Consider the following 115,702-nt stretch of genomic DNA (forward strand, 5'->3'; position numbering starts at 1 on the left):
GGAGAGTCCAAATGAGGTGCGGTTTTCGCCCACACGATCGTGATCGAACGACCGAGACGATGGAGCAGAGTTTGGTGGGTTTTGGGCCAAATTTGGGGGGTGTTGGGCTGCAACACACATGAGGCCTTTTCGGTCCCTCGGTTAACCGTTGAAGTATCAAACGAAGTCCAAATGATACGAAACTTGACAGGCGGTCTACCGGTAGTAAACCAAGGCCGCTTGGCAAGTTCCGGTCCAATCCGAAAACGTTTAATCCCCACACACGAAAGAAAGTTAGAAATGGCCATCCGAGGAGAACGTAGCACCGGAATGCAAAACGGACAACGGGGAAAATGCTCGAATGCATGAGATGAATATGTATGCAAATGCAATGCACGAGATGACATGATAAGATATGCACGAAAAAGAAAAACAACACACGGAGACAAAGACCCGAACCCGAGAAATAAATATAACTTAACGCCGGAAACGGCAAGAGTTGGAGTACAAATTGGGAAAGTATATCTGGGGCGTTACAACACTCCACCACTACGAAAAGATCTCGTCCCGAGATCTAGGACTGAAAGAACTCCGGGTACTCAGAACGGAGGTGATCCTCGCGTTCCCAGGTAGCTTCACGATCGGAATGGTGTGACCACTTGACTTTGAGAAATTTAATTGACTTGTTGCGAGTTCTGCGTTCAGTCTCTTCAAGAATGGCAACTGGGTGCTCATGGTAAGAGAGATCTTCTTGGAGCTCAATGTCCTCGAAGTTGACGGTGCATTCAGGCGTCTTGAAGCACTTTCGGAGTTGGGAGACATGGAACACATCATGAACATTGGCAAAGTTTGAAGGAAGCTCGAGCTGATAGGCGAGGTCGCCTCTCTTGCTAGCAGTCTTGAAAGGCCCGACATATCTGGGGGCAAGCTTCCCTTTAATACCGAAGCGACGAGTACCTTTCATAGGAGAGACGCGGAGGTAAACGTGATCTCCGATCTCGAAAGCCAGATCACGGTGCTTACTGTCATAGTAGCTCTTCTGGCGGGATTGGGCTGCTTTGAGGTTATCACGAATGACCTTGCACATTTCTTCTGCCTCTGTGATCAGGTCATTACCCAGCAGCTGACGTTCACCGGTTTCAGACCAGTTGAGAGGGGTACGGCACTTCCTGCCATATAGAATTTCAAAGGGGGCCTTGCCCGAACTTGCTTGAAAGCTGTTGTTATAGGAGAATTCAGCATAAGGAAGACAATCCTCCCACTTCATGCCGAAGGAGATCACACAAGCCCTGAGCATATCTTCAAGAATCTGGTTGACACGCTCGACTTGACCGCTTGTTTAAGGATGGAAAGCAGTGCTGAAGCGGATGTTGGTGCCCATGGCCTTCTGAAAAGAATCCCAAAACTTGGAGGTAAAGATGCTGCCACGGTCTGAAGATATCACTTGAGGAATACCGTGCAGAGAGACAATGCGAGAGGTATAGAGTTCCGCCAATTGAGCTGCAGTGATCGACTCTTTGATAGGCAGAAAGTGAGCCACTTTGGTGAGCTTGTCGATGACGACGAATATAGCATCATTGCCACGCTTGGACTTTGGAAACCCAGTCACGAAGTCCATTTCAATGTGGTCAAACTTCCATTCTGGAATGGCAAGAGGTTGGAGGAGACCAGCTGGCCTTTGGTGTTCTGCCTTCACTCTTCTGCAGACATCACATTCATTCACGAATTGAGCGATCTCGCGCTTCATTCGAGTCCACCAATAAGCTTGCTTGAGATCCTGATACATCTTCGTACTACCAGGGTGGATGGAGAGGAGAGAGTTGTGAGCCTCGTTCATGATCACTTTACGAAGTTCACCTTTGGGCACAACAATTCGATCCTCGAAGAAGAGAGTGTCCTTGTCATCAAGGCGGTAGCACTTGTACTTGGACTGACTCTTGGCAATCCCAATCTTCACCTTTTTCACCATAGCATCAAGAAGCTGGGCTTGGCGAATCTGGTCTTCTAAGGTAGGAGAGACTTGAAGGTTGGGGAGGAAACCTTGAGGAACAACTTGCAGATTAAGTTTGCAGAAAGCTTCACAAAGCTCGGGTTGATAGGGCTTGAGAATCAGACTGTTGCAATATGCTTTTCTGCTCAAAGCGTCAGCAATCACATTAGCCTTGCCTGGAGTATACTCAATACTCGGATTATACTCTTGAATCATTTCGACCCATCGAGTTTGCCTTAGGTTGAGATTAGGCTGAGTGAAGATGTACTTGAGACTCTTGTGATCAGTGAAAATGTCCACTTTTCTTTCCAATAGAAGATGTCTCCAAGTCAACAAAGCGTGCACAACTGCCGCCAACTCAAGGTCATGAGTGGGGTAGTTCTTCTCATTAGGCTTCAACTGGCGAGATGTATAAGCAACAACTTTCTTCTCTTGCATCAATACTGCGCCAAGACCTTGGAGAGAGGCATCACAAAAGACCTCGTACGGCTTGGTTTCATCAGGCGGAGTCAGAACTGGAGCAGTGATCAACTTCTCTTTCAAAGTGTTGAAAGCAATATCACACTCCGGAGACCAAACGTACTTGACGTGCTTCTGAAGAAGATTTGAGAGAGGCTTGGCGATCTTAGAAAAGTTTTCAACGAATCTTCTGCAATAGCTTGCGAGACCGAGGAAACTGCGGAGTTGCTTCACGTTCTAAGGAGGTTCCCAATTCACAATTGCAGACACCTTCTCAGGATTCACGGAAATGCCCTTGGCAGAGATGATATGACCAAGATAAAGAACCTCATCGAGCAAAAATTCACACTTGGAGAACTTGGCGTAGAACTGATGTTCCCTGAGCTTGTCAAGAACCAAACGCAAGTGCTTGGCATGATCTTCCTTGTTCTTCGAGAAAACCAGAATGTCGTCGAGATAGACCAAAACGAAGTCATTGGTGTAGGCGTTGAAGATGAAGTTCATCATGCGAGAGAACGTCGGAGGAGCGTTGGCGAGGCCAAAAGACATGACGGTGTATTCATATGAACCAAAGCTTGTTCTGAACGCCGTCTTGGGAATATCTTGCTCACGAATACGAATCTGATGATAACCCATACGGAGATCAAGCTTGGAGAATACTTGGGCACCTTTGAGTTGTTCGAACAGCTCATTGATGTTGGGAAGTGGGTATTTGTTCTTGATGGTCTTCTTGTTCACTGGACGGTAATCAACACAAAGTCGACTCGATCCATCCTTCTTCTTCACAAAAAGAACACCACAACCCCACGGAGAGGTACTAGGCTGGATGAGACCCAATCTTTCTTGCTCATCGAGTTGTTTCTTCAACTCCTTCAACTCTTCGGGGCCGAGCTTGTAGGGACGTTTGCACACAGGTTCCGTACCGGGCTCAAGTTCAATAACAAATTCAACCGGCCGGTTTGGAGGCATCCCTGGGAGTTCTTCTGGAAAAACGTCTTGATACTCGCAAACAACCGGAATCTGCGAAATAGCATCCAATTCACCCTTCTCATTGAGAGAAAACAACCGGATGGTATTATCCCGAGCAGCAAAGACAATTACATCCTCAGACGAATGAGTCAGTTGAATCTGCCTGGCTGCACAATCAAGCTGAGCTTTGTGTTTAGAGAGCCAGTCCATCCCAAGAATAAGATCAATTTCAGAATTACCAAGAACCACCGGAGAAGAGAGAAACTTGCAGTCGCCCAAAGTGATAGTAACATCCGGAACACACACTCGAGATGTCAAGAGGCTGGACGGAGAGTCAATAGACAACAGTCTCGGCAACATTTGAGTAACAAAATCATGCTTGGAAGCAAAAGGTCTCGAGATGAAACAATGCGATGCACCAGTGTCAAAAAGAACTTTTGCAGGAATATCATTAACAGGAAGGTTACCCATGATGACATCTGAAGAATCCTCAGCCTGAGCTGCATTCACCATATTGACCTTGGCATGCTTGGGATTGTGCTCGACCATAGCTGTACTTGCCGATCTGACAGGAGGAGGAGGAGGAAGACGCCTCTGGTTGGTACACTTGTTGGCATAGTGACCCTTCTGTTGGCACTTGTTGCACGTGACCTCTGAAAGCGGACGGTGATACGGAGCACTCGGTCTTGGAGCTTGAGACGAAGACTTGTTCTGAAAGCCTGGTTTGGGTGGGTGGGAAGAACCACTGCCACCTTTGCTCTTCTGCTGATACGGCTGACGGAACGGAGGAGGAGGAAGCCAAAACTTCTGCTGCTTGGCCACTTGAGTAGAGGAAGAAGGAGTAACATCTCTGACTCGCTTCCTGGAAGCATCACACCTCAACTGAGCAGCCTCTTGCTTCAGTGCCATGTTGTAGAACTCATCGTATCTCAACGGCTCGAAGAGGACCAGAGTGAGCTGAATTTCTTCACGAAGACCACCCCTGAACTGATAGATCATGCTCTTCTCATCAGGAACATCCTGCTTGGCAAAACGGGCGAGCTTCTGGAACAACTTGTTGTAGTCATAGACAGACAAAGAACCTTGCTTCAGATTGCGGAATTCCTCACGCTTGCTTTCAACCACACTTTGAGGAATGTGATGAGCGCGGAAATCTTGACGGAAATCATCCCAAGTGATCAAACGTCCACCTCTGGAATCCTTGTACTGCTAGAACCACTCTGCAGCCTGATCTTTGAGTTGGAAGGAAGCGAATTTCACAAAGTCCTCAGGCCTGACGTTGCTGCACTCGAAATGCTTACACAGATCCACAAGCCAATCGTCAGCATCGGTTGCCTTAACACAATTGCTGAAAGTCTTTGGACCATTAGCAAGGAACTGGTTGAGTGTAGCAAAGTGACCCTGGTTGCTGCCTTGATTCCCTTGACTGCCTTGATTGCGCTTTTGGAGAATTTGCATGATCAGCTGAGTGTTTGCATTGGTTGCGGCCATCACAGCTTGCCATGCCTCTGGAGGAGGTGGAGGCGGTGGCGGATCTTGATTCTGGTTCTGACTGGTGCTCTTAGTGGGAGCCATCCTGAAGAGGTTGACCACCGTTAGCACATAGACAGATAAATATTGAAGCTGAATCCAACGAAATGAAAATTGCAACATAGTCTTCACATCCGAACAAAATGAACGAATGCATTTCTCTTGAAGTGGTCACATATTCCTAAATTGCGAAGCCACGAAGAATCAGGTAGAAGGAGTACAACAACGAGGGATGGAATCAACATATGACGTCGAAGCAAAACGAATGCCACAACTCGAAATAAAACCAAGGGTTGGCTTGCGGAATAAGCCGGAACAAATACATGATAGAAATTTCGTCCGAAGTTTTCGTGGTGGGACCTACACGGGCTCGATCGTACAGCACCATCATGTACAAGGCAGTGCACATGACATACGAAGCGTCCCCGAGTCAGCATAGCCAAGGACTCTTTAAGACACAACGAGACCACTGTAAAATCGACCGTGAATAGGCGAACCACTAGACGTCGAACCCCAATTTCATATCATACATCTGTCGGAAAGATATCCTAAGGCTACTTGAATTCCCACCTATGAAATTCCCGAAATTTTCCCGGTTATGCAATCAGGTGTTGGGGATACAGGGGAAGCATAATATCTCACCCAAGCTAGCAAATCCTACATCCAGCTGTATCCATCCTTCAACACATAACCAAGAAACCTTCGGAAACCATCTATCTCAACCTTCGAAAAGCATGCAAGTTATGGCGATACTCCCGAACTCCCGCCCCAGTACTGGGTGGCGTCGAGGTTATCTCACCAACGAACTGCATAAAGGAGATTTTCGATGTAGCGCACATATCTCAAGTATACCAGAATTGCAACGATAAAATTGTGACGACAACACCTCGGAGCTCAACTCCCCGGGACACTGCCACAACCCCTAAAGACAGGAGGCACCAAGAACAATGTTCTCATCACAAAACCATCGGGGGAACAAAAGGCCAAGTAACACGCCCCATGTATACTTTCCATATTTGTATCCAACTCTTGCCGTTTCCGGCTGTTAAGTTATATTTATTTCTCGGGTTCGGGTCTTTGTCTCCGTGTGTTGTTTTCTTTTTCGTGCATCTCTTATCATGTCATCTCGTGCATTGCATTTGCATACATGTTCATCTCATGCATTCGAGCATTTTCCCCGTTGTCCGTTTTGCATTCCGGCGCTTCGTTCTCCTCCGGTGGCCATTTCTAGCTTTCTTTCGTGTGTGGGGATTAAACATTTCCGGATTGGACCGAGACTTGCCAAGCGGCCTTGGTTTACTACCGGTAGACCGCCTGTCAAGTTTCGTATCATTTGGACTTCGTTTGATACTCCAACGGTTAACCGAGGGACCGAAAAGGCCTCGTGTGTGTTGCAGCCCAACACCCCTCCAAATTTGGCCCAAAACCCACCAAACTCTGCTCCATGTCTCGGTCGTTCGATCACGATCGCGTGGGCGAAAACCGCACCTCATTTGGACTCTCCTAGCTCCCTCTATGCCTATATATAGACCCCCTCCTCCAAATCCGGATCCCTCGTCTCAACCCTAGCTAAAAACAGCTCCCAGCCACCGACGGGACACGTCCGCCGCCCCGGACCACTCCGGTGCCGCCACGTGGCAGGCGCACCTCCTCGCCGCCGCCGGCCCGCAAGGCCCGCCGCGGGCCCTCCGCGCCGCCTCCCGGCCCACGTCGCCCGCCGCCGCGTCCCGGCGCCTGCCGCTTCCTCTCCGGCTCCGGCAGCCCGCGCCACCGCGAGCGCCATCGCCGGAGCTCGCCGCTCCACCGCGCCCGACCTCGCCTCCGGCCGCATCGCCGCCCCGCGCCACGCCGCGACTCCGCCGGGGCTCCTCATCGCCGGCCGCGCCGCCCCGGCGTCCTTCTCCGGTCTCCTTCCTCCACGCGGGCCGCCGCCGCGGCCATTTCCGGCGACCTCGGACCGGACTGCTTCAGTAACCGCGCCCGGTGAACAGTGTTTGCTACAGTAGCCGGATCTAGATGTGGGTTGACCCCTCTCCCCCGAAACCCTAATTCCCAGTTTTTTTGCATTCTTTGTCGCATCATAACCTTGCATCCGTGGCTCCGTTTTGGGCATATGATATATCAAAATCTTCGTCTCGACATGTACATCATTTCATTCCATTGCATCATTTGCATTTGAGGTCATCTTGTTGCCCAAAATGCTGTTAGAAGGAGGCTTCGTGAGTTAAATTGCAGATCCGTTAGTTCATCATGCACTTTTGTCATTTTTGCCATGTTTAATTCGTGCATGATATGCCTGTGCCCCTTTGGGATGAATTGTTAAGCATTTTGTCTTCTTTCCAGAGGTGCCACCCATGCATTTTTAGGATGTGTGTGTTGTCTTGTGCAAGCTTGCGAAGAGAGGTACCTGAGATTGCTGATTTCAGGGACTTAGTGATTTTCACTAAGTCTGGGATATTTTAGTTCATGATGCTATATGTCCAGCTTGTTTCCTAGTGATCCGTGCCTCTTTTGAGGATGATCAGTAAGGGAGTTTTGATATTTATGTTATGCTCTATCCATCCATGTCTTTGTTTGCATATATGGAGTGCTCTAGGTTGACTCAATCGAGCTCAACTTTTGCTTCGTTGTTAATCTGGGCAGATCGTCAACTTGTTTGCGATTTTGCCGATGCTATTGTTAGTGATCCATGCATGCTATGCCTTTGTTCTTGCCATGTGTAGCTAGCATATTGTGCCTTCTTGCTTATATGCTTTCCTTGCCATGACTTGCACCGTAGTGAGTGCATCGAGCTCGTTTACATGCCTTCGTGAGTTAAATTTCTGCATGTCTCAGTTTTCACTAAGTCTGAAAACTGATTGTGTTCGAGCTATGTTCGTGAGCTCGGTAGAGTATTTTGTGAACCCTTTTGGCCCCAGGTCACTTTGGGTGTTTTGTTAAGCTTGTTGAGTAGCTCCATGCCATGTTCTTACTTGTCATGTTCAGGTTCTATCATGTTGTTTTGCTGCTCCGAAGAGGGCTTCGTGATCTGAAATTTCAGGCTAGTGTTAATTTCACTAAGTCTGGAATCTGTTTTGCGTTTGCGTTTTTGCCATGCTTGTTTGAACCTCTTAATGGATGAATTTGCCTATGGCTCAGTGCTAGTGTTTTGTTAAATCTTGTGTACATCACTGCCATGTATTTTGTTTTCATGTTTGGTGGCTGTAGCATGTTCATTTCGTTGCATTTAGGAGCCTACTTGCTGTATATCGCAGATCGGTTCGTTTCGTAAAACGCTCGCCATTTCCAAACCGTAGCTCCGATTCCAATGATCTTTATATCGTTTTCAAGCGATTTCATCCCCTCTATCCAGTGGCACCCTTGGAATTCCAAGTTGAGGCCAGGTTCATGCATTTCCTGTCATATCTTGCATTTTGCATCCCGCATCGCATCCCGCATAGCATATCATCATTTCATCATATTGCTTGGTCTTGCACGTGGTTGATTGTATCCTTGTTGCTTGTTTGTCTTGTTGGGTAGAGCCGGGAGACGAGTTCGCTACCGAGGAGCCCGTTGAGTTTGCTTGTGAGGATCCAGTCAACTTTGACAACTGTGCAGGCAAGATGATCATACCCTCGAAATCACTACTATCTTTGCTATGCTAGTTTGCTCGCTCTTGCTATGCCAATGCTACGATGCCTACCTTTTGCTTGTCAGCCTCCCAATTGCCATGTTGAACCTCTAACCCACCATGTCCTAGCAAACCGTTGATTGGCTATGTTACCGCTTTGCTCAGCCCCTCTTATAGCGTTGCTAGTTGCAGGTGAAGTTTGGAGGCCGTTCCTTGTTGGATCATTTATTTACTTGTTGGGATATCATTACATTGCCGTGTTATCTTAATGCATCTATATACTTGGTAAAGGGTGGAAGGCTCGGCCTCTCGCCTAGTGTTTTGTTCCACTCTTGCCGCCCTAGTTTCCGTCATATCGGTGTTATGTTCCCGGATTTTGCGTTCCTTACGCGGTTGGGTTATAATGGGAACCCCTTGATATTTCGCCTCGATTAAAGCTTTTCCAGCAATGCCCAACATTGGTTTTACCATTTGCCGCCTACCTTTCCCTTGGGTTCCGGAGCCCGAGGTCATCTTTATTTTAGCCCCCCACGGGCCAGTGCTCCTCTGAGTGTTGGTCCGAACTAGAGCCCTGTGCAGCGCCACCTCGGGGAAACTCAAGGGCTGGTTTTAGTTGTACGGATTGCTCATCTGAGTGTGCCCTGAGAAAGAGATATGTGCAGCTCCTATCGGGATTTGTCGGCACATTCGGGCGGTGTTGCTGGACTTGTTTTAACCTGTCGAATCATCTTGTTGTACCGAGTCAGTGACTCGAATGTCTTGAATATCTGGTGTGTCTTGTGTGTGGATTTAGGGATTTGGTGCAGATTCCATAGTGAATTGAGCAGTGAAGGGTTAATGGTCGGGCCATAAGATTGAATCCTCCCTATGGCCGTGGCAGTCGTTGAATTCTGTCCGGAAAGCCTCCTGTCCTCGCCCGCCGCAGTTAGTGCAGGAGTGGAATTGTTGAACGATGTACTGCTGGGTAAAGTACAAAATGAAGACATTTTAACCTCTAACTAATGCAAATTCATAAACTGCGAAATTCAATATAACCCGTGGAATGTTTACCCTCGTTAGATGGGAGCTCCACACTAATCTGTGCGTGTGTTCGACACAAGCTCGGTGGAGTCCGAGAAAGTGAAACACGGTAGTTGGGAGTTATGCTTGCGCAGGATGTTCCTTTAGCTTCTCGCTCGTGCTTCGCCTTCTCTTCTCGCTCTCATTTGCGTATAAGTTAGCCACCATATATGCTAGTCGCTTGCTGCAGCTCCACTTATATTGCCGTACCTGTCCTATAAGCTTAAATAGTCTTGATCGCGTGGGTGTGAGATTGCTGAGTCCCTGTGGCTCACAGATACTACAACTCCAGATGCAGGTCCAGGTGTTTCTGCTCCGGTTGACGATTACGAGCTCAAGTGGGAGTTCGACGAGGACTCTCAGCGATACTACGTGTCTTTTCCGGATGATCAGTAGTGGTGCCTAGTTGGGGTTATCGATTCAGGGCCTTGTCGCATGTTGGGGGTCTTTTCTATTTTGGCACCGTAGTCGGGCCATGAGTGATTTGTATGATGGATGTTATTTATGTACTTTGATGTGACGTGGCGAGTGTAAGCCAATGTCGTTCATCACCACACATCCCATGTACATAAATAATATAAAGGGGAGAAACGTAGTTGGCTTACACTCGCCACGTCACATCAAAGTACATAAATAACATCCATCATACAAATCACTCATGGCCCGACTACGGTGCCAAAATAGAAAAGACCCCCAACATGCGACAAGGCCCTGAATCGATAACCCCAACTAGGCACCACTACTGATCATCCGGAAAAGACACGTAGTATCGCTGAGAGTCCTCGTCGAACTCCCACTTGAGCTCGTAATCGTCAACCGGAGCAGAAACACCTGGACCTGCATCTGGAGTTGTCGTATCTGTGAGCCACAGGGACTCAGCAATCTCACACCCACGCGATCAAGACTATTTAAGCTTATAGGACAGGTACGGCAATATAAGTGGAGCTGCAGCAAGTGACTAGCATATATGGTGGCTAACTTATACGCAAATGAGAGCGAGAAGAGAAGGCGTAGCACGAGCGCGAAGCTAAAGGAACATCCTGCGCAAGCATAACTCCAACACCGTGTCCACTTCCCGGACTCCGCCGAGAAGGGGCCATCACGGTAACACACACGGTTGATTCATTTTAGTTAAGTTTAGTTAAAGTTATCTACAACCGGACATTAACAAATTCCCATCTGCCCATAACTGCGGGCACGGCTTTCGAAAGATCAATCCCTGCAGGGGAGTCCCAACTTAGCCCATAACAAGCTCTCACGGTCAATGAAGGAATAGACCTCCACCCAAGACACACCGATCAGACTCGGTATCTCGGTACAACAAGATGATTCGACAGGTTAAAACAAGTCCAGCAACACCGCCCGAATGTGCCGACAAATCCCGATGGGAGCTGCACATATCTCTTTCTCAGGGCACACTCAGATGAGCAATCCATACAACTAAAACCAGCCCTTGAGTTTCCCCGAGGTGGCGCTGCACAGGGCTCTAGTTCGGACCAACACTCAGAGGAGCACTGGCCCGTGGGGGCTAAAATAAAGATGACCCTCGGGCTCCGGAAACCCAAGGGAAAAGGGGTAGGCGGCAAATGATAAAACCAATGTTGGGCATTGCTGGAAAAGCTTTAATCAAGGCGAACTATCAAGGGGTTCCCATTATAGCCCAACCGCGTAAGGGACGCAACAATCCGGGAACATAACACCGATATGACGGAAACTAGGGCGGCAAGAGTGGAACAAAACACTAGGCGAGAGGCCGAGCCTTCCACCCTTTACCAAGTATATAGATACATTAAGATAACATAGCAATATAATGATATCACAACAAGTAAATAAATGTTCCAACAAGGAACATCTCCAATCTTCACCTGCAACTAACAACGCTATAAGAAGGGCTGAGCAAAGCGGTAACATAGACAATCAACGGTTTGCTAGGACAATGGTAGGTTAGAGGTTCAATCATGCAATTGGGAGGCTGACAAGCAAGTGGTAGGCATCGTAGCAGTGGCAAAGCAAAAGAGCGAGCAAACTAGCATAGCAAAGATAGTAGTGATTTCGAGGGTATGATCATCTTGCCTGCAAAGCTGTCAGTGTTGACTGGATCCTCAAAAGCACACTCAACGGGCTCCTCGTTAGCAAACTCGTCTCCCGGCTCTACCCAACAACACAAACAAGCAACAAGAATACAATCAACCACGTGCAAGACCAAGCAATATGATGAAATGATGACATGCTATGCGGGATGCGATGCGAGATGCAAAATGCAAGATATGACAGGAAATGCATGAACCTGGCCTCAACATGGAATTACAAGGGTGCCACAGGATAGAGGGGATGAAATCGCTTGAAAACGATATAAAGATCATTGGAATCGGAGCTACGGTTTGGAAATGGCGGGCGTTTTACGAAACGAACCGATCTGCGATATACAGCAAGTAGGCTCCTAAATGCAACGAAATGAACATGCTACATCCACCAATCATGAAAACAAAATGCATGGCAGTGATGTACACAAGATGTTTAACAAAACACTAGCACTGAGCCATAGGCAAATTCATCCATTAAGAGGTTCAAAAAAGCATGGCAAAAACGCAAACGCAAAACAGATTCCAGACTTGGTGAAATTAACACTAGCCTGAAATTTCAGATCACGAAGCCCTCTTCGGAGCAGCAAAACAACATGAAACGAAACCTGACCATGACAAGTAAGAACATGGCATGGAGCTACTCAACAATCTTAACAAAATACCCAAAGTGACCTGGGGCCAAAAGTGTTCACAAAATACTCTACCGAGCTCACGAACATAGCTCGAACACAATCAGTTTTCAGACTTAGTGAAAACTGAGACATGCAGAAATTTGACTCACGAAGGCATGTAAACGAGCTCGATGCACTCACTACGGTGCAAGTCATGGCAAGGAAAGCATATATCCAGCAAGAAGGCACAATATGCTAGCTACACATGGCAAGAACAATGGCATAGCATGCATGGATCACTAACAATAGCATCGGCAAAATCGCAAACAAGTTGACGATCTGCCCAGATTAACAACGAAGCAAAAGTTGAGCTCGATTGAGTCAACCTAGGGCACTCCACATATGCAAACAAAGACATGGATGGATAGAGCATAACATAAATATCAAAACTCCCCTACTGATCATCCTCAAAAGAGGCACGGATCACTAGGAAACAAGCTGGACATATAGCACCATGAACTAAAATATCCCAGACTTAGTGAAAATCACTAAGTCCCTGAAAACAGCAATCTCAGGTACCTCTCTTCGCAAGCTTGCACAAGACAACACACACATCCTAAAAATGCATGGGTGGCACATCTGGAAAGAAGACAAAATGCTTAACAATTCATCCCAAAGGGGCACAGGCATATCACTCACGAATTAAACATGGAAAAAATGACAAAAGTGCATGAGGAACTAACGGATCTGCAATTTAACTCACGAAGCCTCCTTCTAACAGCATTTTGGGCAACAAGATGACCTCAAATACAAATGATGCAATGGAATGAAATGATGTACATGTCGAGGCGAAGATTTTGATATATCATATGCCCAAAACGGAGCCACGGATGCAAGGTTATGATGCGACAAAGAATGCAAAAAAAACTGGGAATTAGGGTTTCGGGGGAGAGGGGTCAACCCAGATCTAGATCCGGCTACTGTAGCAAACACTGTTCACCGGGTGCGGTTACTATAGCAGTCCGGTCCGAGGTCGCCGGAAATGGCCGCGGCGGCGGCCGGCGTGGAGGAAGGAGACCGGAGAAGGACGCCGGGGCGGCGCGGGGAGGACGCCGGGGCGGCGCGGCCGGCGATGAGGAGCCCCGGCGGAGTCGCGGCGTGGCGCGGGGCTGCGATGCGGCCGGAGGCGAGGTCGGGCGCGGTGGAGCGGCGAGCTCCGGCGATGGCGCTCGCGGTGGCGCGGGCTGCCAGAGTCGGAGAAGGAAGCGGCGGGCGCCGGGACGCGGGCGGCGGGCGACGTGGGCCGGGAGGCGGCGCGGAGGCCCCGCGGCGGGCCTTGCGGGCCGGCAGCGGCGAGGAGGTGCGCCTGCCACGTGGCGGCACCGGAGTGGTCGGGGGCGCCGGCGGACGTGTCCGTCGGTGGCTGGGAGCTGTTTTTTTTTAGCTAGGGTTTGAGACGAGGGGATCCGGGATTTGGAGGAGGGGGTCTATATATAGGCATAGAGGGAGCTAGGAGAGTCCAAATGAGGTGCGGTTTTCGCCCACACGATCGTGATCGAACGACCGAGACGATGGAGCAGAGTTTGGTGGGTTTTGGGCCAAATTTGGGGGGTGTTGGGCTGCAACACACATGAGGCCTTTTCGGTCCCTCGGTTAACCGTTGAAGTATCAAACGAAGTCCAAATGATACGAAACTTGACAGGCGGTCTACCGGTAGTAAACCAAGGCCGCTTGGCAAGTCCCGGTCCAATCCGGAAATGTTTAATCCCCACACACGAAAGAAAGCTAGAAATGGCCATCGGAGGAGAACGAAGCACCGGAATGCAAAACGGACAACGGGGAAAATGCTCGAATGCATGAGATGAATATGTATGCAAATGCAATGCACGAGATGACATGATAAGATATGCACGAAAAAGAAAAACAACACACGGAGACAAAGACCCGAACCCGAGAAATAAATATAACTTAATGCCGGAAACGGCAAGAGTTGGAGTACAAATTGGGAAAGTATATCTGGGGCGTTACAGTGGTGTCTCCTAGATTGGCTAGGTGTCACTTGGGAGCCTCCTACAAGATTGTGGAGTTGAACCAAGGAGTTTGTAAGGGCAAGGAGATCGCCTACTTCGTGAAGATCTACCGCTAGTGAGGCAAGTCCTTCGTGGGCGATGGCCATGATGGGATAGACAAGGTTGCTTCTTCGTGGACCCTTCGTGGGTGGAGCCCTCCGTGGACTTGCGCAACCGTTACCCATCATGGGTTGAAGTCTCCATCAACGTGGATGTATGATAGCACCACCTATCGGAACCACGACAAAAACATCTGTGTCTCCAATTGCGTTTGAATTCTCCAAACCCTTCCTCTTACATTCTTGCAAGTTGCATGCTTTACTTTCCGCTACTCATATACTCTTTGCATGCTTGCTTGATATGTATTGTGTTTGTTAAACTTGTGCCAAAGCTCCACTTCAACTTAAAGAAATTAAAAACTGCAACTTTTGGTACTTAGTGTCTAATCCCCCCCCCCCCCCTCTAGACACCTCTTCTCGATCCTTTAAAGGGGCCTTCTGCTACGTCTTGAGCTTGCGTTGGTTTTCCCCGAAGAGGAAGGGATGATGCAGCAGAGTAGCGTAAGTATTTCCCTCAGTTTTTGAGAACCAAGGTATCAATCCGGTAGGAGGCCACGCCCAAGTCCCTCGTACCTGCACAAAACGATAGCTACTCGCAACCAACGCGATTAGGGGTTGTCAATCCCTTCACGATCACTTGCGAGAGTGAGATCTGATAGATATAATATTTTTGGTATAAAGATGCAAAGTAAAAAAGTAAAGGCAAAGTAAAAAAGCAAAGCAAGATTAAAGTGATGGAGATTGATATGATGAGAATAGACCCGGGGGCCATAGGTTTCACTAGTGGCTTCTCTCAAGAGCATAAGTATTCTACGGTGGGTGAACAAATTACTGTTGAGCAATTGACAGAATTGAGCATAGTTATGAGAATATCTAGGCATGATCATGTATATAGGCATCACGTCCGTGACAAGTACATCGAAACGATTTTGCATCTACTACTATTACTCCACTCATCGACCGCTATCAAGCATGCATCTAGAGTATTAAGTTAAAAACAGAGTAACGCCTTAAGCAAGATGACATGATGTAGAGACATAATTTCATGCAATATGAAATAAACCCCATCTTGTTATCCTCGATGGCAACGATGCAATACGTGCCTTGCTGCCCCTTCTGTCACTGGGTAAGGACACCGCAAGATCGAACCCAAAGCTAAGCACTTCTCCCATGGCAAGAACTGCCGATCTAGTTGGCCAAACCAAACGGATAATTCGAAGAGACTTGCAAAGATAACCGATCATACATAAAAGAATTCAGAGAAGATTCAAATATTATTCATAGATAGACTTGATCATAAACCCACAATTCATCGGTCTCAACAAACACACCGCAAAAAGAAGATTACATCGAATAGATCTCCACAAGAGAGGGGGAGAACTTTGTATTGAGATTCAAAGAGAGAAAATAAGCCATCTAGCTACTAACTTTGAACCTGAAGGTCTGAGGTAAACTACTCACACTTCATCGGAGAGGCTAGGATGATGTAGAAGCCCTCCGTGATGACGGCCCTCTTCCGGCGGAGCTCCGGAACAGGCCCCAAGATGGGATATCGTGGATACAGAAAGTTGCGGCGGTGGAATTAGGTTTTTGGCTCCTGTTCTGATCGTTTGGGGGTACGTGTGTATATATAGGAGGAAGAAGTACATCGGTGGAGCACCGAGGGGCCCACGAGGCAGGGGGCGCGCCCTAGGGGGGCGCCCCCCACCCTCGTGACCGCCTCTTTTGTTCCTTGGAGCAGGGTCCAAGTCTCCTGGATCACGTTCGGTGAGAGAATCATGTACCCAAAGATTTTATTCCGTTTGGACTCCGCTTGATATTTCGTTTCTTCGAAACACTGAAATAGGCAAAAAAACAGCAATTCTGGGCTGGACCTCCGGTTAATAGGTTAGTCCCAAAAATAATATAAAAGTGGAAAATAAAGCCCAATATAGTCCAAAACAGTAGATAATATAGCATGGAGCAATCAAAAATTATAGATACGTTGGAGACGTATCAGGCATCCCCAAGCTTAATTCATGCTCGTCCTCGAGTAGGTAAATGATAAACAGAGAATTTTTGATGTGGAGTGCTACTTGGCATAATTTCAATGCAAATCTTCTTAAATGTGGTATGAATATTCAGATTAGAAAGATCCAAGACAAAAGTTTATATTGACATAAAAAATAATAATACTTCAAGCATACTAATAAAGCAATTATGTCTTCTCAAAATAACATGGCCAAAGAAAGTTATCCCTACAAAATCATATAGTCTGGCTATGCTCTATCTTCACCACACAAAATATTTAAATCATGCACAACCCCGATGACAAGCCAAGCAATTGTTTCATACTCTAACTTTTTCAAAACTTTTTCAATCTTCACACAATACATGAGCGTGAGCCATGGATATAGCACTATAGGTGGAATAGAATGGTGGTTGTGGAGAAGACAAAAAGGAGAAGAGAGTCTCACATCAAATAGGCGTATCAATGGGCTATGGAGATGCCCATCAATAGATATTAATGTGAGTGAGTAGGGATTGCCATGCAACGGATGCACTAGAGCTATAAGTATATGAAAGCTCAAAAAGAAACTAAGTGGGTGTGCATCCAACTTGCTTGCTCATGAAGACCTAGGGAAATTTGAGGAAGCCCATCATCGGAATATACAAGACAAGTTCTATAATGAAAAATGCCCACTAGTATATGAAAGTGATAACATGAGAGACTCTCTACTATGAAGATCATGGTGCTACTTTGAAGCACAAGTGTGGTAAAAGGATATTAACATTGTCCCTTCTCTCTTTTTCTCTCATTTTTTTTATTTATATTTTTTTTGGTTGGGCCTTTCTCTTTTTTTATGGCCTCTTTTTATTTGGGCTTCTTCGGCCTCTTTTATTTATTATTTTTCGTCCGGAGTCTCATCCCGACTTATGGGGGAATCATAGTCTCCATCATTCTTTCCTCACTGTGACAATGCTCTAATAATGATGATCATCACACTTTTATTTTTCTTACAACTCAATACTTAGAACAAAATATGACTCTATATGAATGCCTCCGGCGGTGTACCGGGATATGCAATATGACAATGATGGAGTGTGTCATGATGAACTAGATGGTGGAAAGTTGCATGGCAATATATCTCGGAATGGCTATGGAAATGCCATAATATGTAGGTATGGTGGCTGTTTTGAGGAAGGTATATGGTAGGTGTATGATACCGGCGAAAGGTGCGCGGTATTAGAGAGGCTAGCAAAGGTGGAAGGGTGAGAGTGTATATAATCCATGGACTCAACATTAGTCATAAAGAACTCATATACTTATTGCAAAAATCTAGAAGTTATCAAAGCAAAGTATTACGCGCATGCTCCTAGGGGGGATAGATTGGTAGGGAAAGACCATCGCTCGTCCCCGACCGCCACTCATAAGGAAGACAATCAATAAATAAATCATGCTCCGACTTCATCACATAACGGTTCACCATACGTGCATGCTACGGGAATCACAAACTTTAACACAAGTATTCTTTAAATTCACAACTACTCAACTAGCATGACTTTAATATTATCACCTCCATATCTCAAAACAATTATCAAGCTTCAATCTTTTCTAAGTATTCAACACACTCAAAAGAAAGTTTCACAAATCTTGAATACCAAGCATATTATTAAGCAAATTACCATGCTATTAAGTGTCTCTCGAAATAATTTACGTGAAGCATGAGAGATCAATAGTTTCTTTAAAACAAATCCACCACCGTGCTCTAAAAGATTTAAGTGAAGCACATAGAGCAAAATTATAATGCTCAAAAGATATAAGTGAAGCACATAGAGCAAAATTAACTAGCTCAAAAGATATAAGTGAAGCACATAGAGTATTCTATCAAATTCTAATTCATGTATGGCTCTCTCAAAAGGTGTGTACAGCAAGGATGATTGTGGCATACTAAGACACAAAGACACAAATAATACAAGACGCTCCAAGCAAAACACATATCATGTTGGTGAATAAAAATATAGCTCCAAGTAAATTACCGATGGAAGTGGACGAAAGAGGGGATGCCTTCCGGGGCATCCCCAAGCTTTGACTTCTTGGTGTCCTTGGATTATCTTGGGGGTGCCATGGGCATCCCCAAGATTAGGCTCTTGCCACTCCTTGTTCCATGATCCATCAAAAGAATTCACCCAAAACTTGAAAACTTCACAACACAAAACTCAAAATAGAAAACTCGTGAGCTCCGTTAGCGAAAGAAAACAAAAGACCACTTCAAGGTACTATAATGAACTCATTATTTATTTATATTGGTGTTAAACCTACTTTATTCCACCTTCTCTATGTATTATAAACTATTTTACTAGCCATAGATTCATCAAAATAAGCCAACAACACACGAAAAACAGAATCTGTCAAAAACAGAACAGTCTGTAGTAATCTGTAGCTAGCACAAGATCTGGAACCCCAAAAATTCTAAAATAAATTGCTGGACGTGAGGAATTTATCTATTAATCATATTCAAATAATTAACTAAATATCACTCTTCAAATAAAAATGATAGCAGTTCTCGTGAGCGCTAAAGTTTCTATTTTTTACAACAAGTTCAACAAGACTTTCCCCAAGTCTTCCCAACGGTTCTACTTGGCACAAACACTAATTAAAGACAAAAACACAACCAAAACAGAGGATAAATAATTTATTTATTACTAAGGAGGAGAAAAAATCAAGGAATAAAAATAAAATTGGGTTGCCTCCCAACAAGCGCTATCGTTTAACGCCCCTAGCTAGGCATAAAAGCGAGGATAGATCTAGGTATTGCCATCTTTGGTAGGCAATCCATAAGTGGCTCTCATGATAGTTTAATATGGTAATTTTATTTTCTTTCTTGGAAAGTGTTCCATGCCCTTTTTTAATGGAAATTGAAATCTAATATTCCCTTCCTTCAAATAAATAATCTCACCAACCGTTCTAAGGAAAGGTCTACCAAGAATAATAGGGCAAGAAGGATTGCAATCTATATCAAGAACAATGAAATCTACGAGCACATAATTCCTATTTGCAACAATAAGGACAGCATTAATCCTTCCCATAGGTTTCTTAATAGTGGAATCCGTAAGATGCAAGTTTAGAGAGCAATCATCAAAATTACAGAAATCTAGCAAATCACACAAAGTCTTGGGAATAGTAGAGACACTAGCACCCAAATCACACAAAGCATAAAACTCATGATCTTTAATTTTAATTTTAATAGTTGGTTCCCACTCATCATAGAGTTTTCTAGGGATAGAAACTTTCAATTCAAGTTTTTCTTCATAAGATTGCATCAAGGCATCAACAATATGTTCGGTGAAGGCTTTATTTTGACTATAAGCATGTGGAGAATTTAGCACGGATTGCAACAAGGAAATACAATCAATTAAAGAGAAACTTTCATAATTAAATTTCTTGAAATCCAATATAGTGGGTTTATCAACATCTATATTTTTATTTCTTTCAATCCCACTTTCATCAATTTCATCATTAAGATCTAAATACTCTGAATTTTTAGAACGCCTTTTAGGTAAAGGAACATCATATTCAGTTTCATCAAGATTCATATTGCAAAACAAAGATTTAATAGGGGACACATCAATAACTTTTATATCTTCATCTTGATTTTCATAGGAATTGGAGGAACATGCTTTAATAAAGGCATCTTTGGAAGCACGCATCCTAGCGGTTCTTTCCTTGCACTCATCAATGGAAATTCTCAAGGCTTTGAGAGACTCATTGATATCATGCTTAGGAGGAATAGATCTAAGCTTTAAAGAATCAACCTCAAGAGAAATTCTATCAACGTTTCTAGCCAATTCATCAACTTTAAGCAATTTCTCTTCAAGCAAAGCATTAAAATTCTTTTGTGAATTCATAAACTCTTTAACACTATTCTCAAATTCAGAGGGCATCTTATTATAATTTCCATAAGAGTTGTTGTAGGAATTCCATAATTATTAGAAGGATTACTAGGATATGGCCTAGGATTAAAATTCCCTCTATAAGCATTGTTACCAAAATTATTCCTACCAACAAAATTCACATCCATAGATTCATTGTTATTCTCAATCAAAGTAGACAAAGGCATATCATTAGGATCAGAAGAAACACTCTTAGTAGCAAATAATTTCATAAGTTCATCCATCTTTCCACTCAACACATTAATTTCTTCTATCGCATGCACTTTTTTATTAGAAGGTCTTTCAGTATGCCATTGAGAATAATTAACCATAATATTATCTAGGATTTTAGTAGCATCTCCTAAAGTGATTTCCATAAAAGTGCCTCCCGCGGCTGAATCTAAAATATTTCTAGAAGCAAAATTCAATCCGGCATAAAAAATTTGTATAATCATCCACAAATTCAAACCATGAGTAGGGCAATTACGTATCATTAATTTCATTCTCTCCCAAGCTTGTGCAACATGTTCATGATCAAGTTGTTTAAAGTTCATAATATCGTTTCTAAGAGAGATGATCTTAGCGGGAGGAAAATACTTAGAGATAAAAGCATCTTCGCACTTGTTCCATGAATCAATACTATTCTTAGGTAAAGACGAAAACCAAGCTTTAGCACGATCTCTAAGCGAAAAAGGAAATAGCTTAAATTTAACGACATCATTATTGACATCTTTTTTCTTTTGCATATCACATAAATCAACGAAGTTATTCAGATGAGTAGCAGCATCTTCACTAGGAAGGCCGGCAAATTGATCTTTCATAACAAGATTCAACAAAGCAGTATTAATTTCACAAGATTCAGCATCGGTAAGAGGAGCAATCGGAGTGCTAAGGAAATCATTCTTGTTGGTATTGGTCAAGTCACACAATTTAGTAGTATCTTGAGCCATCGCGACAAACAAGCAATCTAACACACGGGAAAACAAAAAGCAAGCAGGCAAAAGAGGCAAATAGAGAGGGAGGAAAGAGAGAGAGGGCGAATAAAACGGCAAGGGTGAATTGGGGGGAGAGGAAAACGAGAGGCAAATGGCAAATAATGTAATCTGAGAGATAGGGGTTGTGATGGGTACTTGGTATGTTGACTTTTTGCGTAGACTCCCCGGCAACGGTGCCAGAAATCCTTCTTGCTACGTCTTGAGCTTGCATTGGTTTTCCCCGAAGAGGAAGGGATGATGCAGCAGAGTAGCGTAAGTATTTCCCTCAGTTTTTGAGCACCAAGGTATCAATCCAGTAGGAGGCCACACTCAAGTCCCTCGTACCTGCACAAAACGATAGCTACTCACAACCAACGTGATTAGGGGTTGTCAATCCCTTCACGGTCACTTACGAGAGTGAGATCTGATAGATATAATATTTTTGGTATTTTTGGTATAAAGATGCAAAGTAAAAAAGTAAAGGCAAAGTAAAAGGCAAAGCAAGATTAAAGTGATGGAGATTGATATGATGAGAATAGACCCGGGGGCCATAGGTTTCACTAGTGGCTTCTCTCAAGAGCATAAGTATTCTACGATGGGTGAACAAATTACTGTTGAGCAATTGACAGAATTGAGCATAGTTATGAGAATATCTAGGCATGATCATGTATATAGGCATCACGTCCGTGACAAGTACATCGAAACGATTTTGCATCTACTACTATTACTCCACTCATCGACCGCTATCAAGCATGAATCTAGAGTATTAAGTTAAAAACAGAGTAACGCCTTAAGCAAGATGACATGATGTAGAGAGATAAATTCATGCAATATGAAATAAACCCCATCTTGTTATCCTCGATGGCAACGATGCAATACGTGCCTTGCTGCCCCTTCTGTCACTGGGTAAGGACACCGCAAGATCGAACCCAAAGCTAAGCACTTCTCCCATGGCAAGAACTGCCGATCTAGTTGGCCAAACCAAACGGATAATTCGAAGAGACTTGCAAAGATAACCAATCATACATAAAAGAATTCAGAGAAGATTCAAATATTATTCATAGATAGACTTGATCATAAACCCACAATTCATCGGTCTCAACAAACACACCGCAAAAAGAAGATTACATCGAATAGATCTCCACAAGAGAGGGGGAGAACTTTGTATTGAGATTCAAAGAGAGAAAAGAAGCCATCTAGCTACTAACTATGGACCCGAAGGTCTGAGGTAAACTACTCACACTTCATCGGAGAGGCTAGGATGATGTAGAAGCCCTCCATGATGACGGCCCTCTTCTGGCGAAGCTCCGGAACAGGCCCCAAGATGGGATCTCGTGGATACAGAAAGTTGCGGCGGTGGAATTAGGTTTTTGGCTCCTGTTCTGATCGTTTGGGGGTACGTGTGTATATATAGGAGGACGAAGTACGTCGGTGGAGCACCAAGGGGGCCACAAGGCAGGGGGCACGCCCTAGGGGGGCGCACCCCCCACCCTCGTGACCGCCTCTTTGGAGCAGGGTCCAAGTCTCCTGGATCACGTTTGGTGAGAAAATCACATTCCCGAAGATTTTATTCCGTTTGGACTCCGTTTGATATTCCGTTTCTTCGAAACACTGAAATAGGCAAAAAGACAGCAATTCTGGGCTGGGCCTCCGGTTAATAGGTTAGTCCCAAAAATAATATAAAAGTGGAAAATAAAGCCCAATATAGTCCAAAACAGTAGATAATATAGCATGGAGAAATCAAAAATTATAGATACGTTGGAGACGTATCACCTTCCCAAGAGGGAGCAAGCTTTTGTGGTTTCTGTTGATCCACTCGGAGAACTAAGTCTCCCTCTTGAAATGCTCGACCCCTCACATTTCTGGCATGGAATCGGCATAGATCTTGCTGATAAATGGTTGATCGGATCAAGGCCATCTCTCATTCTTCTTCAAGGAGGTCAACTGCATCTTGTCGCGCTTGTTCTGCTTCTTCCTCTGTAAAAAGCTCGACTCGGGGTGCATTGTGGAGCAAGTCACTTGGAAGTACAGCTTCGGCTCCATAAACCAAGAAAAACGGGGTTCTGCCAGTCGACCGATTGGGAGTCGTCCTCAATCCCATAATACTGATGGAAGTTCATCGACCCAGGCTCCTGCTGCGTGTTTGAGGTCACGCATTAGTCGAGGTTTCAGTCCTTTGAGAATCAATCCATTTGCCCTTTCAGCCTGTCCATTCGACTAGGGGTGAGCGACCGAGGCATAGTCGACTCGAGTACCCTGTGAAGCACAAAAAGTCCTGAACTCATCAGAATCAAAGTTTGATCCGTTGTCAGTGATGATGCTGTGGGGAACACCATATCTGAATGTTATCTCTCTGATGAAGCTAACGGCAGTACTGCCATCAAGGTTCTTGATAGGCTTGGCTTCAATCCATTTGGTGAACTTGTCAACTGCTACAAGCACATGAGTGAATCTACTCCTGCCAGTCCTCAAAGGTCCAACCATATCCAATCCCCAAATAGCAAAAGGCCAGATGAGTGGAATGGTTTTCAGGGCTGACGCAGGCTTGTGAGACATGTTGGAGTAGAACTGACAACCTTCACACTTGTCAACTATTTCTTGTGCCATCTCATTTGCTCGAGGCCAGTAAAATCTCGCTCGGTATGCTTTGGCCACAATGGTCCGAGAGGACGCGTGGTGACCACAGGTCCCCGAGTGGATATCATTGAGGATCACTCGACCTTCTTCAGGTGTTATGCATTTCTGGCAAACTCCAGTCACACTTTCTCTGAACAACTGTCCTCTTATCACGGTGAAGCCCTTAGATCGATGGACGATCTGTCGAGCCTCTTCTTCATCTTCTGGGAGTTCTCTTCTAAGAATGTATGCGATATATGGTACCGTCCAATCGGGGGTGATGACCAAAACTTCCATGATCAAGTCGACCACGGCTGGAATCTCGATTTCAGTCGGATCGGTGGCACTCTTCGGCTGTGGGGGCTCTTTAGTGAAGGGATCTTCTTGAACCGAGGGTGCATGAATATGCTCTAGGAACACATTACTGGGAATGGCTTCTCTCTTGGAGCCTATATTTGCCAGATCATCGACTGCTTAATTTTTCAGTCGGGGGATATGATGGAGCTCTAACCCCTCAAACTTATTTTCCAACTTCCTCACCGTGTTGCAGTAGCCAGTCATGGCTGGGCTTCTGACGTCCCACTCCTTCATCACTTGATTGACTACCAAATCTGAGTCGCCATAGACCATGAGGCGACAGACGCCGAGTGAGATGGACATACGCAACCCATACAAGAGCGATTCATATTCTGCTTCATTATTGGAGGAATCAAAGTGAATTTGAAGGACATATCTGAGCTTGTCTCCTCGGGGGGATACCAGTACCACCCCAGCACCGGAACCATTCAGCATCTTGGAACCATCAAAGAACATGGTCCAGTGCTCCGAGTGAACTTGAGTCGGCAGTTGCTGTTCGATCCACTCGGCGAGGAAATCTGCTATTGCTTGGGACTTGATAGCTTTCTTTGCCTCGAACTTGATATGTAAGGGAAGGAGTTCAATCGCCCACTTTGCCACTCGACCAGTTGCATCTCTGTTGTTCAGAATTTCTGATAATGGAGCGTCGCTGACGACTGTAATGGAGTGGTCGGAGAAGTAGTGTGCAACCTTCTTCGTGGTCATATAAATCCCATAAACAAGCTTCTGATAATGTGGATATCTTTGCTTTGATGGAGTCAAAACTTCAGAGACATAATATACTGGGCGCTAAACTTTGTAAGCTTTTCCTTCTTCTTCCCGCTCGACCGTAAGTACTGTACTGACAACTTGTCCAGTGGCTGCAATGTAAAGCAGTAAAGGCTCTTTGCTGATTGGGGCAACAAGCACCGGCTGGGTGGAAAGCAGGGCTTTAAGCTCTGCAAATGCTGCATCATCTTCAGGAGTCCACTCGAACTTATCTGACTTCTTCATTAGTCGGTAAAGAGGCAGTGCCTTTTCACCGAGGCGAGAAATGAATCGACTTAGAGCGGCCAAACAACCAGTAAGCTTCTGGACATCATGCACACGCACAGGGCATTTCATCCGGAGTATGGCACCTACTTTCTCTAGGTTAGCGTCGATCCCTCGTTCGGAAATGAGAAAACCGAGTAATTTTCCACCTGGAACTCCGAACATGCACTTTGATGGATTAAGCTTGATATCACACCTTCTGAGGTTGGCAAAAGTTTCAGCAAGGTCAGCCAGTAGGTCGGAACCTTTACATGACTTGACTACAATGTCATCCATGTATGCTTCCACATTCCGACTGATATGAGTGAGTAAACACTTCTGAATCATCCACATGAATGTGGCTCCAGCGCTCTTCAAGCCGAATGGCATAGTGACATAACAGAAGCACCCAAATGGGGTGATGAAAGCTGTTTTTATCTCATCGGGTCCATACAGATGGATCATATGATACCCGGAATAAGCATCCAAAAAGGACAAACGCTCACACCCCGCAGTCGAGTCGACTATTTGGTCGATGCGAGGGAGAGGAAAATGATCTTTCGGGCAGGCCCGATTGATATGCTTGAAGTCAATGCACATGGGAAGTGAATCATCCTTCTTAGGGACCATGACAACATTGGTGAGCCACTCGGAGTGGTAAATCTCTCAGATGAACTCAGCTGCCAGGAGCCGAGCCACTTCTTCGCCAATTGCTTTTCTCTTGTGGACGGCAGACCGTCGAAGATGGTCCTTGACTGCTTTTACTTTCGGGTCGACTCGCAAACGATGCTCAGCCAGTCCCCTGGGTACACCTGGCATGTCAGAGGGTTTCCATGCAAAGATGTCCCAGTTCTCACGGAGGAACTTGATGAGCGCTTCTTCCTATTTGTTGTCAAGTGTTGACGAGATATGGGTCGGAGCAGCATTGGGATCAGTCGGGTGGATATGAATCGGCTTCATTTCCCCTGACGACTGAAATGCGGACTTTGAGGTAGGCTTCTTGGCTCGCAGTAAATCACTCGGATCTGTATTTTTCTGGTACTCTTCTAGTTCCACTACTGCCATCTGTGCATCGGCAATTTTTGAGCCCTTCTGGAAGCACTCTTCTGCTTTCTGTCGATTGCCAGTGACAGTGATTACTCCTTTGGGACCAGACATCTTCAATTTGAGATACACGTAACATGGTCGAGTCATAAAACGTGCATAAGCGGATCTCCCCAGGATGGCATGCTAAGCACTCTTGAAATCCACTACCTCAAACATCAACTTTTCCTTGCGGTAATTCTTGGAATCACCGAAAACCACATCAAGTGTGATCTGGCCGAGTGACTGAGCTTTCTTGCCAGGTATAACACCGTGGAAACTCATGTTGCTTTCACTCAGCTTGGACATCGGAATACCCATTCCCTCCAAGGTTTCAGCATAAAGAATATTCAAGCCGATGCCACCATCCATCAGCACTTTAGTCAGTCAGGTGCCTTCGACTACTGGGTCGACCACCAGTGCTTGCCTTCCAGGGGTGGCTATATGTGCTGGGTGGTCTGACTGGTCGAATGTGATGGAAGTCTGGGACCACTTCAGATAACTGGGTGTTGCCGGAGCAACCATGTTCACCTCCCTGTTAATAACCTTCAATCGACTTTTGCTTTCAACATCAGCAAAAATCATCAGCGTAGTTTGACATTGGGAAAGCCGTCATCATCTTCTTCCCTATCCTCACCTCCGTCCGACTTCTTTTCCTTTTCCTGGGGTTGTTTCTCTCGGAACTGCTGAATCAGGAAACGACACCGTCGAGTGGTGTGTTTAGGGTAAATGATGTTCCCCTCTTCATCTTTCTTGGTATGAATATGGCACGGTAAATCCAACACATCATTCCCATCTTTATCCTTAACTTTCTTGGGATTCTAGGACCCTTTGGGTTTTCCCTTGAACTTTCCTTGGGCAACAGCTAAAGCTTCATCAGGAGCAGCTGGTTTAGCTTTTCGCTTCTGTTTCCAACTGGAATTCCCTCCTCCGGTTTCTTGGGCGACTGTTTTGTGTTTGCCACTCCGGAGTTGGTCTTCCTCTTCACCATTGGCATATTTGGTGGCGATCTCCATCATCCGAGTCAGAGTCATATCTCCTATCCGACCGAATTTTAGGTTCAATTCCCGATACTTAACGCCTTCCTTGAAGGCACAAATTGCTTGCTGATCTGACACATTCTCCACTGTATGGTGCAACATGATCCATCTCTGGATATAGTCCCTCAAAGTTTCATTCGGTTTTTGGACACAACACTGCTTTTCTGTCAACCCTGCCGGCCTTTTGCAAGTGCCTTCAAAAGGTCCTAACAAACACTCGATCAAGTTCTTCCCAACTGTATATGCTGCCAGGAGCCAATTTGTAAGTGCATCTAGTGCCACCCCTAGTTGGTTTTGGAGTATTGACGACAAACCTAGTTGAGGGACTAATGTGTTTGTGAGAATTGCAGGATAACACAGGTAGAAGTCCCTCATTGATTCGGTTTTACTACCAGAGATGACCCCTAAAAATGTATGAAGACATTGAAGCCAAAGGTGGTATATGAAGATATTCACATTGAAGACTATGACAAAAGAAGACACGTTATGAAGCCTATGGAGCTCGAAGACTTAGATCTTTCATAGTTCTTTTTCTTTTGTGTTGAGTCATAGGAACCACCGTACTGTTAAGTGGGGTCCAGGAGAACCAGTCAGAATGACTGAAGTGATGCCTAAACCAAAAACCTATGTCTTCGAGTGAAGACAATGAGAGCGAATCTTGTCCAGAGCCGGACAAGTCAGCTTTGCTTGTAGCCCAAGTAAATTTGCCATGAGAGTTTGAAATCTGACCGTTGAGACACGTGTCAGTTCCTTAGTGACCCAGGGTCATTTCGGACAAATCAGGTCGGGTTGCCAAGTGGCTATAAATAGCCCACCCCCTACAACCATAAACGGTTGGCTGCTCAGATTTCAGTGCACGGCTTTTGTCGTTTGAGAGCAACCCACCTCGAAGCCTTTGAGAGAAAATTCCTAGCGAGGAGAAAAGCCCTAACCACCCAGAGCCAGAGAACATTGGGCATCACTTAAGTCTTCTTGTCTGTGTGATCTGAAGACTTATTGCACTTGAGGACTGTGAATCCTCCAGACGGTTAGGCGTCGCATTCAGAGCATCCAAGAAACATTGTGGATTGCCATTGAACGAAGTCTGTGAAGGTTTGGGAGTCTACCTTGAAGACTTACTAGAGTGATTGGGCGAGGACTATGTGACCTTAGCTCAAGGAGAATACGGTGAGGACTTGGTGTCCTGAGCTGCGTGTTCAGGACTGGGTGTCCGGGACTGTGTGTCCTAAGGTTTAAATACCTAGCCGCTCCAACCAGACGTACAGTTGTCACAGCAACTAGAACTGGTCCAACACATCATTGTCTTCAACGAGTCACCGGTTTCATCTTCACTTCCTTTTTCTTATTGTTACTCATTGTGAAGCCATTGCATGCTTGCTCCTATCTTTTGTCTTCACAACGTGAATGTATGATCTGTTTGGCTTCATAACTTCTTCCTACCTGATCCTTATTACACTGCAGCTGTTTGTCTTTGTGCTTTCACTCTATTGAATACTTGACCATGGCTTGCCTAGTGTAATCTAACTTCCGCTGCATAGTAATAGGCAAAATCTTCGCTGTTTGTCTTCATAACTCCCACGTTTTGAAGACTTTCATAAAAATCGCCTATTCACCCCCCTCTAGTCGATATAATGCACTTTCAATTGGTATCAGAGCGAGGTGCTCCCTTGTTCTGTGTGATTCGGTTTAACCACCTGGAGTTTTAGCTATGTCGACTGCAGGGATAATCAAAGTCTCCGCTGCGTGCCCCGTCTTCGATGGAACTGAATATCCCTACTGGAAGAATAAGATGCGCATGCATCTTGAAGCCATTGATGTCGACCTATGGTATGTCGTCGAGAACGGCGTTCCCAAGGCTGGAGAAGGTGTCACTGCTGCTGATGTCAAGAAGTTCACTCAACTGGACTCTACTGCCAAAAATATCATCTGTGGTCATCTGACAAAAGGACAATATGGTCGTGTGAGTGCCTTGAAGACATCCAAGCTGGTCTGGGACTGGCTCTCCAAGGTCAATGAAGGCATCTCAACCCAGAGAGATCAGAGAATCAGTGTTCTTCGCAACCTCCTCAACCGCTTCAAGCGAAATGACAATGAGAATGTCCAGCACACATTTGACCGGCTCACTGACATCACAAATGAACTTCAAGCCCTCGGCGCCACTGAGATCACCAAACATGAAATCGTCAAGACGCTGCTGAGATCACTTGATAGTTCGTTTGACATCCTAGCCCTGATGATTCAAGAACGTCCTGATTTCAAGACACTCGATCCGTCCGACATACTTGAGAGGCTCAACACACATGAGTTCCAGCTTTCTAAGAAAAGAGATATCTACGGTCCAAACTATGGGCGAACTCGTGCCTTGAAGGCAAAAGCTGTTTCCTCATCTGAAGAAGAATCTGACAGCAGTTCTGATGATCCTGAAGACATTGGAAGGGAACTTGCAATGCTAGTGAAGAAGTTCCAAAAATTCACCAAGAAGAAAGGCTTCAGAAAATCTTCACGATCAAGCTCAAGGAATGATGAAGCTTCTGCTCATGACTACAAGAAGAAAACATGTCACAAGTGCAAGAAAACTGGACACTTCATCTCTGAGTGTCCACAGTGGGACAATGAGAACAGAAGGAAGAAGAAGAGCAAGGAATATGATTCTGACGACAAGAAGAAGAAGAAGAAATACTCAAAGTCTTCTTCCAAGTCTTCCTCAAAGTCTTCATCACACAAGAAGAGCTCATCTGGCAAGGCACGTGCGTTTGTTGGCAAGGAAATGGATTCAGAGGAGGAGTCCGCTTCTGAGGAGGCAGAGGTGGAATCTGAGGAGGAGTCTGATTCTGGCATTACTCTGGCTACAGCATACGTCGCCAAGTCCATCTTCAACACTGAAGACAATGACTTCATCACCGACACTGATGCAAATGACAAGAACGACTCCACTCCTACCTACTGCTTCATGGCACGCGGTGCCAAGGTAAACACACGCACTACTCGCTATCAAACATCTAGTGACGATGACTCTGACTGTGATTCAAAACCCAGCTACAAAACACTTGCTAAAATTGTAACTGAACAACAGAAAGCTATGGAACATATTCAAAAACTGTTAGACAGAAGCGATGATCTGTTGGGTGCTGAAATGACTTGATTTGAATCCTTAATTGAAGACATAAAAAATCTTCACGTTAAGTATCAGGAACTTGAAGATCGTCTTGATACTCTCTCAACAACTCATGAAAAGCTTTCCTATGATTATCTTCAAAGGAAGCAAGAACTTGAGAAATTGAGAGCGGCTCATGAAGATCTTCAAAAGGAAAACGAATCACTTCGCGCCGAACAGATCAGTTCCGCTCAGGAAGGATTTGAACCACCATGTCTTAAATGCATTGAGTGTGATAATGCTACTTCTGTTGCTGAATGTTCCACTGCTACTGCTGTTGCAATATCTTCAACTGTTGATGTGGTAACTAACCCCTCTGCTGAGGATACCACTGCTATTGCTGATGAGAATGCTAGGTTGAAAACATTGCTTGAAATGGGGATGTACAAAAGTCTTAAAGGACATCAGACATTATGTGATGTCCTCAAGAAGCAGATTCTGAACCGAAACCCTAGGAAAGAGGGTGTTGGGTTCGTAAGGAAAATAAATGCAGATGGCTCTTACTGGAAACCTGAGCAGTACCCCAAAACCACATGGGTTGCTGCAAAGGAACCTTCAGCAGATCCATCCAATTTATCTGGCTTCACATGTGCTAACCCCATTATTATTGATGAATCCTTTGATGCAAACTATAAACTGTTTAAGAATCAGAATGGTGAAGTGTTTGCCAGGTACATTGGTACTAACTGCAGGAATGGACCGCCTATGAAGAAGATCTGGGTTCCGAAAAAGTGTCTGGAAAATCTTCCTGTGAATGTCCTCATGACACCTCACTTGAAGAAGACAAACCTCAGACCAAAGGCTTCATACGGTCCAAAGGCTTCATACAAACAGAGGACTCACCTGAGTCACACTAACGCAAATGTTTTGCAGGGAAACCATACTCAGGCATATGAATATGAGAGCGGTTCATCGAACCATCATGTTCATATGACCAAAAATTATTCTGCTTATTCCTATGAGTATTATTGTCCACCTGCAAGACTGTTTGCTAAGGCTTCAAAGCCAAAATTCTCAGATGCTGCACTTAGACTTATTGCTTCTAAGCCACCCTTGAAGATGTGGGTGGTTAAGAAAGCTTAACTCTCTTTTGCAGGGAAAGGTCTCCAGCAGAAAAACAAAATCTTCTGACGCTATTGCTGGGGACCTTAAAAATCTTGTAGGGCGCAAGATAAAATGCCCGAATGGCATCATTATGTACTTCGTTCCTGAATCGCATGCTACTCTCCCTATTAGTCCTAATCTGGATCTAAGTTTTCATAACCCACTAGTTCGTCAAATGTTTTTGCTTCACAATTCTCTTCGTGAAGCCTATCCCCCTAACTGCACTGTAGGGTATGACACCAGTGTCTTCAAAGTCTTCAGAATGGATTATTGACAGTGGGTGTACAAATCACATGACTGGCAAAAGAAGCCTTCTTATGGACTCAACCTTACGTCCATCTGACAAGAGCCACATCACATTTGCTGACACTGGTAAAAGTAAGGTATTGGGTCTAGGTAGAGTTGCAATCTCAAAGGATCAACACATGGATAAAGTCATGCTTGTTGAATCCCTTGGCTTCAACTTAATGTCTGTCTCAATGCTTTGCGATTTGAACATGATCGTAATGTTTGGAAAATATCGTTTCCTAGTACTAATGGAATCTGACAAGTCTCTAGTGTTTGAAGGGTATCGAAAAGATGATCTGTACGTGGTAGATTTCTCAGCAGGGCCACAACTTGCAATATGTCTTCTTGCAAAAGCTTCAGAATGCTGGCTTTGGCATCGGAGGCTTGGGCATGCTGGCATGAGGAACCTCCACACCCTTGCGAAGAAGAAGCATGTCATAGGCATCAAGGGCGTCAAGTTCAATAAAGATCACTTATGCGGTGCCTGTGAAGTAGGGAAGATGACAAGGGCAAAACATCCTTCGAAGACAATCATGACTACTACTCAACCCTTCGAACTGCTCCACATGGATCTTTTCGGCCCCACTCACTACTCAACTTTTACTACTACTGCTTGCCTCTATGGCTTCGTCATTGTTGATGATTACTCTAGATATACTTGGGTGCACATAATCCTTTACAAGACTGAAGTGCAGGATGTCTTCAGACGCTTCGCCAATCGTGCTATGAACAATTTTGGCGCCAAGATAAAACACATCAGAAGTGACAATGGCACTGAATTCAAGAACACTGGCCTTGATACATATCTTGATACCTTGGGCATCACACATGAATTCTCAGCCCCGTACACGCCACAGCAGAATGGCGTCGTCGAACGCAAGAACAGAACACTCATTGAGATGGCCTGAACGATGCTTGATGAATACAAGACTCCAAGAAAATTCTGGCCTGAAGCCATTGATACTGCATGACATACAATCAATCATGTTTATCTTCACAAGCTTCTGAACAAGACATCTTATGAGCTCCTTACTGGCAAGAAGCCAAATGTCAGTTACTTCAGAGTATTTGGCACCAGGTGCTGGATCAAGGATCCACATCACACTTCAAAATTTGCACCAAAAGCACATGAGGGTTTTATGCTTGGATATGTAAGGATTCGCACTCCTACAGAGTCTTCAATCTCTTTCATTATAAAGTGGTTAAAATAGTGGATGTGCGGTTTGATGAGACTAACAGTTCACAAAGAGAGCACCTCCCAAATATGCTAGATGAAGTTCCATCCAGCGAATCAATCAAGCTTATGGGAACCGGAGAAATCATACCCTCTGAAGCTCAACCTGAAGAGGAACTTATCATCTCCGCACCTGATCAACCTGAAGACAATGCTCAGCCTGAAGACAATCCCACTAAACAATGACAATGATCAGCAAGAGCAAAACCTTCGCCCTGTACATCCTCGTGTTGCCAATGAAGTGCAGATTGAGAGAATAATTGATAGCATCAATGCACGGTCCGCTCACTCGTTCAAGGGCAACTCAGCTAGCAAATTTCTGTGGGCACTTCGCATTCGTCTCAATAACAGAACCCAAGAAAGTTGAAGAAGCCTTCATGGAACCTGAATGGATTCAAGCTATGCAAGAAGAGCTTCAACAGTTTGAGCTGAATAATGTATGGGAACTGGTTAAGCGTCCTGATCCTCGAAGCAATAATAGGCACCAAATGGATATACCGCAACAAGCAAGATGAGCATGGTCAAGTTGTCAGAAACAAAGCTCGTCTCGTTGCTCAAGGATATACTCAAGTGGAAGGCATTGACTTCGATGAAACATTTGCTCCTGTGCTAGACTTGAAGCATACGCATACTGCTGGCCTATGCAAATCATCATAACATACTTCTATATCAAATGGATGTGAAGAGTGCCTTTCTCAATGGCAAGATTGAAGAAGAAGTGTATGTTGCACAACCGCCTGGCTTTGAAGATCCAAAACATCCTGACATGGTATACAAGCTCAACAAGGCACTGTATGGCCTCAAACAAGCCCCTCGGGCCTGGTATGACACACTCAAATACTTCCTGAAGAGCAAAGGCTTCATACCTGGTTCCCTAGACCCCACTCTCTTCACGAAGACATATGATGGTGAACTATTTGTGTGCCAAATATATGTGGATGACATTATCTTCGGCTGCACCAATCAGAAGTACAGTGAAGAGTTTGGATATATGATGCAAGAGCAATATCAGATGTCCATGATGGGAGAGCTGAAGTTCTTCCTCGGTCTCCAAATACGACAGCAACGCAACGGCATCTTCATATCTCAAGAGAAGTATCTCAAAGATTGTCTGAAGAAGTTCGGTATGCAAGACTGCAAAGGCTTCACGACGCCAATGCCAGCCAAGCATCATCTGGGTCCTGACGACAATGGTAAAGAGTTCGATCAAAAGGTATACCGCTCCATGATTGGTTCTTTACTTTATCTATGTGCATCTAGGCCAGATGATTATGCTTAGTGTTTGCATGTGTGCTCGATTCCAAGCGGCACCAAAGGAATCGCATCACTTAGCTGTGAAGCGAATTCTTCGATATTTGGCTCACACCCCAACACTAGGATTATGGTATCCAAAGGGCTCAGAGTTTGATCTAGTTGGATTCTCGGATGCTGATTATGCTGGTGACAAGGTGGATCGCAAGTCTACATCAGGCACATGTCACTTTCTGGGACGATCACTTGTATGTTGGTCTTCAAAGAAGCAGAACTGTGTATCTCTCTCCACTGCTGAATCTGAATACATTGCTGCTGGATCTTGCTGCGCTCAGCTTCTATGGATGAAGCAAACACTCAAAGGACTATGGCATTCATCTGAAGCAAGTGCCACTCTACTGCGAGAACGAAAGCGCCATCAAGATTGCCAACAACCCAGTTCAGCACTCGAAGACAAAGCACATTGAAATTCGTCATCACTTTCTCAGAGATCATGTTGTGAAGGAAGATATTGATATCATACACGTCAACACTGAAGAGCAATTGGCAGATATCTTCACCAAGCCCTTGGATGAGAAGATTTTGCAAGTTACGGTGTGAGCTAAATATCTTGGAATCCTCAAATGTCCTGTGATCAGGCACACATCCTAACACTTATGTTGATGACTTAGATGTGCAACACACGAAGTAAAGTATATCTTCAATCAATGAAGACATACATTCTAAGTGTGAATACATTAATGTGGAATTTGACTTCGGAGCGCCACGATAATTGTGCGCCGTGTCTGGGTCTAATACTTCCTATACGGTGGGTAACGCCACCACCAAACGTTCTATTTTGAAGTGTTTCACTCATGGCGTTACCTTGCAATATCTTCACATTTGGTTTGGCTTCGAACTCAACATGTCTTCATGATTATCTTCACTACGTTGATTATATAGATATATACATACTAGTGTTCTGTCCTCTACAGCATTCACTTATAGCTATGTCTTCTTGGTTGAATCTTTTGAACTAAGTGAATGTGATCGGACCCTAATCTCTCTATGCTTTCTATCTCAAATTCTATCTCTCCAAGTCATATGCATTCTATTGAAACTGTCGAATGTCTTCACTGCGTCCTTGTCAGCAGAAGATATAGAGACAACCATAAAGTCCGTTTTCAATGCTCATTCCTCCACATAAAATCCGGAGAAGCAGGAACGACCGCCCGACAATCCAGGCGTGCGTGGGACGTGGAACAAACCCCAAACTTCCGCAAACAGGCCACGCGTTCCTCAGATGCGAATCGCCAGGGGCACCTGTGTAATAGCACAGTGCCGCCCCTGTGCCTATAAATTCACACTTACCGCGGTCATTATCTCCTTCTTCCACCCTCGCACGAACCCTAGCGCCACCGCTAGCTCTCGACGACGCCGGCGACGAAGCGCTTCGCTGCCGCAACCTCTCCGACGCCGTCCTCACGCCGCGGACATCGTTCTCCGTCGCCGTAGGTGTCTTCCGTCGCCAAGTTAGGGCACGGAGGATTGAACTGCTCGGCATCATCTCCCACTCCGTTCTAGCAGTTCCAAGTGTGGTAAATAAAACTTCTTTTTACAGCCCCTTTTGATCTCATGGTTCTGTCACTTTCTACCATAAGAAGTTTCTCTTCACACAAGTTAGATCTCTCAATCTGCATCTCATAACATGCCTAGTATATTCACTTGTGCTTCATGAAGTAGTTAGATTCCTCACTTGTACTGATCTGTGGGTTCGTACAAATCTGGAACCAACTTCTTATCTATGAGTGAATGTCTTCGCACGATGAGGTCAATGTCTTCTAAACTGATTAATCTTCAAAACCTTCTGAGAATGCATATGACCTCTTCCCCTTCCCTCGCACCTTAATGCTGTCACAGGTACATGTCCGTGGGAGAATCCTTCGGTTCTCATAGTCTGCATTCATTTGCAGAATTCCTACAGCATCACATAAATTCTCCTGAAGCCAGTTCCTGTTGGTCCAGCAAAAGAAAGCCTTTGAAGCCTTTGAAAGTTTTGAAGCCTTTCAAGTTAAAGTTTATGGCTTCAGAAGCAGCAGCAAGGAAGGGGGGCAGACAGCGACGTGAAGGAACTTCCAAAGATCTGCCTGAAGACCTGGCAGAAATGTATAAAACAGATCCTGAAGAGAATTATGGGCAGCGCAAGACCCGAATCCAATGGATTCGACGCTATTGGGCTGAACAATGGTTCAAATACCGCTTCACAACCCAAGAGTATGCTGAGAAAAGTGCCATCAAAAGACCGTGGGGAGACATCTTATACAAGAACCTTGTACCCAGGTCCAGAGATGAAGCTATTGCCCAAAGCTTCTATCCATGCATGGTTCGTGGGCCACAGCCTGATGATGCACATCCGTCGTCACTACTCTGGTGTCGTGACGACAATCTATTCAAGCGCAACTTCCAGTTTGCCCAACAATCAGCGAAGCAGAACAAGAAGAAGTTGGGGTTAGACTTCAACCCTGGTCCTCAGCACCAAGGGCAGATGGCACGACGCGACCAATATCATCGGTCCGTATGCCAACCTTGAGGGCCTCATCACCCGCATCTTAGTCCAAGGGACTGCCGTGAATGACCCTCCAGCTGACTCTGAGTCTGATGAAGCTCCTGCTGTACCGAAGCCAAAGCAGTCGAAGAAGCCAAAAGCTTCAAAGCCGGCCCCTTCATCAAAAATCTCAAGGGCGAAGCCATTGGCAACTGCACCTCCTGAAGACAGTGTGCAGTCTGAAGACGTATCCCGCGTCTCCAAGCCCCAGAAGGCCAAGGTGCCTCAGCCACACACCGGCAAAGAGCTCACAGCTGCTGCCATTCTGCGCAGCGAAGCCATTGATCTGTCAAGTGATGAAGATCTTGGAGATGACGCTCTAGAGCAGCTCATCAAGAGCAAAGAAGAAGCTGAAATCTTCAACAATTTGCCTCTCTTTGATGTCGCCATCATCCACAACTTCATCGACGAATGGTTTGCCACACCAAACATCAGCTTCGAAGATCTGCAGCTGCCTGTTGGCCTCAGCGTCGCCTTCCAAGGCGCAATTGCTTCAGAACTTGCCATTGCCCAGCGCATTGTTGAACTGAAGCAGAAAATTGATCATGAAAAGGCTCAGTTCAAGAAGAATATGGCCAAGCTCAGCGTGCAAGAAGTGAAGAGCTTCAAGACCATGTTGCATGAGCTCAAGGAAAATTTTCTGAAGAAGCGTGCAGAAGCTCAGGGCTTCACGTGAGCGGATGAAGTCTCTGGCTGAAAGATGTGTACAAGCCTACAATGAGGCTGAGAAGCGCAAGGCACTTGGGCGTCCTGGCATCGACCCCAAGATGGCCGCGAAGAAGAAGAAGAAGCCTGCTATGGCTGAACCAGAGGCACCTAGGCAAGAAGCAGTTCCAATTGTCTTCCCAACTGCAACGACTGGCTCGAAGCCAAAGAGCCGGTCAACAGCTTCAGAGCTCAAGAAGACAAGAACTGCTGAGGCTGAAGCCAGGAAGAGGAAAAGCTCTGAAGCCTCTCCTACTGCCCCCAGCAAGAAGAAGCGAAAGATCAAGAAATCTCGGGCTGCTCCCACAGAGCCCTTGATAGTTGAACCTATTCTATGGTTCACCCCAACGCAGAACGACAACTGACAGTTCATGAGCCTGCTTCCACAGAGGCTCCTGAAGCTGAAGACATACCAGCAGCCGACCCCATTGCTGCTGAAGACATTGGTCATCAGGACAATGTACAAGATGATGCAGCCCTTCCTCAGTATGAACACAGCGAACTCATCAGCATTGGTCGTCCTCTGACGCCAATTGCACAAGATGCGTCATGGGCGGATCGCCCTCAAGAGGAAGAAGACAATGAGGCCCAGCCCACTCCAACCCCACAGGCGTCGTCTGCATTCCGCAGGCTTCGCAAAGGTCCAAGGCCTCAAGTCTATGCTGAAGACATTCCGGCTGCATCAGCCGCAGAAGAAGCACCACAAGAGCCACTCCTATGCTCCACCAAGAAGCAGTTCTCCAGGAGAACGTGCTTGTGACTGACCCTCCAGCTAGTCAAGCGGAGGCTGAAAATGTTGAGGCTGCCACAACCAAACTGAAGCCAATGTGGAGCCCTCCCCACCAAAAGCTTCAGCAGACAGCGAAGCTACTGATCCAGACACTTCTGTTCCTGAGTCTGCTGCAGGTCCTCAATTTGATTACCATGTTGAGCAGGCCTCATGTCCAGAAGCCAGTCCCAAGGCTGCCAAGGTTCCCAGGTCCTGCATCAGCACCTGGCTCCTTTGACATCAATAGCTTCAAGGCAGACAATACGTTCTTCAACAGCTCCAAGAACCCCTATTCAAGGGAAAGGATTTCATCAGATAGGTTCTGGAGCTATCCTCAGCGCAGCTACTATTCATGCATCCTATACAACCAAGGTCGCATCTTCCCGCACAAGCGCCTTGATGTTGAAGCCATTGCTGGTCTGCCCTGCTTAGAGGAAGCGCTGGATTGCTTCAAGCAAGTGGGTCTGCTGCAGTTTATAACTGATGAAGAGCACTGGAATGAAGAGCTTCTGCTGCAATTCTATGCCACCCTACACATCAAAGGATACAACAGAGATCCGAAGACTTGGGCCCTGGAGTGGATGACCGGCAATGTCCATCACGAAGCCAATGCATTCGATATCATTGAGCTCACCGGGCTGCCCACTCCTGGCGAACTCTTCGAGGAAGGCTGTCCACTACACACTGAAGCTCTTGAGAGCATATTCCAGAGGCCTGAACCAAATATGAGTCAGATGCTCTCCATGATGAAGCCACTGCCTCTCGATGCTCCTTATCCAACAGAGTTCTTCGTTGAAGACTTTGAGTACCTGCCCAGAACAATCTATCACATTATCCGGCGGACTCTCTGGCCTATTAAAGGGCACTCTCCAAATGCCAAGATTGAGGGTGCAATGAAGACTTTGATATTCGGTATCCTTCATGGCAAATGCTTCAACGCACAGGATTTCTTCATACGCCAACTCGCTGCATCAGGCTCAGATCTGTTTGGTTTAAAGTTCTATGCTCCTTGGGTAATGAGACTGATCAAGCTTCACTCTGCGATCTCATATCAGCCCTCAGCCCGCAACCATCGGATCTTCTTGCCAGATGTGGATACCTCTGCTGAAGCTATATATCCTGAGCCTGCCAAGCAACCTTAAGTCTTCAGAATGCAGAACACCAGAGCTTCACTCAAAATGATGAAGGTGTTGAAGCCATCTCCACGGTGTATCCTTTGGCTGGCACTACACGTGCGCCACACCCTGCTTCAACTGAAGCCACTGATAGTGCAACTGCTTCAAGACCCAAGAAGCACGCTCGTGTTCTCAATGGCCGAGAGCTTCTTGTGGCCCTTCATCAAAAACAAGATAGGCATCACGACTGGCTAAAGCGTCAGATGAAAAGCCTCTTGGTAGATGTTAATCGTCTTCGAAATCTTGCCACCAAGAATGCTTTCGTCACTCATGAAACCTACCGGCGTACATGGAAAGGGCTATCAATGATATGTACTAAAGCTGAACTTGAAGAGGGTGGCTTCACTGAGCGCTTCAAGTTTGACACCACACCTCCTAGAAGGGCTGTGATGCGCAACACACCATAACTTGAAGACTCTGAGTTTTCTTCATCTGCTGCCACAGTCACTGCCAGAATCATCGATGAAGAAGACGATGCTACATCCCCGCCACCTGCTTCAGCACCTCCAAGCTCTTCTGCACCGCCAAACACCTCCAACGACCCTGCTGCTCCTGAGAACGAGTAGACACTCTATGTCTTCAAACCTTTTTGGTCCTCGCTGACAAAAGGGGGAGAAGCATATGAGTTGATAGTCTTCAAGCGGGTCCATATGGGCGAGTGCTTTATGTTTTGCTATATTTTGCTTCGTGCTTACAACTCTCGTTTTTGCTTCATTTGGTTCTTATGAGTTGTAACACTTAAACCAGATGGTCGTCTTCTACTTGTTTGCCACCCTATTTTGCGAAGATAAATTCCGCATGTGCGACGATAAATTCCGCACTTAGCTCATTTTGCAGACGTCCATTTTCCATTATGCATGTCATTATCTTCATATACTTTCACATGCATAGTGGATTGTCATCATAAGCTGAAGTGGATCTCCTCAAGTACAACCTGCCATGTGCATTTGCATTCCAAAAGCAAATTAACTTATATGCACATCTCAGGGGGAGCCCTTGCAACTTATGAAGACAATTCCTTGTCCTTTACAATTTCACAGACTATATTCCTTGTTGAAAACTTCAACTAGTTTGTCATCAATCACCAAAAAGGGGGAGATTGTAAGTGCATCTAGTGCCACCCCTAGTTGGTTTTGGAGTATTGACGACAAACCTAGTTGAGGGACTAATGTGTTTGTGAGAATTGCAGGATAACACAGGTAGAAGTCCCTCATTGATTCGGTTTTACTACCAGAGATGACCCCTAAAAATGTATGAAGACATTGAAGTCAAAGGTGGTATATGAAGATATTCACATTGAAGACTATGAAAAAAGAAGACATTATGAAGCCTATGGAGCTCGAAGACTTAGATCTTTCGTAGTTCTTTTTCTTTTGTGTTGAGTCATAGGAACCACCGTACTGTTAAGTGGGGTCCAGGAGAACCAGTCAGAATGACTGAAGTGATGCCTAAATCAAAAACCTATGTCTTCGAGTGAAGACAATGAGAGCGAATCTTGTCCAGAGCCGGACAAGTCAGCTTTGCTTGTAGCCCAAGTAAAGTTGCCATGAGAGTTTGAAATCTGACCGTTGAGACACGTGTCAGTTCCTTAGTGACCCAGGGTCATTTCGGACAAATCAGGTCGGGTTGCCAAGTGGCTATAAATAGCCCACCCCCTACAACCATAAACGGTTGGCTGCTCAGATTTCAGTGCACGGCTTTTGTCGTTTGAGAGCAACCCACCTCGAAGCCTTTGAGAGAAAATTCCTAGCGAGGAGAAAAGCCCTAACCACCCAGAGCCAGAGAACATTGGGCATCACTTAAGTCTTCTTGTCTGTGTGATCTGAAGACTTATTGCACTTGAGGACTGTGAATCCTCCAGACGGTTAGGCGTCGCGTTCAGAGCATCCAAGAGACATTGTGGATTGCCATTGAACGAAGTCTGTGAAGGTTTGGGAGTCTACCTTGAAGACTTACCAGAGTGATTGGGCGAGGACTATGTGACCTTAGCTCAAGGAGAATACGGTGAGGACTTGGTGTCCTGAGCTGCGTGTTCAGGACTGGGTGTCCGGGACTGTGTGTCCTAAGGTTTAAATACCTAGCCGCTCCAACCAGACGTACAGTTGTCACAGCAACTGGAACTGGTCCAACACATCATTGTCTTCAACGAGTCACTGGTTTCATCTTCACTTCCTTTTTCTTACTGTTACTCATTGTGAAGCCATTGCATGCTTGCTCTATCTTTTGTCTTCACAACGTGAATGTATGATCTGTTTGGCTTCATAACTTCTTCCTACCTGATCCTTATTACACTGCAGCTGTTTGTCTTTGTGCTTTCACTCTATTGAATACTTGACCATGGCTTGCCTAGTGTAATCTAACTTCCGCTGCATAGTAATAGGCAAAATCTTTGCTGTTTGTCTTCATAACTCCCACGTTTTGAAGACTTTCATAAAAATCTCCTATTCACCCCCCCTCTAGTCGATATAACGCACTTTCACAATTGATTCAACCATGCTCTGGTAGAGCCCTCCAACATCAAGGAGAGGTGCTTCATGGCTACATCATCATTGCCACCACCAATCTGCACAGCCACTCGGTAATCCTCAAGCCAAGTGTCTGGTTTGGATTCGCCGGTGAACTTGCTGACTCCAGTCGCCAACCTGAAGTTTGGAGGAATCACTGCTGCTCTGATGGCTCTGTTGAAACACTCGGGTCCTCAAACATGTACCCTGCTTCCAGTCGGATGATCTCTATCGTGGCCTTCTCTGTGAGCTCTGTTTCTATCAACCAGACCTTGAACGAGGATTGACCTCGCATCAAAGCCTGGTTCTCTGGGGTCGACTGGAATTCTCCGTTCGCCGTTGTGGGGGCGCCTGTCATCTTGCCGCCGAGGCACGTACGACCCACTCCTCGGAGGAGACGTGGGCACTCGACGACGATCGTCATGGTCGAGTCGATGATCATACTGCTCATGGTTCTTGTACTGATCTTGCTGGTATCCACGTCCCTCACACCGCGGAGGCGGTCTCGGGCTATGGGTAGACTGGACAGTATCCACCACCACAGACCTGCTATGAATCCTATTCTGCGACTGAGATACCGCTGTATTCTGCTCTCCTGCTGCCTAGAGTAAAGCCCGGATTTGCATCAAACCTCGGCCAGCTTCTGACTGGGAAGGTTGAATTGACTCTGCTATTCGAGCTGCAGCTGTGAGATTCTGGATTGGAGTTTGATATACCTGAGTCGGAGGCGGAAAAAGTTGTCGTCGACTGGACTCGGGGATCCGCTGCCGAGCACGCTCGTCGAGTGCGTGCTGGAGGTTCTCCAGTCGAGTGTGCTCAGCCAAGTTGGCCAGGCGCGCCTCCTCCAAGGCCTGGGCCTCAGGGGTTTCTCCAACGACAGGAGTGTGGAGCGCATCCATATTACGGCGACGAAGATCTTCCCTCCGCTGCGAAGAGAGGGGTTCGGGACGGTACTACTCGTCAACACGCGACGGATCACTGCCGCCATCGCCACCATCTTCCCGAGTGAAGCCAGGAGGAATACGTGGTCCATTGACCATCAAGACTTCTGCCGCGGGGTCGCTGCTGTCGCATTCGGTCGCAGTCTCGACGGAGCCAGTCGATAGATCGAACAGGCCGTAGAGAGTTTCATCGGGCTCGATTGCCGCGATTAGCGGGGTGGCCGATTGGTGGGCCACCGCGGCCTCACCCACCGCTGAAGCCGCGACCGATCAGATCACTGGCGCCGGCGAACAACAGAGAGAGATGTTGTCATAGGAGTCGACTGATACGGAGTCGACGGTTGTCGAAGAAGGACGCCGCGAACGCACGCGCGGAAGTGCGTCGCCCCGCGGACGGGTAGCACCTCGACGTCGAGTGGATCTTCGTGAAGCCAAGCGGAGTCGTCGGCGATGAAGACGAGCGCACCGAGACGGATCTCACGGCCTTCAGCCAATCCTCCGCCGGAAACCATGATGATGGGAATTGGAAGAATCGCAACTTCTCCAATAAACTGCTAAGACACTAATACGTCTTGAGCTTGCGTTGGTTTTCCCCGAAGAGGAAGGGATGAGGCAGCAGAGTAGCATAAGTATTTCCCTCGGTTTTTGAGAACCAAGGTATCAATCCAGTAGGAGCCCACGCTCAAGTCCCTCGTACCTGCACAAAGCGATAGCTACTCACAACCAACGCGATTAGGGGTTGTCAAGCCCTTCATGGTCACTTACGAGAGTAAGATCTGATAGATAGAATATTTTTGGTATTTTTGATATAAAGATGCAAAGTAAAAAGTAAAGGCAAAGTAAATAGCAAAACAATATAAAAGTGATGGAGATTGATATGACGAGAATAGACCCGGGGGCCATAGGTTTCACTAGTGGCTTCTCTCAAGAGCATAAGTATTCTACGATGGGTGAACAAATTACTGTTGAGCAATTGATAGAATTGTGCATGATTATGAGAATATCTAGGCATGACCATGTATATAGGCATCACGTCCGTGACAAGTAGATCGAAACGATTTTGCATCTACTACTATTACTCCACTCATCAACCGCTATCCAGCATGCATCTAGAGTATTAAGTTAAAAACAGAGTAACGCCTTAAGCAAGATGACATGATGTAGAGAGATAAATTCATGCAATATGAAATAAACCCCATCTTGTTATCCTCGATGGCAATGATACAATACGTGTCTTGCTGCCCCTTCTGTCACTGGGTAAGGACACCGCAAGATCGAACCCAAAGCTAAGCACTTCTCCCATGGCAAGAACTACCAATCTAGTTGGCCAAACCAAACGGATAATTCGAAGAGACTTGCAAAGATAACCAATCATGCTTAAAAGAATTCAGAGAAGATTCAAATATTATTCATAGATAGACTTGATCATAAACCCACAATTCATCGGTCTCAACTAACACACCGCAAAAAGAAGATTACATCGAATAGATCTCCACGAGAGAGGGGGAGAACTTTGTATTGAGATTCAAAGAGAGAGAAGAAGCCATCTAGCTACTAACTATGGACCCCGAAGGTCTGATGGTAAACTACTCACACTTCATCGGAGAGGCTAGGATGATGTAGAAGCCCTCCTTGATGACGGCCCTTTTCCGGTGGAGCTCCGGAACAGGCCCCAAGATGGGATCTCGTGGATACAGAAAGTTGCGGCGGTGGAATTAGGTTTTTAGCTCCTATTCTGATCATTTGGGGGTACGTGTGTATATATAGGAGGAAGGAGTACGTCGGTGGAGCACCGAGGGGCCCACGAGGTAGGGGGCGCGCCCTAGGGGGGGCGCCCCCACCCTCGTGACCACCTCTTTGATCCCTTGCAGTAGGGTCCAAGTCTCCTGGATCACGTTCGGTGAGAAAATCACGTTTCCGAAGATTTTATTCCGTTTGGACTCCGTTTGATATTCTGTTTATCTGAAACACTAAAATAGGCAAAAAAATAGCAATTCTAGGCTGGGCCTCTGGTTAATAGGTTAGTCCCAAAAATAATATAAAAGCGGAAAATAAAGCCCAATATAGTCCAAAACAGTAGATAATATAGCATGGAGCAATCAAAAATTATAGATACGTTGGAGACGTATCAGACACCTGCCCCACGGTGGGCGCCAACTGTCGTGGGTCTAAGACTGACAGTAGAATGGGGGGTAGGTATGAGGAGGCAAGATCCTAGCTATGGAGTAGTTGTACACACGAGTTCAGGCCCTTCTCGGAGGAAGTAACAGCCCTACGTCTCGGTGCCCTGAGGCGGTCGACTGGATTATGTGTGTGTGTGTGTGTGTGTTTACAAAGATGCGAACCCTTCTCCCGGAGGAGGGGGTGGCTTATATAGAGTGCGCCAGGACCCCTGCTCCCCTCCGTTACACAGGATTCATTGTACATTAAGAGAGGAATGTTACTGGTAACGCTAGCCATTAAATGCTATAAATGGCAATTAAGCCTATAAGTAAATGCTCGACCGTTGCTGGTGCAGAGTGCTTTAGATGTTCCGCTCGTTGAGTGGCTTCTGCGACGGTCGAGTGCCATTGATTCTTCCGAGGGGAACGTCTCTGGTCGAGTGGATAATGGTACACTTTGAATGATTTTGGCTTTAGGGTGATGTCCTAGGGGAAGGTGTCTAGGTCAGGCCTATTACCCTACCCTAGGTACATAACCTCATCAAGCAGAACTTGTAGTAATCAACCGCTTTGAAGTCAGGTTTTCCCCAAATATAGTGCCAGATGTCATTGCTGGTTGTTGAGGGTTGCAGTCTGGCGATCGTTTGGATGTCACGTACCTCCTCGAATGCTTCTGGCGAGAGTGGAAGATGAAAGGTTGCGTGCAGTGATGGGCTTACCAACAAATTTTTCATAGAGGCATCTTCATGCAGAACATAAGAGAACGCTCAAGGATGGGAAGTTTCCAGTGCCTCATCAAGCCATAAGTCTTTCCATGCAAGAACTATCGTGCCATCGACCACCTGGACACGGCTCACCCCCATGTATTTAGGAGTAAGCTTGAGAACGTCACACCACCAGAATGACCCCACTGCGTCAGATGCATGTGGGATCTTGTCGGAGTAGTAAGTGTTCCAAAGGAGCTGTACCCAGGGGACATCTTTCTTGTTGTAGAATTTGTGCAAGAATTTTAGGAGCAGAGCTTCGTTTTGGATGGAAAGATTGATCGCTCCGAGACCGCCTTGTTTTTAAGGTCTGCATACCAAATCCCAGGCTGCCAGTGAGTTGCACTTGTCTCCTTGCTCGGTTTTCTTCGTCCATAGGCATCTACGTCTGATTTTCTCAAGCATCTCCAAGATCTATTGTGAGAACAAAGTTGCTATCTATGATGATTATTGTGATGACATGTATGCTATAAAGAACAATGATAACCATGAAACTTGTCATCTTGATTTTAATTTCAATTGGATTATGCCTCACATGATAGTTATTTTGTTGAGTTTGCTCCCACTACTATTCATGAGAAGAAATTTGCTTATGTGGAGAGTAATAAAAATTCTATGCTTGGGGATCATGAAAATAATGTTTTATGTGATGGTTATATTGTGGAATTCATTCATGATGCTACTGAAAAATTTTATGAGGGAGGAATATATGCTTGTAGGAATTGCAACAATATCAAGTTTCCTCTCTATGTGCTTAAAATCTTGAAGTTATGCTTGTTTTGCTTTCGCTAGTTGATTATTGTTCCCATAAATTGTTTGCTCACAAAATCCCTATGCATAGGAAGTGGGTTAGGCTTAAATGTGTTAGTCATATTCTTCAAGATGCTCCCATTATGTTTCAGTTCCTATCTTTTATGTGAGCATCATTGAAATCATCATGCCTAGCTAGGGGCGTTAAACGATAGCGCTTGTTGGGAGGCAACCCAATTTTATTTTTGTTCTTCACTTTTTGTTCCTGTTTAGTAATAAATAATTTATCTAGACTCTATTATGATTGTGTTTTTATGTTTTAATTAGTGTTTGTGCCAAGTAAAGCCTTTAGGATCTTCTTAGGTGATTGTTGTTTGATCTTGCTGATAAAAACAGAAAGTATGCACTCACGAAAATAATTTTCATTATTTACCAGAGAGCGATAAAATACCAATTCCAACTGCAGTAGATCAATATACAAATTATTTAGGTCATCCTAATGTTTCAGAATTTTTGGAGTTACATAAGTATTCGGAACCTTCAGATTTCTACAGACTGTTCTGTTTTTTACAGATTCTGTTTTCATTGTGTTGTTTGCTAATTTTGATGAATCTATGAGTAGTATCAGAGGGTATGAACCATAGAGAAGTTGGAATACAGTAGATATTACACAAATATGAATTTAGAATGTGTTCACAATAGTACCTAAGTGGTGATTTATTTTCTTATACTAACGGAGCTTACGAGTTTTCTGTTAAGTTTTGTGTTGTGGTAAAGATTCGATGGACTATGGAATAAGGAGTGGCAAGAGCCTAAGCTTGGGGATGCCCAAGGCAACCCAAGGTAATATTCAAGGACAACCAAGAGCCTAAGCTTGGGGATGCCCCGGAAGGCATCCCCTCTTTCGTCTTCGTCCATCAGTAACTTTACTTGGAGTTATATTTTTATTCACGACATGATATGTGTTTTGCTTGGAGCGGCATTTTATTTTATTTTGTTTTGCTTGTTGTTTGAATAAAATACCAAGATCTGAAATTCTTAAATGTTAAAGAGTCTTCACATAGTTACATAATTATTCAACTACGCATTGTGCTTCGCTTACATCTTTTGGAGTAGATTGTCGTTTGCTCTAGTGCTTCACTTATATTATTTTGAGATTCTTTTAGAACAACATGGTAATTTGCTTTGGTTATAAAATTAGTCCTAATATGATGGGCATCCAAGATGGGTATAATAAAAACTTTCATATAAAGTGCGTTGAATAGTAGGAGAAGTTTGATACTTGATGATTGTTTTGAGACATGAGGATGGTGATATTAGAGTCATGCTAGTTTAGTAGTTGTGAAATTGAGAAATACTTGTGTTGAAGTTGGCAAGTCCCGTAGCATGCACGTATGGTAAATGTTGTGTGACAAATTTGAAGCATGGGGTGTTCTTTGAGTGATTTCCTTATGAATGGCGGTCGGGAACGAGCGATGGTCTTTTCCTACCAATCTATCCCTCTAGGGGCATGCGTAGTAGTACTTTGCTTTGAGGGCTAATAAACTTTTGCAATAAGTATATGAGTTCTTTATGACTAATGTGAGTCCATGGATCATACGCACTCCTACCTTTCCGCAATTTGCTAGCCTCTACGGTACCGTGCATTGCCCTTTCTCACCTTGAGAGTTGATGCAAACTTCGCCGGTGCATCCAAACCCCGTGATACGATACGCTCTATCACACATAAGCCTCCTTATATCTTCCTCAAAACAGCCACCATGCCTACCGATTATGGCATTTCCATAGACATTCCGAGATATATTGCCATGCAACTTTCCACCGTTCTGTTTATTATGACACGCTCCATCATTGGCATATTGCTTTGCATGATCATGTAGTTGACATCGTATTTGTGGCAAAGCCACTTTCATAATTCTTTCATACATGTCGCTCTTGATTCATCGCATATCCCGGTACACCGCCGGAGGCATTCACATAGAGTCATGTTTTTGTTCTAGTATCGAGTTGTAACATTGAGTTATGAGTAAATAAAAGTGTGATGATCATCATTACTAGAGCATTGTCCCATGTGAGTAAAGTGAAATAAATAAATAAAAAAGAGGCCAAAGCCCAAATAAAAAAAGAGGCCAAAGAAGCCCAAACAAAAAATGAGAGAAAAAGAGAGAAGGGACAATGTTACTATCCTTTTTCCACACTTGTGCTTCAAAATAGCACCATGGTCTTCATGATAGAGAGTTTCTTATTTTGTCACTTGCATATACTAGTGGGAATTCTTCATTATAGAACTTGCCTTGTATATTCCAGTGATGGGCTTCCTCAAAATGCCCTAGGTCTTCATGAGCAAGCAAGTTGGATGCACACCCACTTAGTTTCTTTGGATGAGCTTTCATACTCTCATAGCTCTAGTGCATCCGTTGCATGGCAATCCCTACTCCTCGCATTGACATCAATTGATGGGCATCTCCATAGCCCGTTGATTAGCCGCGTCAATGTGAGACTTTCTCCTTTTTGTCTTCTCACATAACTCCCATCATCATATGCTATTCCACCTATAGTGCTATATCCATGGCTTGCGCTCATGTATTGCGTAAGGGTTGAAAAGGCTGAAGAGCGTTAAAAAGTATGATCCAATTGCTCGGCTTGTCATCGGGGTTATGCATGATGGGAGCATTTTGTGTGATGAAAATGAAGCATGGCCAAACTATAAGATTTTGTAGGGATGAACTTTCTTTGGCTATGTTATTTTGAGAGGACATAATTGCTTGGTTAGTATGTTTGAATTATTATTGTTTTTATGTCAATATTAAACTTTTGTCTTCAATCTTATGGATCTGAATATTCTTGCCACAATAGAGAAGATTACATTGATGAATATGTTAGGTAGCATTCCACATCAAAAATTCTATTTTTATCATTTACCTACTCGAGGATGAGCAGGAATTAAGCTTGGGGATGCTTGATACGTCTCCAACGTATCTATAATTTTTTATTGTTCCATGCTATTATATTATCCATCTAGGATGTTTTATATGCATTTATATGCTATTTTATATGATTTTTGGGACTAACCTATTAACCTAGAGCCTAGTGCCAGTTTCTGTTTTTCCTTGTTTTTGAGTATCGCAGAAAAGGAAAACCAAACGGAGTCCAATTGACCTGAAATTTCACGGAGATTATTTTTGGACCGGAAGAAGCCCACGGAGTACCGGAGATGGGCCAGAAGAGTCCCGAGGCACCCACAAGGGTGGGGGCGCGACCTACCCCCCTGGGCGCTCCCCCCTACCTCATGGCCGCCTCGGAGACGCCCTTGACTTGTTCCCGACACCAACATCTCTTATATATACCCAAACTTGCAGAACATAACCTAGATCTGGAGTTCCGCCGCCGCAAGCCTCCGTAGCCACCTAAAACCAATCTAGACCCGTTTCGGCACCCTGCCGGAGGGGGGGAATCCCTCTTCGGTGGCCATCTTCATCATCCCGACGCTCTCCATGACGAGGAGGGAGTAGTTCACCCTCGGGGCTGATGGTATGTACCAATAGCTATGTGTTTGATCTCTCTCTCGTGTTCTTGATTCGGCATGATCTTGATGTATCGCGAGCTTTGCTATTATAGTTGGATCTTATGATGTTTCTCCCCCTCTATCTCCTTGTGATGAATTGAGTTTTCCCTTTGAAGTTATCTTATCGGATTGAGTCTTTAAAGATTTGAGAACACTTGATGTATGTCTTGCATGTTCTTATCTGTGGTGATAATGGGATATTCACGTGATCCACTTGATGTATGTTTTGGTGATCAACTTGCGAGTTTCGTGACCTTGTGAACTTATGCATAGGGGTTGGCACACGTTTTCGTCTTGACTCTCCGGTAGAAACTTTGGGGCACTCTTTGAAGTTCTTTGTGTTGGTTGAATAGATGAATCTGAGATTGTGTGATGCATATCGTATAATCATACCCAAGGATACTTGAGGTGACATTGGAGTATCTAGGTGACATTATGGTTTTGGTTGATTTGTGTCTTAAGGTGTTATTCTAGTACGAACTCTAGGATAGATCGAACAGAAAGAATAGCTTCGTGTTATTTTACTACTGACTCTTGAATAGATCGATCAGAAAGAATAACTTTGAGGTGGTTTCGTACCCTACAATAATCTCTTCATTTGTTCTCCGCTATTAGTGACTTTGGAGTGACTCTTTGTTGCATGTTGAGGGATTGTTATATGATCCAATTATGTTATTATTGTTGAGAGAACTTGCACTAGTGAAAGTATGAACCTAGGCCTTGTTTCAACGCATTGCAATACCATTTTCACTCACTTTTATCATTAGTTACCTTGCTGTTTTTATATTTTCAGATTACAAAAACCTATATCTACCATCCATATTGCACTTGTATCACCATCTCTTCGCGGAACTAGTGCACCTATACAACTTACCATTGTATTGGGAGTGTTGGGGACACAAGATACTCCTTGTTATTTGGTTGTAGGGTTGTTTGAGAGAGACCATCTTCATCCTATGCCTCCCACGGATTGATAAACCTTAGGTCATCCACTTGAGGGAAATTTGCTATTGTCCTACAATCCTCTGCACTTGGAGGCCCAACAACGTCTACAAGAAGAAGGTTGTGTACTAGACATCAGTACATATCTTGACAAGTTTTTTGAAGTAGTTCAAAATGGAACAGTCAAAAAGGAGTTCTTGCCTGAGTTGTAAGGTATGAAGTTGAGTAAGACTCAAAACACGACCACGGCAAAAGATAGAGAGAATGAAAGTCATTCCCTATGCCTCAGCCATAGGTTCTATAAAGTATGCCATGTTGTGTTGTGTACCTTGCCATGAGTTTGGAAAGGGGGTACGATAGTGGTCCAGGAGTGGATCACTGGACAACGGTCAAAGTTATCCTTAGTTACCTAAGAGGACTAAGGAAATATTTCTCGGTTATGGAGGTGATAAAGAGTTCGTCGTAAAGAGTTATGTTGATGCAAGCTTTTACACCGGTCCTGATTACTCCAAGTCTCAATCTGGATACATATTGAAAGTGGGAGCAATTAGCTAGAGTAGCTCCATGAGCATTGTAGACATAGAATATTTGCAAAATACATACGGCTCTGAATGTAACAGAACCGCTCACTATACTTCTCTCACAAGCAAAACATGATCACACCTTAGCACTCTTTGGGTATTAATCACATAGCTATGTGAACTAGATTAATGAATCTAGTAAACCCTTTGGGTGTTGGTCACCTGACGATGTGAACTATTGGTGTTAAATCACATGACGATGTAAACTAGATTATTGACTCTAGTGCAAGTGGGAGAGTGAAGGAAATATGCCCTAGAGGCAATAATAAAGTTCTTATTTATATTTCCTTGTATCATGATAAATGTTTATTATTCATTCTAGAATTGTATTAACCGGAAACTTTGTACATGTGTGAATACATTGACAAACAAAGAGTCCCTAGTGTGCCTCTACTTGACTATCTCGTTAATCAAAGATGGTTAAGTTTCCTAGCCATGGACATGTGTTGTCATTTGATGAATGGGATCACATCATTAGAGAATGATGTGATGGACAAGACCCATCTGTTAGCTTAGCACTATGATCGTTTAGTTTATTGATATTGCTTTCTTCATGACTTATACATGTTCCTATGACTATGAGATTATGCAACTCCCGGATACCGAAGGAACGCTTAGTGTGCTATCAAACGTCACAACGTAACTGGGTGATTATAAAGATGCTCTACAGGTGTCTCCGATGGTGTTTGTTGAGTTGGCATAGATCGAGATTAGGATTTGCCACTCAATGTATCGGAGAGGTATCTCTGGGCCCTCTCGGTAATGATCATCACTATAAGCCTTGCAAGAAATGTGACTAATGAGTTAGTTGCGGAATGATGCATTACAAAATGAGTAAAGAGACTTGCTGGTAACGTGATTGAACTAGGTATGAGGATACTGACGATCGAATCTCGGGCAAGTAACATACCGATGACAAAGGGAACAACATATGTTGTTATGTGGTTCGACCGATAAAGATCTTCGTAGAATATGTAGGAGCCAATATGGGCATCCAGGTTCCGCTATTGGTTATTGACCAGAGAGATGTCTCGGTCATGTCTATGTAGTTCTCGAACCCATAGGGTCCGCACGCTTACCGTTCGTTGACGATATAGTATTATATGAGTTATGTATGTTGGTGGCCGAATGTTGTTCAGAATCCTGGATAAGATCACGGACATGACCAGGAGCTTCGGAATGGTCTGGAGGTAAATATTGATATATAGGATGATATGGTTCAACCAAGGGGTGAAGCCCACGAGGCTTTAGGTCAGTGCAAAAGGAGTTTTGTGGAGGCCAGGGGGCCAAACGCCGGAGACCCTGGCGTCTGGACATGGGCTAGATGCCGAGGCCCATGGCGTCTGGGCCAGACGCCAAGGGTTGTGGCGTTTGGTCCTGGAGTCCGAGTGGGACTCTTGCCTTCGGGCAAAACCGACTTTGATGAGGCTTTTGCTCCAAGTTTCGACCCCAGGGCTCAACACATAAATAGAGGGGCAGGGCTAGCACCAAAGACACATCAAGAAACACCAAGCCGTGTGCCGGCAACCCCGTCCCCTCTAGTTTATCCTCCGCCATAGTTTTCATAGTGCTTAGGCAAATCTCTGCGAAGATTGTTCTTCACCAACACCGTCACCACGTCGTCGTGCTGCCGGAACTCATCTACTACTTCGCCCCTCTTGCTGGATCAAGAAGGCGAGGACGTCATCGAGCTGAACGTGTGCTGAATGCGGAGGTTCCGTACGTTCGGTACTTGATCGAGATGGATCATGAAGGTGTACGACTACATCAACCGCGTTGATAAACGCTTCCGCTTTAGGTCTATGAGGGTACGTAGACACACTCTCCCCTGTCGTTGCTATGCATCTCCTAGATAGATCTTGCATGATCGTAGGAATTTTTTTTGAAATACCGCGTTCCCCAATAGGGCATCAGTGGATACGGTTAGCCATGGAAAGTGAAAGTTATGATGAAAAAAGGAATAAACTTTATTTTCTATTTGGAAACTGCCTATGATATATCTAAGCATGGAAAGTATTGGGAACTCTAAGTCGTTTTCGTTGGTGGGATGGATACACCTCTCAAAATGTTTTTATCTCAATTTTTTCGCTTTGAGCTCTGGCACCTCTACAAATCTCTACTCCCCTCTGCGAAGGGACTTTCTTTTACTTTATGCAATTTTTATTTTTGAAATTTGAGTCTCCATCTTCTCTCATAAAAGCACCAACTAGGAGGCAATATGATCGTGCTCAAGTATTGGGTGTAGTTAATATTCGAGTGTGTTTCATGAATGGATCAATGTTTGAGCATGATGGGCTAGGGATAACTTATTTTAGCATTGATATTTTGAAAGACATGGTTGGTTGTTGATATGCTTGAGTATCTAAATTATTATGTCAAAACTAGACTATTGCTTTGAATCACATAAAAGTCCAAATGTCCATGCTATAAAGAAAATAATATGATATGACTTGATGAACAACACTCCACATTAAAAAATTTGTTTTTATCACTTACCTACTCGAGGACGAGTAGGAGTTAACCTTGGGGATGCTGATACGTCTCCAACATATCTATAATTTTTGATTGTTTCATATTGTTTTATTATCAATCTTGGGTGTTTTATAATCATTTTATATCATTTTTTGGTACTAACCTATTGACATAGTGCCAAGTGCCAGTTGTTGTTTTTTCCATGTTTTTTACATCGCAGAAAATCAATATCAAACGGAGTCCAAATGCCACGAAACTTTACAGAGATTTTTTTATGGGCCAGAAGGAACGCAATGGGCCCCGGTTGCACCTGGGGGTGCCCCGAGGGGGGCACAACCCACCAGGGCACGCCAGGAGGCCCAGGTGCGCCCTGGTGAGTTGTGCCCACCTCGGGTGCCCCCGGACCGCCTCTTTTCTCTATAAATACCCCCAAAAATACCAGAATCCTAGGGGAGTCGACAAAATATTCATCCAGCCACCGCGGAGTCCAGAACCACCAGATCCAATCTAGACACCATCTCGGATGGGGTTCACCACCTCCATTGGTGCCTCTCCGATGATGCGTGAGTAGTTCTTTGTAGACCTTCGGGTCCGTAGTTAGTAGCTAGATGGTTTCATATCTCTCTCTCTCTCTCTCGTGATTCTCAATACAATGGTCTCTTGGAGATCCATATGATGTAACTCTTTTACGGTGTGTTTGTTGGGATCGATGAACTTCGAGTTTATGATCAGTTCTATGTTTTTATATCCATAAAAGTATTTGAGTTTCTTTGATCTATTTTATGCATGATCTCTTATAGCCTCGTATTTATTCTTCGATATTTGGGTTTTGTTTGGCCAACTTGATCTATTTATCTTGCAATGGGAAGAGATGCCCAGTAGTGGGTTCGATCTTACGGTGCTTGATCCCAGTGACAGAAAGGGAACCGACACGTATGTATCGTTGCTACTAAGGATAAAAATATGAGATCTAAATCTACCGCCATATAGATAAACGAATCTTGTCTACATCATGTCATCATTCTTATTGCATTACTCCGTTTTTCCATGAACTTAATACACTAGATGCATGCTGGATAGCGGTCGATGTGTGGAGTAATAGTAGTAGATGCAGACAGAAGTCGGTCCACTAATCTTGGACGTGATGCCTATGTAATGATCATTGCCTGGATATCGTCATAATTATTTGAAGTTCTATCAATTGTCCAACAGTAATTTATTTACCCACCGTTTGCTATTTTTCTCGAGAGAAACCACTAGTGAAACCTACGGCCTCCGGGTCTTCTTTCTCATATATTTGCCTTGCGATCTACTTTTCCTTTGCATTTTTATTCAGATATATTAAACCAAAATCCAAAAATACTTTGCTGCAATTTATTTTATTTGGCGTTCGATCTATCAATATTTACAACTTTATCTCCAGTCACTCGTCGTTTCTGACGCCGTTACCCGAAAGGGATTGACAACCCCTTTAACACGTCGGGTTGCGAGGTGTTGTTATTTGTGTGCTACATCATCCCTCCCTCTCCAGGGAAACACCGACGTAGTTCCAGCCACCATCACCGCCCGCAATCAAGAAGGCGAGGGGCGCCTCGTCCACTACCTCAGAGGAGGCAGTCCCTCGGGCTCAAGGTCATTGTCTCTAAGGTGGAGCGCGTAGCTCGGCAGCAGGCAAGGTACAACCCGGTGTAGTGCCGATCACCGCTCCGCGTTGGCCAAGAGCAACCTGACAATGTACTGGTTCCGCAACGACCCTAACCTCGTGCCGTGTGGGTGTTCGACTACTCTGTGACCACCGCGGAGACGCCCGCCAGACGCCTCCGCTACCTTGACGGCGAGTTTGTCAAGATCGGCGAGGAGTAGTCACTTAGCGGCTGCTCCGCCAATGCCAGTCGCAGCAAGTCCGCTGCTAGGGCTCCGAAGGCCACGTCGGCAGTGGCCGCGGCGTCACACCGCAAGGTGCAGCAGGAGGCGGAGCAGCTCCTCCGCGAGTGGCAGGCAGCCACCGGACAAGGCTACTGCGGCCCTCCGACGCCGTCCTGCCGCTGGAGGGACCACCACCACGACAACGACGGTGTGGCAGGGATGGAGACCACGCGTACGAGGTGGTCGTCCGGTATATGATTTAGTTTTTTTAGCTTTTCTTTTGTTAAACGGTCGAATATCAACTTTTTATGTAAATTATGTCCGAACTTCAATGAAATTCATCCGGTTTGATCGAGTTTGGTCCAATTAGTTCGAATTGTTGGCTGGACGTATGCGGGCAGCGTTGGATGGCGGCCTACCGCATCTATGTCCGCGGACGGATGTGGAAGAATATTCGCGGTTGCCGTTGGAGATGCCGTTAGTTTTCGTGTAGATAGAAAAGCTTATCTTGTGCACAGTAGATAAATCACTCTAGGTATTTCCAGCCTAAAGAAAAACTGAAAATGGAGCTTCTATAACGTAAATCATGGAAGCATTAATTTCTATATTTATTTGGTGGAAGCAAATCATGACTTGCCAAAAATAAAGAGAATCAGCATTAATTCCCTGGCTCAGTGGGATCCTTCCAAAGATTTCAATCGTACGCGGGGGATCAGCTGGGGGTCTTGGATTTTTACCGTAACCGTTTCCGAAGGAGAGGATAAGGGCGCGGATCCTGCGGGAGGAGGCGGAGGCCATGGCGCTCGAGGCCGAGGTCCGCCGTGAGCTCATGGAGGAGCGCGCCAGGTTGCTCGTGGGGCTGGCCGGCGTGTCCGAACATGGGGCGGCGCCATCGCTGAAGACAGCGTCGCCGTACTTTCATGAGGTTTGCTGATCTGAGGATTCAACCTGTTGAATCTAGGTCTCCGGCTCCTTTTCATCCCCTAACTATTCCAATATCTGTGTTCTTCTCCAGTCTGTGCAGGCCGGGTCTAAAGTAGACGTGTCTGCTGCTGTGCCAGGCAAGCGGAAAAACCCTGATGTACATGATGCATCTGCTGTTTTGGCGGCCACCGGAAGCAAGAAGCCGAAGTCAGGCCTGACTTGCACGGTGTGCAACATCACGGCAACCAGTGAGGTTGCCCTGCAAGAGCACCTCAGAGGGAAGAGCCACGGGAAGAAGGCCGCTAAACATACGCAGCCATCGCCTGGAACAGGTCAACCAGAGGAGGATGCGGTAATAAAATGCAGCATGTATTTATATCTCCGTACTGAAATACGGAATGCAAAGTATTGTTTCATTTCTGATGTCCAATATCTAATTGGTTGAACCAACTATGATTCTTGTTCTTTAGGTGAGACACATTTAGATATAATAACACTCAAGCGTTCTATATAATGTGATGTTACAAGCATCATAATATCTTGCTACTGCACAAGTTATATGGATCTTCGAATCAAACTGTCCTGAATCGTGTTTTGATTCATACTGTACTAGCCTTACATTTTCATATTCAAGTATATATGAATTCGTGTTTGTTTTGAATACATGAAAACGTATGCTGTCTGGGCTTGAGTCCATAGCCCAGGCCACTGCAATTCTTTTTTCTTGACACCTTGATGCCCTAATGATAATGTCGTCGTATTCAGTAGTATTCTTGAATTACCTATATTTTACAGCCCAGCTAGCTAGAGTGGCTTGGTTAGGTGTAACTTGTAACACCAGTAAATCACACATTTTGAGGAACATAAATAGGTCTCGACTGCCACTCTAGCTAGCTGGGCTGTAAAATATAGGTAATTCAAGAATACTAGTGAATACTGAATATGACGACATTATCAGTAGGGCATCAAGGTGTCAAGAAAAAAGAATTGCAGTGGCCTGGGCTATGGACTCAAGCCCAGACAGCATATGTGTTCATGTATTCAAAACAAACACGAATTCGTACTAACCTTCAACAAGTTTTATGTCTGGGCTTGAGTCCATAGCCCAGGCTACTGCAATTCTTTTTTGTTGACACCTTGATGCCCTACTGATAATATTGTTGTATTCAGTATTCACTACTCCCTCCGTCTCACAATATAAGAGTGTTTTTGACACTATACAACAGTATTCTTGAATTACCTACATTTTACAGCCCAGCTAGCTAGAGTGGCTTGGTTAGATGTAACTTGTAACACCGGTAAATCACACATTTTGAGGGACATAAATAGGTCTCGACTGCTTCTGATTTTACTATGAATACAAACAACAAATAGTGCTAAGGCTTGCAACAATTCAAGATATTTACATGTCATCTTGTTACCAAATACCAACAATTTGTACTAACCTTCTACTTGTTTTTTTTCTTTTAATACTCCCTCTGTTCACTTTTATAAGGCTTTGTAGACGTTTCAGATATTGTGCAAAACAGCTCAATTTCACTTGTCTGAAACGACTTATAAAAGTGAACGGAGGGAGTAGGAAAAATAGATCCATTGATGGTGTATATATATTGTTGATAATAGTTTTTTTCATTTGTGAGAGATAAAGATTATTTCTTATATGTGTCAAAGAATTGACTGGTGTTTGTGTTTGATGCAGTTCAGCTTGAAGGTAAATAGGTCGGCAGCCTTACCGGCCAAGGGGCAAAACCCTGGTATTGTTGCCCCTTTGATGGCTTTCGCTGAAAAAAGTTGCGACAACTTGGGCTTGAACTGCACGGCATGCGGCATCACAGCAAGCAGTCAGAAGAACATGCAAGATCACCTCAAAGGGAAAATTCATATGAGGAAGACTGCCATGCTCGCGCAGCCATTGCCTAAGAAGGATGGGGTAAGGAATATGTTTGGACTTTGCCAACCCTACCCAAATTCAACAAAACAATATATTTGTTTTACTGCAGCGTGGTTAACTATAATATTTATAGTTTCCTATGAGGCTACTTGAATCGGTTGTACTTCCAACTCATTTATTGACCACAATACTGCCTGCTTACAAATATGTAACACCCCCTCAAATTTTGAGCCTAACTTTGACTACAAATTTGACTAATAAAATCTGAGTTCTATGCCACAAAAAATATATCACTGATTTTGTATCTGAAAGAAGTTTTGAACGCTATAGTTTTTGTGGCATATAACTGACATTTTATTAGTCAAATTTATTGTTAAAGTTAGGCTCAAAGTTGGAGAGGGTCTTATATGCTTGAAAGTAGGTATTATTCTGATCCTATTAGTAAAAGTGCTCATTCTTTTGTATATAGAAAGGGCCCGAACTGCAAATCCAGTACATGGCAAATGTGTATCATGATTTCTGGAACATAAAGAGGTCTCAAAGGCTATTTAATCATGATTGCTGAGAAACCAATTTTATGTGTCCTTACAAATGTCCTTGGTCCTAGTTTCTAGTGTACTAAAATGTTTGCATTCTTCCATTATCTTTGAATATTAAGAGGTGCTAGAGAAGCACAGGAGCTTGCGACAAGGGATTTTCTATACCTAGGGACATATGAATCCTATAGCATGATACGGCTAACAAAATTTTGTATAAGTTTGATAAAATACGAAATAAGTCATGCTCATAGAGGATGGATACAAGTATATGCGTCTAAAAATTAAGACTTAAATATGACCTGTAACTTACACCATTCCTTGTTTAAGTTATAAAGTTTACACGCTCATACTTGTATCCATCCCTAATTTCATGATTTATGTCGTATTTTGCTGAAACTTATGCGCATATTTTTAGGGTGTATAAGGTTCTGATGTACTCCCTTCATTCCGTAATTCTTGTTGTGGTTTCAGTTCAAAAACATAGATTCATCATCAATGCCACTTCAACAACTTGGTATTCCAGGAAATTTCACTATCAATGTTGCAGCGAGGGATGTGCCACTAGTGTCTTTCCAAGTTTTGTGTTAGTGCCATCTCAGTCCCTTTCCTGTCAATCTCTCCTTCCCTGACCTGACTGACCATGTGATGTTTTGGTTTTGCACTGTCCCTTCGAACGGTTCGAATCGATCAACCATGTTTGGTTTGATCAGATATCATATTTTGACATCTTGTCATTTCTCAAGACGTGATGGGGAAAAACCAGCCAAGGTTGATCGATTTGAACGGTTTGAAAAGACAGCAAAACATGAAACATCACATGGTTAGAGAAGGAGAGAGTGACAGAAATTAAAGGGACTGAGATGGCACTAGCACAAAGCTACGAAAACATTAGTGGCATATGTCTGAATACAACATTTTTGTTACGATGAGGGATTTTTGCCTTTGTTCTTCCACAGGTCTCCGTAACCTAAACGAGTGTCTGCTTAGTGGAGTTTGTGTTTGTTCATGCAGGTCTGCTCAAAACCAAATGCATCAGCAGCCGTGCTACCGGCCAAGCGGAAGAACTTCGACGTTGTCCCAGCCACATCCACCCTTTCAGCCGGGCCAAGCAGCAAGAATCAGAAGCGAGACTTGACCTGCACGGCAACCAGCGAGAAGGGCACGAAGGATCACCTCAAAGGGAAGGCTCACATGAAGATGGCGGCCTCGCTTGCCCCTGGGGAAGCGGAGGAAGAGGCAGAGGTGGAAGGCGGCTACACGCCGAGGAAGTTCCATATGCTGACAGACTCCGGGACATTGTGCGAGGTGGTGCAGCTGAACGGCTCCATCCTCTGCGAGGTGTGCGACGTGCAGACCGCTGACATTGTTACCATGATGTGCCACCTACAGGGGACCAAGCACGTATCCAAGCAAGCCAAGCAGAAGCAGTGCGAAGCCGTGGAACCACCGGCAGCCGTCGCTGCTGGTGGCGACGGGCCAGGATCAGAAATGGTGCCCGTGGGGGGCAATGACGTGGGCCGGGTGGACGGCGGCTCCCTGCTGTGCGAGCTCTGCAACGTGAAGGTGCCGTCGGAGTGCGCCATGCAGTCTCACCTGTCCGGCAGGAAGCACACCAACAAGGCAAAGGTGGCTGCAGTTGGTGTCGGTGCATGTGGCAATGGGTCAGCATCAGAAACTGTGCCCATGGAGGCGAATGGCGTGTGCCGACTGGACGGCGGCATCCTGCTGTGCAAGCTCTGCGACGTCAAGGCCCCGTCGGAGTGCGTCATGCAGACTCACCTGTCCGGCAGGAAGCACACCAACAAACAGAAGGCCACCGTTGAAGCCGGTGCAGGACAGGGGGTGAAGAAGGCTGCCGCCGCCACCATGATCGGCAGCCCATCCAAGGAAGCCACCTCCATCGTCGTCAATGGCAGTGATGACTCGGTGAAGAAACCAGCAGCAAGAGAGATGGAGGTAGCTGTGTCATCGGCAGGACAGGGGGTGAAGAAGGCTGCCGCCACCCCCGTGATCGGCAGCCCATCCAAGGAAGCCGCCTCCATCGTCGTCAATGGCAGCGATGACTCAGTGAAGAAACCAGCAGCGGGAGAGATGGAGGTAGCTTTGTCATCGGCAGGACAGGGGGTGAAGAAGGCTGCCACCGCCATGATCGACAGCTCATCCAAGGAAGCGGCCTCCATCGTCGTCAATGGGAGCGATGACTCCATGAAGAAACCAGCAGCGGGAGATATGGAGGTGGTAGTGTCATCGGCAACGCCTCAAGTGGATGTTGCCGCCCCGGTCTGCGCCCGTGTCTCCTCCGTGGCCCCAATGGAAGTAGATGAAGGTGCAGGGGCCGGACATGGTGCTGCCAAAGCTGAAGAACAAAAGAAAGCTGATGCCGAGGAAGAGGGAGCCGTGGAGATCGACGGAGGCCCCGCCGTGACCGGCGAGGAGTATTACATCAAGGTGGAGGGCAAGCTGTTCGTCACGCTGCGTCAGGCGGACGACAGCCTCTCGTGCAGCCTGTGTGGCGTGCACGGCTGCGACAAGCGCGGCATGATCAGTCACCTCTACACCAGGGACCACTGGCGCAGAGCCCGTCTCGCCGAGGAGAAGAAGCGGGCACCGGAGGCAGCGCTAGAGGCGGTGAACAATGGCGGCGACGGCGTCCCGGTCACTGATGGAGCGGCTCAGGTTGACAACTGAGGGCAACCGTGCGTGACTATGCATGGGACGGCGGTGTACTGAACTCTGAACATTCTAGTAATGTACTGTATGTGTGTACGGGCTGTTGAGACTTCAGTACGATTGTTGGGCCCTTGTGGGTTTGTGAGAGAACTTGAAACTATCTGAGAATTTCCTACCATTTCCTTCCAAGTATTTTCTGCCAGTATCTTTTGCTAGTACTATTTACTAACTTGTTGATTGTTGTCAAATCAGACATGAAACTCAAGAATCGTATCTTCTGGCTGCTGAAAGATATCATCAGGAGAAGGGAGAAGTTCAAAGCAGCAGGGTTACAGAGGCAGGCATGTAAAAGGATGTAAATAAATAAACAAAACTGCAGAGCCATGCATGAAATACTGCCAGCAAGAAGGATGGCCTGTTCAGATATGGTGCGGCCTACTCAGCATATCTTCATATGCACTGCATGACTTCTGATGAAGCATGAATAACTTTCTGCCTGAAATGACCAGATCTTTTAAAACTTAAAGCTTTATATTGAGGGTAAACAGGGCACATTATCCAAGAAAAAGGTGCAACAGGTAATTCATGTAACCTCTGTTCAACAGGCTAAAAGATAGAATAACATACTAGTTGATGATATACCCATCACATGAATTCATTGCAAGGTTTCAATTCTTATGCAGTTTTTTGCCCTTCCTCTGAATCCCTTAGCTAGCTTAAAAATCTCCCCCTTGTTCATCTTTGAGCTCTTGACTCACACAATATTTCATCCCTATATTCATAACATCCAAGAAAATGGAGCAAATTATGAATTACTGCAATGAGATAGAAGTTCAGAGTACACGCAAATACTTAAGACATTGTTTATTCCCGAGTAGGAGATGCATATGAATAAAACGTACTTAAAGACAGTTATTTTCGGCCTAGACTTCTCCACGAACCAGTTTAAGCTTCTCTACCTACAGGAGATGTGGCACAGAGAAGCCCTGAGAAACCGTGTTGTCAGTTCTTCTGTCCCGTAGCTTATTTTCTAAAGAAAAATCCATGGACTGTAATTGTGTGATTTTGTATTTATATATTGTGTAATTTCTTGCTTGTTTATCATAGATGTTACGAACATCATAAAAATAAATATTACAACAAAATAAGATGGCATTGGAACTTACAAACATGGCTATTGGAACATACAATCAACGACAGTATAATTTTGTTGAATACTTCACTAAGGTTGTTCACAACCAGATCGGTCTTGCAATCATGATTCATAGCAAACCTAGCCCAACCAGAAACACGAATTTTGTTTAGCCACACCCAGGCTTCCTCACACTCTGCTTTCAGCTCTGCCATGCCCATTTCATGGCCATGTTTAGTGTAGGAATACCTTGCCTTGTCCACGCACTTCTTTAATTCTTCGGATCTAAAACCAGCAGATTAAAAGTTTGCATAGATGTGCCTAAGACATTATATCTGAGGAGAGTCAGGGAACACCTCATTTATTGCCTTAAGAAGACCCTATGTATTCATAAAAGTAATTCCCCATTAGCCAGGTGTAAACATTGCAAATATAAGAAAATGCAAGTGACTGTTTGCTTACCTTTTGCCTGTGGGAGATTATGGTGTATGTTCCAAATTTGTTTCTTCTTAATTGATTTCTCAACTTGAAGATCATTAACTTGAGTCTTCTTGGGAAGTGGCCTTTCTTCAACTTGACTTTGAACTTGAGGCCTCTTCCCTTGTTGCTTGTCACTATGAGGTTTCTTCTTCAATGGGCAAGATCTAACATGATGCCCTTCAATCTTGCACTTGAAGCAAACAATATTGGTCGAATTCTTGACTTGTTCTTGGTCCTTCTTGTTGATCTAGGACTTCTTATTATTTGAGTTGAATCCAAGTTCACCCTTGCCATTGGGATATTTTTGCACACTCAAGATATTGTTGAGTGTGGACTTCCCTTCATGACTCTTTTCCAAGTCTTTCTTCAAAGAAGTGACTTGGGCCTTGAGCTCTTTGATTTCCTCTGCATGGTTAGTATCAGCACAAGAACTAGAGGAACCATAAGCTTCATTGTTAGAGCAACAAGGCAAAGAAATTAATTCATCATAAGATGTACCAATGTTATGAGTAGATGAATTACTAGGACTAGCAAAAGGCAAGATAACATTTATAGTAGAAGTAGTGCTTATGTCCACATGAGGCTCACTAGATGTTACCCTCGCAGTACTAGCCTCATGAACTAACTTTAGCACATTATAGGAGATTATAAGATCACCATGAGAGCTTGAGAGCTTTTCATGACTTTCTTCCAACTCCCCATACTTTCGAGATAGCAACTCAAGTTGAGCCCGTAGCTCAACATTCTCCTTCAATATGGATGCTTCACAAGAAATAGAGTTAGTAGCACAAGCATCATCATGAATATCAAGATAAAAAAGGCACCTTGGCAAGCTCTTTAAATATAAAGCTTTAAGTTGAGCATGAGACCTGTTGATTTCGAGCTCACTCTTAATGACCCTTGAGCCATTTTCGAGGTGCTCAAAGTCCTCAAGAAGTTTAGCATGTGAGACTTAAACCTTGTCATTTTTAGTTTTGAAATCATTAGCCACCTCAAGGGCTCTATCACGGGATTCCTTCACTTAAGATAATTCTAGAGCAAAAATGTCATCAAGAGATTCCTTGGTGGTTTGTTCAAGTTCAAGAGTTTGATATAGATCTGCGATCTCCTTTGTGTAATCAAGCTCATGACCTTCCATTTTCTCAATGGTGTCATCATGCTCCTCGAGATGATAATCCAACTCCTCAATGTATTTCTTGCTCTCAATAGCAATAGACAAAATTTCCATGAAGTTAGAACGAGCAATTTTATTCTTATGAAGAGCTTGGTAAATAATTTCACCCTTAATCTTTAAAGAAGAAACATTATCATACTCTTCATCATTATCATCATGCTTATTACCTTCAACATCATCATCACAAGATAAATTGAGTTTCAAAGTAGGAGATACCTTTGAAACCTTAGCCATAAGGCAAAAGTGGAAGGCAAGGGATTATGATGTAGAATCCCGTGAGGCGCCATTCAAGACCATATCTTGTACCATAGAGCGTTGGGTTCCTCTACATTGTTAGCACAACAACTAGAGGAAATATATGCATTTTTATCATGGCAACAAGACATAGCAAGCATATCATCATGAAATTTAGTCAAGAAATTTCTACATGATATGCAAGGACTATCAACACAAGCATGTGGAACATCTCGGGTGCTCGAAGTGTTAAAGTCCAAAGATGAAGCATTACAATAAGATAGTGATGAAGGATAATCAACAATAATCCCACTAAACTCATTGCAATGACCAACACTACTCACCATCTCATTACCTTGTGGCAATCCACATGTAGGTGAAGTAGAAGAAGTTGAGAACACTACACGACCAGAGGTGGAGGGAGAGCAATCATCCCCACAAATCTTGGACACGCCATATTTATCTTGAAGCTTTGTCCACAAATCATTAGCATCAAGAAATGGAAATGAGCATGAGCATCAAAAAGTGTTGGGGATCAAAAGGCACATTAGAAGCTTGAGCATTGATATAAGAGTTTTTCTCATCCTCTAAAAATAAGTGTTGAGGATCCTTTGGAGGAGAAAACCCCATATCTACAATTCGCTCTAAACAAAATGGAGGTATATGTTTAATATTTTCATGTAGTTATTGTTTAATGGAGGTGTATGTTTGACCTTCTGTTCATCAAGACATTTTGGTGCATTTTTATGTTTTGTTATATAATTTTCAGCTTTGTAGTAGTCAACCAACTTTTTTGTGCATTTGGCAATGTGAAATTAATGATGAGTATGACTCTCTGCTGGTGTCGAGTCCGTGGACACCATGGCGTTGTAGTTTGAGGCATAGGTTGCCTCCGTGGGCACAAGATCGGAAGGTGTGACGACCGACGAGAACCAATTGCACGAGCTCATGTAAGAGAGTATCACCCACCCATGCAAGAGCCCCCTCTGTGTTCCATGGCCTATTTCACAATGATGTGGCCCAAACCAGAATGTATTTTCTTTTATTACTACCTTCTAAATGTGAACAAGCATTCATATGAAACCCAATAGTATTTGATAGTTGTAACCTGAGAGAGATATTGTTGCACGTACAACCACACATTATAATTCATTATATTTAAAATCTTAGATTTCTATAAGAGATTTCATAAATACTTTGCTTTCCGTAATAAAGATTTTAATTTTTCCTTCGTATGGTTCTAATATGATCCCAGTATGGCAGCTAATATACTCCCATGTTATGTTGTTGAGTACTCCCTCTGTAAACAAATATAACAACGTTTAGCTCAGTACATTAGTGGAGTACCTTTTTTGGGGGTTGCGCATGTAAGGGGTTGAGTTCTTTTTATGATCAGGTCGCTATCCAAGTGGCTATGCTTTTATAACATATACATGGGTTTGTGCTTACAGATTATGACCATGAAAGAACATTAGCATATATGTGCTTTTATAGCGTATACCTTGCTTAGTCGACTATGGTGCTTGCCCAAATGCTTGCTCGGCTGTCTCTACTTGCCACCCATGCCAATGGACTAAGTAGTTTTAGTTACAACTCGTTTATTCTCCATTAGCACAAGCATAACTCATATATAAACACTTCAGGTAATCGAGTGTGTGGATCTAAGTGTGATTTTATTGATAGTTTCCATCTGCTTATTGTTTGTATATGCGCAAGATAACAGTTCCTCCTTGCTGGTAAAGGAAATTTATGTAGGAAGAATTTAGGTAGACAACATTCTTATTGTTTATATATGCATCAAGCAATAGTTGGTGCTTGTTGATTACATTAATGGTAACTACAGAAACCTTTCTATCCTTAGCATTATCGGGGTGACCTCTCATATTTGGAGTCATACTTCATTATTATGAATAACGAATATTGTCAACAATCTGAAGAAGAGTTGCTTTCTGCTCGAAGAGTGATGTGTGTTACTAGTCTCTTATTTAGTGTTGCTCTAGGATCGGTAGTACCATATGAAAGGTCAAACATTTCATTCCTCTTTTGTTGTGATGCAGATGCTTGCTTATGTGGTTGCAGATCAACTTGCGATATGTCAAGCAGATCACCGTGTCACAGAATGAGTAATTAGAGAAGAGTGTTTTCACCAAAGGCGAGGTGAGATATTTTTGTTCATCTTGGTTGTATTTAAATTGAGATTTAGCTACAGATAATCATTAATCAACTAATGTAATGTAATTTATTTCTAATGTTGAGTCATTCTTTGTACCTTTACAGTGAACGAAAATAGCTATGATAATCATTAATCAAACATTTCATTCCTCCTTTTGTTCTAATGTTGAGTCATGCTTGTGCTTTACATGAATCATTCTTCATGCATCTTTAAAGTGAAAGAGAATAGCTATGATAATTCATATTATTGTTGCTCCATGTTGTGGCTAAGCTGAATGTATGTCATTCTTTGTACCTTTTCTATTTATATGCTTCTACAGAGTCCTGGGTTCACGTGCATGCTTCACTAAATCATTTCCTTATGAGCTAGAATAAGAATTTTCCAATCGGTAGTTTTATGCTGAGATTGTTTATGTTGTGATGTACTTTGTGTGAATGATTATTCTCTGTTCTTTGCCTCGGATAACTACAAATGAAGAGGTATGAAGGATTGGCCGAGAAACTGAATGAGATTGTTCATGTTGTGAAGTACTTTGTGCGAATGATTATTCTCTGTTCTTTGCCTCAGATAACTACAAATGAGGAGGTATGAAGGAATGACTGAGAAACTGAATTCAACTATACTTGATTTAAGGTATACTTTGGCCGCTTCCTTCTATCCTTTGTGTTCCTCCTCACGTGTGTTATTAGTCTTTTCTCAAGCCTTTGTTCCATTTAGAACTTCAAATGTTGAGAAGTATATTTTGCTGAGTAAATGAACTGACAATAGGTATACATTCGCTGTACTTTTGAGGTATTCACTGTTCACTTCTTTTTTGAGATGCTATATTTCTACAATGTAGTATCTGTTTTTGTATAAACACATCACACACTTCTATGTGCCTTAATGATCTCGTGCTATTTTTCGTAGTAGAGATGCAGCATACCCCGATTTATTTGGCATCTCTGCACCTTTACTCCTGTTGCTTTCTAGGGGATGCTTACTGAAGGCCTCGCACAAGCCAAACCAGGCTATCGTTTAGAGAGAAAAACTATACATGCTAAGAAGACAAGCTCAAGTAGAATAATACCACATGTAAATGACAATGTTTTTTTTTCATAGGTACCCAGCGTTGACTTGGCTGTGGTTAAAAGGATCTATGTACTGGTTGACGTTGGGGATCATCTGCATGTACACCAACGACTCCTGCTTGAGCCTTTTGTAGAATTGGCATGTGTTAAGTAGTTGTACTATGATTTTAACCTGCTAAATGTGGAACATACAGAAGCATTACTATCATTTAGTTGTGTGTGTGTGCCTTGTACTGAATCATTACTATTATACGTGTTCTGCTTATCCCACCTCTTTGAGAAATATTGTTTTCACATATCCCATAGTTAGATTCGTGTCTAAAACTGAGCTCTCTCAGAGCTTAGGCAATTTGGGCAGTCCTATCGGAATCTCCTCGTGATACATGGCGTTAGATCTCAGGCCAGATCAATGTGAGCCGTTTGATATTTACCCGGTCGACCTTAGCCCTCGGATAAAATTTCAATTGCAACAAATTGTAATATCCATACCCCCACCAAGGCATTTGGGTCATTTCACCGAGCGGGATATAAAATGGTGGCGGCTCCCGTGAAGAGAACCTAGCCGCCTCCTCCTCCCTCACTCGTGTGCCCTCTTTTCTCAATCCCCCCTCCCTCGAACCCTAGATCTCTACTGCCGCCGCCGCCAATCAGTCTAGATTTGTATCTGCGACGCCCACCTCGCCTCAGGTGAGCGGGATCCGTCGTGCGAAGGCAAAGGTGAGCGCCCTCTCCTCTCCACTTCCCCCATTTCCTCTCTCTCTCTCTCTCTCTCTCTCTCTCTCTCTCTCCCTGCGTGTGTGTGTTCTGATCCTTATTTTTTCTGCAGCTCGACATATAGGTCAGTGTGTGTATGCTGCAGCTCCAAAGGGACGAATGTCGAGGTAGCCACTGCTCCAGTTGAGGCTAGCACGCCGTAGGTATGAATCGGGTCCCTAGCCCCTTATGAGCCCTACTTTTCATGGAACAAGGCGCAGCTTCTGCTTTTTCTTTTGGTAAAAAGGAATCACTATTGTTACGTCGGTAGCCTCTCTGCAAGTTTGTTCTGCCCTTTTTGACATTTTTTATTCTATCTTGCTATGCGTTGTACTTTCTCCATACGGAAATAGCATTTAGGTCACTAAAATAGTGATTCAAATGCTCTTATATTTCCTTACGAGAGAGTATCATATTATAATTGTGTGCTCAAACCAACTGAGCTTAATTCACATATTTAAATATTTAAGAACGCGGGGATGATGCCCAACATATGAAGCTATGTAGGAGATGATTTTGAGGTAAACAAGCCTTCAGCTTGCTTTCTGTTAACCTTTTTATGCATGGGTTTGGATGTAAGTACCCGCTTTCTGTTATAGAAAATTGAAGAGTCGTCAACAAATGTCAGACTGAATGCACACACCTTATATTTTTAGGTGTTTGGTCAGAGGCGTCATCAATGTACTTGCCTCATCGAAAAGGCATATATGTTGATTTGTTTTTCTTTTCTTTCATATTCAGTTATTTTGAAATAGCCATGGTAGCTTTTTTTTACTACATCTATTTGTTCTTTCAGGTACTCCCTCCATAAACTAATATAAGAGCGTTTAGATCACTAAAATAGTGATCTAAACATTCTTATACTAGATGATGCCCCGCACGTTGTTGCGGGAATATTTTGCAACATATTTTAATATGATTCGTTGTATGAATAATGAATAACTGAAGTAATAATATAAAAAGCTAAAACTGAAAATACATATAATTTATTATGTCTGATTACTATATAATTGTATTTTTTTATTAACTATAAATAGCATAGTAGAATGAAAAATCTCTTGGATGTTTACATGTTGAGATGAGTCTTTTTTTCATGCATGTTTAATGATGAAGTGACATGCTTGCATGTTGGGAGACATATGATAGTGAAGGTGAGTCTTTTCTCATGCATGCTATGGGATGATGTGGCATGCTTGCATGTTGAGAAAAATAATTAGTGGGGGCTAGCTATTTAGATATAGAAGATAGAAGATTAGTTTATAGAGGGAGTAGGCCATTAATCCAAATTTGAAGAGTAAAGGACTCACGTTTCTCTCGCGCAGGACCGACCGAAGGCCTTCTGATCCAGCAAAACCCCCCCAAACCCCATATAACGAGGCCGCGCCATGGAGTTCCACTTCCGCGCCGGCGAGGAGCGCTGTCCGTCGACGGGGGCCGCGGCTACGTCGGCCAACTCCGAGACAGCAGGTGATCTCTCCTCGCTGATGATGGGCGGCTCTTGGCTCTTGATGCCTCTCTCCCGCTGATCTTATTCCCTTTGGTGAAGCCACGCGCGTGAATGACGGTCTCGTCGGCGGCGACGGTGCGGGGTACCATGGGGAGAGCTCACCGCCGCCGGCATCGGATCCGGACGACCTGCGGCGCCGGGCGGCAAAGGAGAGGATAAGGGAGCGGATCCTGCACGAGGAGGCGGAGGCGATGGCGCTCGAGTTCGAGGTCCGGCGTGAGCTCATGGAAGAGCGCACCAGTTTGCTCGCGCAGTTGGCCGGCGGGTCGGAAACTAGGGCAGCGCCGGCGGTGCCATCGCTGAAGACGGCGCCGATCGATCACCAGGTCTGCTGCTCTGCATGCTGTCCTCTTGAGGATTTCACCACGCGGATCTTTTTTATCACTTACTATTGGAATATGCGTGTTGTTCAGTGTGTGCAGGTTGGATCCAAAGTAGACGTGTCTGCGGCCATGGCAGCCAAGCGGAAAACCCCTCATGCCGCTGCTGCATCCGTTGTTTCGGCGGCCACAGGCAGCAAGAAGCAGAAGCCTGCTCTGACTTGCACGGTGTGCAACATCACGGCAACCAGTGAGGTTGCCCTGCAAGAGCACCTCAGAGGGAAGAGCCACGTGAGGAAGGCCGGTAAACCTGCGCAGCCTCACCCAGAGGAGGATGTGGTAATAAAATACATCATATATATACACATTTCAGTTTTATCTAGTCGCGTATCCGGACTGGAATTAAGAATAATGTAAAATATATGTTTCATTGCGATATCCATATATCTGATTGGTCGAACTAACATGCTCTTTAGGTGAAAAAAATAGATAGAATAACGGTCAAGTGTGCTATACATATGATGTTAAAAGCATCATAGTATTTCCAAATCAAACCCACTTGAATTGGGTTTCCATTTGCACTAGCCTTACATTTTCGTAACTATATATGAATTCATGTTTGTTTTCCTATGAATGAAAGATATGCATGCTTGTGCGTGTCCTAGAAAAAAGAATACATGAACACGTATTTTGTCTGGGCTTGAGTCCATAGTCCAGACCACTGCAATTCTTTTTTGTTGACACCTTGATACCCTAGTAGTAATGTTGTTGAATTCACTAGTATTTTTGGATTACCTACATTTTACAGCCCAGCTAGCTAGAGTGGCTTGGTTAGGTGTAACTTGAAATACCAGTAAATCACACATTTTGAGGAATATAAATAGGTCTCTTGACGATTTCACCATGAATACATACAACAATTCTATATCTACAGAGAGACATAAGATTATTTCTTATATGTGTCAAAGAATTGACCGGTTTTGTGTTATTTCTTATATGTGTCAAAGAATTGACCGGTTTTGTGTTTGATGCAGTTAGGTTTAACTTGTAACACCATTAAATCACACATTTTGAGGAACATAAACAGCTCTCAACTGCTTCTGATTTCACTATGAATACATACGACAATTCTATATCTACAGAGAGACATAAGATATTTCTTATATGTGTCACAGAATTGACCGGTTTTGTGTTTGATGCAGTTCAGCTTGAAGGTAAATGGGTCGCCAGCCTTACCGGCCAAGGGGAAAAACCCTGGTGTAGTTGTCACTTCGATGGCTCTCGCTGAAAAAAGTTGCAACAACTTGGGTTTGAACTGCATGGTCTGCGGCATCACAGCAAGCAGTCAAAAGAACATGCAAGATCACCTCAAAGGGAAAATTCATATGAGGAAGACTGCCATGCTCGCGCAGCCATATCCTAAGGAGAATGGGGTAAGGAATATGGTTTGGACTTTGCCAACACTACCCAAATTCAACAAAACAACATATGTGTTTTACAGTAGCATGGTTAACTATAATATTCATAATTTCATAGGAAGCTGCTTGAATCGGTTTGCTTTCCAACTCATTTATTGATCACAATACTGCCTCCTTACAAATATGTAACACCCCCTCAAATTTTGAGTCTAACTTCGACTATAAATTTGACTAATAAAATCTGAGTTGTATGCCACAAAAAAATATATCACTGATTATGTATCTGAAAGAAGTTACAAATGCTATAGTTTTTGTGGCATATAGCTGACATTTTATTAGTCAAACTTATTGTTTAAGTTGGGCTCAAAGTTGGAGAGGGTCTTATATGCTTGAAAGTAGGTATTATTCTGATGCTATTAGTGTATAGTGCTCTTTCTTTTTTATACAAAAGGGCCCAAACTGCAAATCCAGTAATAATACAAGGCCAAAGTGTACCACGATTTCTGGAACATATATAAAGAGGTTTCAAAGGCTATTTAAGCATGATTGCGGAGAAACCAATTTTAAATGTTCTTACAAATGTCTTTGGTGCTAATTTCTAGTCTAGTAAAGTGTTTGCATTCTTCCATTATCTTTGAACATTAAGAGGCGTGAGAAGCACGGGAGCTTGCGAGAAGGGATTTTCTAAACCTAGGGACATATGAACCCTATAGCCTTATACGGCTAAAAAATATTGTAGAAGTTTGATAAAATACCAAATGAATCATGCTCATAGAGGATGGGTACAAGTATATGCATCGAAAATTAAAAACTTAAATATGACCTGTAACTTACATTGTTCCTTGTTTATCTAGGGCCTAGATTCATTTGAAAATTAGGGATAGATTCTAGGCCTCATACAGTCATTTAAGTTTTAAGTTTGCACACGCATACTTGTATCCATCCCTAATTGCGTGATTTATGTCATATTTTTCTGAAACTTATGCGCATATTTTTAGGGTGTATAAGGTTCAGATGTACTCCCTTCATTCCATAATTCTTGTCTTGGTTTAAGTTCAAAAACATAGATTCATCGTCAATGCCACTTCAAAAACTTGGTATTTCAGGAAATTCCACTATCAATGTTGCAGCGAGGGATGTGCCACCAGTGTCTTTCCAAGTTTGGTGCTAGTGTCATCTCAGTCCCTTTCCTGTCAATCTCTCCTTCCCTGGCCATATGATGTTCTGGTTTTGCACCGTCCCTTCAAACGGTTCAAATCGATCAACCTTGTTTGGTTTCATTCGACACTATATTTTGACATCTTGTCATTTCTCAAGACGTGGTCAGGAAAAACCAGGCAAGGTTGATCGATTTGAACGGCTTGAAAAGACAGCAAAAATGAAACATCACATGGTCAGAGAAGGAGAGAGTGATAGAAAAGGGACTGAGATGGCACTAGCACAAAGCTATGAAAACATTAGTGGCATATGTCTGAATACACCATTTTTGTTTTGAAGTGGGATTTTTGTTCTTCCTCGGGTCTGAATACACCTAAATGAGTGTCTGCTTAGTGGAGTTTGTGTTTTTTCATGCAGGTCTGCTCAAAACCAAATGCATCAGCAGCCATGCTACCGGCCAAGCGGAAGAACTCCGACGTTGTCCCAGCCGCATCCACCCTTTCAGCAGGGCCAAGCAGAAAGAATCAGAAGCAGGATCACCTCAAAGGGAAGGCTCACATGAAGATGGCGGCCTCGCTTGCGCCTGGGGAAGCGTGGGAAGAGGCAGAGGTGGAAGGCGGCTACACGCCGTGGAAGTTCGAGATGGTGACCGGCTCCGGGACATTGTGCGAGGTGGTGCAGCTGAACGGCTCCATCCTCTGCGAGGTGTGTGACCAGCAGGCCCCCGACCGCGTCACCATGATGTGCCACCTCCAGGGGAGCAAGCACATCTCCAAGCAGGCCAAGCAGAAGCAATGCGAAGCCGTCGCTGCTGATGGCGATGGGCCAGGATCAGAAATGGTGCCCATGGAGGCCAATGGCGTGGGCCGGGTGGACGGTGGCTCCCTGCTGTGCGAGCTCTGCAACGTGAAGGTGGCGTCAGAGTGCGACATGGAGTCTCACCTGTCCGGAAGGAAGCACACCAACAAGGCGAAGGTGGCTGCAGTTGGTGTAGGTGCATGTGGCAACGGGTCTGGGTCAGAAACTGTGCCCATGGAGGCCAACGGCGTGCGCCGGCTGGACGGCGGCATCCTGCTGTGCGAGCTCCGCGACGTCAAGGCCCCATCGGAGTGCGTCATGCGGACTCACCTGTCCGGCCAGAAGCACACCAACAAACTGAAGGCCGCCACTGACGCCAGTGCAGGACAGGAGGTGAAGAAGGCTGCCGCCGCCGCCGCCACGATCGGCAGCCCATCCAAGGAAGCCGCCTCCATCGTCGTCAATGGCAGTGATGACTCGGTGAAGAAACCAGCAGCGGGAGAGATGGAGGTAGCTGTGTCATCGGCAGGACAGGGGGTGAAGAAGGCTGCCGCTGCCGCCCCCACGATTGGCAGCCCTTCCAAGGAAACCGCCTCCATCATCGTTAATGGCAGCGATGACTCATTGAAGAAACCAGCAGCGGGAGAGATGGAGGTAGCTGTGTCATCGGCAGGACAGGGGGTGAAGAAGGCCGCCGCCGCCGCCGCCACGATCGGCAGCCCATCCAAGGAAACCGCCTCCATCGTCGTCATTGGCAGCGATGACTCATTGAAGAAACCAGCAGTGGGAGAGATAGACGTGGCTGTGTCATCGGCAGGACAGGGGGTGAAGAAGGCCGCCGCAGCAGGCGGCACGATCGGCAGCTCATCCAAGGAAGCCGCCTCCATCGTTGTTAACGGCAGCGATGACTCCGTGAAGAAACCAGCAGCGGGAGAGATGGAGGTGGCTGTGTCATCAGCAGGACAGGGGGTGAAGAAGGCCGCCGCCGCCGCCATGATTGGCAGCTCATCCAAGGAAGCCGCCTCCATCGTTGTTAACGGCAGCGATGACTCCGTGAAGAAACCAGCAGCGGGAGAGATGGAGGTGGTAGTGTCATCGGCAGCGCCTCAATTGGATGTCGCCGCCCAGGTCTGCGCCCGTGTCTCCTCCGTGGCGCCCATGGAAGTAGACGAAGGTGCTGCCAAAGCTGAACAAGAGAAAGCTGATGCGGATGAAGAGGGAGCCGTGGAGATCGACGGAGGCTCCGCCGTGACCGGCGAGAAGTATTACATCAAGGCGGAGGGCAAGCTGTTCGTCACGCTGCGCCAGGCGGACGACAGCCTCTCGTGCGGCCTGTGTGCCGTGCACGGCTGTGACAAGCGCGGCATGATCAATCACATCTACACAAGGGACCACTGGCGCAGAGCCCGTATCGCCGAGGAGAAGAAGCGGGCGGTGAACAACGACGGCACTGGCGCCGGCATCCCGGTCACCGACGGAGTGGCTCAGGTCGACAACTGACGGCAGCCGTGTGTGAATTTGGGACGGCGATGTGTGCTGAAGTTTGTTGTGATGTACTACCTTTATGTGTGTATGAACCTGTTGAGACTGTATGTGTGTATGGACCTGTTGAGACTCCAGTACAATTGTTGAACCCTCGTGTGGGTTAAGTCTCAAGTGTGAGTGAACTTGGAACTATCTGAGCATTTTCTGCCAGTACAACTTGTTTTAGACTTCAGTACAATTTCTTTCCAACTATTTTCTGCCTGCATCTTTTGGTAGTACTCCCTCCGTAAAGAAATATAAGAGTGTTTAGATCACTACATTAGTGATCTAAACACTCTTATATTTCTTTACAGAGGGAGTACTATTTACTACTCCCTCCGTCCCATAATATAAGAACATTTTTGACACTAGTGCCCTCCGTCCCATAATATAAGAACATTTTTGACACTACACTAGTGTCAAAAACGTTCTTATATTATGGGACGGAGGGAGTAACTTGTTTTCAAATCAGCCATACCAGCAAACGATGCCTGGAGAAGATCGCTCCCAGCCACACCATTATCATGATAACAGCAGTTTGATCAATAATCTGGCTGCTGATACAGCGCCCATCAGGAGAAGGGAGAACTTCAAAACAGCAGGGTTACAAAGGCAGGCATGCAAAAGGATGTACTCCCTCCATTCCTAAATATAAGTCTTTGTAGAGAATTCGCTATGGACGACATGCAGATGTATGTGGATGCATTTTAGAGTGTAGATTCAGTCATTTTGCTCCGTATGTAGTCCACAGTGGAATCTCTACAAAGACTTATATTTAGGAACGGGGGAGAGTAAATGAATAAACAGAACTGCAGAGCCATGCATGAAATACTGCCAGCGAAAAGGGCCAGGGAATGTGCAACACAAATCAACACGCAGTGGGTATTAAGGATGGCCTGTTCTCGATAACAAGATGGTGCAGCCTATTCAGCATGTCTTCATAAGGACTACTACATGACTTCAGATGAAAGCTAGAAAAACTTTCTGCCCAAAATAACCACATCTTTTTTTTTACATGGTTTATTAAAACCTTTCTGCTTTACTGGATTTATTGACGGTAAACAGAGCACATTATCTGAAGAAAGAAGTGCAAAAGTACAGTACATGTACCCTCTGTTCAGCAGGCCAACAGACCGAATGACATGGACTAAAACGTGATGTGATACATACCCCCATCACATGAGTTCATCACAGTAGACTGAATTGTCGAGGAATGAATTGTTTATAGAATGCTTGCTAGTCCTTCCTTCTTGGCAGCCGGCCTGTTCCCAGGGAATGCAGTGCGGGATACATCAACGAGGGCCTTGAAGCTGTATGGCTCATGCATCGACAGCTCCGAAAGTACCTTCCTGTTGAGTTGGACATTCTCCTTCATCAGTCCATGCATGAAGTTGCCATAGTTCACCTGGGCAGTAAGTTCAGACAATACATCAAACACATGTGCGTGTGCGTTCAGTAGCAAAACTAGAAACCCGATAACTTATACTTTGTTACAGGGACGAAGCTAGAAAAAAATTGATGGGGTCAGGTTTATGACAGTGGGGTCATCTTCTATAAATGAGTAATGGTTAGTACTAAATTAGTGAAGGATTTACTAATTTCATTGGGGTCAATTGACCCCATTGCTTACAAGGTAGCTCCGTCCCTGCTTTGTTATCGTATTCTGCCTGGTTTCTTCGGAAAAAAATAACATGAGAATGCAACAAACTCATTTCCCTGTCAAACCTCGTATGTTAATAGATACTACATACCCCATGGAGTCGTGTACCAGCATTGATGCGCTCGATCCAGAGAGACCGCATGTCCCTTTTCTTGTTGCGCCGATCCCTGTAAGAATATTGCAATGCTTTTTCTACACGCTCCCTGGCGATTCTTATGCAGTTTTTAGCCCTTCCTCGGAATCCCTTGGCTAACTTAAAAATCTTCCCCTTGTTCATCTTTGAGGTCTTGGCTCACACAGTATTTCCTCCCTATATTCACAACATAAAAGTAAGAAGTTGGAGCAAATTATGAATTACTGTAATGAGATAGAAGTTCAGAATAAAACATAGAGAAGTTGGAGCCAATACTTCAGACATTTATTCCCCGAGAAGGGAATGCATATGAATAAAACATACTTAAGAACAGTTATTTTCAACCTAGACTTCTTCAGGAACCAGTTTAAGCTTCTCTACCCACAAGAGCTGTGGCATAGAGAAGTCTATAGACTGTAAGTATCAGTTATTCTGCCCCTTAGTTTATTTTATGTTCTGATGAAGAGGCCATGGACTGTAATTATGTGAATCTTAACTTATATTGTGTAATTTCTTGCTGTGTTTATCATAGATATTATTAACATCATAAAACAAATATTACAACAAAAATAAGATGTAATTGGTACTTGACAACAAGTTAGATAAAAAGAGGTTGTGAAGGCATTACAAGGTTTCCCCCCAAGAAAAGCAGTCACGATAAAAACTAATCATCAAGGTACGACACTAGCAGCAATAGCATCATGAACTGTGCCGACAGTCCGTTTTGAATGACTTCACCTATTTTCAATCGCTTACACTCAAAATTTCTCTTTGTGCGCTCACTGAACTTGTTTATCAAATTAACATACCCAAGTAAGTTCAAACATCAGGTGGGACAGTTATTTACATGTACTTCTTCGATACGCACATCAAGAGAAACTATACAGGTCATAGGATCCATCATTACTTTCCCCCATTTCCCATTCTCATCTATGATATGTGACAAAATGAATGTTAAAACTGGATATGTGCTCATTTGTTTAGTGACTACCAGAGATGAAAAAAATTGCGCTCAAAAAGGACCGGGTACTGCATACTACTGAATTAGCCGTCCGATTAAAAAATAACGTGAAAATTATAGCAAATGCAAGCAGCAGTAGATGTTGCAAATGTGTGATCTGCTTGCTAATTCAACCGCCACCAACAAAGAATCATTTCCAACCAATCCCGCACTATCAGGTGGCAGGCAAGGGGCGTCAAGGGATTCCGACGATCGCGAGCTACGGCAAACAAGCACGCGGATTCAGTAGCAGGAGCCGGGCCGGCCGTGCCGCGCGCGGTGGAATCATACACACCTCGCACGCGCGAGCGGGATATGTACATGTGTGTGCAAGCGCGTACGTACCGAGAAGCAGGGAAGAAGAGCCGGTGCAGAGTCGGGAGCAGCTCGGAGTAGAGGGAGGCGACGGAGACCGGCGTCGGCGGCGGGCGGCGGGCGGCGGAGTGAGAGCTCGGGCGCGTGAGAGGAGAAACCTAGCGGTGCGTTTTCTGTGGATCGAGCGAGCACGGGTGTGGGCCGAATCATATTCTTGGGTGCCAATCCGGCCCACAAGACGTCAGTAGCACCCGCGCCGCTCACCAGGGCCGGCCCCTTTAGCTGCCGCGCTTGTACATCACTAGCCTCACACGTTCAACGCTATAATAGGCCAGTCCATAAAGTTCGCCTCCGACGTTTGTAAAAAAGGAAAGCAGACAACGCTGTGTGCATGCAGAAAATCAAATAATATATTGAAATGATTATTTATTTTTATATAATAATCGACAAAAGTATAAGCAATGATTTTTTTATGGAATCAACACTGTGTTTCATACTTTTACATAGTGTTCATGTAATTTAAGATAAGTTTTCTCATACCTTAAAAGTATTCCTGAAATTTGTAAAAATTGTTCACATATTTTTTTAAAATAAATCATGAAATTTAAAAGGTTCTCGTACATTTTAAAAACCATGTACTCCCTCCAATCCGAATTAATTAACGCAAGCTCAATACAATGTTAGTAATGAAGAAATTGTTCCCATTTTTTATAAAAAAGTTCATGTGATTTTAATAAATGGTGGCTGTCGTGGCCGCGGGTGCCGCCCAAGGGGCTGCTCGAGGAGGCCAGGAGGAAGCTGCAACAGAGGAGGGACTGCGCGAGCCAGATACTCAAGGCCGCCATGGCGATCAACATCGATGTGCATGCTGAGATGGAGATCCCGGAAGTGTACTTTGAGTCGTTGCCACTTCCAAGTTTTCATCCGTTTCCAAATGTGTTATGGGCAGTTTCCAGACTTTTCTCATTTCCTCTCTATAAGTGCTCTTTGTTTTGTGTAGGCCACAGTAGCATGGTGTGAACCCCGCAAAAAAAAAAGTAGGATGGTGTGCATTTTCCAAAGCATCCCCACATATACTGCAGACTCCAGTTCAAATCTTTTTCTCTGCTTATTCTCTTTTATTGGCAGTTCTCCCAGCGTGATTATACAAAAGATCAAACAGTGATTAGGGAATCAAAACATAAACACTGAAAAGTTGCATCGAAACACCTAAACAATGATAGCTCAACGAAGGGAACCAGACAGATTATCTCAATTTGGAAGCAAGTCGGGCCACTCAGTGAAGGGATCAATAAAAGAAGCCTTTTTTGTTTCAGGGTATCAAAGAATAGCGGCGGGTGACCCTGTAGGTTGATGGCAAAGTCCATCAAACCATTCATCGAGAGCTGATGGGAAGATCTTTTGCACAAAATTTACCAGTGAAATAGTATAACTTTGAGAATTGAGACTAATATTTTTGAAAGGAGAAATAACTATCAACACCTCGAGGAGAAACTTATATACAGGCGATTCTCATTCCAGCTAAATTCTCAACTTCTGATGAAGCCATGATTCTACACAGTTTCCGACAAACAACAAATTCCCACACAATACACTGGAAAAGGGGAATAAGAAATGTAAATACAGGCGATTCTCTCCCAGATCACGAATCAGGACAGGTACTCAAAAGGTTGGGGCGGCTGGGGCTCGTCGTCAACAGCCATGGCAGAGGCACCCGACACCGGCTGCCCTGTCGCAGGGGCGTCGGTGAGCACAACGAGCTCCTCGGCCTCGCTGGGCTGCGTGTCTTGTAGGAGGATGAACCCGCCGCAGGGGGCGGGCCTCACGGGGACGTATCGGCTGCCCTCGATGAACTTGATGAACTTCTCCTGCATGGGGACGACGCGGGCTGGGTTCGACAGGATCTGGAAGGCCGGTTCTGGCTCTGCGGCCTTCTTCTCTGCAGTGCTGTCCACCTGGGAACAAAGATTGAGAGAGACCGGTCAATCCAAATGAGGCCACATACTGACTGGGGTTGGTTCATTACTGAGCAGCTAAGGGCTAGCTATGCTCAACTGTGCTGTGATGTCTAGTTGACTAGCATATGGTTTAATTAATTATGGCCTGAACCTACCAAAGTTTGCAAAATTCTGCCGTGATGGGAAAAAGTTGAAGCCAAGCAGATACAGTGAGGTTTTATTCTTACCTGCATTGCATCAGCTGCCTTGCCAGAAGTAGAACCAGAAGCATCTTCCGTTGTTTTCTCCTGGTTAGCTTTGCTTTCTGCTTCTGCTGCTGTCTTCTCCTGGTTAGCAGCAGCTTTGCTTTCTGCATCCTTCTTCGCCCTAGATTTTGCCTTGGCATAGGTTGACAAAATGGCCGTGGGCAGCTCAACAGCTGAAGTTGTAGTCTGCTCGGTTGTCGGCTTCGGATACTCAAAGAGGGACGGCTTAGCATGCGACATAAATTCAAACTTCGGCACTTCCAGATTCGAGTTGAGACCGATGATGGCCGTTGGCGAGAAGGCCAGGCTGATGAAGTATAGGAGAGGATACCAGTGCCAGAACTGGGTGAAAACAGCGAGGCCAATCACAGCAGTGAGCTTGTCATGCTTGTTCCTCGAGCGAAGTTTGATTGTGACGTTCCTGCCACCGGCATCTAGAATGCCGGAAGCAAGGATGGCGCCCATTTTGCTCATGGTGTCCTCGTGCTTGTCAAGAATGATCTTCTCCAACTGACGCCTAAATGTTCCAACACGAGAATCAAAGGACTCATTGGTCTGGATCATGACCATTGCCATAGCAATTAGAGCCCCCTGGCGTACAAAGTCAACAACGTCCGATGTGAGAGGCTCCAACAAAGAAATGGCATCACTTAACCCTGTGCCTGCACAGGATATCCCAACAGCTAGAGCTGCACCATAACGAACGTGTGGGTTGTACGATTCAGAGAGCAGGGACACAATTCTTGGAGTCTGCATGATCAGAACAGAAGATGTAAGTTGTGGATCAAAGCTATTGACAAGGTGTGGATCAAAGCTATTGACGATTTTTTATTTTAGCATTTTTTTTCTATTAGATGGCAAAGAGATGCAGCAGCATAAATGCATAATGAACAGCAGGTCTATGTTGTTCCTTGGAATAAAATTGAATAGAGGGCAGACCTGCTCAGGTTCGTTGTATAGAACAAATCCAAGACCCATAACTGCAGTCCTACGAACATCATCACTGACGTCCGATACAGCAAAATGCAGCAGCTGATGGATGGCTTTGTTATTTGCAGTTCCTCTGTACGCTAGAGCCAATGCGTACATACCACCGTAACGTAGTATGGGATCTTGATCTCTAGTCATTTGTTCGATCAAGGTGTCAGCTTCCTCCTCCCTGCCATACATTGTCAATGCGATGCCAAGTGCCAAACCCCTGCGGAGAGAGAGAGAGAGAGAGAGAGAGAGAGAGAGAGAGAGAGAGATGTCAGAAACATGAGCTAGATGCATCTTCAGAAATATCGCAACAATTATTGAACAGCACTGACCTGATAATCTTTTCATGCTGTGTATCATGTGCATAAGCAAGCATCTCACCGGCCTTCTCACTGGCTGTCCCAACCATGAGCAAACCCATGCCAATACCAGCTGCTTCACCAGCTACTGCACTGTCTGTGTAAAGGACATTCTTTATGTCCTCAAACACTTCCTCATCTGCTGTCCCAAGAGATGCAAGCCCAAGTCCCAAACAGGCACCATGCTGGATGACCTGTATAATACGGTTTTGATTAAGAAAAGTCACAACATAATTAGCATTACGCGAGAAGGACAAGGAACAAAATGTCACCTCTGCACTTGTGTTGCGAAGGCTTTCACGGAGGAATTGTTTGATTCCTTCGCCATGGTTGGCATGAATCAAACCTAAAGCATAGAGGGCACCACCTTCTGAATATGGACTGCCACCACCAACTGCACCATTTTGAGGTAGGTACGGGGCCATCAAAGCCCGACCTTGCTGAAGGTGGCCTCTATGAATGACACCCAGTCCAGCTGTTGCACTAAATTTAGCCCAATTGGTTGCCTTGCTTAACCATTCCTAAAAGACAATACCAAAATGAGACATTACAGGGGCGAAAAAATAAACACTGCATGGCAACAAAACAACCGGATTTTTTATTTATTTTACCAGATTCTCTCTTAAGAAGGTATCTACAGTTGTTCCTGCATGCATGATCGCATTGGAACAAATAGTTGCACTATGGAAAACATTGCCACTCGTTTCCACAGCCTGCTTTATTGTCTTCAGAATTAGAAGATCAGACCTACGAAAGAAACAAATCCATCAAGGTGATGTCAGATATAAAAGTTGCAAGAGACCAAGGTTCAACGTTTAGGACATAGTAAGTGTACCTGTTGTGGCTATACAAAAACTGCAGCGTAAGCTGAATAGACTTCTCCCCTGATAGTATCGCTTTAAGTTTTGCAAGCCTATCAGCATGCGCTGCCTCATTTGGATCCACTGGGTGAGCATTTCTGTTTGAAGTAGTTGTGCCATCTCCCATCTGAACATCACCCGCTGGTTCTGTGCTAGTTGCACCCGCGTTAACAGTCTGATCAACAGGTAAAGCTGGCTGACCAGGAGTCTGTGAGTCCAGGCGATTCCCCACATTCAGAAGGAAGGCCTGATTTTCATTTTCCACTAGATCAAAAGCAATTTGGTATGCAATGAGAGCATCATCCTGCATAATGAACACAATATCTCAAGTAAGCAACAGAGACCACAATGTAAGTAGTGTGGTGGGCAGAGTAAAGAACAAACATATACCTGGCTTCCAGAAAGTAGTGTGTCCAATATATCCGCAACAGTTTCAGGCTCGCCCAGAACCATAAGGCACTGGCAGATGCTCAGATAATCTGGATGCGGCAAAGTCTGGTATATTTTAACAAGACAGCGAAGAACCTGGCAATAAAATGAATGATTAGATCAACACATAAAGAATGTTATTTTTTGATTACTCTAAACTAATACTACTTGCTTTTAACTTAATAAACCAACCATACTGCCAAATAAATTTTTAACATAAAAAAATTAGGATATATAAAATGCCCCTACCTCAGAACGATATTCACGGTGACTAACATATTGATGAGAAAGGTTGATGCAATATGAAAGAGCCCCGTGAATATTAGCACACCGAGCAATTGCTCCCTCCAGCTTATCCAGTCTCCTGCATTCAACAGCCATACCCATGGCCTGTTGGTATTTCCCGTCAAGAATACACCTGCAGCAAACAGTAACATTAGCTGAATACTCCATCTGATAAATAAGAGGATATGTGCAAATGGTAGGTTTATTAAGAGGATACCTGCATCATACCTCTCCAACATCCTCTCCACTATGGTCTCTAGTCTAGGATCCACATTCTCTTCTTCCTCCATAGCTTTAGAAGCTCTTGTCTTGAAACTCGCATATTCATCTAATGCTTTGGCTGAAACAAAAGAACCACCAATTCAACACTATGAGCAAAAGAAATTCATGTGAAATACTCCCTCCGTCCCATAATTAAGAGTTAAGACAACTAGAATGATTGAGAAATAAAGACAAGTCCTCCACCTAAAAGAGCCTGAGCATAATCTGAATCCTCAGAAACATCAAACAGAGGTCCAGCACCAAGTGCATATGACAGTGCATCATTTAACTCGCACAAGTAGTAAAACACCTACATGATAATGATACGCAGCAGTCATCATTAATATAAGCAATGCAAAATACGCCGCTTCTAGAAAAGGTATAAAATAACATGAGATCCTACCTTAGAGACAACTAGTGCAGCAAGCTGTCTCTGGTCAAATTCGTCGTCTTCATACATGCTCTCGCTGCAGGCAAAAGGATATGATGGAAACAAATTATTGATTTGCTTCCTTGGAAATTCAGACAAGAAATTTATAATCTGAACTTCGGTAACAAACAATAGATTGACTTCAAAACATGTCATCCTAAACTATTGCAACTTTGCAAGTAACAGTTCAATTGTCAGTCTGTCAAAGATGTTTCTTAGCACAGGGCAAGCATTACAACTGATTATAAGCAACCGAGCGAATCAAACTCGTAAAACAACTTGCACCAAACTGAAAGTTGAAAGCTTTCTGAATTGTCTCCCCTCCTCAGTTGACACCTCACTCCTACAACTGTCAGTTATATCTATCAAAGTGCAAAGAGTTGAAATTTTTACGATTGCTACCAAATACAGTACCATCGTTTTGTGAATTCGCTTCGAAGTCGAACTCTGTGTATCCCTCAGGGAGGGCACATCCGCGCACTCGGATCGGACGAGGCCAAGCAAACGAATCGCGGGACGGAAACATCATCTAGGGAAACTTGTCTCCTACCGAATCCTCGTCAGCCGGCCGGCATCTAGGGCGCCGGCCGAGAGGCGGCGGCGGCAACTAGGTATCGCGGGAAGGATAGATACGAGAGAGGGGGAGGGGCTCACATGGCGGGGATGCTGGTGGAGATCTCCGGGTAGAAGAGGTGGACGACGGAGTTGAGGCTGGCGAGCGCGTGCAGCTTGAGCTCCTCCGCCGGCTCGTGGAGCATGGCGAGGATCCCGCCCGCCGAGCTCACCGTCGCCGCCGCCATGGCCGCGTCGGCGAAGAGGTCGGGGTGCGCGACGGGTCTGTGGTTCGGTTGGGTGCGGGGCGCGTCGTGAGTTGGCTTGCGGACGAGCACGCGAGACGAGGTACGCCGGCGTTGCGGGCGAATATAAGGGCAGGACGGCGCGATGGGTCGGTCGACTAGGATAGGGAGTCGGGCGACCAGTCCGACGCCAAATCCTTCTGCGCTCCTTAACGAAACGGGCTGGCCCACTTAGCACTGGTGTAGGAGTGGCCTGGCCGGTTTCTTTTGTGTGTTTTCTGTCCGTTTTCTGCTGCCGTTTGTTCATTTTTTTTAACTTTTCTGTTTTCTATTTATTTTCCTTTTTATTTTTCTTCATTTTAATTTTCGTGAACTTTTCTTTTTAAAATTAGTGATTTTTTTAGATTCAGAAATTTTGACCAAATTCATCAACTTTTTCCAAATTATCTAATCTTTTACCAAAATTTGCAATTTTTTCTGAAATTCGTGACTTTTTCAAATTTTGTTTTTTAAGTAAAAAAATTCAAATTCATTAACTTTTTTAAAATTCATGAACTCTTATCCAAATTCATTAAATGTTTTAAATTCTTGCATATTTTTCAAATTCATGAAGTTTTTCAATTTTGTTAAGTTTTTTCAAAACCCGTGAACATTTTTTTTATTCTATGCTTTTTGAGAGCACATGAACTTTCTCGAAAAAGAAAATGGTCAACAGTCTAAGTCAAAGGTCAACTTAGCGAAATGTGAACCAGTCAAACCATCAACCCGCTCAGCCATTCGCTCACCCGTGCCATGTGGTGAGCACCAGTTTGTTGGGCCGGCCCACAATCCCTCTCACGCGAGCATCGTTTGCTTAACTAGGGCAGCAGGTGCTGACGAGGAGGTCTATAGTCCTACTACGTTTGTTGACTTCATTCGCGATTAGGTGAAAGAGTCAGTTTTCGTTTGCACCTGGGTGAAGACGACGCTTTCGTCCAAGCATGGGCCAAAGATGGGCTCTTTGTTGCGGCTCCGGGCGAAAATCATCTCTTCAGTCAATGTTAGACCGAAGAGGGCTTTTAGGTCCACCTCTTCACGTAAACCGCCAACAAAGTTGCATGTCGTTCTTAGGGCGGATGAAAAGTTGCTCTTTGTTTTGTTGTGGATGAAAAGTTTTTTTTCTAATTGCCCTCATCATTCCCTCTCACGCCCTTTTCCTTTCCACCCTTTCCCTTCCCGACATCCCTCCCCCGCCCTTTTTCTTCCCGCCATCACCTCTCCTGTGCTTTTTCTTCCCGACATCTCACTCCTCCTCCTTTGTTCCTTTCCACTCGTTCTCTTGCCTCGCTAATTCTATTAAACTCCTCCCCTACTTGTTGATTATGAATGCCCCAAACTTGTCCTCCATCGTCCTCTGATTAGCCTTCCCTCACCTTCATCTTCTTCAAAATTACCAGAATCTATATCACCCGCTAATCTATCCTCATCTTTCTCTTCCATCACTCTGTGCATTTCCTTCCCTTTCACATTCCCATTAGACGAACCACTACCACAAATTACTATTGATTGACTGCTCAACCCTACTTCATGACCAATGAAAATGTGTAACACATAATTTGACTCTACATCGGGATGGCTAACATCCACTGGTTGTGACCCAGGTGGATCAATCTCATTATAATTAGACGACTGGCTACCTTGGTCGGGTTCATACACCCCACCGGGTCAATGAAGGGCGTAATTTTGTTTAGTTTGCATCTTTATGTGGTCTAGGTGGAGCTTCCATATTGCCTAAGTTCTGTACGAGGAAATATCTCGAGAGTAAAAATTAACATGACTTTTATTTTAAATATTATTTAAGCCTACCATTCAAGACCATGCTTAGGTGCATTTATCTATACCAATATAAAAAGACCTAAATGGACAGATTCAAACCATCTCGATCGTCAAATCATTTTATCCAGCGGTTCAAATCGCTCCAATGTTGAGCATCAAACGCGTTTAACGCTCTAATTACCCACCACTGCCATTGGTTATAAAAACGTTGTCCCTTGAAATCTGCCATGTAATTAATATCCTATCATTCCTGCGAAAAAGTAATTGATATCTTACCAAATACCAACATACAACAGATATATCTTACCTAATATAACATGCAACTAATATCCTACCTAATATAAACGTGCATTGCACGTACATTATTACTAGTTTAGTTATAAAGTAGTAAAAATGTTCAGCTCGGTGCGGGTGTGTGGCGTCGCGAGTTCGGTTGCGGACGATGAGCACGCGAGACGATGTACGCCGGCGTGTGAAGGTACGGGCGAATACAAAGGACGGCGCGATGGTCGACTAGGATAGGGAGTCAGACTAGTCCGACGCCAAATCGTGCTCGGTGCGCAGACACCCCCGACCGATACAGGTCAGCCCACTTCATACTGTACCGGTATGCGGTTTCTAGTTGTTTTTTTTGGCCGGTTCTTTTTTGTTTTTTCCTGTCTCTTTTTTGCTGGTTTTGTTATTTTTTCTTTCAAGTTTTGTCTTCATTTTTCCTTCATTATTCATTTTTATTTTCATGAAAATTTCTTTTCCAAATTCATGATTTATTTTAAATTCGCAAATTTTGTCCAAATTTGTGAAAAAACAAATATCTTTTCCAAATTCGAATGTTTTCAAATTCATGAATATTTTCCCAAATTCACAAAAAAACAAATTCATGATTTTTTTCAAATTTCAAAGTTTTTCCAAATTCACAGTCTTCCCTAAATTTATTAAACTTTTCAAATTTGTTAACTTTTTAAAAACCCATGAATATTTTTTTCGAATGCTGCAATTTTTAAAATCACATGAACTTTTCAAAAAAAAAGTCAATGGTCAAGGGTCTAAGTCAATGGCCAATCTGCCAAAAGGTGGACCAGTCAAACCATCAACTCGCTCAGCCACTCGCTCACCCATGGGTGTGGTGACCACAGGTTTGTTTGGCCAACCCACAACGCTCTCTTGCGCGAGCACCGTTTGCTTAATTGGCGCACAAGCGCTACGAAGGAGGTCTCTAGCTTGAATGTGTTTGTCAACTTCGTTCGCGGCCAGGCAGAAGAGCCAGTTTTCGTTCGCACCTTGGTCAAAGAGAACGTTTCCGTCCACATATGGGCCAAAGACGGGCTCTTCGTTGCGGCTCCGGACGAAAATCATCTCTTCCGTCATTGTTAGATTGAAGAGGGCTTCTAGGCCCATCTCTTCGTGTAAACTGCCCAACGAAGTTGCATGCCATTCTTAGGGCGAACAAGAGTTGCTCTTCCTTTCTGTTGAGGAAGAAGTCTTTTTTTTCAATTGCCCTTCATCATTCCCTCTCACGTCCTTTTCCTTCCCACCATCCATCTCCTGCTCTTTCCCTTCTCGTCATCCCTCTTCTGCCCATTCCCTTCCAGCCGTCACCTCTCACACGCTTTTTCTTCCTGACATCTCACTCGTCCTCCCATGTTCCTTCCCACCCTCTTGCCTTCACATAACAAATTTCATAGTTATATCTTGCTTTCACCGCATTTTGGTGTGTTTCGCTTCCATGTCTTTCTTCTCCACTATCTCATTTATAGATGAGTTGTGTTATGAGAGTTGAATTCAGGTTTGGATGATCAACTAGAATGTTTTCCTCACATAATTATATGGAACAATATTGGTGACAACCCAGTGCACGTTTCACTTGGGCCTGTGGTCGTGCACCTTGTCGAGAACCATTTTAAGCACATTTCAAAGTTATAAGTTTGTTTGACTTGATATATGTGTGTGTGTGTGAAAACCCTATGCACCGACATAGCCCACTCCACTATGTCACTTCATTCTTCAGTTGTTTCTTTATGGCATAAATAGCGCCTATTTGGACTTAGTTCTAATGATATACCCATGCAGACTCATGGACTTCCATCGATTCATGGTCAGGCCGGCTGCGGTTGAGAGGCCCTGATTCCATGCATAAGGAATTGACACCTCCTCCTCGTCCTCATCCTTACTTTTTTTAGAACAAAGACACCAGGAGCGTCCGGCTTTAACTGAATAAAGCCCACAACAGACAGCGTACACGTGAATAAAGTCTTTGTAAGTGCATCTAGTGCCACCCCTAATTGGTTTTGGAGTATTGACGACAAACCTAGTTGAGGGACTAATGTGTTTGTGAGAATTGCAGGATAACACAGGTAGAAGTCCCTCATTGATTCGGTTTTCCTACCAGAGATGACCCCTAAAAATGTATGAAGACATTGATGTCAAAGGTGGTATATGAAGATATTCACATTGAAGACTATGACAAGAGAAGACATTGCATGAAGCCTATGGAGCTCGAAGACTTAGATCTTTCGTAGTTCTTTTTCTTCTTCTTTGTTGAGTCATAGGAACCACCGTACTGTTAAGTGGGGTCCAAGAGAACCAGTCAGAATGACTGAAGTGATGCTTAACCAAAACCTATGTCTTCGAGTGAAGACTATGAGAGCGAATCTTGTCCAGAGTCGGACAAGTCAGCTTTGCTTGTAGCCCAAGTAAAGTTGCCGTGTGAGTTTGAAATCTGACCGTTGGAACACGTGTCAGTTCCTTAGTGACCCAGGGTCATTTCGGACAAATCAGGTCGGGTTGCCTAGTGGCTATAAATAGCCCACCCCCTACAACCAAAAATGGTTGGCTGCTCAGAGTTAGTATACGGCTTTTGTCGTTTGAGAGCAACCCACCTCGAAGCCTTTGAGAGAGAATTCCTCGCGAGGATAAAGCCCTAACCACCCAGAGCCAAATAGAATTAGGCATCACTTAAGTCTTCTTGTCTGTGTGATCTGAAGACTTATTACACTTGAGGATTGTGAATCCTCCAGCCGGTTAAGCGTCGCGTTCTGAGCATCCAAGAGACATTGTGGATCGCCGGTGAACGAAGTCTGTGAAGGTTTGGGAGTCTACCTTGAAGACTTACCAGAGTGATTGGGCGAGGTCTGTGTGACCTTAGCTCAAGGGGAATACGGTGAGGACTGGGTGTCCTGAGCTGCGTGTTCAGGACTGGGTGTCCGGGACTGTGTGTCCTCAGGTTTAAATACCTAGCCGCCCTAACCAGACGTACAGTTGTCACAGCAACTGGAACTGGTCCAACAAATCATTGTCTTCAATGTGTCACTGGTTTCATCCTTTCCTTCCCTTTACTTACTGTTGGTCCTTGTGAAGTCATTGTATGATTGCACTATCTTTTATCTTCACTGAGTGACTGCGTGTTCTGTTTGGCTTCATAATATCTTCCTACCTGATCCTTACTACATTGCTGCTATTAGTCATTGTGCTTTCACTCCATTGAATACTTGACTATGGTTTGCCTAGTGTAGTCTACCTTCCGCTGCATGGTAATAGGTTTATTTCTATAGTTTGTCTTCATAACTTCCACGTTTTGAAGACTTTCATAAAAATCGCCTATTCACCCCCCCTCTAGTTGATATAACGCATTTTCAATTGGTATCAGAGCAAGGTACTCCCTTGTTCTGTGTGATTCGGTTTAACCACCTGCAGGGATAATCAAAGTCTCCGCTGTGTGCCCCGTCTTCGATGGAACTGAATATCCCTACTGGAAGAATAAGATGCGCATGCATCTTGAAGCCATTGACGTCGACCTATGGTATGTCGTCAAGAACGGCGTTCCTAAGGCTGGAGAAGGTGTCACTGCTGCTGACGTCAAGAAGTTCGTTCAACTAGACTCTACAGCGAAGAATATCATCTGTGGTCATCTGACCAAAGACAGTATGGCCGCGTGAGTGCTTTGGAAACATCTAAGCTAGTCTGGGACTGGCTCTCCAAGGTCAACGAAGGTGTATCAACCCAGAGAGATCAGAGAATCAGTGTCCTTCGCAACCTCTTCAACCGCTTCAAGAAAAATGACAATGAGAATGTCCAGCTCACATTTGATCGACTCACTGACATCACGAATGAGCTTCAAGCCCTTGGCACTACTGAGATCACCAAGCATGAAGTCATCAAGACACTACTGAGATCACTTGACAGTTCATTTGACACCCTAGCCCTGATGATTCAAGAACGTCCTGATTTCAAGACACTCGATCCGTCTGACATACTTGAGAGGCTCAACACACATGAGTTTCAGCTTTCTGAGAAAAGAGATATCTACGGTCCTAACTATGGGCGAACTCGTGCCTTGAAGGCAAAAGCTGTCTCCTCATCTGAAGAAGAATCTGACAGCAGTTCTGATGATCCTGAAGACATTGGAAGGGAACTTCTATGCTTGTGAAGAAGTTCCAAAAATTCAGCAAGAAGAAAGGTTTCAGAAAGTCTTCACGATCAAGCTCAAGGAATGATGAAGCTTCTACTCATGACTACAAGAAGAAAACATGTCACAAGTGCAAGAAACCTGGCCACTTCATCTGTGAGTGTCCTTAGTGGGACAATGAGAACAAAAAGAAGAAGAAGAGCAAGGAATATGACTCTAACGACAAGAAGAAGAAGAAATACTCAAAGTCTTCTTCCAAGTCTTCTTCAAAGTCTTCATCACACAAGAAGAGCTCATCTGGCAAGGCACGTGCGTTTGTTGGCAAGGAAATGGATTCAGAGGAGGAGTCCGCTTCTGAGGAGGCGGAGGTGGAGTCTGAGGAGGAGTCCGATTCTGGCGTCGCAAGTCTGGCTACAACATACGTTGCCAAGTCCATCTTCAACACTGAAGACAATGACCTCATCACAGACACCGATGCAAATGACAAGGACTACTCCGCTCCTACCTACTGCTTCATGGCACGCGGTGCCAAGGTAAACACACGCACTACTCACTATCAAACATCCAGTGACGATGACTCTGATTGTGGTTCAAAACCCAGCTAGAAAACACTTGCTAAAATTGCAACTGAACAATAGAAAGCCATGGAACATATTCAAAAACTGTTAGACAAAAGCGATGATCTGTTAGGCGCTGAAATGACTCGATCTGAGTCCTTAATTAAAGACATAAAAAATCTTCACGTTAAGTATGAGGAACTTGAAAGTCGTCATGAAATGCTCTCAACAACTCATGAAAAGCTTTCCTATGATTATCTTCAAAGAAAGGAAGATCTTGAGAAATTGAGAGCGGCTCATGAAGATCTTCAAAAGGAAAACGAGTCACTTCGCGCCGAACAGATCAGCTCCGCTCAGGAAGGATTTGAACCACCATGTCTTAAGTGCATTGAGCGTGATAATGCTACTACTGTTGCTGAATGTTCTACTGCTGCTACTGTTGCAATATCTTCAACTGTTGATGTGGGAACTAACCCCTCTGCTGAGGATTCCACTGCTATTGCTGATGAGAATGCTAGGTTGAAGACATTGCTTGAAACAGGGATGTACAAAAGTCTTAAAGGGCATCAGACACTATGTGATGTCCTCAAAAAGCAGATCTTGAACCGAAACCCGAGGAAAGAGGGTGTTGGGTTCGTAAGGAAAATGAATGCTGATGGCTCTTACTGGAAACCTGAGCAGTACCCCAAAACCACATGGGTTGCTGCAAAGGAATCTTCAGCAGATCTATCCAATCTATCTGGCTTCTCTTGTGCAAACCCCATTGTCATTGATGAATCCTTTGATGCAAACTATAAACTGTTTAAGAATTAGAATGGTGAAGTGTTTGCCAGGTATATTGGTACTAACTGCAGGAATGGACCGCCTATGAAGAAGATCTGGGTTCCAAAAAAGTGTCTGGAGAATCTTCTTGTGAATGTCATCATGACACCACACGTGAAGAAGACAAACCTCAGACCACAGGCTTCATACGGTCCAAAGGCGTCATACAGACAGAGGACTCACCTGATTCGCACTAACGCAAATGTTTTGCAGGGAAACCATACTCAGGCCTATGAATATGAGCGTGGTTCATCAAACCGCCATGTTCATAAGACCAAGAACTATTCTGCTTATTCTTATGAGTACTATTGTCCGCCTGCAAGACTTTTTGCTAGGGCTCCAAAGCCAAAGTTCTCAGACGCTGCACTTAGACTTATTGCTTCTAAGCCACCCTTGAAGATGTGGCTGGCTAAGAAAGCTTAACTCTCTTTTGCAGGGAAAGGTCTCCAGCAAAAAACCAAAATCGTCTGACGCTATTGCTGGGGACCTTAAACATCTTGTAGGGCGCAAGATCAAATGCCCGAATGGTCTTACTGTTGGGGAACGTAGTAATTTCAAAAAAATTCCTACGCACACGCAAGATCATGGTGATGCATAGCAACGAGAGGGGAGAGTGTTGTCTACGTACCCTTGTAGACCGAAGCGGAAGTGTTGACGCAACGTAGAGGAAGTAGTCGTACGTCTTCCCGATCCAACCGATCCAAGCACCGTTACTCCGGCACCTCCGAGTTCTTGGCACACGTTCAGCTCGGTGACGCTCCCCGGGCTCCGATCCAGCAAAGCTTCGGGGAGGAGTTCCGTCAGCACGACGGCGTGGTGACGATCTTGATGTTCAACCGTCGCAGGACTTCGCCTAAGCACCGCTACAATATGACCAAGGTGGAATATGGTGGGGGGGGGGGGGGCCCCCCCCCCGGGAGGCGGGGGGGAAAGGGGGGGGGGGGGGGGGGGCACCGCACACGGCTAAGGAACGATCACGAAGATCAACTTGTGTGTTCTAGGGTGCCCCCTGCCCCCATATATAAAGGAGCCAAGGGAAGGGGGCGGCCGGCCAAGGAGGGCGCGCCAAGGGGGAGTCCTACTCCCACCGAGAGTAGGACTCCCTTCTTTCCTAGTTGGAGAAGGAGAAGTGGGAAAGAGGATGAAGAGGGAAAGGAAAGGGGGGGCGCCGCCCCCCTCTCCTTGTCCTATTCGGACTAGGGAGGGGAGGGGCGCGCGGCCACCTCTTGTCTCCTTTCCTCTTCTCCCTTAGGGCCCATGTAGGCCTAATAACCCCCCCCCCCCCCCCGGGGGGGGGTTCCGTTAACCCCCCGGTACTCCGGTAAAATCCCGATTTCATCCGTAACGATTCCGATATCCAAATATAGGCTTCCAATATATCGATCTTTATGTCTCGACCATTTCGAGACTCCTCATCATGTCCATGATCACATCTGGGACTCCGAACAACCTTCGGTACATCAAAATACATAAACTCATAATGAAACTGTCATCGTAACATTAAGCGTGCGGACCCTACGGTTCGAGAACAATGTAGACATGACCGAGACACGTCTCCGGTCAATAACCAATAGCGGAACCTGGATGCTCATATTGGTTCCTACATATTCTACGAAGATCTTTATCGGTCAGACCGCATAACAACATACATTGTTCCCTTTGTCATCGGTATGTTACTTGCCCGAGATTCGATCGTCGGTATCTTAATACCTAGTTCAATCTCGTTACCGGAAAGTCTCTTTACTCGTTTCGTAATACATCATCTCGCAACTAACTCATTAGTTGCAATGCTTGCAAGGCTTATGTGATGTGCATTACCGAGAGGGCCCAGAGATACATGTCCGACAATCGGAGTGACAAATCCTAATCTCGAAATACGCCAACCCAACATGTACCTTTGGAGACACCTGTAGAGCTCCTTTATAATCACCCAGTTACATGTGACGTTTGGTAGCACACAAAGTGTTCCTCCGGCAAACGGGAGTTGCATAATCTCATAGTCATAGGAACATGTATAAGTCATGAAGAAAGCAATAGCAACATACTAAACGATCGGGTGCTAAGCTAATGGAATGGGTCATGTCAATCACATCATTCTCCTAATGATGTGATCCCGTTAATCAAATGACAACACATGTCTATGGTTAGGAAACATAACCATCTTCGATTAACGAGCTAGTCAAGTAGAGGCATACTAGTGACACTTTGTTTGTCTATGTATTCACACATGTATTATGTTTCCGGTTAATACAATTCTATCATGAATAATAAACATTTATCATGAAATAAGGAAATAAATAATAACTTTATTATTGCCTCTAGGGCATATTTCCTTCAGTCTCCCACTTGCACTAGAGTCAATAATCTAGTTCACATTGCTATGTGATTTAACACCAATAGTTCACATCATCATGTGATTAACACTCAAAAGGGTTTACTAGAGTCAATAATTTAGTTCACATCGCTATGTGATTAACACCCAAAGAGTACTAAGGTGTGATCATGTTTTGCTTGTGAGAGAAGTTTAGTCAACGGGTCTGCCACATTCAGATCCATATGTATTTTGCAAATTTCTATGTCAACAATGCTCTGCACGGAGCTACTCTGGCTAATTGCTCCCACTTTCAATATGTATCCAGATTAAGACTTAGAGTCATCTGGATCAGTGTCAAAACTTGCATCGACGTAACCCTTTACGACGAACCTTTTTTTCATGTCCATAATCGAGAAACATATCCTTATTCCACTAAGGATAATTTTGACCAATGTCCAGTGATCTACTCCTAGATCACTATTGTACTCCCTTGCCAAACTCAGGGCAGGGTATACAATAGGTCTGGTACACAGCATGGCATACTTTATAGAACCTATGGCTGAGGCATAGGGAATGACTTTCATTCTCTCTCTATATTCTGCCGTGGTCGGGTTTTGAGTCTTACTCAACTTCACACCTTGCAACACAGGCAAGAACTCCTTCTTTGACTGTTCCATTTTGAACTACTTCAAAATCTTGTCAAGGTATGTACTCATTGAAAAACTTATCAAGCGTCTTGATCTATCTCTATAGATCTTGATGCTCAATATGTAAGCAGCTTCACCGAGGTCTTTCTTTGAAAAAACTCTTTTCAAACATTCCTTTATGCTTTGCAGAATAATTCTACATCATCTCCGATCAACAATATGTCATACATATACTTATCAGAAATGTTGTAGTGCTCCCACTCACTTTCTTGTAAATATAGGCTTCACCGCAAGTCTGTATAAAACTATATGCTTTGATCAACTTATCAAAGAGTATATTCCAACTCCGAGATGCTTGCACCAGTCCATAGATGGATCGATGGAGCTTGTATATTTAGTTAACACCTTTAGGATTGACAAAACCTTCTAGTTGCATCGTATACAACTATTATTTAATAAATCCATTAAGGAATGAAGTTTTGTTTATCCATTTGCCAGATTTCATAAAATGTGGCAATTGCTAACATGATTCGGACAGACTTAAGCATAGGTACGAGTGAGAAACTCTCATCGTAGTCAACACCTTGAACTTGTCGAAAACCTTTTTCGACAATTCTAGCTTTGTAGATAGTAACACTACTATCAGCGTCCGTCTTCCTCTGAAGATCCATTTATTTTCTATGGATTGCCGATCAACGGGCAAATCCATCAAAGTCCATACTTTGTTCTCATACATGGATCATATCTCAGATTTCATGGTCTCAAACCATTTCGCGGAATCTGGGCTCATCATCGCTTCCTCATAGTTCGTAGGTTCGTCATGGTCTAGTAACATGACTTCCAGAACAGGATTACCGTACCACTCTTGTGCGGATCTCACTCTTGGTTTACCTACGAGATTCGGTAGTAACTTGATCTGAAGTTACATGATTATCATCATTAGCTTCCTCACTAATTGGTGTAGTAGTCACAAGAACATATTTCTGTGATGAACTACTTTCCAATAAGGGAGAAGGTACAATTACCTTATCAAGTTTTCTACTTTCCGCCCACTCACTTCTTTCGTGAGAAACTCCTTCTCTAGAAAGGATCCATTCTCAGCAATGAATAACTTGCCTTCGGATCTGTGATAGAAGGTGTACCCAACATTTTCTTTTGGGTAACCTATGAAGATTTACTTCTCCGATTTGGGTTCGAGCTTATCATGTTGAAACTTTTTCACATAAGCATCGCAGTCCCAAACTTTAAGAAACGACAGCTTAGGTTTCTTGCCAAACCATAGTTCATACGGCGTCGTCTCAACGGATTTAGATGGTGCCCTATTTAACGTGAATGTAGTTGTCTCTAATGCATAACCCCAAAACGATAGTGGTAAATCAATAAGAGACATCATAGATCGCACCATATCTAATAAAGTACGGTTACGACGTTCAGACACACCATTACACTGTGGTGTTCCAGGTGGCGTGAGTAGTGAAACTAGTTCACATTGTTTTAACTGAAGGCCAAACTTGTAACTCAAATATTTTCCTTCTGCGATCATATCATAGAAACTTCTATTTTTTTTATGATGATTCTCCACTTCACTCTGAAATTCTTCGAACTTTTCAAATGTTTCAGACTTGTGTTTCGTCAAGTAGATATACTCATATCTGCTCAAATCATCTGTGAAGATCAGAAAATAATGATACCTGCCACGAGCCTCAATATTCATCGGACCACATACATCAGTATGTATGATTTCCAACAAATCTGTTGCTCGCTCCATTGTTCCGGAGAACGGAGTCTTAGTCATCTTGCCCATGAGGCATGGTTCGCAAGCATCAACTGATTCATAATCAAGTGATTCCAAAAACCCATCAGCATGGATTTTCTTCATGCGCTTTACACCAATATGACCTAAACGGCAGTGCCACAAATAAGTTGCACTATCATTATTAACTTTGTATCTTTTGGTTTCAATATTATGAATATGTGTATCACTACGATCGAGATCCAACGAACTATTTTCATTGGGTGTGTAACCATATAAGGTTTTATTCATGTAAACAGAACAACAATTTATTCTCTTACTTAAATGAATAACCATATTACCATAAACATGATCAAATCATATTCATGCTCAACGCAAACACTAAATAACACTTATTCAGGTTCAACACTAATCCCGAAAGTATAGGGAGTGTGTGATGATGATCATATCAATCTTGGAACCACTTCCAACACACATCGTCACTTCACCCTTAACTAGTCTCTGTTTATTTTGCAACTCCCGTTTCGAGTTACTAATCTTAGCAACTGAACTAGTATCAAATACTGAGGGGTTGCTATAAACACTAGTAAAGCACACATCAATAACATGTATATCAAATATACCTTTGCTCACTTTGCCATCCTTCTTATCCGCCAATCACTTGGGGTAGTTCCGCTTCCAGTGACCAGTCCCTTTGCAGTAGAAGCACTTAGTCTCAGGCTTAGAACCAGACTTGGGCTTCTTCACTTGAGCAGCAACTTGCTTGCCGTTCTTCTTGAAGTTCCCCTTCTTCCCTTTGCTCTTTTCTTGAAACTAGTGGTTTCGTCAACCATCAACACTTGATGTTTTTCTTGATTTCTACCTTCGTCAATTTCAGCATCACGAAAAGCTTGGGAATCGTTTCTGTTATCCCTTGCATATTATAGTTCATCACGAAGTTCTACTAACTTGGTGATGGTGACTAGAGAATTCTGTCAATCACTATCTTATCTGGAAGATTAACTCCCACTTGATTCAAGCGATTGTAGTACCCAGACAATCTGAGCACATGCTCACTAGTTGAGCGATTCTTCTCCATCTTTTAGCTATAGAACTTGTTGGAGACTTCATATCTCTCAACTCAGGTATTTGCTTGAAATATTAACTTCAACTCCTGGAACATCTCATATGGTCCATGACGTTCAAAACGTCTTTGAAGTCCCGATTCTAAGCCGTTAAGCATGGTGCACTAAACTATCAAGTAGTCATCATATTTAGCTAGCCAAACGTTCATAACGTCTGCATCTGCTCCTGCAATAGGTCTGTCACCTAGCGGTGCATCAAGGACATAATTCTTCTGTGCAGCAATGAGGATAAACCTCAGATCACGGATCCAATCCGCATCATTGCTACTAACATCTTTCAACACAATTTTCTCTAGGAACATATCAAAAATAAAGGGAAGCAACAACGCGAGCTATTGATCTACAACATAGATATGCTAATACTACCAGGACTAAGTTCATGATAAATTTAGGTTCAATTACTCATATTTTAAAGAACTCCCACTTAGATAGACATCCCTCTAATCCTCTAAGTGATTACGTGATCCAAATCAACTAAACCATGTCCGATCATCACGTGAGATGGAGTAGTTTCATTGGTGAACATCGCTATGTTGATCATATCTACTATATGATTCACGCTCGACCTTTCGGTCTCAGTGTTCCGAGGCCATATTTGCATATGCTAGGCTCGTCAAGTTTAACCTGAGTATTCTGCGTGTGCAAAACTGGCTTGCACCCGTTGTAGATGGACGTAGAGCTTATCACACCCGATCATCACGTGGTGTCTGGGCACGACGAACTTTGGCAATGGTGCATACTCAGGGAGAACACTTTTTATCTTGAAATTTAGTGAGAGATCATCTTATAATGCTACCGTCAATCAAAGCAAGATAAGATGCATAAAAGATAAACATCACATGCAATCAATATAAGTGATATGATATGGCCATCATCATCTTGTGCTTGTGATCTCCATCTCCGAAGCACCGTCATGATCACAATCGTCACCGGCGCGACACCTTGATCTCCATCGTAGCATCGTTGTCGTCTCGCCAATCTTATGCTTCTACGACTATCGCTACCGCTTAGTGATAAAGTAAAGCGTTACAGGGCGATTGCATTGCATACAATAAAGCGACAACCATATGGCTCCTGCCAGTTGCCGATAACTTGGTTACAAAACATGATCATCTCATACAATAAAATTTAGCATCATGCCCTGACCATATCACATCACAACATGCCCTGCAAAAACAAGTTAGACGTCCTCTACTTTGTTTGTTGCAAGTTTTACGTGGCTGCTATGGGCTTAAGCAAGAACCAATCTTACCTATGCATCAAAACCACAACGATAGTTTGTCAAGTTGGTGCTGTTTTAACCTTCGCAAGGACCGAGCATAGCCACACTCGGTTCAACTAAAGTGGGAGAAACTGACACCCGCCAGCCACCTGTGTGCAAAGCACGACGGTAGAACCAGTCTCGCTTAAGCGTACGCGTAATGTCGGTCCGGGCCGCTTCATCCAACAATACCGCCGAACCAAAGTATGACATGCTGGTAAGCAGTATGACTTATATCGCCCACAACTCACTTGTGTTCTACTCGTGCATATAACATCAAACCATAAAACTTGGCTCTGATACCACTGTTGGGGAACGTAGTAATTTCAAAAAAATTCCTACGCACATGCAAGATCATGGTGATGCATAGCAACGAGAGGGGAGAGTGTTGTCTACGTACCCTTGTAGACCGAAGCGGAAGTGTTGACGCAACGTAGAGGAAGTAGTCGTACGTCTTCCCGATCCAACCGATCCAAGCACCGTTACTCCGGCACCTCCGAGTTCTTGGCACACGTTCAGCTCGGTGACGCTCCCCGGGCTCCGATCCAGTAAAGCTTCGGGGAGGAGTTCCGTCAGCACGACAGCGTGGTGACGATCTTGATGTTCAACCGTCGCAGGGCTTCGCCTAAGCACCGCTACAATATGACCAAGGTGGAATATGGTGGAGGGGGCACCGCACACGGCTAAGGAACGATCACGAAGATCAACTTGTGTGTTCTAGGGTGCCCCCCTGCCCCCGTATATAAAGGAGCCAAGGGAAGGGGGCGGCCGGCCAAGGAGGGCGCGCCAAGGGGGAGTCCTACTCCCACCGAGAGTAGGACTCCCTTCTTTCCTAGTTGGAGAAGGAGAAGTGGGAAAGAGGAGGAAGAGGGAAAGGAAAGGGGGGGCGCCGCCCCCTCTCCTTGTCCTATTCGGACTAGGGAGGGGAGGGGCGCACGGCCACCTCTTGTCTCCTTTCCTCTTCTCCCTTAGGGCCCATGTAGGCCTAATAACCCCCCCCCCCCCCCCGGGGGGGGGTTCCGTTAACCCCCCGGTACTCCGGTAAAATCCCGATTTCATCCGTAACGATTCCGATATCCAAATATAGGCTTCCAATATATCGATCTTTATGTCTCGACCATTTCGAGACTCCTCGTCATGTCCATGATCACATCCGGGACTCCGAAACCTTCGGTACATCAAAACTACATAAACTCATAATAACTGTCATCGAACATTAAAGCGTGCGGACCCTACGGGTTCGAGAACTATGTAGACATGACCGAGACACGTCTCCGGTCAATAACCAATAGCGGAACCTGGATGCTCATATTGGCTTCCTACATATTCTACGAAGATCTTTATCGGTCAGACCGCATAACAACATACGTTGTTCCCTTTGTCATCGGTATGTTACTTGCCCGAGATTCGATCGTCGGTATCTCAATACCTAGTTCAATCTCGTTACCGGCAAGTCTCTTTACTCGTTCCGTAATACATCATCTCGCAACTAACTCATTAGTTGCAATGCTTGCAAGGCTTATGTGATGTGCATTACCGAGAGGGCCCAGGGATACCTCTCCGACAATCGGAGTGACAAATCCTAATCTCGAAATACGCCAACCCAACATGTACCTTTGGAGACACCTGTTAGAGCTCCTTTATAATCACCCAGTTACGTTGTGACGTTTGGTAGCACACAAAGTGTTCCTCCGGCAAACGGGAGTTGCATAATCTCATAGTCATAGGAACATGTACAAGTCATGAAGAAAGCAATAGCAACATACTAAACGATCGGGTGCTAAGCTAATGGAATGGGTCATGTCAATCACATCATTCTCCTAATGATGTGATCCCGTTAATCAAATGACAACACATGTCTATGGTTAGGAAACATAACCATCTTCGATTAACGAGCTAGTCAAGTAGAGGCATACTAGTGACACTTTGTTTGTCTATGTATTCACACATGTATTATGTTTCCGGTTAATACAATTCTAGCATGAATAATAAACATTTATCATGAAATAAGGAAATAAATAATAACTTTATTATTGCCTCTAGGGCATATTTCCTTCACTTACTATGTACTTTGTTCCTGAATCGCTTGCTACTCTCCCTATCAGTCCTAATCTGGATCTAAGCTTTCATAACCCACTGGTTCGTCAAATGTTTTTGCTTCACAATTCTCTTCGTGAAGCCTATCCCCCTAACTGCACTGTAGGGTACGACACCAGTGTCTTCAGAATGGATTATTGATAGTGGGTGTACCAACCACATGACTGGCAAAAGAAGCCTTCTTATGGACTCAACATTACGTCCATCCGACAAGAGTCACATCACATTTGCTGACACTGGTAAAAGTAAGGTATTGGGTCTAGGTAGAGTTGCAATCTCAAAGGATCAACACATGGATAAAGTGATGCTTGTTGAATCCCTTGGCTCCAACTTAATGTCTGTCTCAATGCTTTGCGATTTGAACATGATCGTAATATTTGGAAAATATCGCTGCCTTGTACTAATGGAATCTGACAAGTCTCTAGTGTTTGAAGGGTATCGGAAAGATGATTTGTACGTGGTAGATTTTTCGGCAGGACCACAACTTGCCGTATGTATTCTAGCAAAGGCTTCAGAATGCTGGCTCTGGCATCAGAGGCTAGGGCATGCTGGCATGAGGAACCTCCACACCCTTGCAAAGAAGAAGCATGTCATAGGCATCGAGGGCGTCAAGTTCAAGAAAGATCACTTATGCGGTGCCTGTGAAGCAGGAAAGATGACGAGGGCCAAACATCCCTCGAAGACAATCATGACAACCACTCGACCCTTCGAACTGCTCCACATGGATCTTTTCGGTCCCACTCATTACTCAACTCTTACTACTACTGCTTGCCTCTATGGCTTTGTTATTGTTGATGATTATTCTAGATATACTTGGGTGCACATAATCCTCTATAAGACTGAAGTGCAGGATGTCTTCAGACGCTTCGCCAATCGAGCAATGAACAACTATGGCGCCAAGATAAAGCACATCAGAAGTGACAATGACACTGAATTCAAGAACACTGGCCTTGATACATATCTTGATACCTTGGGCATCACACATGAATTCTCAGCCCCGTACACGCCACAGCAGAATGGCGTCGTGGAACGCAAGAACAGAACACTCATTGAGATGGCCCGAACGATGCTTGATGAATACAAGACTCCAAGAAAATTCTGGCCTGAAGCCATTGATACTGCATGCCATACAATCAATCATGTTTATCTTCACAAGCTTCTGAACAAGACATCTTATGAGCTCCTTACTGGCAAGAAGCCAAATGTCAGTTACTTCAGAGTATTTGGCGCCAGGTGCTGGATCAAGGATCCACATCACACTTCAAAATTTGCACCAAAAGCACATGAGGGTTTTATGCTTGGATATGAAAGGATTCGCACTCCTACAGAGTCTTCAATCTCTTTCATTATAAAGTGGTTAAAACAGTGGATGTGCGGTTTGATGAGACTAACAGTTCACAAAGAGAGCACCTCCCAAATATGCTAGATGAAGTTCCATCCAACGAATCAATCAAGCTTATGGGAACCAGAGAAATCATACCCTCTGAAGCTCAACCTGAAGAGGAACTTATCATCTCCGCACCTGATCAACCTGAAGACAATGCTCAGCCTGAAGACAATCCCACTAACAATGACAATGATCAGCAAGAGCAAAACCTTCGCCCTGTACATCCTCGTGTTGCCAATGAAGTGCAGATTGAAAGAATAATTGACAGCATCAATGCACCCGGTCCGCTCACTCGATCAAGGGCAACTCAGCTGGCAAATTTTTGTGGGCACTTCGCATTCGTCTCAATAACAGAACCCAAGAAAGTTGAAGAAGTCTTCATGGAACCTGAATGGATTCAAGCTATGCAAGAAGAGCTTCAACAGTTTGAGCTGAATAATGTATGGGAACTGGTTAAGCGTCCTGATCCTCGGAAGCACAACATAATAGGCACCAAATGGATATACCGCAACAAGCAAGATGAGCATGGTCAAGTTGTCAGAAACAAAGCTCGTCTCGTTGCTCAAGGATATACTCAAGTGGAAGGCATTGACTTCGATGAAACATTTGCTCCTGTGGCTCGACTTGAAGCCATACGCATACTGCTGGCCTATGCAAATCATCATAACATACTTCTATATCAAATGGATGTGAAGAGTGCCTTTCTCAATGGCAAGATTGAAGAAGAAGTGTATGTTGCACAACCGCCTGGCTTTGAAGATCCGAAACATCCTGACATGGTATACAAGCTCAACAAGGCACTGTATGGCCTCAAACAAGCCCCTCTGGCCTGGTATGACACACTCAAGTACTTCCTGAAGAGCAAAGGCTTCATACCTGGTTCCCTAGACCCCACTCTCTTCACGAAGGCATATGATGGTGAACTATTTGTGTGCCAAATATATGTGGATGACATTATCTTCGGCTGCACCAATTAGAAGTACAGTGAAGAGTTTGGATATATGATGCAAGAGCAATATCAGATGTCCATGATGGGAGAGCTGAAGTTCTTCCTCGGTCTCCAAATACGACAGCAACGCAACGGTATCTTCATATCTCAAGAGAAGTATCTCAAATATTGCCTGAAGAAGTTCGGTATGCAAGACTGCAAAGGCTTCACGACGCCAATGCCAGCCAAGCATCATCTGGGTCCTGACGACAATGGTAAAGAGTTGGATCAAAAGGTATACCGCTCCATGATTGGTTCTTTGCTTTATCTATGTGCATCTAGGCCTGATATTATGCTTAGTGTTTGCATGTGTGCTCGATTCCAAGCGGCACCAAAGGAGTCGCATCACTTAGCTGTGAAGCGAATTCTTCGATATTTGGCTCACACCCCAACTCTAGGATTATGGTATCCAAAGGGCTCAGAGTTTGATCTGGTTGGATTCTCAAAGGGCTCAGAGTTTGATCTGTTGGATTCTCGGATGCTGATTATGCTGGTGACAAGGTGATCGCAAGTCTACATCAGGCACATGTCACTTTCTGGGACGATCACTTGTATGTTTGTCTTCAAAGAAGCAGAACTGTGTATCTCTCTCCACTGCTGAATCTGAATACATTGCTGCTGGATCTTGCTGCGCTCAGCTTCTATGGATGAAGCAAACACTCAAGGACTATGGCATTCATCTGAAGCAAGTGCCACTCTACTGCGACAACGAAAGCGCCATCAAGATTGCCAACAACCCAGTTCAGCACTCGAAGACAAAGCACATTGAAATTCGTCATCACTTTCTCAGAGATCATGTTGTGAAGGAAGACTTTGATATCATACACGTCAACACTGAAGAGCAATTGGCAATATCTTCACAAGCCCTTGGATGAGAAAAGATTTTGCAAGTTACGGTGTGAGCTAAATATCTTAATCCTCAAATGTCCTGTGATCAGGCACACATCCTAACACTATGCATGTTGATGACTTAGATGTGCAACACACGAAGTAAAGTATATCTTCAATCAATGAAGACATACATTCTAAGTGTGAATACATTAATGTGGAATTTGACTTCGGAGCACCACGATAATTGTGCGCCGTGTCTGGGTCTAATACTTCCTATACGGTGGGTAACGCCACCACCAAATGTTCTGTTTGAAGTGTTTCACTCATGGCGTTACATTTGCTATGTCTTCACATTTGGTTTGGCTTCAATCTCAACATATCTTCATGATTATCTTCACTATGTTGATTATATATATATATACTAGTGTTCTGTCCTCTACAGCATTCACTTATAGCTATGTCTTCTTGTTGAATCTTTTAACTAAGTGAATGTGATCGGACCCTAACCTCTCTATGCTTTCTATCTCAAACTCTATCTCTCCAAAATCATATGCATTCTATTGAAACTGTCGAATGTCTTCTCTGCGTCCTTGTCAGCAGAAGATACAGAGACAAACCATTAAGTCCTTTCAATGCTCATCCTTCACCCTGAAACCCGGAGAAGTGGGAACGACCACCCGACAATCCAGGCGTGCGTGGGACGTGGAACAAACCCCATATGCTGCATGATGGCCACGTGTTCCTCAGATGTGAATCGCCAGGGGCACCTGTGTAATAACGCAGTGCCGCCCCTGTACCTATAAATACACACCTCACAAGTCATTATCTCTTCTTCCACTCTCGCACGAACCCTAGCGCCACCGCTAGCCCTCGACGACGCCGGCGACGAAGCTTCGCTGCCGCAACCTCTCCGACGCCGTCTTCACGCCGACCGCGGACATCGTTTCTCTCCCCGTCGCTAGGTGTCCTCCGTCGCCAAGTTAGGGCACGGAGATCGAACTGCTCGGCCTCCTCTCCACTCCGTCTAGCAGTTCTTCGTGTGGTAAATAAAACCTCCTTTTTACGGCCCCTTTGATCCTATAGCTTTATCACTTTCTACCACAAGCAGTTTCTATTCACACAAGTTGGATCTCTTTCATACTGCATCTCATAACATGCCTAGTATATTCACTTATGCTTCACAAAGTAGTTAGATTCCTCACTTGTACTGATCCTGGATTCGTACAAATCTGGAACCAACTCCTTATCTATGAGTGAATGTCTTCGCACGATGAGGTCAATGTCTTCTAAACATTTATCTTCAAAATCTTCTGAGAATGCATATGACCTCTTCCCCTTCCCTCGCACCTTAATGCTGTCACAGGTACATGTCCGTGGGAGAATCCCTTGTTCTCATAGTCTGCATTCATTTGCAGAATTTTTACAGCATCATATAATTCTCCCGAAGCAGTTCCTGTTTGTCCAGCAAGCGAAAACTTTGAAGCCTTTGAACGTATTGAAGCCTTTCAGTTTAAAGTTCATGGCTGCAGAGAAATCAGCAAGGAAGGGTGGCAGAAAGCGTCAGAGAAACATCAAGAGATCTGCCATGACCTCTCAGAGTACAAGACAGATCCTGAAGAGGATTACAATCAAGCGCAAGACCCGAATCCAATGTGAAGAAGATTACAATCAGCTCAAGACGCGAATCGAATGGATTCGACGCTATTGGGCAGAACAGTGGTTCAAGTACAGATTTGTGACCAAGGAATATGCTGAAAAGAATGCCATCAAGCGACCATGGGGAGACATCCTCTACAAAAATCTTCAACCCAGGACCAGAGATGAAGCCATTGAACAAGGCTTCTATCCCTGCATGGTCCGTGGACCACAGCCTGTGGATGCTGACCCATTGTCCCTACTATGGTGTCGTGACGACAATCTGTTTAAGCGTAACTTCCAGTTTGCCCGGAACTCAGCAAAGCAAAAAAAGAAGACTTTGGGTTTAGATTTCAACCCTGGTCCCTCTGCTCCCCGTGCCGATGGAACTCGCGAAGCTGAACCCAATCTTCTTGGGCCCTTCTACAACCTTGAAGGTGTTGGGGAACGTAGCAGAAATTCAAAATTTTCCTACGTGTCACCAAGATCAATCTATGGAGTCATCTAGCAACGAGGGAGGAGTGGATCTACATACCCTTGTAGATCGCGCGCGGAAGCGTTCAAGAGAACAGGGTTGATGGAGTCGTACTCGTCGTGATCCAAATCACCGATGATCCTAGCGCCGAACGGACGGCACCTCCGCGTTCAACACACGTACGGAGCAGCGACGTCTCCTCCTTCTTGATCCATCAAGGGGGAAGGAGAGGTTGATGGAGATCCAGCAGCACGACGGCGTGGTGGTGGAAGTAGCGGGATTCCAACAGGGCTTCGCCAAGCGCTGCGGGAGGAGGGAGATGTGTCATGGGAGGGAGAGGGAGGCGCCAGGGCTTAGGTTGAGGCTGCCCTCCCTTTCCCCCACTATATATAGGGCCAAGGGAGAGGGGGGGCGCAGCCTTGTCCCTTCCTCCAAGGAAGGATGCGGCCAAGGGAGGAGTCCCTCCTCCCCAAGGCACCTCGGAGGTGCCTTCCCCCTTTAGGACTCTTCCTTTCCCTCTTCTCTTGGCGCATGGGCCTCTTGGGGCTGGTGCCCTTGGCCCATATAGGCCAAGGCGCACCCCCTACAGCCCATGTGCCCCCCCGAGGCAGGTGGCCCCACCCGGTGGACCCCCGGGACCCTTCCGGTGGTCCCGGTACAATACCGGTGACCCCGAAACTTGTCCCGATGACCGAAATAGCACTTCCTATATATAATTCTTTACCTCCAGACCATTCCAGAACTCCTCGTGACGTCCGGGATCTCATCCGGGACTCCGAACAACATTCGGGTTACCGCATACTAATATCTCTATAACCCTAGCGTCACCGAACCTTAAGTGTGTAGACCCTACGGGTTCGGGAGACATGCAGACATGACCGAGATGACTCTCCGGTCAATAACCAACAGCGGGATCTGGATACCCATGTTGGCTCCCACATGTTCCACGATGATCTCATCGGATGAACCACGATGTCAAGGACTTAATCAATCCCGTATACAATTCCCTTTGTCTAGCGGTACGATACTTGCCCGAGATTCGATCGTCGGTATCCCGATACCTTGTTCAATCTCGTTACCGGCAAGTCTCTTTACTCGTTCCATAACACATCATCCCGTGATCAACTCCTTGATCACATTGTGCACATTATGATGATGTCCTACCGAGAGGGCCCAGAGATACCTCTCCGACAATCGGAGTGACAAATCCTAATCTCGAAATACGCCAACCCAACATCTACCTTTGGAGCCACCTGTAGTACTCCTTTATAATCACCCAGTTACGTTGTGACGTTTGGTAGTACCCAAAGTGTTCCTCCGGCAAACGGGAGTTGCATAATCTCATAGTCATAGGAACATGTATAAGTCATGAAGGAAGCAATAGCAACATACTAAACGATCGGGTGCTAAGCTAATGGAATGGGTCATGTCAATCAGATCATTCAACTAATGATGTGACCTCGTTAATCAAATAACAACACTTTGTTCATGGTTAGGAAACATAACCATCTTTGATTAACGAGCTAGTCAAGTAGAGGCACACTAGTGACACTCTGTTTGTCTATGTATTCACACATGTATTATGTTTCCGATTAATACAATTCTAGCATGAATAATAAACATTTATCATGAAATAAGGAAATAAATAATAACTTTATTATTGCCTCTAGGGCATATTTCCTTCAGTCTCCCACTTGCACTAGAGTCAATAATCTAGATCACATCACCATGTGATTAACATCGATAGTTCACATCATCATGTGATTAACACCCATAGTTCACATCGCTATGTGACCAACACCCAAAGGGTTTACTAAATTCAGTAATCTAGTTCACATCGCTATGTGATTAACACCCAAGGAGTACTAAGGTGTGATCATGTTTTGCTTGTGAGAGAATCTTAGTCAACGGGTCTGCCACATTCAGGTCCGCATGTATTTTGCAAATTTCTATGTCAACAATGCTCTGCATGGAGCTACTCTAGCTAATTGCTCCCACTTTCAATATGTATCTAGACTGAGACTTAGAGTCATCTAGATTAGTGTCAAACTTGCATCGGCGTAACCCTTTACGACGAACCTTTTTTTCACTTCCATAATCGAGAAACATATCCTTATTCCATTAAGGACAATTTTGACCGCTGTCCAGTGATCTACTCCTAGATCACTATTGTACTCCCTTGCCAAACTCAGCGGTAGGGCATACAATAGAGCTGGTATATAGCATGGCATACTTTATAGAACCTATGACTGAGGCATAGGGAATGACTTTCATTCTCTTTCTATTTTCTGCCGTGGTCGGGCTTTGAGTCTTACTCAACTTCACACCTTGTAACACAGGCAAGAACTCTTTCTTTGACTGTTCCATTTTGAACTACTTCAAAATCTTGTCAAGGTATGTACTCATTGAAAAAAACTTATCAAGCGTCTTGATCTATCTCTATAGATCTTGAAGCTCAATATGTAAGCAGCTTCACCGAGGTCTTTCTTTGAAAAACTCCTTTCAAACACTCCTTTATGCTTTACAGAATAATTCTACATTATTTCCGATCAACAATATGTCATTCACATATACTTATCAGAAATGTTGTAGTGCTCCCACTCACTTTCTTGTAAATACAGGCTTCACCGCAAGTCTGTATAAAACTATATGCTTTGATCAACTTATCAAAGCGTATATTCCAACTCCGAGATTCTTGCACCAGTCCATAGATGGATCGCTGGAGCTTGCATATTTAGTTAACACCTTTAGGATCGACAAAACCTTCTAGTTGCATCGTATACAACTCTTCTTTAGTAAATCCATTAAGGAATGCAGTTTTGTTTATCCATTTGCTAGATTTCATAAAATGCGGCAATTGCTAACATGATTCGGACAGACTTAAGCATAGATACGAGTGAGAAAAACTCATCGTAGTCAACACCTTGAACTTGTCGAAAACCTTTTGCGACAATTCTAGCTTTGTAGATAGTAACACTACTATCATCGTCCGTCTTCCTCTTGAAGATCCATTTATTCTCAATTGCTTGCCGATCATCGGGCAAGTCAACCAAAGTCCATACTTTGTTCTCATACATGGATCCCATCTCAGATTTCATGGCTTCAAGCCACTTTGCGGAATCTGGGCTCATCATCGCTTCCTCATAGTTCGTAGGTTCATCATGATCTAGTAGCATGACTTCCAGAAAAGGATTACCGTACCACTCTGGCGCGGATCTTACTCTGCTTGATCTACGAGGTTCAGTAGTATCTTGTTCTGAAGTTTCATGATCATCATCATTAGCTTCCTCACTAACTGGTGTAGGTGTCACAGAAACAGTTTTCTGTGATGTACTACTTTCCAATAAGGGAGAAGGTACAATTACCTTATCAAGTTTTCTACTTTCCTCCCACTCACTTCTTTCGAGAGAAACTCCTTCTCCAGAAAGTTTCCGAATTTTAGCAACAAAAGTCTTGCCTTCGGATCTGTGATAGAAGGTGTATCCAATAGTTTCCTTTGGATATCCTATGAAGACGCACTTCTCCGATTTGAGTTTGAGCTTATCAGGATGAAACTTTTTCATATAAGCATCGCAACCCCAAACTTTAAGAAACGACAGCTTAGGTTTCTTGCCAAACCATATTAACACGGTGTCGTCTCAACGGATTTAGATGGTGCCCTATTTAACGTGAATGCAGATGTCTCTAATGCATAACCCCAAAATGATAGTGGTAGATCAGTAAGATACATCATAGATTGCACTATATCCAATAAAGTACGGTTATGACGTTCGGACACACCATTACATTGTGGTGTTCCAGGTGGCATGAGTAGTGAAACTATTGTTTTTACTGAAGGCCAAACTCGTAACTCAAATACTCTTCTCCATGATCAGATCGTAGAAACTTTATTTTCTTGTTACGATGATTTTCCACTTCACTCTGAAATTCTTTGAACTGTTCAAATGTTTCAGACTTATGTTTCATCAAGTAGATATCCCCATATCTGCTCAAATCATCTGTGAAGGTCAGAAAATAATGATACTTGCTGCAAGCCTTAATATTCATCGGACCACATACATCAGTATGTATGATTTCCAACAAATCTGTTGCTTGCTTCATTGTTCCGGAGAACGGCGTTTTAGTCATCCTGCCCATAAGGCATGGTTTGCAAGCATCAAGTGATTCATAATCAAGTGATTCCAAAAGCCCATCAGCATGGAGTTTCTTCATGCGCTTTACACCAATATGACCTAAACGGCAGTGCTACAAATAAGTTGCACTATCATTATTAACTTTGCATCTTTTGGTTTCAATATTATGATTATGTATATCACTATGATCGAGATCCAATGAACTACTTTCATTGGGTGTGTAACCATATAAGGTTTTATTCATGTAAACAGAACAACAATTTATTCTTTTACTTAGATGAATAACCGTATTACAATAAACATGATCAAATCATATTCATGCTCAACACAAACACCAAATAACACTTATTCAGGTTCAACACTAATCCCGAAAGTATAGGGAGTGTGCGATGATGATCATATCAATCTTGGAACCACTTCCAACACACATCGTCACTTCACCCTTAACTAGTCTCTGTTTATTCTGCAACTCCCGTTTCGAGTTACTAATCTTAGCAACTGAACTAGTATCAAATACTGAGGGGTTGCTATAAACACTAGTAAAGTACACATCAATAACATGTATATCAAATATACTTATGTTCACTTTGCCATCCTTCTTATCTGCCAATCACTTGGGGTAGTTCCGCTTCCAGTGACCAGTCCCTTTGCAGTAGAAACACTTAGTCTCAGGCTTAGGACCAGACTTGGGCTTCTTCACTTGAGCAGCAACTTGCTTGCTGTTCTTCTTGAAGTTCCCCTTCTTCCCTCTGCCCTTTTCTTAAAACTAGTGGTCTTGTCTACCATCAACACTTGATGTTTTTCTCGATTTCTACCTTCGTCAATTTCCGCATTACGAAGAGCTTGGGAATTGTTTCCGTTATCCCTTGCATATCATAGTTCATCACGAAGTTCTACTAACTTGGTGATGGTGACTAGAGAATTCTGTCAATCAATATCTTATCTGGAAGATTAACTCCCACTTGATTCAAGCGATTGTAGTACTCAGACAATCTGGGCACATGCTCACTAGTTGAGCGATTCTCCTCCATCTTTTAGCTATAGAACTTGTTGGAGACTTCATATCTCTCAACTCGGGTATTTGCTTGAAATATTAACTTCAATTCCTGGAACATCTCATATGGTCCATGACGATCAAAACGTCTTCGAAGTCCTGATTCTAAGCCGTTAAGCATGGTGCACTAAACTATCAAGTAGTCATCATATTGAGCTAGCCAAACGTTCATAACGTCTGCATCTGCTCCTGCAATAGATCTGTCACCTAGCGGTGCATCAAGGACATAATTTTTCTGTGCAACAATGAGGATAAACCTCAGATCACGGATCCAATCCGTATCATTGCTACTAACATCTTTCAACACAATTTTCTCTAGGAACATATCAAAATAAACATATGAAAGCAACAACGCGAGCTATTGATCTACAACATAATTTGCAAAATACTACCAGGACTAAGTTCATGATAAATTTAAGTTCAATTAATCATATTACTTAAGAACTCCCACTTAGATAGATATCCCTCTAATCCTCTAAGTGATCACGTGATCCAAATCAACTAAACCATAACCGATCATCACGTGAGATGGAGTAGTTTTCAATGGTGAACATCGTTATGTTGATCATATCTACTATATGATTCACGCTTGACCTTTCGGTCTCCGTGTTCCGAGGCCATATCTGTATATGCTTGGCTCGTCAAGTATAACCTGAGTATTCTGCGTGTGCAACTGTTTTGCACCCGTTGTATTTGAACGTAGGTTTTCACACCCGATCATCACATGGTGTCTCAGCACGAAGAACTTTCGCAACGGTGCATACTCAGGGAGAACACTTCTTGATAATTTAGTGAGAGATCATCTTATAATGCTACCGTCAATCAAAGCAAGATAAGATGCATAAAAGATAAACACCACATGTAATCAATATATGTGACATGATATGGCCATCATCATCTTGCTTCTTTGATCTCCATCTCCAAAGTACTGTCATGATCTATATCGTCACCGGCATGACACCATGATCTCCATCATCTTGATCTATATCAATGTGTCATCGCGTGGTCGTCTCGCCAACAATTGCTCTTGCAACTATTGCTATCGCATAGCGATAAAGTAAAGCAATTATTGGACGCTTGCATCTTATGCAATAGAGAGACAACCATAAGGATTTTGCCAGTTGCTGATAACTTCAACAAAACATGATCATCTCATACAACATCTTATATCTCATCACATCTTGACCATATCACATCACAACATGCCCTGCAAAAACAAGTTAGACGTCCTCTACTTTGTTGTTGCAAGTTTTACGTGGCTACTACGGGCTTAAGCAAGAACCAATCTCACCTACGCATCAAAACCACAACGATAGTTTGTCAAATAGACTCTGTTTTAACCTTCGCAAGGACCGGGCGTAGCCACACTCGATTCAACTAAAGTTGGAGAAACAGTCACCCGCAAGTCACCTATGTGCGAAGCACGTCGGGGAAACCGGTCTCGCGTAAGCGTACGCGTAATGTCGGTCCGGGCCGCTTCATCCAACAATACCGCCGAACCAAAGTATGACATGCTGGTAGGCAGTATGACTTATATCGCCCACAACTCACTTGTGTTCTACTCGTGCATATAACATCAAACCATAAAACCTGGCTCTGATACCACTGTTGGGGAACGTAGTAATTTCAAAAAAATTCCTACGCACACGCAAGATCATGGTGATGCATAACAACGAGGGGAGAGTATGATCTACGTACCCTTGTAGATCGCAATGGAAGCGTTGACACAACATAGAGGAAGTAGTCGTACGTCTTCTTCCCGATCCGACCGATCCAAGCACCGTTACTCCGGCACCTCCGAGTTCTTAGCACACGTTCAGCTCGATGACGATCCTCGGGCTCCGATCCAGCAAAGCGTCGAGGAAGCGTTCCATCAGCACGACGGCGTGGCGACGATCTTAATGTTCTACCGACGCAGGGCTTCGCCTAAGCTCTACAACGATATGACCGAGGTGGAATTTGGTGGCAGGGGGCACCGCACACGGCTAAGGAACGATCAACAATGATCAACTTGTGTGTCTAGAGGTGTCCCCTGCCTCCGTACATAAAGGAGCCAAGGGGGAGGGGTGCGGCCAGCTCTATGGAGGCGCAGGAGGAGTCCTACTCCTACCGGGAGTAGGACTCCCCCCCCTCAATCCTATTCCTAATAGGATTCCTTAAAGGGGAGAGGGAGAGAGAGGTGGTCGGCCCCTCTCCTAGTCCTAATAGGACTAGGGAGAGCGGGGGAGGCGCAGCCCTATGTGGGCTGCCTTCTCACCTTTCCACTAAGGCCCATGTTAGCCCATTTGGCTCCCGGGGGGTTCCGGTAACCCTCCCGGTAATCTGGTAAAATCCCGATTTCACCCGGAACACTTCCGATGTCCAAACATAGGCTTCCAATATATCAATCTTTACATCTCGACCATTTCGAGACTCCTCGTCATGTCCGTGATCACATCCGGGACTCCGAACAACCTTCGGTACATCAAAATGCATAAACTCATAATAACTGTCATCGTAACGTTAAGCGTGCGGACCCTACGGTTCGAGAACAATGTAGACATGACCGAGACACATCTCCGGTCAATAACCAATAGCGGGACCTGGATGCCCATATTGGCTCCCACATATTCTACGAAGATCTTTATCGGTCAGACCGCATAACAACATACGTTGTTCCCTTTGTCATCGGTATGTTACTTGCCCGAGATTCGATCGTCGGTATCCAA

At 44.4% G+C, this 115,702-nt stretch overlaps 4 protein-coding genes across 6 annotated transcripts; 2 read left to right on the forward strand and 2 right to left on the reverse strand.

Annotated features, from left to right (window-relative positions):
• The first annotated feature begins 24,114 nt into the window (after window positions 1-24,114).
• LOC125533051 lies at window positions 24,115-62,266 on the forward strand. The gene is made up of 5 exons (XM_048696847.1): window positions 24,115-24,168; window positions 56,979-57,149; window positions 57,240-57,500; window positions 58,848-59,078; window positions 60,590-62,266. Exons 1-5 carry the CDS (start codon window positions 24,115-24,117, stop codon window positions 62,264-62,266), a joined length of 2,394 nt encoding a protein of 797 aa, XP_048552804.1.
• A 6,552-nt stretch (window positions 62,267-68,818) lies between these two features.
• LOC125525734 lies at window positions 68,819-76,224 on the forward strand. Its single transcript, XM_048690742.1, has 7 exons — window positions 68,819-69,228; window positions 69,338-69,428; window positions 70,587-70,731; window positions 70,811-71,097; window positions 71,185-71,430; window positions 72,294-72,524; window positions 74,085-76,224. The coding sequence occupies exons 3-7, from the start codon at window positions 70,650-70,652 to the stop codon at window positions 75,963-75,965; spliced, it is 2,727 nt and encodes a 908-aa protein (XP_048546699.1). The 5' UTR covers window positions 68,819-69,228; window positions 69,338-69,428; window positions 70,587-70,649; the 3' UTR covers window positions 75,966-76,224.
• Window positions 76,225-76,846: 622 nt separating this feature from the next.
• Window positions 76,847-79,290, reverse strand: LOC125525741 (50S ribosomal protein L20-like). Its single transcript, XM_048690751.1, has 3 exons — window positions 79,128-79,290; window positions 77,741-77,959; window positions 76,847-77,394 (listed from the first exon to the last, which is right to left on the reverse strand). The coding sequence occupies exons 2-3, from the start codon at window positions 77,924-77,926 to the stop codon at window positions 77,212-77,214; spliced, it is 369 nt and encodes a 122-aa protein (XP_048546708.1). The 5' UTR covers window positions 77,927-77,959; window positions 79,128-79,290; the 3' UTR covers window positions 76,847-77,211.
• Window positions 79,291-80,548: 1,258 nt separating this feature from the next.
• On the reverse strand, window positions 80,549-85,868 carry LOC125525748 (26S proteasome non-ATPase regulatory subunit 1 homolog A-like). 3 transcript variants are annotated; one of them, XM_048690767.1, is made up of 13 exons: window positions 85,557-85,836; window positions 84,876-84,939; window positions 84,677-84,782; window positions 84,440-84,551; window positions 84,176-84,344; window positions 83,888-84,022; window positions 83,473-83,801; window positions 83,249-83,384; window positions 82,910-83,158; window positions 82,611-82,831; window positions 82,240-82,498; window positions 81,283-82,050; window positions 80,549-81,052 (listed from the first exon to the last, which is right to left on the reverse strand). In XM_048690767.1, the coding sequence occupies exons 1-13, from the start codon at window positions 85,700-85,702 to the stop codon at window positions 80,747-80,749; spliced, it is 3,000 nt and encodes a 999-aa protein (XP_048546724.1). In that variant the 5' UTR covers window positions 85,703-85,836; the 3' UTR covers window positions 80,549-80,746. The 3 variants fall into 3 exon arrangements, with proteins under 3 accessions (XP_048546724.1, XP_048546719.1, XP_048546733.1); XM_048690762.1 differs by having other exon boundaries at window positions 82,611-83,158; window positions 85,557-85,868; XM_048690776.1 differs by lacking the exons at window positions 84,876-84,939; window positions 85,557-85,836 and having other exon boundaries at window positions 84,429-84,551; window positions 84,677-84,783.
• Between the last annotated feature and the right edge of the window lie 29,834 nt (window positions 85,869-115,702).

The sequence above is a fragment of the Triticum urartu genome, chromosome 1, assembly GCF_003073215.2.
Source record: "Triticum urartu cultivar G1812 chromosome 1, Tu2.1, whole genome shotgun sequence".
NCBI classification, from domain to species: domain Eukaryota; kingdom Viridiplantae; phylum Streptophyta; class Magnoliopsida; order Poales; family Poaceae; genus Triticum; species Triticum urartu.

Coding starts and splice junctions, on each gene's coding strand:
- LOC125525734 (XM_048690742.1), top strand. CDS start 70,650: ATGGAGTTCCACTTCCGCGCCGGCGAGGAGCGCTGTCCGTCGACGGGG. Junction 71,098..71,184: donor CGGCGCCGATCGATCACCAG/GTCTGCTGCTCT, acceptor CGTGTTGTTCAG/TGTGTGCAGGTTGGATCCAA. Junction 72,525..74,084: donor CATATCCTAAGGAGAATGGG/GTAAGGAATATG, acceptor TTTTTCATGCAG/GTCTGCTCAAAACCAAATGC.
- LOC125525748 (XM_048690762.1), bottom strand. CDS start 85,702: ATGGCGGCGGCGACGGTGAGCTCGGCGGGCGGGATCCTCGCCATGCTC. Junction 84,552..84,676: donor TTATGCTCAGGCTCTTTTAG/GTGGAGGACTTG, acceptor CTTTTGTTTCAG/CCAAAGCATTAGATGAATAT. Junction 82,051..82,239: donor TATACAACGAACCTGAGCAG/GTCTGCCCTCTA, acceptor CTGATCATGCAG/ACTCCAAGAATTGTGTCCCT.
- LOC125533051 (XM_048696847.1), top strand. CDS start 24,115: ATGGACGATCTGTCGAGCCTCTTCTTCATCTTCTGGGAGTTCTCTTCT. Junction 57,150..57,239: donor CGTCGCCGTACTTTCATGAG/GTTTGCTGATCT, acceptor GTTCTTCTCCAG/TCTGTGCAGGCCGGGTCTAA. Junction 57,501..58,847: donor GTCAACCAGAGGAGGATGCG/GTAATAAAATGC, acceptor TGTTTGATGCAG/TTCAGCTTGAAGGTAAATAG.
- LOC125525741 (XM_048690751.1), bottom strand. CDS start 77,926: ATGAACAAGGGGAAGATTTTTAAGTTAGCCAAGGGATTCCGAGGAAGG. Junction 77,395..77,740: donor CTGGTACACGACTCCATGGG/GTATGTAGTATC, acceptor CTTACTGCCCAG/GTGAACTATGGCAACTTCAT.